The sequence below is a fragment of the Megalops cyprinoides genome, chromosome 7, assembly GCF_013368585.1.
Source record: "Megalops cyprinoides isolate fMegCyp1 chromosome 7, fMegCyp1.pri, whole genome shotgun sequence".
In the NCBI taxonomy this organism is placed as follows: Eukaryota; Metazoa; Chordata; class Actinopteri; order Elopiformes; family Megalopidae; genus Megalops; species Megalops cyprinoides.
The window spans coordinates 32,876,471-32,981,162 of NC_050589.1; the positions used below are offsets into that span (position 1 = coordinate 32,876,471).

A 104,692-nucleotide genomic window follows, 5' to 3' on the forward strand; every position below is an offset into this window, starting at 1 on the left:
TTCTCAGTTCTCTCCTATTCCAGCGGTGGGACACAGGGGTTTTAAATTGATCTTGTAACTGGAAGGTTACAGGTTTGATTCCAAGTGACTTGGTTTCCCCTTAAGCCAAGGTACTTACCCTGAATAATATGTAAGCTCTGTAAGTCACCCTGGACACATGCATCTACCGAGCAAGTAAATAATGATAATAATATTCCTAAGTGTGGGTATGACAACTTGATGAGTTTGCATTGATCAACAGAGACAGTTCAGTAAGGTCTGAAAAAAACAACAGACAAGGTGTTGCCTGTGGTCCCATACAGGGAAAAGTGAAAAAAGTGGACTTGGTTTCTCAGACCCTATGTCAGTTTCTCCCACTGATATGTTCTGGAATGTTTTTGTAGTGAACACAAATATGAAAGTTTACTTCCTCCTCTTCACGAATGGGCCTTTTAAACAAAATATGAGATTTCTAAGGAGGAGTTCCTTTCCATGAATTTAAAACATGTACCATAAATGAAATGACGTGGCTAATTGAAGTGCTTTGTGGTTGCTGTCTGTATTTAATTAGCGCAAAAGCCCCAGGATGCAAGTATGGTATGACTTTATGATGTGTCTTTTTCTTTTTTTTTTTTTTGGTTACTTTTACTTTGGCTGTTGTGGCTCTGCCTATGGCTGTCAGTTCTTCTGCTCGAGTCTGCCTGCTGAAATCCGTCCAGTCAAAACGCACTCCACAAAAACCGTAACGGATGCAAATTTGACTTCTCCAGCAGGCCTTGGAGAACAACTGCTGTCATCAGAGAAGCAACCTCCCCCTTTACAACAACAAGGCTCAAGCGGTCTGAATTATTTTTGAATTAAAATTTCATGCTTTGCTCTACAGATAGCGTGTGGGAAACAGAGTGAATTGATATACGAAAATATGAATGGTACAAAAATACTTCTGAATTATTAATTAAGGACAAGTTCTGTATGTTTCTGCTGTATCTCCCCGTTCCTACATTCCTTTGTCAATTCTAATGAAAAAAAAAATCAATCATACTTATTATGATAAACGATTGTGGTTGTGATTATGGTTATTATTAACTGCAGTATTTTTCAGAACTTGTTGCTGAGGGGACCATTTTATTAATCTCTTCATTTTTTTTTGCACAGCAGGTAGTCACGTCTGCACACTTGTAGAGTACTTATTCCTATGAAAGCAAGTTGTCATCAGCTTCAGCAGTGATACTGAAGCTTGATATTGATTCATAGCACCCTTTGTTTGCATTAGATTGTCTCATGTGAACAGCAGATGGCAGTAAATCAAAGACAACAGCCTTTCATAGTCCTAGAACTGCTTATACCAAGGTCCCTTGTAGAAATGAAGTATCCAGACCCTCTATTTATTAAGTGTGTGGTTTTAAAGAACATACATTCATCAGGACATTTTCAAAAACAGTGCTTGTCAACTTCTGATAACTTTAAATAAGACCGTAGTTTGAACACCAAGCTGAAAATTTTCCTCAGTATATAGTACACACATTATTGAGGACAGTTGACATTATGAAGACAGCAGTGTATCCTGGATAATACCAAGAGAATATGGCGCATATGATGTGCCCAAGGCCTCAGCTAAGATACCGCTGTTCTTTTTTCCATAAATGCCATAATACCTCATTGGCCCCTCTCCTCTTCAAACTTAAGTACATTGAAATTGTCTTTTTTTTGGTCTGTTTATTTTTTTTATTTTTGACTGGGAGTCTGTTGTTGGTTATTCTGGGTAGCGACCAAAAAAAAACTGTATTTGAGTGTAAACCCACTACGAAACATTGTCTGACCCTCCAGATTGCTATCAGTAATACTCCAAGAAGGAAGCAAAAATGTCTTAAAGTTTACTTTTAAAGAATGTATGAAGTGTACCCTTTCCATTCAAAGGTATTTTTTTTTTATTTGTGCTGATTTTCATGTCAGAGATAATGAACAATAAACTGATATCTAAGCAGGGAGATGGGAAGGGGACAGGTTCAAACACTACACTACTAGATGCTTGTCTAATCTCTAAACACCCCATGTGTAATATGAATTGTGTCGCTTTAAGGTTTGAAGGAAACATATAAATAACTTTATTGGTCGGAGTTACTGCCCTGAAAAGCAGGCTGGACTGGGGACACTGGGACAGAGAAGTTTTTTTTTTTTAAGACCTTTGTTCTTTTTGTTAATAGCACTGTAAATAATGATTTAATAAGGGTAAACCTGTAGCTTCTTAACCTCTTTGATAAGAGAAAGCGGAACATCCTACAGAAGGTAATAAACTATCCTTGAAAACAAACTGATTGGGAATGTGTGAATTTATACAGTATGTCTGTCTTTCTGCATGTATTGTATTTTTGTTCATGCATTCTTGTTCATCAGTACTCGGACAATGTTAAATTGCTAATCCTTTAAAGCACAAATTTTATTTTACCAAGCTGGTAGCCCTCAAAATGACTGATGATACCTTGCTTTTTGAGGACTTTTGTGTCCTAATCAAGTATTATGTTGTTATATGTATTCTATATGTAACCACATTTTCAGCGTGCTGGTACCATGATACTACAGTGATCACTTCAGAAATGTGGTTCCAACAGGTGGCTTGAGGGGCATTTTCTGAGGCGAGCACATACCCTCACCATAATGTATGACTGGATGAGAGTCTCTCTATGACTGCCTTAAAAGGTGCTGGTGTATGCTAGCTGAGCATGCTGGGAAAACAAAGTATGGCCACCTGTCACCCGGTTTGCATGTGGGCTGGGCCACCGCTGTCAATGTCATTTCTATTTTTTTCTGTTGGTGCCTATTTCTACAAGTCATAGACACAAGATATAGAGTAGCTTTGCACAGATCAAATCAGTGATGATCCAGAAAGAGCCAACATGTATTGCAGGAGCAGATGTGTACTTTTTAGGTTTTATATGATTTGTAAATTCTAGCTTCTGTAGGGTTCATAGATGCTAGACTGTAGCATCTGTAGCGTGTAACTGGGCGAATTACATTTATAATTAATATTTATTTGCTCAAATAACCTTACCAAGAGCTGAACGGAAACCTTTAAATGGACACCATTGAAGAGAATCATTTTCTCTGTACCGGTTAGCATAATTTAATTTAGGGTGTTATACTTTGAAATTTCAAACAGATTATCAAATACACGCAGTGAAATAAAATATTTTCCAGAAATACAAAAAAAATGTACAAGCAAAGCAATGCTCCCTTGACACTTGACTACAAAAAAAACATTGCTACGTGAAGTGCGCAGACGCTGCAGCTAGGTAAAAAAGGCGACAAAGCTTCCAGTACCTCGGATAGCGAATGAGCGCGGTGTGAACGGACAATACCAGCGCAAGCGCCTGAATAACATTTCAACACACACGTGATGTATTTCACAATAACTGTACTAATATAGATCAATTTCATTCGTAGGATCAATCAATCCCGGATGCGATGTTCCACCGTAAATCGTGTGCAGTCTTGAAATTTGATGCGTGTCGATGTGTCGCTCCATATGCTGCCGTCACTTTTTTGGATTTGCAAATACATTTCTATGGATGGAATAAATTATGCTTATGCTATGCAATTCGTTTTCTTCAGAACGTAAGATTTACCTCTGAAGATCGCCGGTTGGTGTTTTTTTCAAGTTGATGACCTGAAAAGATATCACATGTTTACGTAACAAATACAAGGGGACAATCGGATGATCAGGTAATTTATTATGATTATTACGACTTTCACTCAGGATTTGCATAACTCTGCTTTGTAATCGCAAAATATTATATTAATATTCTTTGGAAGATTTTTTTTAGATTCTGTAAATTGTAAATTCTGTAAAATCCATATTTTATTTCCATAACCTGTTTGCATTTCGGTTTAGTATGTAGTGTGTATGTATGCAAAAATGTAATGTAAAATGCTTAGTTTAAACTACAGTAATGCCCGTGGGCAAAATGCTAGCAGTCCACAGCATTATACCAATCTCACTCATTTGTATATGTGCTTTAGAGGGACTACTTCAAAAAGTGACACCAATCCAGAATCAACCTTTCATAACATTTATGTCGGTGTAGCATTGATCTGTGCGCTGTGTGCTAATGAGAAGAGTGCATGATGTCCTCGCCTGTATAGTGTTTCTCCGTATCTTCTTTCCCTAAGGGTCTACCTGGAAGAGTTTGTAAGTCTACTGCTTATCAGTGTGATTACCGGTAAATCATTCGAAACTTCGCTAAACGTCGCCGGTCATCTGCGGTGTTCGCCGTCCTTACCGATGGACACGCATTCATCACTGACCCGGGACTGACCCCCCATCGGTGAAGGCATGGGTTTCTCCATCAGCTCTCTCTCGCGGACGGAGATCCGTAGCGTGAAGCCGCCTGCTACTACACAGCCGACCCGTCGCTACCAGCCCGCGCCCAACTATAACTACAAGTGGACAGAGGTGCACTACGAGGCCAGCCGCGGAAACCTGGAAAAGCTACGCACGCTGCTGCGCACCGTGGGTAAGAGGAGCTCGAAGGATGCGGTTTGGCTCCATCCCCCCCCCCCCCCCCCTCCCCCCGGGCTCAGTTGTTGAGTAGTATGGCTCAGTAACTGATCATGAAACTAGGTGATGGAATCTTAATCACCAAGAACGAACTTCAATTAAATAATTTCTGCTTAATAATTCTGCTACTTCAGCTCTGTACCTTTATGAACGCTGGTTTCACTGAGAGTAGGTAATAGAATTTTAATGAAGAGAACACCAGGCTTAATTATCACATATTCAACATAACACTTACTGGTTGTCATGGCACTGAAGTGTTGCATGTCAATTCATATCAATAAGAAACAGCAGAGATTCCAACACTGATCCCTGGGGGATGCCACTTCCAACAACACCTTGCTCAGATGTGATCTCTCTTGAAGTGACTCTTGGAATTCTATGCTGAAACCCATTTTTGATCCACTTATTTAATTCCTAAGGTTTTCAGCGGGAAAGAACGGCAAGCTGACACGTTTTCTCGTAACCAAGTCACTGCTCTCTTTCCCACTGTCCAGACAAAGAGCAGATTGATAGGAAAGACTACTATGGGAAGACGCCTCTCTATTGGGCGGCTTACAAAGGTCAGAGGTCATCCATGGAGCTGCTGCTGAAGCATGGTGCTGATGTGAACGCACAGTGCAAACACGGGGGCACGCCGTTACACGCTGCGGTTGGGCTCTTCCCTGAGTGTGCACTGGTCCTCATACAGGTGAGACACTCACTCACTGACTCATTCACATAAACCATGCTCTCATTCAATCACTCACTTGTAAATGTTAAAAAAAAAAAATTCATTCACTTTTTCACCCATACAGGTGTGACATGCATTCTTTGCTCCCTACCTCATTGATTCCTCCGGACAATACACATTACTCCATTTCTAGATATTGTACAAACGGTCATTCGCAGATGTGAAATTCACTCATCCACTTGTAAAAGGAATACACAATTACTCATACTTGCTCATACTGCACAGACATTCATGAAACTGAGCCAGTCAATGACACAGGTAAAACGTGTGCTGTCTCTCCTACTCATAGAGGTGAAACACTCTGTCTCATCTGTGATGCTGCCAGCCCAGTCTCTCAGTAACGTGTGCTCTGTACCTCTCCCCTCAGCATGGGGCAGATGTGGATCTCCCAGACATCTGGGGGGTCACTCCCATGTACCTGGCAGCCTGCAGCGGACAGATCGAATGCATTCACCTCCTGGTTCAGGCAGGGGCCAAGATAAACTACAAGAACAAGGCAAGTACTGAGACACCGGGCCCCCAGTCCCTCACTTAACTCACCACAGACTCCTCAAGCCAGCCTCTGATTTTCTCATGGAGGAAACATGCTCCATTTTACATTGTTAGATGTTCATATTGCATAGCACACACTGTTTGGATAAAGTCTATTATTTCACATTTGAGTTGTGTAAATACATCTGTTATCATCATTAGTATTAACTGAACACATAATACTAACAATGCATGAAAGAGTCTGGGTGCAGGCTGTCCTTGGGGTTCAACCAGGATCCCTGTGAAGGCCTTAGTATTACATTTCCTGTCACGTTTTGGTCTAGCTACAGGTTAAACTATGGAGACTTTGACGGACTTTGGAGGGAATGTAAGCTGATGATATGTGATGCCAGTTTACGCTTTTTTGCTTGTTTTTTTTTGTGCGTGCAGAAGACAGGCGAGGCTCCGAAGCAACTGTCGTCCAGGCCGGCGTTGCTGGCATGGCTGGAGAGGCTGGTGCGGGAGCCACACTCCCTCAAGCACCAGTGCCGCCGCGTGGTCCGTCATGCCCTGGGCCCCGCCCGTATCCCCGCCCTGTGCACCCTCCACATCCCGCTCTCGCTCAGGGACTACCTGATGTTCCAGGATCTGCACATCCCAGACACAATGGGGCAGGTTGCAGGAGAGCACAGGACCGTGGACCAGAAGGAACTGACTGTTCCTTGAGCACAGGTGATGTGGGATGGATTTACTGGTGCGCCTCTCTCACTGGGACAACAGCCAACTTTAAACAAGAAGAAATGCTCTGGATGAACATTAATCTTTTGTATATCTTTGAGGACAAACTTCAGACAAAATAAGGTGGGATTGACAGGTGTATTTTCATTTCTGGAGAGACCAGGCATTGCATGGATATACTGTGGGTTTCTGATCAGGAATGTGATGCAGTTGACTGAAGATTTCACTGGGCTTGGAATTTGTATTTCTGAATGACTGGAGCTTTTGAGACACTCACCGTGGACGTACTGTGATGTTGAAAATGAAAGACAAGCATCCAGGAAAAAAAGTTTTTATAATTCCTGTCACATGTTCACACCTTTGTCCTCTTCAAACAGATCTTCCATTGCATTCATCTTTGAAATTCGCTAAACAACAGGCCACATGGTGTATGTGGCTTTGCTGAGGCATGTCAGAGGAGTGATTCTTATTCCTTATTTAGATATAGTAGCAGGGGTACTTCACAAAAGAGAGACTGCTATGCCTGCGATAACTGTCAATGTCTCCCTTGTCAGCTGCCTCTCCCTATGTGCAAGGGGTTACACAGGTTCCTTGTTTGTGTTTAAAATTGGCAACAGTGTCATGAGCGACTGAACACAGGCCTATGCCTCTGCATCTAATGAAGACCCGGGGGGAAGCTCTCCGTCCCTTGTTGCTGAGTGTTTGTCTTGCTGTTCGCATCATTGCAATTTCTTCTCACCGTTTAACCCCTGCCAGGTAACACACTCTTTCAGACCTTGTACAAACTGTTTTTGATTTACTAATATGAGAGAATAAAAATTTCTGCTTTTTCCATCTCGCTTATAATGGCTAATCCTGATACTGGTGGTTGCATCGATCATTGTTAACCACTAACTTCAAGAAATAGTACAACACCAATATTTCTGAACCCTAAGAGCGCCGTGTTAGGAGGTCGCACTGGGATCTGCTTACCAAGAATGAGTGAAATTCTGGCAGAAGCCAGAAGGGGGCGTGTGGTGCATCAGGGGATACTGTACGGCTTGGCTTCACAACAGCTGAGGCAAGTGCAGGGAGATAGACCTCTTTCCCCCAAGAGCCCTGATTGGCTGACGTCATGGCCCAGAATAGTTGCGACTGTTTACGGTCAGCAGAGGAAGCACCCAGGGCTGGGAGAGTCTCTTGACCCCACTCATAGTCTGGCAGAGAAACACAGGATTAATTTAAGGTTCATTTAAAAACTGATATGAAATTTAAAGTGGATTTAAAGTGAGTCCAGTCACCTCTGAAATGAGTTGGAATGGATATTAGATATGATCTTTGTAAAGGCAACAGAATTCCACTCCAGTGCATATTACATTGCTTATCCATCAAACACCTGTACTGTCTTGGTTGCATGGATGTTATAGATTGTTTGTTAGGGCTATACCTTTACCTATACCTATACCGTTAGCATACCTTTAGGTTGTGATACCTCCAACTGCTGTCCAAGTTTAAGTCTCTTTTAATCCACATTTTCACTTCTTACTCATCACTCTCTCTCATTTTACTCATTTATGCAGCTGAGAAAATACAGGATGAATATCTTGCATACCTCTACAACAGTGCCCCACCTGGGAATTTTAAACTGATATCAGTCAGTTATTAACACCATTCCTAAACAGCCACATCACGCAGCTGCCCCGAGTGCCCTCGTCCAGCATTTACTGGGTTACTCAGGTTTCTCATGCCCCCTGAAACGTAGGTGGCCAACACTGGCAGCGAGGTTTGCCAAGTTGAGAATAGTCCTCTATTTTGGACACACATCTACATTGTGGACCATAAATCACACTAAGGCTACTTTCCCCTCGGAGGATGGTGGGGGGAGACTAGAAAACACAAACATTGAAGCACTGAGGGAGAATGGACCTTTAGACACTGGCCTCTCTGCTGGTTTGGCTTCAAACGAAATCTGGAATCTGGCGATGGAATGTGTTTTAAGGGGCTCTGGCACCTCTGGAGCCTGTCTCCGGCTTGACCCGGCCTGTCGGTGGTGCTGATTGGCCAGCAATCTCCTTTAAAATGCTGCACCGGAGGGGTAAAACAATAAGTATGTCATTACTCCCCACTCTGGAAAAACTCCCAAAGGTTGAGTTGATGTCAACAAGCTCATTGCTCATTTTCAGAGTGCAGGCTGTCTCCATCCTGTCAGTAAGGCAGTGTTCACTAACAGCAAATCAGGCAGATGTCCACTGTCAGGGCATCACCTTATGTCCATGTTTACTTGTCTGTAGTATATACATAATCTCACTCCTTCATGGAGATGCATTGCTGCACAGCAAAACATTATTTCCAGAAAGAGATTTCTCCTCTTCTGAATGATTATTTCTTCAGGTTTTTCCTGACTCATGCCCATTTACAGTTCCACAAATAATTTAGTAATTACTTTATTTATCTGATTAACAGACATTATTATCCAGAACACCTTTTATATGATGCATGTTGTCCATTTATATATTGCATTACATTACATTCATTTAGCAGATGCTCTCATCCAGCACAAAAGAAAATAACTGTCTCCATTCAAGTTCAATGAGCAACAGTGGCAGACAAGGCTAACAAAACTCCCAGGCCAGGGAAAATCAGCATAATACACTAAAGCCCTTATACATGAGGACATTTTAGTTAATTATTAACTGCTCTGGTTAAAGGTAGTTAATACTCTTAGCCCCTCAGACTCATGATATAGTACTTACAAGTCCATAGTTTCTATTAAACTGTATCACACTGTTGCAGTTGTACTCTATTTTCTCCATAGTGTACACGTGCAGGTACAGACCACGTGAGCTGAACAGGGCGTGAGGCTGGCGACATTCCCCCTTAAGGTCATAAGCCACCGCAGACCCTTGAATGCTGTCATAAGGCGCATTCGATAAAGCCGCTATTTAGAGCTGTCTAACAACGTACCGCAAGCCCGGTCACTGTTGTCACTGCGTTACGGAGCAGGCTGTCAGGGAAGGGTGTTAACGGTAGCGTGGTAACAACAATATGCAGACCCGCGCGCTCACGGTGCGTGGGCGTGGGTATTTTTACCATTTCTCTCATTATAAACCTGCTGTGAAAATGCTTCCTAAAACCACAAACTCTTCACATAGGCGGCTTGTCTTTACATAAACAATGAAAAACTGAATTAACTAAAATCGTATGTAGCCTATCCTTTCACTTGAACGTACTGCAAAGTTTCACAAAATAAATGTAAACCGCGTTGAACACTCTGGATATTGAACACTGGATCTGGATATCTGTTATGATATCTGTTATAATAGGCCATATTACATCCCGCGCGAAGTGGAAAATATTCAGCCCTCACACGCGTGTCGTGTAAGTTTTCACAAGCCCTGATTAGCGGGCATAACGTTAAACGCTCCTGGAGAGCACCCAACCCAAGCCAGCTGTCTGTTCTCGCCAAAATATCTCTTCGCTGCAACGTATTATGCCTAACAGAAGGGGGGAGGCGTGGAAACAGGGGGATTTCCGTACAGCAAATGGGGGTACATCCTGAACACCTCTCAGGCACTCATGCAGGGGATTCAGACTGCAGGACATAGCCGTGCCCAGGTGTCCCCGAAACTGTAAGTACACGATCGCGTGGAAAACACGGAGTCTGCATCTTACTCCGTCACGGAAAGAGCGTGTTGAGAGTCACGCAACGTCCACTTCGTCCGGCATACGGTTCCGCGGCGTTTTATATAAAATAAATTTTAATTTAGACAGGGAAATATTTCTAAGCATTGGCTTCAGCTTGCTGATAAGAATGTGTCACTGGTTTTTATCTCTCTTTGCAGCCAAGGATTGCAATGGAGGTGAGCAATCTTATGCACGTTGGCACTTGCCAGTTAGGTTTAACCTGTTCAACGTAGAGACATGTGCCCAACCTATTGTGTTTGTTTCTGTGTTTCCCAAAAGGTGCTGCATCGACATATTTTACCTACTGTTGTTGTGGTTACAGAGTCTTTTCGACACTCCTTTTATAGGAAAACGTGCCTGGAATTGCGATTATTTTTATGTTGGTCAGTGACTGTATTTTAGGGGTGACCTTAGAAAGAGTATAGAGTTTCATCATCGCTGCCCCTAGTGTGTCTGGTCTCGGAGCTATGATCAGCCTCTTTCCTCTTACGCACAGAACTTATACCACCCCAATCACAAATGAAGGAAAATGCCATTTTTAATCTCATTGTAAAATAACATGACTTGATGTTTCAAAAGCCAAACTTTAATGAAATGAGGAAGTACACTGTGGCATTCTAATTCACTTTCATTTTAAAATGAACAAGCGTTTTTACCATTTTCATCTTCATCAGGGCATAGTTTTTGCTTACGGTATGTATGAACTGTGCATGTAATTTGTGAAACAGGTATCAATTAGCCTAGACAAACAATTTGACAATAAAGGAAAATATCCGAAATCGAAGTAATCTGAAAATATGTCATAAATAACATAATAATACAAACTGGGCAGATATCCACAGCACAAATTTACCTGAGGCACCCTGCAGACATAGGAAGAGTTGAACATTCTCGGCTACAGAGCTAAAGTAAGACATTGCGCGGCGTGATCGATTTTCGGGTCAGGGCCTTTTCGTGGCCACCCGCTGTGCTGTCTGTGTTCCGTGCGGATCTTCTGTGGGAATGGGGGAATGTCTAAAAGTAGTCCAGGATTGCTCCCGGCCATCCGACACTGCCTGGATACAGAGGTGTCGCTTCGCCAATTTGTATACAGTAAACGTGACGTTTGTCTGCAGAGGTGGGGTCGGTTGTCTTTATGAGCCTTGACAATATCGTAGCTTTTGTCTTTGTGTCATTGTGCGTGCGCCAGCTGTGGCGAGAACCCAGGAAGGCAAGGCGTCTCATGAGCTAGACGAAATCTAAGCTGCTGGACCTGGACATCGAGGAAATGCAGAATCAGGAGGACCCGAGAGACTACTGCTATGGTCGGTGTCATCTCCGGACTGCCCGTATGAACGCTGACACCTGCCAACCGCACCAGCACGCCATGGCTGTCTAATTTTTCTGTTGTATCTTATGTTCTCTGTTGATCTCATTCTTATTTCTCTCCAAACAATTATACGATTTTGTCTATTGATGGGTATTTGTTGTGTCTCAGCATGTTTCTAACATCACAAATAGAATTTTTGATATAATAATGAAGTTGTCTTCAAATGTAATATTTTGATTGATTGATGTACAGAGTAATGCTCTGAATTAGGATAGTAAGAAGTGTACTTGCATTACATATTCTTTCCCTAGATTAACTATAACAGGTGTGTATTCTTAAATTGTTAATGGTAAAGTGTATTCACAGCAGACCTTTAGTTAATGATTCTGCAGAACCGAAGGAAGTACTGGTTCTCTGCCATGAGGCAGGTATATTGAGAATTTCTTATAGAATCACTGTGTTTTATCAAATAATTGTGTGTATGACTTCAAAGAGGGTTTCTTTGACAACCCATGAAATTCTCATTTACATTTTTGTGTTATGGGAATGGTTTCAGCCCAGCTTCTAAAGGGTTTTACGTTCTTGGAGTAATGGTTCTTTTTACTGCTGTGTGTTACTGCAGGAGGATACCACCCTGTTCAGATAGGGGACACACTTAACAGACGATATCAGGTGCTGACAAAACTGGGCTGGGGCTACTACTCTACTGTCTGGCTCTGCCTGGACCTCAGGTACTACTAGTACTCAGGTACTACTAGTTCTACCAAACTATAGGGAAACACACCATTAATGGTGTCTGACAGGACCCATGAACTACTAGTTAATATGCTTTTTGGTGCTATTATTATTTCACTTTTACAAAAAGCATACTATTAAGACTGAGGCCATGTCACTCTTTTTTCATGATGTGGCAGTGATTTGCATTTTTGTTCTATTGTGTGTATTCATGTATGTGCTGTATGCATCATGTGTGTATACGTGTGGGCTTGTGGGTGTTTGTGGATGTATCCTATATGTGGTATATTGTATGAATGGCTATGTAATGTGTATGTGTGTATGTATGTACTGTATGTGTGCTGTGTGTGTATATATATGGTCGTGTAACTTCTGTGTGTGCGGATGTGTGTGTGCGCGTATGTGGTGCAGGCTTGGCCGGCGGGTGGCAGTGAAGGTGATAAAGAGTGGGCCAGGCTTTGCCCAGGCCGCACAGGATGAACTGACACTGCTGCGCTGTGTGAGTACCTGATCACATGTCCACCTCTCTCTCCACTTTCTGCGTCTTCTTCTCCCACTTTCCATCTTTATCTGTCTTCTTCTCTCTACCCATACCTGTCTCACTCTAATTTCTCTCTCTCTCTCCCTCTCTCTCTCTCTTTCCATCACACATTTGATAAATACCCCTCAGATCTTAGCCCCATCTCTCAGGACACCCTTCCCACTGATGACCTTCTTGCTGTAGAGCATGCCTGGCTTGTGTTGACAGTGCACATCATGTCCCCAGGTCTGCGGCCCCAACAGGAAGCACTCGTATAGCCAGTGTGTGGTCCAGTTGCTGGATGAGTTCAAACTGGCTGGGGTCAATGGGATTCGTATCCTTTTGTACATCAAGGTGACCCTGACAGCCCTATGGAGATGTGATGGTAAAAATGCTGTGTGCTTAGCTGCTCTAACTTTGTCTAGAGTCCTAACTGTTTTTTCCCAGCACCATTTGTTATCGCTGGGAAACTGTCTGGCAGAAGTAAGGAGATGTATGTGGTTGTGTTGATAGGCCTTGACCCCTGCTGTAAGACATGTGCCTGGTTATGGAACTGCTCGGTCCGGACCTGCACAGTTGGCAGGAGTGCTTTGGGAACCCGGGTCTACCGCTGCCCTGGGTCAAGCGTGTCATACAACAGGTAAGCAGATTCCACCCATCTCTAACAATGTGTGATGTTACTTTGTTGAAGTTCATACGATATGTTGAAGATATACAACACATATGTGTATCACTTTTATAAAACATTGTAAAACATTAGGTAACCACTTCTGTCGCCCACAGGTTCTTCAGGGCCTGGATTACCTACATAACCAGTGTAAAATCATACATACTGACATCAAGCCAGAAAATATACTGCTGTGCATGGAGAAGCAATCCCACAATCAGTCAGCAGAGGGTGTAGCATGCTTACAGCCCCTCAGGAAAGAGGAACAGGAAAAGAGCAGAGGAGGTAATTATGCATTTTTTTTATTAATGTGGGGATATTTAGTCCATAATTGCAACTGCAGGGTTTGAACTGCATTTGTACTCCGTGCACATGCAGTAATTTATCAGTGAAGTTGTCACACTGCTCGTCAGCAACACAGCTGATGCAGGGGATTTGGTCACAGAGACCGCCGGTAACTGACACCACAACATTCCTTACACGAAGGGGGAAGAGAGCTGATGAAAAAAAAAAAGTGCAGAGGAAAGATCTCAAGGGGCCTGGCCTACTGCCCTGCTTCAAACCCTGTATCCTGACTGAATGTGTGTTTCCACTAAGGCAACAGCCAGACTTCAGCTTAGCCCCACCAAGCATTTCAACCTGTGGCAACCATTTTTGGCAGCGTGATCCTCTCAATATCCCCAACCCCCACTCGGAGCAGTAGCCAGAGCAGGTAATGTGCGTTCACCTATGAACCTCAGTATGTTCCTGTCCTCCTCTCAATTTCAGAGGGGGGCCTTTGGATACCCAGCAGCACAGAGGGAATCACAGTGAAGATCGCAGACCTCGGCAGCTCCTGCTGGGTGGTGGGTGTTGATCCCTCTGATCATATACCTTCTCCTCCATATTCATTCATACACTTGAACAGCAACAGGAATAGGATAAACATTATTTTGGAATCACCTCTGTGTATATTTAAGCATCTTATTGCTACAAAGATGTGTTTCTGACATGGTCACAATACAATGGAGACTGATGACAAACCTCTTGGCATTTCTATTCCGCCGTGCCACATCACTCCTCCATGGGTGAACCATTCAGACTGTGTCCATATGTTAAAATAAGATGGAGTCTCTATTGTGTTTTAGTACAAGCACTTCAGCGATGAAATCCAGACCCGTCAGTACCGCTCACTGGAGGTTCTGCTGGGCTCAGAGTACGGCCCGCCAGCAGACATCTGGAGCGTGGCTTGCATGGTGAGCAGCATCTGTGAACACTGTCCTCCCCAACAGACATTGACACCACTCGTGGCTTTGTTTGATGAGGATGCTGTGCGTGTCCCAGTGTAAACCAAGAGGTGTTTAAGTGAATGATGAATTTCGCTGCCTATGTCACAGGCTTTTGAGCTGGTCACCGGCGAACCACTGTTTGAGCCCAAAGCTGGGAAGACTTTCTCCTTGGAGGAAGGTATGTTGAAGATGCCAGCAGCAAAAGCATAAAGGACATTTTTCCCTTTATTCCATCTTAATCTCTAATCTGTTTTTTTTTCAGACCACTTGGCTCATATTGTTGAACTTCTGGGAAAGATACCAAGCTCTGTGGTTCTGTCGGGCAAATATTCTGCTCAGTACTTTAATCATAGAGGTGAGGCATTACTTTTGGATTGTGCAATTTATCATTTTGTTTTGCGTGGGTTTGTATCACATGTGGAATATTATGTGTATGGTTGGATAAGGTTTCAAATACCAGAGCACTTCTGTAGTCCTCAGTTCACTCTTGTGTTACATCATGATCAATTGAGAACACACGCTGTTTAAAAGTGACTTTCATCTGAAAATATTAATTAATAAGGGTTACTCCCATTATCCTTCTCTCACCCCAACCACCCCAATCTTGTTATTAACTTTCCAGGGGATCTGAGGAGGATTGGGGTTCTGCGGCCGTGGGGCCTTTATGAGGTTCTTGTAGAGAAGTACCACTGTGGACTGAAAGAGGCAACTTTATTCTCTGACTTCCTGCTGCGCATGCTGGACTTCGTGCCAGAGAGGAGGGCGACTGCAGCCCAGTGTCTCAACCACCCCTGGATCAACTCCTGACAGCTGCTGCTGTCACAGTCCTCTTCACCTCTGATGTACCTTAACCTTTGATAAAACAAACTGATTGATATAAATAATTTCTAATCATTATACGTGGATGATCTGTATTTTCATGTGCCTTTTCGGTATGAATCTTAGTAGTACATTCTGTACGAAAGGTGCTATTTATTGCTATTTATTATTTATTGAGACTGCACTAGGTAAAATTTTAAAGACAGGTCGATGGTACAATGACAGATGTTGGACACCATGACATCACAGTCTAAAGATAACACAGTGCCAGACCAGTAAGGACTCATTTCCTCTGAAATTGCTGTTATGTTTGGATACCATGTTGTAAACACTAGCCTTTACATGCACCTGCCTAACATTATAAATGTCATGGATGAAAACAACTCAACTACATTGAGTGGGTGCAGACTTTATGATTTCATGGCAATGTATTATTTTATGACTGTCTGTGTCTGGACTGTGCCATACAATATTTACTTCCTCTACTTAACTCTTACTTCCTTCTGTAGCCTACACACTGAAGGTGCACCTAAATCATTTTTACAATTATCACTATGCAACAAAATATGATTTTCCCAAAGGTCCATGCCACCTGCCCCCAATATAAGTTTACATTCTTTTTCTGTTTGTGCAGTGGTTTACTGTATTATTATGGTTATAATTGTTATTGCCCTACATCTTGTCATGTAAAAAGTCAAATGAATTTTTATTCTCATACTTAAATAAACCAGAAATGCAAAACATGTGCATGCATAGTAGTCTCCATTTTGCATAATCATATTCTGGGTTGCTCAGATTAAATTGTGTCAGGCTAAAACAAAGGTGGTGAGTCTGTTGACAGAGACATATTAAGGGGTTCTTGACTATCTGCTTTCCGATGGAATGTGGTTATTACAAGCTGGTTAAGGACATGTTCATGTTTTGAAAACTGCTGGATGGGAAACACTGTATGTTAAATTTATAGCTTTCTTACCTTAAACTTTAAAACTGACACTGGAAATGGATACTGGACTGGGCATGGAGGGGGAGAGGGATGTAGGAAGAACGGAGTGAGTATGTTTTGAGGGAGGGAGTCGGTGTTGGTTGGAGGATGGTGTGCTTGTATGGCATGAGAAGAGTAGGTGTAGGAGACAGAGAGACAGAGGATGTGGGGAGTGAGTAGTTGATGTAGCAGGTAGGGGGTAGTGAATATAATGGGCGTGGTGAGACAGAGGGAGAGTGGGTGTGGGGGGGTGTAGAAGGTAACAGGACTGGTGTAGGACACAGGGAGTTGGTGTCAGAGGGAATAAGGCCCGAATTATGCTATTTCTCATCAGCTCAACCACAGCTGTGGCACAAATGAAATGACACAATTATGACCACAACAGCAGTTGCATAGGGGGTTGCGTTACCTGTTGTGCATCTGCTAGATTTTGTAACAAGATTAAGGTCGATTGCAAGATTGCTGCATGTGATGATTGATTGTTGATGGATCAACTGGTAGGATAAGAACAACGAATCAGAACTAACCATTGTGGTGGTTGGTACAGTACATACAGCAAGATACTGCCCTGCAAAAATTCAACAAGCCTGAAGGGTCTTTCCATGGGTGGTGGCGGAGGAGTGGAGGGTGGTGCCAAGATTACATCCACATTCATTTTCGCATACAAACTTGAAGCATAAATCAGCCTCGTGTGTATATGTGTGTGTGTGTGTGCGTGTGTGTGTGTGTGTATGCATAGTTTGTTGTCTTGGTGGTGGGGAGTAAGGCTTCATCTAGGGTTTTTGTCTGATGCCTTAGTGCTGTCCAACTATGTCTATGCACATGTGGTAAATGGCAGGTAAAAATGTGGAAACTCTACAGACACACACAGAAATAGAACAGACAGATCCAATGACTTACCACACATATATTAATGTCACCTGAAAGCTAGAGTATTGTGACATCATATTTGGCCTCACAATATCAAGCTAAAATTAGGAAAACTACACCAGACAAGTTTTTAATAAAGCCCAGTGGACACTAAAAGGCTTTCTGTGACACAATTGACTTGACATTGATTGGTTAAGAGGCTTTTTTTCTGACAGATTTCACTAGTCCCTTAGTAAGGAAGATTGAACTTCAGTCACCCCATTTACTTGCTTGATAGACAGATAGAGCCAGGTTTGGATAGTAAGGTTTTCAGACCCATTGTAAATTGCAAAATTAGTACTAATGTTTATTGATTTGGCAAATGTGCTCATCCAGAATGACATACAAGACACCATGGTAGATTAAAGACAGCAGCCAAAATGACAGTCCATTCAAATTAAGAACAGTCATCAAAGTTATAATACATAAAAATATGGATAAAAAGCTGAAATTGATCACAACTTACCACACAGCAGCACAACAAAAACTGGAAGCACTCTTTTGGAAATTGAAGGGCTCCAATATGTATAGCTTATATCGGTTGGCACGAGGTATTCCTATATATATCTTGGAACCTTTAAGTCAAATATTACACAAAGATAAATGTACACCTTTATAATAATAATGTTTGATATCATAACATCAGATTATGAAAAGAAAAGCTAAGACCCTGTCATAAATATTTCAGCATATGATATTCTATATTAGGCTCCTGTGTTCTTTCTGTCCTCCATCTTTCTGTATGGTAACAGACGTTCCAATGCTATCTACATTACCTCATCAGTCATCAAGGCTCTGTAATAATGGAGGCTGTTACAATGCGTCAGCAAATCAGAACTTTACAGCAACAACAGCAGACACAACTTTCAGCGCTCTCAGAGGCAATCAATGACTAATGGGCATAAGATTTTTATATAATGCTCTAGTATTGTTAAGTCAAACATGATTTTATATGTAAACAGTACAATGTGATTGGTGGGTTTGGCATATCGTGGGAATGAGTATAGGAGACGGGGTGGGGGTTGATGTGTATGGTAAGGTTGTGAGAGGGTGTATGTGGTTGGTGGGGGCTGGTGTAGCAGTGGTGGTAGGGGGCTGGTGTAGCAGGGGGGAGGGGGTGTAGGGAGCAGGGGAGAGTGCTTGTGGGGTGTGATGTAGGAGTCAGTGTGGGTGGGGGAGTGGGTGTAGGAAGAAGGGGGGAGGGTATAGGGGGTGAGGGTGGCTGAGTATAGTGGGCAGGGAGACTGTGTACAAGGCATGGAGAGAGTGGGTTTATGAGACAGAGAGACACTACATATTGGGGGATGAGAGGTTGAAGTTGGTGCAGCAAGTAGGGGGTAGTGGGTGTAAGGGGTGGGGGTGGCAGAGGGGGAGTGGGTGTAGGTTAAGGAGGACAGGAGGAGTATAAGTTGTGTGTGTTTGGGGGGGGGGGAGGGCAAGGGAGCAATTGGGTGCAAGGGGTTGGCAGAATGGGTATAGGAGAGTGAGTGAATGTAGGAGACAAGAAGTTTGTGTAGCTAAGTAGGGAATAAGTGTGTGTTTGTAGGTGTATATGTGTGTGTATGCATGTAGTTTGTTGTGTTGGTAATGGGAAGTGGAGCTTCATTTGGGATTTTTGTCTAATGTCTTAATGCTGTCATCTATCTATATTTCTATGTACCAATGGTAAATGGCAGGTAAAATATATGTAAACTATACATATACACACAGAAATAGAACAGACAGATCCTATGACTTACCACACGTATTGATGTCACCTGCAAGCTAGTGACATCATATTTTGTCTCATAATAGGAAGCTATAATTAGGAAAACTGCACCAGACACATTTCTAATAATGCCCAGTGGACACTGATTTGTTAAGACTTTCTGTGACACATTTCACCTCCTAAAGCTCTAGTTCACATAGTGATAAGCATATTGTCAAAGACAGATCGAAAGTTACTGGACTAAAGAATTTGTGAATGGCATAGTCTGTGCATAGGGCATATGCCATGTTTGGACAGCAAGTTTTATGGAATTCCCACTGATGTTTGTTTATTAATTTGGCAAATGCACTTATCCAAAATGGTGTACAAAACAGCATAGTACATTCAGTGGAACTTACCACATCACAGTACAACAAAAACCAGAAGGGTCCTTTTGGAAATTGAAAGGCTCTGATAACCTTTCAGACATATGTATACATGCAGTACAGATATATTTGATTTCAGAACATTAGATTATGAAAAGAAAAGACCATGTCACAGATATGAAATAGCATATGAAATTCTATATTAGGCTCCTGTGTTCTTTCTGTCCTCTATATTTCCTTACGGTAACAGATGTTCCAGTGCTGTCTACATTACCTCATTAGCCATCAAGGCTCTGTTATAATGGAGGCTGTTATAATGCGAACAGTCAGAAATTTACAACAACAACAGCAGACACAACTTTCAATGCAATCAATGACCAATGGGCATAGCATTTTTTATATAATGCTCTAGAACTGTTAAGTCAGAAATGATGTCACAATAACTTTCAGGGACATTTTTATACATGTAAATAGTAGAATATGATTGTTGAGTTTGGCATATTGTGAGAATGGGTATAGGAGGCAGGGTGGGGTTGGTGTGTATGGGTGAGGGTTGGAATGCATGGGTTGGGGGGGTATAGGAGGAAGGTTGTGAGAGGGTGTACGTGGTGGGTGTGGCTGGTGTAGCAGGTAGGGGGCAGTGGGTGTAATGGGGGGGGTCGTGTGGCTTTAAAGAGGAAACAGGTGTATGTGTTGTGTGGAGGGGGTAGGCAGGATGGGTATAGGAGGCAAGAGGGTGAGTGAATTTAGGAGACAAGGGGGAATAAGTGTGTGTTTATGTCTGTGTACGTGTGTGTGTGTATTAGTGCAGATTGTTGTGTTGGTGATGGAGAGTGGAGCTTCATTTAGGATTTCTGCCCAATGTCTTAATGCTGTCCAATGCTGTCCAGCTGTCCATGGCAAGTAAAATATGTGTAAACCATACATACACATACAGAAATAGAACAGGCAGATCCTATAACTTACCACACATATTAATGTCACCTGCAAGCTAGAGTATTGTGACATCATATTTGGTCTCACAATAGGAAGCTATAATTAGGGAAACTGCACCAGACAAGTTTCTAATAATGCCCAGTGGACATTGATTGGTTAAGAGGTTTTCTGTGATACATTCCACTAGTCCCTTTGCTCTAGTCCACATAATGATAAGTATATTGTGAAGGATAGACTGAACTTCAATCACCCCATTTGCTTGTTAAACACCACCTCTGGTTTGTCAGCAAAGAGAAAATATGTTGAAAATTCCTGGTTCAGCTTAGTTGCTTAGGAGTTTTGAAAGTTATCGGAAAAAAAGAAATTTGTAAATTGCACAGTCTGTGCATAGAACACAAGCCATGTTTGAACAGTATGGTTTACTGAATTACTACTGATGTTTCTTTATTAATTTGACAAATGCACTTATCCAGAATGGTGTACAAAGCAGCATAGTACATTAAGTATGTATCATAGTGGAATTAAGAATTCCAGGTACAGTGCAGCCAAAATGACAGTGCATGCTCAATGTGTACATGAGATTTTCAATATTGTTAGGCAATATATCAATATACCTTTAAGAACATTCATCAAAATAATAACTTACCACACAACACCACAATAAACAATAAAAGGGTGCTTTAGGAAATCAAAGGACTGGGATATCCTTTCAGAAATAGTCATGGAGGTAATGATTCAGTTATATACATATTTATATAGCTTTGTGATATAATATTTGATGTCACAACAATATGAAAAGAAGATAAGGCTGTGTCACAGATAGTCTGCCTTATGATATTCTGTATTAGCCTTCTGTGTTCCTTCTGTCCTCCGTTATCCTTATTTTGGAATTTCCGGTTGGTAACAGAAGTTCTAATGCTATCTATATTACTATATTAACCATCATGCCCCTCTTATAATGTGTGCTGTTATAACAAGTCAGCAGACACAACTTTAAATGTAAAGCACACACAGCCAGGGACAGGGGGATGAGTGTAGGAGGCAAGAAGGTGAACAAATGTAACAGACAAGGCGCCACGCGTATCAACGGTGCGAAACGCACTAAAATCGTGCTGAGCACTTTTCTACACATAAAACGGTATTTATGAAAAGATACAACATGGTTACCTCTGCGCATGGTCTCGAGGTGGCGTACGCATAGAATTTGTAATTTGCAGATTGGCGACACCAAGAGGAACTAACGGTGATGCAAGTAAACGGGTCTTGTGTCAATCATTGATGAACGTTATCGCGCCAGGTCCCGGCACCAGGATGAAGTGACTGAGGGGGCAGTTAAAAATGGCGAGGGGGCAAATCTTTTTATATAGTAAAACAGTACGTTATCACCCTGCTATTGCCTATTTCTGCATTTTTTTTTCATTCTGCGGATGGCAATATAGTGGCGTTTTGACTAAATGCGAACAATTCCCTACCTTACCTTTTCCACGTGTTTGTGCGTCATGGCCATAATATGAAATAGGAATATTTGGGGCAGATTGCCAGGTCACCACCTAAAATTGGTCTGGTGGTAGGTTTAATTAAATTCATTGATTTAACCATGCAATAGCCTCTGAAAGGCTAAATAACAACAACAACAAGACTACTGTTTCAAAATCAAATAATACATTTATTTCACAGCAGTGGTGAAGCCAGTATTAAAAGAGAGGCCAAAAAACGAATAAGCGCACACAGGACCAGTGTGTCCGCACCCGGCGCCACGAGGGGGCAATATTGTTAGGCAATCAATATACTTTTAAGAACATTCATCAAAATAATAACAAATACAAATGTGGATTAAAAGCTGAAACAGACTGCAATTTAACACCACAATGAAAAATATATGGGTGCTTTTGGAAATCAAAGGGCTTGGATATCCTGAATAACCTATTCAGGAATAGTCATGGCTGTAATGATTCAGCTATATGTACACAGATAAACCTTTTGTGATATAATATTTGATGTCACAACAGTATATTATGAAAAGAAAATCTAATTCTAGCGTATGATATTCTGTATTTGGCTCCTGTGTTCTTTCTGCCTTTCATACTTCCTTATTTTGGAGCTTCCAGTCGGTAACAGTAGTTGCAATGACAGAAACTATCAATGCCCAATGAGCACAACAGTTTCCATTGACTGGTCGGGAGGCCCCCAGTGAAACATTTAGGTAGTCTCAACAATGGTCTTGGTTCACCCATCAATAAGCGTGTCAAAGATAAGAGTGAACATCAATCTGATTTTGAAATGCTGAGAGTGTGTAGTGAGTGTAATGAGTGTAATGACTGAAGATCAAAATGGTAAACACTGTCTTCAGAAAACTTGTGACATCACAAATCGACGTCACAGCACCATTGTAAATGAATTTGAATGAATTATGAATTTCACTTTATCACCCAACGGAATTAGTTTTTATAATGGTCATTACGTGTCATAACGTCATGTCATTTTTCCACACAATTAAAACGCCCTCTATCATAAATACAACTGCCCCCACAAAGGAGAATCCCGTGGTAATAAAAAGAAAATTGCTAACATTTTGTCTCACACAATGCATACATAAAATATATTGTAAATTAACTGTCATTTCTGTCTGTCAACTGTATCATTCATCATTCACAGAATATAAAACTGGATGAAAAAAAGAAACAAAAATAAACAGTATTGTGAGTTACTTATCGCCCTGCCCAAATTCAGTAATTTTGTTGAGATCCAGAATTATGTAAACTGCAGTTTAAATGCGTATTTCAGGTTCGATTCTGAGGGAAACGGCTTGACTTCGTGGACCGACGCCTCACATACAGTTTCACATTAAATTCTGCTGGGAGCGGCAGTTGCATCCTAATTTAGAAACAGGTAAACGGGGGAGCTTGTGACCGCATTTCTACCCGGCAGGTATTTCCTGCTGGACCCAGTCGGGTGGATAGCTCTCGAAAATCGCGTTCCACGCGAGTGTATGGAATATCCTGCTGGCGAGGCAGTGATTAGCTCGTTAGCCAACTAGCTATCCATTTGCGAGTTAACGGAGAAGAAACAGTTAGACCAGAAGACAGTCTAACGTAGCTTGCTGTAATTTTAAGATAACAACGTTAGTACATTCAATCGGTCGATGTGTGGCTATAAAGCAATCAATGAAGATGCTATCTCGAATTGCTAGCTAATATAGTTAGCTAGCTAGCTGGCTGGATACCTAGAATTAGCTAGCTAGCTAGCCATCTTCATTGCTAAAAAAAAGAAAATTGCGACTCCTTCCTGCTAGCTGGTGGGCTATTTTGTAATATTAGCAAATCAGTTTGCTAGATATCGTAGCTGTCTTCCAGCTCCTCTACAAGCTGCAAGAAAACTGGACCATAGCTAGCTGCACAGTACAGGTTAGTCGCTAGCTTGCTACTACTGGGTACCTAGCACGCTCAAGGAGTGGCTGGCAATGTTTCTTAAGGAAGTTCCAAGGATTGCATGCCATTGACGTCATCCCATGCCATAGCTACCTAGCTAGACTAGTATTTTTTGAGGGGGCGATGTTTAGCTAAATAATCCGCGGTTGCTGACAAGAGGTAGCTAGTTAGATAGCTGTCTAGCCAGCTACTGCGCATCTCATCAGCGTGGAAAGTAATTGCTAGTCAGCTAATTACGCACTGCTATATATACATACACAGCTATAGCTAGCTAGCTAGCTGTAGTTTGTGCTTCAACCTTTCATCTTCATATTGGACGCTTATATGTGTTAAGATAGTTACTTTATCCTTAAAGAAGAAAGCGCATCCCCTTTAAAATTAGTCAGCCAGCTAACCGATCTGGCTGAAAAGTAGGTAGCTAGTAATCAGCTCACATCTAAAACCTGAATCGCACCATTTGTTGCAGCAAACAATGCTTAATGCACTACCGCCCCATCTAGCCAGTACAAGCACAACATGCGTTTTTTTTAGTTGGGCTGTAGAATTCGGCTTCGGAGATTAAACCACGTCGGTTTGACGCATGAACTGTATTACAATTTTTATACTAACATTTCTCCATCTGACGATTCCAAATGTCACATGAAGGGTTTGGGTGGGAAATGGGCCCCATTTTGGCTACCAGTGCAGTCAAATGTGTCTCAGTATAACTGGCATACCATCCCGAATCTGAAGTGAAACGCATTCACCCAGCAAGACGGGCTTTTTGTTTAATGAACCTACTTGATGCGTATTTTACCACCGATGGAAGTATAATTTCGAAAGACACTGGCATCCGCAGATTGTTTTAAAAGATGCGTAAGCAAGGGTAAACGCCCTGGAATTTGTATGTTTGTGTTTTGATTTAGAAAAGAGAATGGAGCCGTCACAGCAGGCCGCCCCTGACCCGGCCTCGCAGGAAGTGAATCCTGTCTACCTTCAGCAGCTGCGCGAGCTGGACATTCCCGAGGAGGCAGCCAAGCAGGTACCAGCTGCAGTTCCCTTCGTCATCACAGGGGGGCTACTTCACTCAACCGGTTTGACAAATCCAGTCTTTTTTTAAACTTTACCCAGTGGTTCGTTCCATCTCAAATTTTTTTCTTAGCTTTATTTAAAATGATTAAAAATACTCCCCCATTCATTCACATGAATGAGTATGAAATGCGTGCCATCTGATTATTTTTGAGACATGCCTGATTCAAATTCCACTCATTTTTTGCTATATTTCCAGTTCCTGATATTTCATGAAGTAATGTATATGTTAGCCTGAGCTGTTGGTTGCACTTAACATGAACCTGACTATTACAAAATGTCAGTCTACAAATCGGCCTACAATCAAACACTTTTGGTTAGAGCACATCTATATGTAGGCATTTTATGTACCTACATTTTAAATTTCACTATCACTTTCACATTGTAGTAAAATGTTTAAATACTTGTATTACTTAAAGTATGTAGTATTTATGTCATTGCCCATAGGAACTTCCCTTATGATGAACATTTTTCAATTATGCACTTTTGATGAACACTCCACGAGTGCATATTTTGTTGTAGCACGCTCTTTCTACACCAGGGGGTTTAGGATGTACTTTTTGGCAGACTGACTCCATAGGAAGGTTGATGGTGGTCAGCCGCCTTTCATGGACACAACAATTGATAAAAGAAGAAAACAACACCTCGCAACTCAACTAATTCCACTGACAAAACTGTATGACAAGGCACGAGTCTTAACTACCAGTCAATGCCAGTGAGCTTTAGTGTGCATTGCTAGTTGATCCCTTGTTTGCCAAATTGCTTTTCTTATTGGTCAACCTGCCAGGAACCTGAGGAGATCATCCATCCCCTGGTGTAGAGAGTGCGCCAACATCAAAAGCAGTCTCAAAGCCATAGTCATTTATTAGCAAATCTAGTGCCATTACCATGCACCTTACTCTGAATGATAGTTACTGGTCTTTAAAGGTCCATTGACATGTTGTAAGGTTAGGCAGAGCTTTGCTCACAACAACAGTTGCTTCACAGCTGTTCTCTTGCTTTGGCTCTGGCTGTATGTACCTGTCTTTATGGTCACCTCACCTAATGCTGCATTGATTATAATTTTATATATATTTAAATCTGACTCTTCCCAGGCTCTGTTACATACCAGGAATGTGTCTGCAGAGGAAGCTGCCATGTACTACTTCAACAAGCTGGAAAACGAGGTACTGTGACAGGCCTGCAAGACTTGTTAGCTGTCTGATTGATAACTTAAGTGGTTTGGTTTAGTTTATTTCCTAAGTCAACAGCAACTGCACTTATGGCTTTGAACATAAATGGTTTTTGTTTTCTAGATCTTCACTAAACACTCTAAACAGCCTTTCCAACTGAGTAAACATCCTATTTGTCAGTAAACGTAATAGCTAGTTAATGTTATTATATGAATTTGAATTTATTTTTTCCCCTCTTTTTTGGACAATTAATCAGTTTTATCTGTCATTACTGTCAATGTTATTGTTTTACTACATGAATTAGTGAATTGATTAGTTAGCAGACACCCACATTTAGGATGAATTGCACAGCTTATATATTATCCATTTTTACAGGCAGGGCTCAAGCAGAGTCTTAGCTCAGAGTCTTAACCTCATCACAACTATATTTTCCAGGAGGAAGGGGATGAGGACCTGATCTACAAGATGGTGTTTGTTGTGAATATGGATCTGTCCATGGGGGTGGGAAAGGTCAGTGGCTGCTCACTGTGCTTAAAGGTGAACTCAGCAGCGCCACTTACCTAGAGGAATGATCATTCATTGTATCTCTTTTAATGTTAGCAATGCCTCAGTGAGTGTGAGAATATGCAGAACACATACAGGACTACATGTATTTACAAATAGTGTACATTACATTATTATTTAGTTGCTTTGGAAGTTGCTTCGGACATAATGTTATCTACGGCAAATTATGTATCTTACATTTTGCATATTCTACAGCTTATATATCCTAATATACAGGTGAATATTTTCCTGTAGCAATTCGAGTTAAATGCCTTGCTCAAGGACATAACAGCCGTGTCCCTTTTGACATTCAGAACCACAATCTTCAAGTCCCGTTCCCTAATTGAAATTCTGCATTGCCACAAATTCGAGTTTAAATATTAATTGACAAACGGAACAAACATTTCTGAAGCCCTGTGGCATGCTAATTACTGATTTGATTGCAAGAAGGCTGCGTCTGCCCTGAGGATCTGTGCATTTCATGGACTGAACGCACCTGCGTGTGTGTTGGGTGTTTTTGTGCAGGTAGCTGCGCAGGTGGGGCACGCTGCGGTGGGGCTCTACCAGGCTCTGCAGGAGAAGAACAGCTGGAGAGAGATGGCGTGGAAGTGGGACCGCACTGGGTAAGCGCTGCTTGGGCACATTGGCAGCTCGGCTCATACGGCTTGTTGGGCCAGAATGGTCGACGAATTACAGCCACGTTTGAGTCACTTTTTCTGGTTACAGCTGCAGGCTTGGTTTCCATGATTCCAGCCTTCATCACTCTGCCTTATCCAGTTAGGAGAACCATCCTGGAGCATTAGAGGGTCAGGATGAGAGAGGCTTAATGAAACTCCAAAACTGTCCGAACCAGCTGCACAGATTGTGCCACGGAAAGGATGCGAATTTGTGACTTGGTAGCTCCACCTGTCATAGGGTTTGTGAAGTCTCTCCTACCTGTCGCTGGTCAGAGTTTCACTCTGGTGTATTTCCCACAGGGCGCAGAAAGTGGTGATGCAGGGTACAAACATGGCACACCTCCTGGAGCTCCAGGCCCTGGCAATGAGTCTCAGTCTCCCCACCTACCTGGTGCAGGATGCTGGACAGACCCAGGTGGGGCCCCTGATTCTCTCTCCTCTCTTGAGTTCTTGAGCAATGGGGTAATAGACAGTATGCCTAACTTAACTCAAGCTGCATACACAGTATTAATCATGCCCTTTTCCTTCTGATTATTTTAAATTCCAGTAATTTAAGTAATACTTTTAGCACATGCTTATTTAGTGTAATCCTAGCTGTTTTATACCTGTGCTATTGTTTTTTCTAAGTGATATGCATTTAACGCATCATGCCATACTAGTCTGTAAAGTCGTTCCGTGTAAGAAAAGGGGGGAAGACAAGTCATGTCTTACCATTACTACCGCAATAGTTACTGACAGTCGGAATATGAACACAGATGGAGATAAGGCCAGTATACAGTGTAGGTGTCATGTTAACATGTTGGTGTTGTGTCCCTGGGTAGGTGGAGCCGGGGTCACGCACTGTTCTGGCCCTCATTGGCGAGGAGGAGCTGGTCAGCAATGTGACCGGGAGCCTGAAGCTGCTCTGAGGGCCGCGAGGTGGCTTGCTGCACAGTGGACGGGGCGAACAGCAGAGGGCAGCATCGGCTTTCAGCGGGAGGGGTCTTGGAACGTTAGAGAGCTGTAAAGCTGAAATCTTAAAGTGATACTCACAGCCATTTTTTATTCTATTCCATTACCATGCCACGCTGAACAGAGGTGAGAGGAGAGCTACATAAGCCAAGAGGAAAAACCGGCTCGTAGGCTGAACAGAACTGGCTGTAATTAATCAATTTGAAAGACGCATGAACATAAGAAAATTGCAGAAGCAGGCATGACAGTGAGAACGGTAACCATGAATTGAAATTAGCTCGGTTATTAAATTAGATGAGAACCATAACATCTATATCCACATCCCCGATTAAATACAAAATGCCCTGTCAAATACAACTGCAGGATGGTAGGTATCAGTTTATGGGTCTTTTTGGTTATTTATGATCCCAAGTAGTGAAGGTTATTCAAAATGTACTTGTAACTATTGTATGAGTGTGAGTGATAAGCAGGACCATTAACTGTTACAGTATTAACAAGGAGGACTATCATTCCTTTTGTAGTTATGTGCCCATGCAGTAGATATTGATCTTACCTTAGGAAAACACTAGCAAACAGACTTATGACAGCATATATTCATGCATACAGGCTGTTTCAGGTTATGCATTTTCTCTGCTGTGCCATCTCCAGTGTCCCCATGCCTTCAGTATTTTTAGTTTGTTTTATTTTGGGAACAGGGGAAAAAAAACATGTGATTTACTTGTTCTTTTTTCCCTATAATTCCCAGTCTGTCAGGATGGGTCGAAGCATAATTACAGTCATTTTATTTGCTCGCTGAGCTTGCCCTAAAGCATTTCCGTTGCTGCTTTTTCCATCCTACTGTCCTGCCCCACCAGCCTCTCCCCCCCCATGATTCGTTGATAGAATGGGACAGGTGGATCCTCTCAGTTGTTATACATTACGGTCCACGGAGGAGGAAGGAAAGGGGTTTTCTCTCTGCTGCCAGCGGAGGGTGTGTTTCTTGTTGATTGATGGCACTCTTCACGATTGCAGGCTTTAGGTGTGCAACCGCATTGAGAGGACTGTGCATGATTCCACCAGGTATACTCATACACACACACACGCCTACATTCCCCCTTAGTTTCCCTTTATGGAGTGTAGAATGGATTGGAAACCCTTTTCCTGGAATATTTCATGTCCTTGCATGATGAAATTCAGGTTACCTTGAGCTCAAGGTCTCCTGCATTATTTTAACCGAATAATTGACTCTATAGGGTAATTAAGAACTTGGATGGCACAAAACCAGAAGCGTCTCGCACACCAGGACAAGGGATGCTTTTCGCTTAGGGTAGAGGGAGTTCATCCACTCCAGAGTGAAAGGACTGACTTATGCATCATCGTGTGCTTTATGCTAATGACAGACATAAGACAATGCATCGCTATTATGTAAAACGGCCAATTCATGCTGTAACGTGCATTCCTTACTTTTTTCATTGTTGTTGATAGTAACATTTGTGACAGTCATTTACGTTTGACAGTAATGTTGTTGTTCTATTATATAATGTGCCATTAAAACATGTGGAGCACTGATGAAAAAAAGACGAAAACTGCACCAAAAAAGTCTTACTTAAATTGTAAGTTATTGGAAGGAAAACAAATGTTTCCAGTGTATAGAAATGGCAATATGTTAAGTTAATATATTATGAAAAAAATAGTATTTAATGAAGGCTCAGTTGATAAATGTTCATTATTAAATGTTTGGCTTCGAGCTGTACTTATACCCTTGATGCTGCTATGTTGAGTTAAATGTGCTTGTCTTCACCTGCTAAATGCAATTTTAATATGTTTTAAACTGTGGGGACTATTAAAGTGATCCAAAAGACTCTGACCTTGTAATAGTGTCTGCTGACTCTTACAACCCATTGTATTCTATCAGAGTGCTCCGAAACAGCTCATACAGGAGCAACCCATAATTATAATTGTTGTTTTGTTTTCAGTCTTTATTGTTCTCTTGGCATGTACATTATAGAGTCTGAGTTGATTTACCTGGCTTGAATTCACTGAACTGAAAGAAGTGTATTAGCACAAGATTTTCTTGTGGAAAGCTAGATATTTGATGAAAATGGCTGCGTTCCAGAAAGTGGTAAAATGTGCTCGGGTAGAGGTAAGAAGGAGCTGCAGCATTTAGGATTGCATGACTCGAATGGGGGGGGCGGAGTGGCTTTTGACATTGACGTCCAGCTCATTGTTGTGTCTTGCACTCTTGTGCACAGAAGAAGCCCGCAGAGCCCAGATATAAAAGAGCAGGGCGCTACAGAGAAAAGCCCCCCTCCTCAGTCTGCTGCTGTTCTGCAGCTCGGGCTGCGAGGCCAAACCGCACGACACATTCAGCAGCTGTGCGCCATGGAGGGAGTCCAGGCAGCCGGGGAAACATCAGTACCCCATCTGTCATACGTCAGGTGTGGGTCACGCCATCTCAGACTGCCGCGTGAACGACTACTCGGCGAATAAACTGTCCTGCAGGAAGGGATGACTGGCGTAGGGGAGGAATTTTATTGGCAAAGATGCCAGCAGCCTGGATGCAGTTTCGCTCTGAATGTCAAACAACGAGGCTACATAAAGCACTCAAAGATGAACAATGCGGTCAGACAAAACCGAAGCAGTGGGAAGCATTGCACCACATTTTTTTTGGAATACAATGACTAGGCTTTATTTTCCACAATGAAGCAATACAGGTTTAAATGTTAGCAGTTGAGGGGGAGGAGTAGGCAACACAGATGACTTAAAGCCCTGCTCTAAGTATACAGAGGACACACTAGAATGCTTGGCTGAGCCGAAGGTATGCTTTGCATGATGGGACACAGCAGTTGCCCTTCCTTTGCAGCCTGGTTACAGTCTTTTGAGCAAGTGCGCTGCTGTCAGGTCACCCGACCCAGCTGTAGGCCCGGCACTCCAGCTTGGGGTTCTCCCGGTACACGACCCTGTATCCGCACTCCGTCGGGACCCGCTGGCACTTCCTGGGCCAGGAGGTGGGTTTCTTCGGCCTGGGGGGGGGGGGGGGGGAGCAGTAGAGGTCATAAACGGTTGAGGATGGTGGATGTGTTTGACTGGTGTGAATCTGAGTTATTATGCGTTCACAACTGAACCCTCCTGTTCCATTACATGTGTAAAGTAAGCTGTCATTTGAGCTGCTTTCTGACTGTGAGTGATGTCACCGGTGCTCTGAGCTCGCTTACGAGAAGCAGACGAAGCCGTTGTCATGGCAGAAGCATTTGTCGCACCCCCTGTAGAAGGTCTGGCCTGGCTTCAGCAGCCTGTCCTTCTGCACGCATGGACCTGACCAGAACAGAAGAAAACATACCTTTTAAAAAAGCCTACCTGCTGTTTGACTACGATGGGCAAGATAAGTTAGCCCAAAATATTAATGGTCATCTTATTTAGCCAATAGCAGCCAGTGTTGTACATGCAGAGATTTTATGCCTTTTTATTTTAACTGTTCATGATTACCACATATATGTTAGGCCTGAGAAATGCATGCTGTATACAAAGTTTCTGTCCAAAACCCAGAAACAACCTCAGCTCTTTGTAGTGTGTAGATATTCATGCCACAAATCCGTATGTAGCATGCCATGGAGGCATAACTGCCATCCCAATATACACCTCCCATTATAACAGTTTCAGCAACAGCCATGTTATACTTTATAGTTGGGCTGCCGTGTGATACACTGATGAAAGAATTAGTTTCTTAACCAGGTAGTTGCGAGATTCGATACCAGGAGGGTCGTAGCTGTCGTACCCTTGAACAAGATACTTTACCGGAATTGTTTCTGTAAATATAGTTAGCTGTATAATTTGGATAAAATCGTCTGCCAAATGAATAAATGTAAATGTATAATTAGATATTATGTAAAATGTAAACTATGCAAGTTGCCTTGGATTGGGGTGAGTGTGAGGCAAAGATGTTTGTTTATTTTTATTTGGCTGAAGGCCCTGTCCAGTGCTAGTGAATTACATTTGAGTTAGATGCATTGTGTCATGCAGATTACAATGGACTGAATAAGCACAGCAGCTGCATTCATTAAGAAGGCTACTGTGTAAAACCCAACAAAACTTAAAAAAAAGGTCAGATGATTCTCATCTATGGCATATTTTTACATAATCGCCTGCTGCAGACCGAGAGGGTTAAGTAAAACTGAGGGGACAGTATTGCACAAATCCAGCTTTGAAGCTGACGTAGTATTTATCCCCGCGGTGCTATGGCAAAGTTTTTTTTTTTTTTTAACCACAAAAAAGACATCTCGCACTCGGCCGGTGAGTCATGAGCGTGCCCTGTCTGCTGTCCTCAAGCTAAACCCAAAACACTCCCAAATTGTTTTTGTCACTCCGTAAACACAACGCGGAGAAACGAATCGGAGCTGCGGCGCCCTCAGCTTTAAAAACCGAGCAGGTTTAACGGCGCCCTCGTCCGCCGGTTCGCGCAGCTCCGGCTAGGCGGAAAAGTTGGAGCGGCTGCGGTGCCACTTTTGGTCCGGCCGGTTTCAAATATCTTCGGATTTGACATGCGAAGGGCTTGTTCCCTCTAGGATTTCCACATCGTGCGGTGAGATTAGCGGCCACTAGAGGGAGCTTCCACACTGACAGTAGGTGAGGACCTTTTAGGTGAGTCTTCCTACCTCACCTGAAGCCACAGCAGATACAGAGCTTCCATTATAGAGCATATTTGAACCTTTTCTGACTCGACCGTCACTGCTTATCGGGCCAGAGGCTTTATCTCATGGCTAAAATTCCATTGCATCAAATAATATAAATTGATCTTTAAAAAATATTTTAAGTGATAGTGAACAGGCCTCTGGCTAGAAATAACAAATTCAGAGACAGGCTGGAGAATTACCTCAAGATGCAAATGTGCATGTGTATAAACAGCCACAACTCTAAAACAGTTGGTGAAGTTATTTCAAATCCAACCCCAACCCCAACCCCAGTCATTTACTGGCCATTAAGCAAATGGATGTAGATATACTGTAAGATAAAAAAAACAGCACCAAGTTGTCAGATCAGGCAGAGTGATGAATCAGCATTATAGTAAAATCCTGGTGTGTGTGAGGTGACTTGGAGGAAGGGATCTTACCAGAGTGGCGGTAGATGGAGGCCTGGGAGACACCGCAGCTCCAGATGAGGTTCAGAGTCAGACATGCAGCCCACAAGCAAGCCATCACACGGGGGACCGACCCCCACCCCACGCTTGCCATGCTGCCTCGCCAAACTGCTCACTAAAATAACAGCCGCTGCTGATGTCGAAAGCAAAAATCTCCCAGTGTCAAAGTGAAACTTTACACCTGTTGTATTCTGGAAAATTAAATGTTAAAAAGGGAGCGAAAGCAGACAGGGAAAAAATGAAGGATGAGAGCAGTAGTGATAACAGTTTCAGCAGTAGCAGTCACTGCAAACAGGTCCAGAAGCAGGTGCTCACACCGACAACTGACAGTCCTGACGACAGAGCTGCTTTTATACCCTCCCTGACACCTGTGCTGAGAGAGAACATCGGGACATTAACACATTTCCCCTGCGTTCCTGTTATTTCCTGTCCTCTCCCCTTTTCCATGGCGGTCTGGGCTGCGCAGAGGCGCCGCCCTCCCTCCTGGACTCCCGCCGCTGGCTCGGGGTGCTGGGGGCGCCGGGGGTGCCGGGGGTGCTGGGGGCGTGGGGGCACCGAGCAGGCCCTCTAAATATTTTGATTCACTCCTGTGTTTTCTGTGCCACTGGCTGCGCGTGGGCAAAGCACTGCGTCCGGAGTGTTAGCGTTTGGCATGGCATGAGAGGACAGCCCCGGGGCTAGCCGCCGACGGCGGGCAGCCCGAGCACGCGCCAGCCTGGTATTTCTGCGTGGCGCACGCCGCGCCAGCGCTCAGGGGAGCTGGCGCCTGCTGCGGCCGTCACCGACACCCTCTGAACGACGGCGGGCTGCGTGCGTTTCTTTGGACCTTTGACAGGATTAAGTGTCATCTGTTTTCTGTGGCAGCGAACAAATTTGTTTCAGCGACAGTACAAACAGAGCGTCAGAGGCAATCGTATGTTTATATGAGCAGGTAATTATGTGAGGGAGGAGCGGGGTGGGCGAGGGCTACTGTGTACCAGCTGCTGTTGTCACAGATGAGGAGACTCCAGTGCTATGGAAGATGTGACTGGCAGCACTGAACATTGCCGTTTGCATATTCTCAGGCCTGTCTTTGTCGGTGCTGTCCGTGTCCGCCCTGGCACGGCCGTGAAGAAGTGCAGACACATGGAAGGGGGGCCACCCCGGCGTCAGTGTGACAATATTCAGGGTCCAGGCTAGCTGGGGAGGCCCACCCATTCAAACAGAACACAAACGGGTCTGACAAAAACCCGCAGCCATGTCGCTGGCAGAACCGGGCCGGCCCGCGAGCTCTGCCCGCCCTCGGAGCAGGGTCACGCGGGAGCCAGCTGTGTGCTGGGCTCACCCAGCATTTCAAAGCTACCGCTCTGACTCAGGCCTCTGAAATGTAAACGCTCACGCTCCATGTTCAACCAGAGGGAAGCGTGGGAGACCGGGAACCGTGGAGAACATTTTCAGGACCTTGCTGTCTTATCCGCTTTCAAGAAAAGAAAAAAAATACAAATGGTCCCACATCTGTTCACCTGTAAACGACAGCGCTTGAATATGGGGTGATTCCCACAAGACAAATGAATGCTGCAAATACTACAAGCCTGACTATCCTCTTGGCCTCCTATTGCAGATTTTCTCCACAAAATTTACTTTTATCACTTACCTTGCATTCAACTACTCAATAATGTGTTTTTCTGTGGCAGACAACAGGACATGTTTGTTGACCAATCAAATGAGAACAGAGGCACCAATTACTAGTTGCACTACAACATTGACAGTGATTAATGTGGAACAACTCTAATCTTTGTTCCACACAGACTGTTCCACTTCAGGAAGTGCCACTGATCTCTAATTCCTCAGCGGACAGTAGAGATAGTCCATTATTCCTTCTCTGTGTGCCTTCACCCATCTGAATTTTAATTATATGCTAAGCTGATCCTACATTACCAGGCTGGATTTTTTTTTTCCACATGCTACATTCTTCAGCACTGACTTAGGGAGTGTGTGTTTTGTGCATTGTTTCTGCTCTTAAATAAGAGGTGAGAGCTGGTGAGAGGACCACATGGCTGGACATGTTGGGCAAGAATGAAGGTGAGGTCATTGTTTTGGAAATCAGTCGTGATCCCACACTCTTGTTGCATACCAGGATATGTGTCATTGAAGGTCTGTTGACCATGCCTTCACATGGACTATAACCCAGGCTACCACCCACTGATAGACTAGTAGGGGCTTAAGGTGATGACCTGCAGCTCTGTTACTCTGTCATGATATTTGCTCTGTCATGATTTGGTCTTCTGCAATCTCAGGACCGGAGCCGGCTGCCAGCACATCTCTGTCTGTGTTTCTTTATCTTCCCACACATTTTTCTGTCTACCCTGCTACCTGCCTGTCTGTACATCTCAATGTCTGGTCAACTATCTCTCTCTGTCTGTCCATGTGCACCTCTGTATGTTCACTCATCCGTCTCTTTGTTGACCCAGTTTTTCATTTGCCCACATGTCTGTCTGTCTGCCTGTGCCTCCGCGTGTGTCTCTCTGTCTGTGCTGGGTTAAACGCAGCCAGAACCAGACAAACACCCATATCAGTAGCCAGGCGTCAGACTGGCTGAAAGACTGGCCATCTGTGTGTTTCTTCTCATCAGACTCTCCCAGAAGCGCAGAGAGCCATCCCAGAATCCCCAGCAAGTCGCTCCCTTCCTTTCTGTGCTGTGGTGATAACATTTTCGGGAGCTTAGGTCCCATGCTACGCAGGACTGGGTGGCAGAGGGGCCCGGGGGCCCGAAGGCGCCACTCTTATCCCCACAGTCTGGGCAGCGCGCAAAAAAGACAATAACATCGGACGCAGGGGTCAAACTGGCCCCCGGGGCCGTCTTTTTCAGGCTCTCTTTTTGTTGCTCGGAATAGAAGAGCGCTAACTGATTCAGTGGAGTGCGTAGAATCCTGTGTGGCGTGCCAGGAAGGGAGCAGCTCTCTGTTGCAGGAGGTTGGGGCGCGCATTAATGCGCTTTGTGCAAAGCCGGTCCTCTGCTCTTTCGCTCGTCATTGTCTCCCGTCTGCGTGAAGGGCGGGATGCTCCACATTCCACAGTCTCGAAAAACGGTGTCCTGCCTCCGGCGCCGTGCATCCTGCAGTATTAATGATGCCAGCGGTTTGACTCCGATTTGGCCCTCGCGGGGGGTTGCCGGGGGGGGGTGTCGAGTCTCAGATCAGCGGGAAGCCCGGGGGCATCCCGGGCTGGTGCTTTTGGAGCGTGACCCTGCCTGACCTCATCATCTGGAAAGGTCAGCTTCTTGCCGCTGTGCCCTATGTAAACTTAGGGTGGCAGTGTAGCATAGTGGTACAGAGCAGGACTCGTAACCAAAAGGTTGCTGGTTCAATTCCCTGCAGGGGCACTGCTGTTGTACCCTTGTGCAAGGTCCTTAACCCAGAATTGCCTCAGTAAATATCCAGCTGTATAAATGGATAACGTGTAAAAACTGTAACCTATGTAAGTCGCTCTAGATAAGAGCATCTGCTAAGTGCTGATATTGTAATGTAAACTGACGTATCTTCTGCAAAAGTGCAGAAGATCTCAGTTACTGGTGCTTTTCATCATGTCTAGCAGATGCTCTTTTCCAGAGCCACTTGCTTAACTTACAGCTTTTACATGTTCCCATTTTATGCAGCAGGGTATTTACTGAAGCAATCTGGGTTAAGTAACTTGCCCAGGGGTACAACAGCAGTGGCTCACCTGGGAATTGAACTGGCAACCTTTGGGTTATAAGCCCTGCTCCTGCTTTGATATGCATAATCCAATGCACTCAAAGTCTACATAGCAATAGCCCATGGTCATGCTGAGAGGCAGACTCCCACACGCACATAGGCGAAACCAGAGCAGAGGATGCCACATGCTTTTTTTGTCTCTTTTTTAAGTTTCCCATTAGATGGCGCTGTTGCTGACACTGACACTGCTGCTGAATATTAAATTCATTAATTTTCCTCTGGAGCATTACAGGCATTTTGATCGGTCACTAAACACCAAGGATGAAAAGAAAAAAACTCTTAATGGCAGGAAAGCATCGTTTGGGCCAGTTTTAGTGCCAGCGCTAAGCACTGAAGCCTCTGGCTATTTAGTGTCGATGAGAGGCCAACAGCAGAGCCACTGGTTAAACAGCTGGATGGCCTGTTTTATATGATGCTCTTACGCTCTGACAGCTCTCTGAGTCAAGCACTTGAGGTCATTGCGCACGGCTCACTAATCGTGATTCTGGCACGCTCGGAGGGCAAAGGGTCAAACTGTGCAGGAAGTTCACTGTTCACACACACACAGGACCGGTGCATGCACTTCTGCCACTCTAGGTGAAAAACAATTATGCCGCCCCTCTATTTGCAACGTACCATACCAGCAACAACACACAAAGGCCAATATGCCATACACATAAAGCAAGAAGTCTAGCGCAACGCTAGTGTGCTCAAAGTGTCAACAATATTTAAGTATGCACGACTCAATATGCGGGCATTTTGCGGATCCATATACAAATAATGCACCAAACAGGTCTGCATAATAACCTCAATAATGTGGTCCCAAATTCTTTACAGCAGAGTCATGACAGCACAGCTATTTTCCAACTAATCCAATTTCAGCTCCTCAAACTAAATAATTCCAGTGCAAATGTCTCCCATACACCACTTTCTCACGTGCGTAAAACACACACATGAAATGTGTGCACATTCCTCAGCAATTCATATATTTTTTGAATAGTTGGCCCCTGGTTGGCCCACATTTTGCAGCCCTTGCCAAAGTGCCGCCCTAGGCAATTGCCTAGTTCGCCTATATGGACACGCCGGCATTGCAAACACACACATACAAGTGTTACTGACACCTGTGATCAATTACAGGCTATGTGTGATTTAGGACCTACATGTTTCCTTTTCACATTAAAATTTAATCTCCCTTTATGGTATAACTATCTGTTCATTTTGATAATTTTCATGATGTCTTTATGTCAATTGTGACATAATCACTGGTGCTGATGACTGAATTTTCAGAATAAAATATAATGTCAAGTATGGTCTGTGGTGAGGGAACAAGGGCACATCATACGATCTAACGGCCATTTTATGTGAATTACCAACATACAAACTCATAGGCTTATACTGCCAGTGTATCAAATTTTAAACAAAGCATGTCCATTTTTTGTTTAGTCTGTTTAGTCATTTTTAGTTTGTTTGTTTAGTTAGTCTGAGATTGTGTATTACTCTCTCTGGAACACTTAAACTACTTTGTAAAAGGGAAACATCAGGGTTATTGCATTTGGGGAAAATAGTTGCTGTCTAAATTGTAAATGCTAACAGATCCTAGGCCTGAATGACACTGTCTTTTAGCAGTGTTGGTATCAGAGTAGTGGTTACAATTCTAACTCCTCTGGCAGTAAAATATAAAGCCAGTGGCCATGTAGACCAATGAGAACCACTTAGAAAATTGATCTCTTTGTTCTGAACCTGAAAAAAGGGTGATGTTTGACAGTTGTGGAGACATATTTCTGAAATAAAATAGCACCTGCCTTCTTTCAAGTCAAACTTGTTTTATTCAAACGTTCCAATGAATATTCATATCAGACATTTTATTTTGGTTTTGTGAGGTTGAACCACGTTCTCACAGTTGACCGGGGGGGTGGGGGTGGGGGTGGGGGTGGGGTTCAGAGGTCTGTCTGAGCTCCCCCAGTGTGAACTCCTTGCATTACATTGTGTATTTAATCAGAACTGCGGCGCCATACCCTTCTGCTTTATTTTTTTAATGCTACAATATTTTCCCATTCGGACAAACACCTCAGTCTGGAGTTCTTGTTTCACATTTTCTGAGATTTTTAGATTTAGAAAAAAGAACATTTATATAAGCAAATGTCAAGTAATATTTGCAGAATCCTGCGAGAAAGTTCTCTGTTGTTCACTTTTTTCCCTCTCATTCCAGTCACCTGCTCTGAGATTCTTGCCTTTGACCACCATGTGTGGTCACAAAAATACATGTCTTTCATCCATTTATTTGATCATTTTTTAGAAAAAAACAACAAAGGACGTAGGAGAAGCAAAAATGTCCATCATGTTCTGCTTCCCAGTGACTCGCAAGAACAGTTCCATTTCATAACACCAAGAGACATCACAGCATCTCCCCAAAGGAAATCTAACATTTAAGCAAAGCAAAACAAAACAAAACAAAAAATATATATATTCAACTCATATTATACATTGGCAGCAATACATAAATTAAAAAAGACTATTCCACAGTATTTGTATCTCATTTTGGCAATTTTTTTTAAACTGTTTTACAATTTTGGGGAAAATATTAGGGGCACAAAAAGCAATGATATGTGTAGATTATCTGAGAAGAAACATACGCACATACTCACATATGTGCATGAACATATGCACACAGACGTGCATGCATACATATACATACATACACGTTTGTGCGTGCACATAGACACACACACACACACACACACACACACATACACATACATAAATGTATGATTATGCCTTTTAATTTGTCTCTTAGATGGTGCTGTGATTCCTTCCCACAGTTCTTTTGGATAATGGATGTTTCCCATAAACACATTCAACTTAAAAAATGCAGTTTAATGACCTATTTACAATTGCAAAACATTTATTGGCATTATCAATAATACTTTTTTGGCACGTCTGATTGGCTTGTGTGTTTGAGTTGAACAGTGTGGCACTGGCATCAAAACGGGAAGTAAAGTATTTTTACAGTAAGGAACATAATTATAACACTCCTTCAATTGCACTGACTCTACATTCCTCCAAAACACCATTCCTATCTACATCACCGCATGTTCTCATCTCACTCTCACTTACTTTCTGATTGCCCCTGTTTTTGATTACTGGCTTCACTGATGCCTGTGTCCAGGACAGAGTACATAACTTATTGTGATCAGATTTCTACTGGGGCAATTCAGGTGAAGCACTGAGCTCGGTGGTACAATCACAGTGCCTCGTCTGGGATTCAAAGCTGCAGCCTTTCAATTACAAGCTCAGCCGCTTAGCCACTATCCCACCTTCCATACCACGGCATGGGCTTGCTTGTTCAGACCCCTTCCTGGTGGTGCTGTTACTCACCACAATCAGAGATGGTTACTCTTTACCTTCCCTGACACTGATCCCTCTGGATCCTGCTGTTTACTCTGAGACTCCATTTGCACAGCATCAATTTCCTCTCTCAGACAAGCAAGAGGGCTGACTGTAGATTAAACACTGGTGAACATTTCAAGGAAGGATGTGACACATGATATATGTACATGTTTCAATGAAGTCATTTCTATGCACACAGTGGAAATGTGGTTTATGTTCTGTACTTTTTTTTTTTGCACAGCTGCAAGATTTTATTGTCCTCTTTATATAAAACATCCCAAATATCTTGTATCCAAAAAATGTTTTTTTTTCTTCTTTTCATACAAACCATGATCTTGTTTGTGCCTTTTTTCAGCTCAAGAAACTGAAAATTGTACAAGGTAGATGCGGGATTCGGGTTTCTCTCATAGCGTATCAGATGGGAGATGTGACAAAGGATGCGACACTCTCAGACTGCTGCAGGATCACTCTTCCTTTTATGCCTTGGAAAGTTAAAGTTAAAGGAAAAAGCCACAACAGGAAGGTGTCAGAACAGTGGCATGATGATATGCCGATTTAGAATTCTGTTTTTCAAAAAAAAAAAAAAAAAATCAATGTCCTTCAGTGTGTCCTTCAGGTGATGATAAAGTCGACAGTGATGGCTGTCACAGAATTCTTTCCAATTTTTTTTCCTCCTCAATGGAGTAACTGTGGAGCTACTCGATGCTGTTCTGAACTCACAAGAGAATTGCTGAGTTTTGCTTCACAAGCTCTCACCAATAATAAAAATCGCCAGGAGTCCATGTCTTGCCACAAAGCAGTAAATCAACTTTTTTTATATACGTCGCATCTAGGGTGGAGCCCTGGCTGATCCTTTTTCGGCACGGGCAATCCAAATATCCAGGTCTTCGTCTACATTTTAATTATCCTTCAACCCCAACGACTTCTTGCCCTTTTGTTACACTCCAAGTAGAGACTCTCCCTACAGCCTTGGTCTGTGCGTGAAGACAGAGGGTTTTAAGGGTGAGGGAATTAAGCACCATACAAAGAAGTAAGCCAATTACCTCTCAGAATCCTCTGCAGTTTGAGACAGGCAGGGTGGTTGCATAAAACAGTAATTCAACTCCCCCCCCCCCACACCCTGCCCCATCTTAGACCTGCAACATTACAGGTAATTTACAGTCTCAGTAAAGACAAGTCCCAAGGCACATTGTGCCATTGGGATCAGTGTTGGAACAGGACTCTAAATGGTAAAGTAGCTCAGAACTGCAGCGATGTATCACTGCCTGTGAACAAGGGCAAAGATGATAGCTCAGTTTATCAAAGTTAATATGATCAAAATTTTTTCTTGCTGTGAGTTACTTGTGATATCACTAATGCCAGAAACTCAAAATACCAGGCATATGGCCACCCAATCAGATGAGGAAAAAAGAATGTTATATGTGACCACTATTACATATTCCAGTAAATTACAATATATCAATATCACTGATTCAAAAACCCTTTTTTATTTTATTATTGCATTGAACTTTCTAACTATAGTAATGTGTTAAATATTATGAAATGTTCTTGAACTCCTCTTATGCGCAGAATATATTCAGTTGAGCCACTGAACCCTCAAAAGGGTTTAAATTAAAATAATGATTTAAGATCTCTTGCATGGTGTATTGAAACCCATTTAATTCTATGCTTTATTGGGATTAAAATTTTAACTGAAAGCTCTTCAAAGACATTTACTTAAGTTCCTGTAACCATAAATAAAGGCTAGTACTTGGAGATTTCTGTTTTAAATCAAAGTCTATTTGAATTAAGGTTACTGTAAACATTGTGTAAGCATTTTGTCAAATGGGATACCACCCTACACCTTCACATGGTTTAACATTTTCAAAACCTAAGATGTTGTTTAGGTTATACCTGAAATAACCCTTCATTTCCTTATGTCTCTGTGTTACACAACTAATAATTGACATTTAAGGGCCCCTTTAAGTAGCAGGGCATTTCATTGGTTGAGGACCTTGCTCAATGGTAGGTCAGTTTCCCTGCTAAAGCAACTGTATTTTCACATGTTTCAGCTTCCTCACTTCACTCACTACTGCCCCTTGTGGAGGTCCGGGGTGGTAACGTTTGACAAAACTAGTTAATGGCTTTTTTTGATCGAGATACAGGAAACTTGTGTTACTTTTGAATACTTTTCCTTTCCATCAGATCTGTTTACTTATTTCATCTCCCTGCGCAGTCCCTCGACCTGCCAGCGAGATGGGGGGAGTGCCATGTTTGATTTCTCCCAGAGAGAGAAGGCCCTCTTTAGCACACCAGGTAATTAACGGGGCCGCCCGCCGGGCTGATGGATGGAACAAAGACGCCTTTCTGAACGCCGACTCGTTTTTTGAAAGCCAAAAAAAAGAAGAAGAAGAAAAAAAAAACGCACCGCTGAAAACACATTTGACAATTACTTGGTGGGACTCTGCACTCAAATTCCTCTGAGACTCCCTACAAGCACATAGCATAACAACAGGAACAGGCCATTCAATGCATTGTGGCTTGTACTCTGCCTACAATGTAAAGTAAATATATCTATCTGTAGGTCCAGTTTGGTCTTGAAAGGATCCAAGAGCCTCTGATTCCACTGCAAGTCCTGGTAATCTACTCCTTGCTTTAATAACTCAGATAGCTGAGTGGCCTTTCACACTAGTTCAGAAAAGCATCAGCGAAAGAGTAAAAAATTTAAGTGTAATCTGTGCTAGTAAAGTGGGAGGTTGTTGCTATCCACTCCCTTTTACCTGTAATATCATGCTCTGGTAAGCAGGCCCAAAAATGCTCTTCAGGTGTAAGGGTGTATGAATCATTTTTCACTCTTGCTTTTTTGTATACAGTACGGCTTCCTGAGAGATTGCTCTGAACTACAAATATATATTTACATCAACCCAATGCTAGAGCCATATTTATTGAGGTGCAGGAAGAGGCTCAGTCATCTACAAGATGCTATTATAGCACAGAATAAGGAAACTGGATTCTTGTGACATTCTTGATCTAAACAGTTCATCTAAAATTTGAAAATATATCATCACAGAATCCAGATACCTATCATTTCTGGCACTGGAAATAGAGTTGCTTTTTCCAGGAACATTTGAATTGCATCTGTTTATAAAAAGCAAGTTTTCAATCCTTGTGTTCTCAATGCTGTTGCTAACCTTGTTGAAACACTACTAATCTCTACACTAATAGAAAACTGACAGTTCTCAAAGATTTTGTTGGCTTTTTCCCCTGTTTTTTTTTTTTTTTTTTTTTGGTTATCAACTTAATCTTAATGGGCCTTTAATGGATCTTACAGGAAAACCAATTGCAGGAGTCCAGGTCTCTCTGCCTCTTCCACTGTTCAGGAATAAGAGAGAGAAGGTGGACAACCTTGTCTGCAAGACAACACTACAAAGTCAGACTAAAGCTAAACAAATGTAACACTTGAAAACATGAGGACCTCTAACACAATGTGCTTCCAAAACAAAAAGCCCCCCCCCCTCCCCCGGCAGAAGCACTTGGTAATTTTCCGAATGTGGATAGAGGTGCGAGCGGGAATGGGGGCGAGGCCGCAGAGCAGATCGAGACAGCACAGCGTGTGACCGTCGCTGTGACGGTGCTGTATGTGGGAAAACGGAAACTATCGCGGGAAATGGACCACCGCCGCTCTCGTGTCTCGGGCGAGGGGCCGTCCAAGGAAGGCGCAGCATACAGGGCTTTCCCTCTCAGCGCAGCGGAAAATGCCGCCCGAATCCGCGAGCCACTCAAACCAGGAGAAAGATCACCGTCATCTGAAGGCCTTCTGCTGTCATCCAAGCTTTTTTTTTCTTTCAATTTGGAAAATAACCACATAAACAGAATAAACTGAGGTTGAAATAACAATTAAGTGAACTGAGAGCAGTCAAGAGGGTGTCAGGGAGCACTTCAGATGGACAATGGCAATACTAAGTCAGGGTTGGAGGTTGGTGGTTTGGCTAAATCGGAGTCTTCTCAAACGTGACGTCCTCAGAAGTCCTCAGACTTTCAACTGGAGGAGGATTACGTGGTAAAAATGGTCATGGTAATTAGGTTTTGTCCAGAAATAAATTGCTGGTTCCTAAAACATTTGAAAATACAAACTTGGAAAACCTGGTTTCAGGTCATGACAGCTGGAGTTTTGTTGCCAAAGGATAGATTCGGGGTAGTATGTTGGGCAGCAGAAAATGCTTATAGTTCTTACCCTGTTTCTTCAGAAAAGTACCATTTACAACATTTTTATAACTTTTTTCCTCTGGAGTCTTGGAGAGCAGACTAAATGTTCAGGTCAGTCAGGTCTTCTTCAAAGGACAGTCAGCTAAACTGTATTGTATACTGTAGAAAATCCTTTAGTTGCTGTTGTTTGCTTTGTTCTGAAGTAGCACCAAAGCTACTGTGATAATACTTTTGTGTGCCAAAAAGTTATTTTTCATAAAATCTGAATTTAAGGATTTAATCTACATTGTAAATAAAATAAATGAGCAAATATTATGGAATACTGCAGCAGAAAAGCATAATCATTATTATGAATATTGGTAATAACAGAAATAATATTTTTGTATCAAGTTATTTTCCCAGAGGTGTGCTGACTTTTGCGATGCTGCTGTGTTTTATTTATAGATTTCTCCTCATGTTGATGTGTTTTTGTAGAATATTTTTTTAAAATATATATATATATATATATGTATATATATGTTCCATTCTGGGTCTATGTTACAAACGGCTGAATGCATGGCCTCCAAGCTGAAGCCTGGTTTTTGACCTGAGGAGCGGGTGGGGGGAGAGGGAAGGGGAAGGGGCGGGAGTAAGAACAAGGAGGGGCTGGAACAAGAGGTCTGCTCAGGGATATCGGTGGACTCCAAACTTCGGGTCTCTGCTGTCCCGGACTTCAATCTGAAAAAGCAAACAGTAGAATGAGGGGACTGAGTAGCTAGAATGGCTACTACAGTGCCAACACAGGTCACATGGTTTCCACACTTTTACTTACCTGATAGAAAAAATAAAAAATTGGTAGACAAGTGGTGCCACTTACTCTAAGAATGTGTGGAGGCTCAGCTGGCTTAGCTGAAATACTGACGTAGCCCCAGTGTCCCCACACATGTAGTTGACACTAGTACACTCCAGGGATGTAGCAAAGTATGTTAGGTAGCAGTATGGCCAGCACACTGACATTTTTCCCTAGAAATGACATTTGGTTGTGAGGCCAACTGACTTGACAAACTGTCCAAATGTCATGACATTGAGTCTGCTTTGATGCCAAGCATGTCTGTGTAGATTTCCCTCCCATTGCTATGTCCACAACATGTCCCTGCTAGACTCAGCTTTGTTTTATGATCCGTTCCTTTGCTGCCAGTAATTGCACTTATCTATTGCTTTACATGTTATTTCTCTTTGCATGTTCTAGGTATATCTGAAGGAGACATGACCATGTCATTCTCTGGGTACAGTGTAGGCACTTTCTGCCCTAAAGTAACTGATCCTGGATCAGAATCCAAATTTGACACTGAATGGTAGGGATTAGGATTTGGGCAGTTTGATCATAGATCTGTTGTTAAGGGCAGAAAGTAGCTGGACCTGTGGGTACAGCTATATCAATTCTGTTTGCCAGAACTTTGATAACTCTACCCACAATTCAAGACCTAAACAGCTCTATTCAGTGTCTGTTAAGTATTTCACAGAAGACAAAAGGAGGGGCAAGCATCTAGAACTGAACTGAAAGCCAATAAAAAGAAAAAAAAAAAACTTGCTGTCATTTTTTTTTTTTTTTTTTTTTATGAACCCAAGGGTCACGGCCTCTATGGATTTTGGCAGGAAGAGAGTCCAGTAATTAAACTAGTTTATGACCTGGGCTAGTTGTGGGGCACATTCTATCTGGCTGCAGAGGGGGTTTCCGGTGATTGAGTGCGCAGAGAGATGCCGTTTCTGCAGCGTTACATAAGAGGGACAGAACTGGAGCAGCTGTCAGCAGAAAAAGGCTTATTTTAAGGTCGCGTAACCAGGTTATATATTGCGGGCAGCGAATGTAAAAATAGAATAAAGTAGCAGAATGTCACAGATAACAGTGATAAATTATTACCCTACAAAAGATAGTGGCAAGTATCAAATGCGAGGGAAGATATAAATAATCATTTGTGGTATTGTGCGAGATGTGAAGTTATGCCACAGTCATTATGGTTAATTATTCATTCTCTGCAGGCCTTGCTGTGTACATGTTTAATTAATGAATCCTGTAAGCTTTGCAGATGCATTGAAGCATTGGGAAAAGAAATGTTATGGATTTTTTGGATAGAAACAAGGGAAACCTCTACCTCAAACCACAAAATAGCTTTTGTTAGATTAATAGCTGCTTACTTTCTGTTTGTGGGGTGCCTGGTCTTATAGATTCATACACCCAAGTACACAATAACAAACTAGCCCACTTAGAAAATCAAGTGATATGATTAATTACTGCCTCCGCTCACCTTCACAAACAACCGCTGTGAAGCAGGAATAAGAGAATGGACAAAGGGAGAGAAAAGCTACTGTTGCGTGCTCTCCCATCATGAAGCAGGCAAGTGAGACCCATCTGTGTCTGAGATCAAACTGATACGGTTTGTTAATCAACCTTGTCTCCCTGAGGGACAGATAAAGCCAGAGGGCGGCATTAACACACCGTGGGACATTTGACCCCTCTGCTCAAATAAGCATGAGACAGTGGCAGTAGCAGCAGTACCAAGCTTGTGCGGTTGACCCTGTGCTAACCGAGCACCGAAAGGGGCAGCCGTTGCCGTAGCTGTTGACAAGATGCAGCAACAGGGATCCAATTTCGCAGTTACACTTCATTAAGGGCAATTAATTATAACTGATAATAATGCTATGGCAACAAGGAGAGGGAGGACAGGGGGAAACCAGCAACTGACACTGTACGGATGTCACTGGTCACAAATGAAACTGGACAGTTGCGAAAACAACAAGGTCAATCAGCCAAATTCCAGAGGGATCAAGACAGTGTTTTTAATAAACCCAGACAACAAGACAACATACCAAAATTATGATCAGATTGTAATTATAGATTAAAAGCACTATATTACAAAGAACTTTCTGTTTGATTAAGAGGTGGGATCAAGTGCTTAAAAAGAGGAGAGTCTTCATCCTCTTTTTACATGGTATCTACAGTGATCAAAAGTGAATGGGTTTGGCTGTTCTGCCCCGGCAGCTTAGACCAGAAATGCACTTATCCATGGACATTCTTGAGCTTGACATTAGCTTCATCATCGAAAATCAGCTTAGTCGTATGGAAATAGTTTGAGAAAATGGCATATTATTGCAGCTGAATGCAAGATTTGCAATGCCAAACTGGCGAAGCAGTTTGATGTGACACCACTCACGCTCAAAGCCTATAGACAACAGAGAAACACACAGGAAAGCATAACCTGAGTCAGAGTGCTCCTGCTAGGGGGAGAGCAGCTCATTTTCATGCAGGGTTGAAGAGATTATCTTCATTAGCTACCCAAAAATGTGCTTTTCATGCTATTAATGTAATTCAGCTGTACCAACTGTAGCTTCATCAGTTCCTGTTAAAAATGGATTTTGGCAATGAGTTAGTTTTCAGTTCTTCCAGATTAGGTACTGATGAGCCTGTCATAACCATGCTTTTGTCCACAATAGGTGCTTGCCATACCTGTGTTTGTGATACTGTTAAAAACTGTTAAAAATATTATGAACGTGTTCAATAAACACGAGGATCTGAATGCACAAATCTAATTTGAAATATGACCAAACATGTTTGGTGCACCTGATGGCCAGAGCTCTTGCGCATGTGCAATGTCCACCCTATTAAAAATTATGCGAAACACATTGACATTGCACATTTGCGTATCATCTCTGGAAGGGATGTGGCAATGTGTGGAGAGTTACAAATGAGCAGTGGTGTGGAGCAGGGAGCTGGAGGCGGAGGAGGGGGCAGTCACTTTGGACAGTGATGTGACTTCGTGGTGGTGGAGGGGGGAGTATTTGATCCATAAAGGTGTTTTTATAGAATCAGTGGGGGCTGCTTCAGGGGTGGCTGGGGGATGCAATTAAAAAGCTGATGAACTAACAGGTGTCGTGGAATTGCAGCCCGAGGGGACTCCTGGCTGCTTGGGACCTTCAAATGGATGAACGTTCTTACAGAAGGCTTCACTATATTCAGTGCTCCTTGAGAAACTCCTTGCTAACATTGCAGCATAATGTAAAACAGCACAAAATAATGATCTATCCACTGTCCAGATGAGTGAATAAATGAAACAAAGTACCTTGAATAAATGCTGATGTCTAGCCCAAGACAGGCTCAAAACAGAAACAAATGCTAATAACCAATACTCGCAGATATTTCACCTGAGTCGTACCTACAGAAAAAGACCTCAGCATAATAAATGTTAAATGAGACAGACAGGATATTAGCCATTGTTATATTTACTTTTTTCTTCAACCTTTTCTCCAAAAGTCTGCGGTCTCTATTTAGCGCTGAGTGCAATTCATTTCCTGCCTTAAGTATCAGTTATGATTTGAAACGTTACTCTTTTAGGTCTGTCACAACAGGATGAGCTCATGCTTGTAGCCATCTAGCTGAATTCACTCTGCAGTAGTAATAGTGGAAAAAGCTGAAAGGAGAGCATGATATAGTAACTACAAAGGTGGGTGAGCCTTGGACTCTGATAGCATGGAGCTGTCTCGTTGTTTGGGCATCATCTTACCGATCTCCACAAAGTCTTTACAAGCTAGGCGATGTTGCTAGTAAGATGCTTCCCACATTCTTTGAGCTGTGGTTCCAACTATGGTTGACTAGCTATCTAGCCAGCTTGAAAACATTAGGTAGGTAGTGGTGGAGACTAACTGCGCCATGTAGCTACCTTGTACACAGGCAAAAAGTAGAGAACAGTAGTGATGTAAACTGTTTGTGACTGATTACTGATAGTAAAGTGCTAGTCTGTACTTCATGGTATCATGCACTTGACGCAGGGAGGGATTTTGTGAGTGATTTTGAATGTATCATCCCAGCTGCAGAAGCAGGGTTAATTTCACTGTTTGAAATGTTCAACACCAGCCTGACCCTACAAGGCAGTGGCTGGCAGAGGACATAGTTCAGACTACAAATTCCGTACCTCTGTTTGCATATCCCTGAATTTTACAATGACTGTAGCTCATCCTGATGACTCATCCCAGGAGAAAGCCAATTAAATGCTAAACAGTTTTAAAATAAATATGGGTGTCAAAAAAGAGAGAAAAAAACAACGCTTGGTGACTATGAAAATTGCCCACTGGGGATTCCCATGTTATTAATGTGTTTATGTGTTGCAGCCTACCTTTTGCTTGTGCAGGTGTCAAATTTGGCAAGGAGGGACTGTGGCACAGCCAGATAGAGTCCTGTGCATTTCTGAGCAAAACACACAGCGAAACGACGAGACGCCATCTGGCGTACTCCCCTCCAAGCATCCTGTTCATACCGGGACTCTTGCCCGGCACTAGCTTTTTCTCTATGGGCGATGTGGAGTTTCTCCTTCTTGAGAACAAATTGCTACATGAACCCGCATTTTTCCTCACAATGGTTTGCAGTCGTTCTGCGGGCTGCGCATTGGGGTTCATGTGTGTCAAGATTCCTTCATGCACATTCCAAACCTGAGAGAGAGAGCTAAGGATATAATGGGACGGAATGCTGTGTCTGAGAACCTGCTGGCATAACAACACCAACTGCAAACACTTTTGCGGGCTGTGCCTCTATAGCGTGGCTTTGTTTCAGCGATCGATCACTTCTGCGCCAGACACTTCTTGTCCACTCACTCGTAGCAAGCGGCCTGGCCCAGATGGATCACAGGAAGACAAATAGTGTAATCTGTAATTCCAGAAAGAATGGTTCAACAGATCTGAAATTCCCCACTGGACCGCAACTGACGGCTTATCCACTGATATGGCCGTTATTCTTCTTTTCAAAGGTGTTCAGGAGCTGCCATAAATTCATATGCCCAGGTAAAATACATGGCTGGGTGAGTTCTCATTTATTTGAACACTACGGCTGAATTTCTCCAATAAATACTTACTCTACTAACTCTAAATACTCTCCAATATTTTTTTTTTCATTTTTAACATTAGTTCTACATGGAAACAATAAATGTGAACCTTTTATTTGTTTAATTTAACTAATTAGTTTTGTTAGATTTTTTAAGAGATTTTTTGAGAATTATTATTTTGATGTCTGTCTTATTTTGATTTTAACTGTCCTCTGAGGGAAAATTTTGTTTTTCCATTCCTTTTCCCGTTTTATTCACAATATTGTTTATTTGATAATTTCCACTACATCGGTCTCCCTCGGTTTCCCAGTTGTTATTGTTTCCCTCTATATTGAATAAATGCCTCAGGTTTAGTTTTGGCCCAAATTCATTAATTTCACAGAAGTGTGTTAATATCTACACATTACAGATGTTGTCACTGTACATTCTAAATGCATGTATTCCACTTTGAATGTGCAATTATACAAGAAATTACACTACCAGAGCAGTTTTTCATCATCTCCCCTTTCTATCTGTATTAAATTATCTTGCTTAGTCTCTTTCACAAATGTCTATGTAGATTTAACATTTTAAAAAGTTCATAGAATAATTGTACACAGAACAGTGCAATGTTTTGTCAATGTAGTTGCATGGTGCAAAAGAACACGCTCTCTGCTATGGAAAGCTAACACATTCTGGCATTCTTTTGTGCAAGGTGTCCACGAGGTCTCATAAGGATCTACATCTTTAAAAATTTGAAAATCATTTGTGTTCAATCACCATCTACTGTAGATGCAATTGGCGACCCAATGTCCCTGCTGCTCATACAAACACCACATTAGATTCTTCTCAAGCTTGTGCATTTTTGCATAAAACATAACCACAACATATGAATACAGCAAGGACATCAATGTAGATTTTTACTTTACTTTCATTCCAATATATTACTTTTATTAATTTGATTTTGAATAAATGTGTCTTTCCATAAAAACAGACTTATGGGATAGACTGCATGGAATATACAAATGGTTGCATTTCTGAACAGTGAGAATCTCCAAGGGCTTACATTAGTTATTTTGCAAGCAGTCGATATTAATAAACCACCACATAACACTTCAGAATTTGCACTGCTTACCGGCTAGACCTGATTTTACTTTATTAAAAACAACTCACTTTGCTTAAGGATAGGAATACACATTTGTTCTTCGTCCTGTGCATAAAAAGCACATCGCCTAATGAGGCATGTTCCTTGTTTTTACATTTCCACTTTATAAACAGAAAGCTACACTCTTTTGGGGACATATCACACCTGGAATGTGTTTAATACCACATATTGCAACCCCTTGTTTTCCAATACTTCAGCTATATTGGATATCCAGCCCATTGAATTAGTGCTAAAATGGAATAGCATAAGACTAATTATTTTAGCGCATGAACAGTTCCTTTAAGAGCAACATGCCTAATTCATACTAATGAGCACACAGAATCCAATGATGAATCATAAGTGTACCGTGACCATATGACAGTGTGCTCCTATGTTGCTAAATCAAGATCCATAAAAGTAACATTACTTTGCATCAAGTCAGTGTATTCATAATGGGTAAAAACATGAAAAATTATATGATAAAAAAGTACATTTGATTACACTTTGTGCTTGGAGTGAAGAGATGCTAGATGCTAGGTGTAGGAAATATCCAAGGCAGGGTTTCCGTTATCCAGTAATTACCGGGTTTTGCCTGGTAAAATTTATTAAAAAAGAAAACAATAAAAACTTGCCGGTCAAAATGTCCGGTAATGATGCTCATACAAAACGTAGCTATAACGAAGGCTATCCCTAAACAGGACATTTGTGTTTTGACAGCGAAACATACTTATTTATGAGTTCAGGGAGCTGTACACCAACTGGACTACTCTGGCTAAAATTGCTTGTGTTCTGCCCGTGTCAAGCGTGCCAGCAGAGAGGGGCTTCTCTCTGCAGAATCAAATTAAGACAGCGCTGCGAAGTCGTCTGGAGGAGGAGAGAGTGACACAGTGTATGTGCATTGCAAGCTGCAAAGACACATTGGACATGTTTGATTTCAAGTCAGCAGCAGAGGACTTTGCCGCAATGAAAAAAAAAGAAGAAAATAAAATGTTACCTGGTTGTCTATAGGCTACATTTGATGCCATGTAGGTCTAGCCTTTTTTTAAACAGGCTACAGATGTTACAGTTGTTTCGTAATAGCCTACATTTTAGCAGCTAATGTCGAGGTTTTGCTCAATCATTACTGTTCATTTTGCTTAATTACTTTTCATTAAATAGTCAAACTGATTTGAGGTCCTTGTCATTCTTTCGTTAACCTAGGTGTACATTATATTTGTGTTTGTAACATAAACTGTTATTGAAACGTCACCGGTAAGTTTCAAATTTGTCCAGTAAAGTAAATTCTTTCTGGACACCGGACCGGCAAGAAAAAATCCTAGCGGAAACCCTGATTCTAGCGGAAACCTGAAGGGGACACTGCTTCCAGGGTCCATGACACTGCATCAGCTGATGCAATCATACACAGACTGCACAGAAACTGACACACTAAATCCACCTAGACAACAACGGCAGGACGGTGTCAGGATGCACCCACAACACTATTAGCACAACGGCCACAGACCACAAAGTACAAAGCCACAACAGCATCAAACTTACCCTGGACACAGCAAAATCTGCAAAGACAGAATAGAAGCTTTGTTTTAGTTTTTGATCGCGAGCTTCAGTTAGCCCAAAGTAGCACATCTGACGCTGGGGGCCCTAACCTGTGCCCCATTAAGGGCTGATTGCACCTTCTTATAATGCATACCCTAGTCCTTTCTTTGTTAATGGAACTGGAGAATGTTTGGACTAGTGCTATGCTACTCTTTTGAGTATGTCAATAACTTTCAAGATCTGTATGCATAGCCTTCTGAAAAGCAGTGCTGGGGTACCATGTACCCCAAAGGGCATGATGATGAGCAACTGGCAGAACTCCCCATTTTAACACCTGCATCTATTTATCATATCCATCATTCTTCTGAAGATCGTTGCTGTTTCGTGTAAACCGAAGGGTGTGCTAGTGTTATGCTGTCCTAACAAAGAGTGTCACGACAATGTGGCACACGTCCATAATTCACCAGCTCTTCAAGCTTGCATATCCTGAAGCCTGTTCCAAACTGGCAACACTTTGTTGAGACTTGACTCTTTCATAAAATGCATGATTGAAATAGCTGCACCATATTTTGCGTACAGAATTAGCTCCTCGTGTCCACACCAATTATACAAACTCTGTTAGCAGCGCAAGTTCAATGCCTTGTTATTTTGAATGTTCTTCTTAAATCATTTGAAATATCATAGCTGTTGTCAATGAAAGTCTTGTCATACAAATAGCAGACATTAATAGTCAGTACATGTTTATTGTATTCCATTTTTTTAAGGAATACATTTATGTTATGTTATATGTTTAGAGTGTTGAACATAATTTAACTAAAAATGTCACAGCGTTATTTTGTATAAGAAATGGTTTATTTTATCATTTATATTATATGATTACTAAAATAGATATTGTTTGATGATTTCCCGCTTAAATGTTCATTCTGTTATGTTTGAATTATCCAGCCTTAAATAATCTTTGCCCTGTTGATTTGTGTGATTTTATTCAAGATGTATTGTTTTTATTTATACAATTATGCTAATGTTGTTAAACTTTGGTTTCAGTCATGCTTTTTTAGTTGGGGTGGGGGATGTACCGTATATACACTTTTGTCTTACAAGTGTATATACGGTACATCCCCCACCCCAACTAAAATTTCCTATTAATACCTGTTACAACAAAGTAAGTACAGTCTTCTTAAAGGTCGAACTATTTACATTTCAGCCAACATTTTAGTGGCACTGGCTGCCAATGGTCCACCCCATAGAAAATGTCAATTGCTTTTAAAATGGCATTCCACCAGCACCATTGAGGGCAGGAAATGTTTCCACGTTCTCTCTCTCGCACAGAACTACATTCATGAGGATGCTGGCCGCAGTTAAACGAACAGGTAGAATCTTTTTGTCTGTATATACATTCCAGATTGGATAAATACAGATTCTGAATGCTCTGAACCACATTCCATTTGTGGCAGTTCGTGTATGTTTGCAGGTAAAATAAAAAAGTAAGGTAAAACAGAAACGAAGTGTCATACAATATTAGTGTTGTGCTTTTAAATAAACACAAACCTAAGTTCAGCAAAGAGATGAAGCAACACCATCTCAGACAAGGCAGAGCTGTCACTGTGGGAACACAATACTGTCACCAGATTCTGCAAAGAGTTAAATCAGCAGAAAGAGAGAAAGCAGGACTTGAATCCAGAGAAATACCTTTGTTGCATTTGCTAAGGCATTGGAGTCTATGCTTCCATTATGGGGGCATAATGCAATTTTAGGTGCAAATTTAGGCTATAGTATAACCAGAGCACTGCGTGGTGCTCACTGTGATCGATTCAATGCAGGTCACCTCAGTCTCTCTCGCTCAGGTTGTGATATAGTTGTATGTGAGATTCATGCTAACTAAGGCAAAAAAAGAAAAAATGCTGAGTGCATTGGAATATTAAATGTGGTAGAAATCGCAGTGCCACGACTGTAGGATAGGAGACACAGAAGGCAAAGCTAACACTTATGATGGGCAACTGGCTCATCCTTCACCACATCTTCAAAGGCTCTTAACTTTCATTTGCACACCTGCCATCCGAGTCTCAGGACCACACACACCACTCAGTAACCTGAGGATATGAGGTCGTCAGACAGCAGGCTTTTATGAAACAGAGCTGAAGTACGCTTACATGGTGTTTTCACTATTGCCACAATGAAATTAAAAATGTTATGACTGAACTTCAAGTGCAATAGGGTAAAAAGAGATAATATGGTGTGGTAATTAAAAAAGAACTCAAATCATGTGGCCCACAGTACAACGTTGCATAGAAGCTGATAGAATGTTGTACTTGTAATGTTGCCACGGCACATTATTGCAAGCCTGTGTTTGCATTAACCCCCTAAAAGAATTCTCATGCTTTTGTTTATTCATTCCTGTTTGCATTGCATGGCCACAACGCTACCATGAGAGAGTGTCCCTGTGTCGTGTGAAGGGCTCTAAATAATATTGTCACAGCACAAATTCTGGGCCACCAGAAAATCACAGACATACCTCAGAGTTTTTAACAGAGGTTGCACCATGGAAGAGAATAACTTTACTGACTACAAGAGGAGGTTATCTTTGGCTTCACCAAAACAAGTACAACATTCAGACAATACTTAGAACATTGATCAAAATCATCAGATCTCATTGTGATCAATTGGAATTAGAGCTACGGTATATACTCATGTCTGAAACACAGCATGAGTACAAAGTAAAAATAAAAAAAAAATACAGTTCTCTATGCCTGTTGGTTTAACAACATAAGCCACTGATCCATAAAGGAAGACACCTCGATCCTACTGCCTCTTACCTTTGTTATCGGCCTTGACCTCATCCAGCAGGAAGTCGTTCTGCCGGTTGCCGAGCACGAAGGCCAGGAAGGAGAGGATGAGGGCGTCCAGGATGCCGATGATGGCCAGGATGTAGGCCCAGCGTACAGAGCAGTTGCCCAGGGTGTACTTCCCCGTCTCCTCGCCGCACATGTCCCGCACCACCTCCGCGTCCCAGCCGTCCGGGAAGATCATGCAGCCCAGGACCAGGCACACAGCTGCCAGAGAGTAGGGGGAGGAGGAGTAGAGGGTGGGGGGGGGGGGGGGGGGGGGGGGGGAAGGGGTGGGGGCAGCGGATTGGGTTAGGGAGTGGGAGTTAGGGACACGGGTTAATGATACGGGTCGGGTTGTGAGAGGGAGGACAAGAAAAAGGGAAAATCATTAGTAAAACACAGGAGAATTGAACCATCACAGATATCAACACATGTCTTCCTGTAGTGTCCATTTGGATGGGAGTTTAACATTAACCATACCCTAGCCTCTGTTTTAATCCAGAAATTAACCAGCCTTCAGATGGCATGTCTCACGAAGGCCTGTATTGCAATGCACAGGCCTCCAACAATATGACACAAATCAGAAACCTCTACTTAACACTGAGACATGTAGGGATGAATCTGTACCTTATGGCATTGGCAGATGGATTTTTATGTGACATTGTACCTCAGCACATTTTTAAAGTGAAGAATTCATATCTCTCTGGCTCTTCCTCCCTCTCCTTCACAGAAAGAAGCTTAGTTGTCAGGTTCTTTTCCAGCTCTAGCCTGAAGGCTTTGCCCTGTTGAATTCCCATTGTTATTGAAACCACAATGGCTTCGCCCTCAGTACCATTTCAATAAAGGGCAGTCCCTCCTGTGGGTAAAATATCAAACCAAGCAAATGGAGTGCATGTCAGATGCAATCTTAGTAAGACGCACAAAAAGAGAGTTTCCTAAATTAATAAATCAAACTTCAGTTTAGCAACCAAGAAATGATGTAGTCAGCCAAATTACCTAAAAGAGCTAAAACCCACCCTACACATAGTGCTGTCACGATACAGAAGTGATTCTTCCATTCAGGCCACGACAGACGCAGCAGCCAGTCATCCAGGATAAATCCCATTCTGTTCAGTTAGTATTTTGTGGCTCATTGGACATCCACTAACAAGTCAATACACCGATTTGTTTGAAACCCATTTTTAGCTTGATCAGACCCTCTCTGGATATAAAATGTTGCCACAGGATCACAGCTCATATGCTTAATTACTGAATATAGGATAATAAGGTATAGCTTGTGAGAAAGGAGGAAATTAATTTTTCCTAAGTGTAAATCCAAAGTTGTCACAGTTGCATCAAGACAGACATTTTAAAACTGGACAGTAAGGTTGTTGTGTTCCTCCCGTGAAAATGGGCAGTTAGGTAGGCACTCTCACAGGTGCTCTAGTCTAGACAAGTATTACTTTTTATCCCAAGCTTGATGCTTCTCATCTCTCTCAAGGATGCAGACCGGGGCTTTGAGGATGCTGTTGTTGATTAAAAGGTGGTAATATAGGAGAGAGAGAGAAGAAAACTTGCAGAATAGGAAGATAGATAGGAGGTAGGAGAAATGCTGAGTTACATGGAGATCACTCTCAAATGATTTACCTTCTCCTCTATGCCACACATTATAGCTGCTGTAAACAACTTAGGAAACAGACCGTTTATAGGGTTTCCTTAATTTAGTTCAGTACTTGCAATGCACATGCAATGCATGTGTAAACACTGGCCTCTCAATGTTGGTTGTAGTCTTTGCTCTACCTGCAAAGGCGACCAATTGTTACTATTGGAACTGAGGTGGTAAGGCAGGCATCCTTAAAGCACTTGAGGTGCTTTTGCCTCCAGTAGGAGGGCAGGGGCAATTTTTTTCCCTTCCTCCATAAAGAAGTGGAATGGCTTTGTCATAGGAAATACACCCCTATTTCCTGCTGACAACATGGTCATTCCTGAGGCTCACAAAAAGCCCTTTTGCTGAGTCAACTCAAGACCTCCTGCTGAGCTCATGCTAATTAGCCACCAGGGCTGGGCTGAATGGTACATTGATATTGCTGTGTGGATGAAAATGTCCAGTGGGTTTGCAAACACTGATACATTTACACTTTACAGTCTTGATAGAACCTGCCTGAACATGCTTGACAGAGAATGCACCTGTGCATACGAAAGTAAACAGGTGGATATGAATCGTTTAACTGTTGTACAGTCTGCATCATGACGTGGTGCCATCAGAAACAACCAAGACACTAAACCTGCAGTTCTTACGTAAATTAGATTTTTGCAGCTTTTTAGAAAACTGTCTTTGTAGCCATTTTCTACATAGTGATTTTGAGTTTGAGGACAAATATATTATGACTGGCAAAAATGTCAGAGGGTAATGCAGACTTGTGGAATGATGCTATGAGTGAACAGCAACAGCAAAAGAGAATCTGAATATCTTTTTCGCCTTTTTCCCCTCTTTGCAACCCTGTTTGGAATCACCAGTTGTACATTTGGCTTGTATCAACATGACAATCCCGAAACAAATGCAACCCTCCAATATGCTTGCATACAGCCTGCAGGTATTTTACAGCCTCACTCTGGGCACTGACTGGAGGATAGGCATTACTCCACTGATGTTGTCCGAGCAACTCTTGGGAACCTGAGGAATTGCAGGTTGCCTAAAAGCAGTGACACAATAAAGGCCTGTTCAACCTACCCACCCCATACCCAGCTATTGGCCGTGGTGCTCAGCCTCTACTCAAGATGAACGCCCTGCTGACCGAGCTACTTTTGAACTGCAACCTTTTAAAGTGAACACAATTCATTGATGTGCACTGCATTCAAATCATCTCATCTGTGCCAGCCATAGAGCAAATGGAGAGGCAGAGATTTATTGTTATGGCAAATGAATGTTTAAAGAATGACTTATGTGGCAAGCTAGCGAAAATATAAATACTGTATATCTATGAAGCTATGTGTGTTAAATAACACATGTAAGACCTGCATAAATACCAAATCAGTCATTCAATATGGTGATGAAGGAAACTTCATCTAATGCTAAGGCTAATGCTCAAGAATCTCAAATTTCAGATGTGTTATGATTGATTATACATGATAAGATTTATGACTTGTGAATGCAGTTCCATGCTTCATGTAATATAAAACCCCTCAAATTCTTATCTTCTACTGGAGCTCTGCTCTGAGTTATGTTCAGAGCTGTGGCAGGTCTGTGAATACCATCAAAGTGCATTGCCCCTGCACGTGTTACTTGTTGGGTGCACAGACTCATTATGTCATTGCATAAACTGGGTCTCCATTTGGCATCCTAGCTAACACATCCCCCATCTCCCATTCTAGTGCAGTGCATAGCGCCTGATTAAACGTTGCTATTGCCAACATGTTTGAATAACAGTCATCGCCTACCCCGGGGCTGTATGCAGCTCGCTCTGTCAAGAGCTGACGCATTGGTCCCTTCTGTGGGACACATTCCTGGGAAAGGCATGGGAGTCTTTCATCTGCTCTCTCTATCTATGTAACTCTGTCCATAACACAATAGTGGCTAATTCTGTCCTCCATCTTATGCTGGTGTGGACAAAGCATGGGGCAGGACCAAGACAGCTGAAATCCTAAAGGATTTTGCCACTAGGTGCCGCATTTGAGAGTAAGCAACAAACTGTGTGTGTGTGTGTGGCCGGAGGGGGGGGTGATGATGTCATAATGACTTATCTGCATCCAGGGGCTGTCAGTGAATAAGGGGCTCATTAGACAGACAAGTGCACTTTGTTACCAATTTACCAATTTGTGTCTTGTTCATATGATGAAACAGCATGCTGTTCACACCAGTGCTTTTCCCTTTGTGGTTGACTGGGCCGGCAGCACATCGCACGGGCTCAAAAGAACACGAGCAGCGCAGAGGGTGTCAAAGCTTCAGCTAATGCTTTTTCCTCACCCAAGATATATCGCCCCTCCGCAAATCGTTTCCGTGTGTGGAACGAGAGCTTCCTCTCGTTAGAGCCGTGTAGGTTTCCCCAAGTTAATTGAGGGTTGCAAGGCAGTTCATTGTGTAGAGACTGCGGGACTCCCCTCAGCCTACAGCTTGAGCCCCCGCCAACCCCCCCACCTCATTTTCTGTACTGCGCCTGCTCAGGCGCTTTAGGCCGAGGGTTGAAGATCAATGCTCCAAAAATATCTCATTCTGAAAAGCGCGGCGCTTTGAAGTTGTTTTTTTTTTTCCTCTCTTTTCCTCCTCTCCCCTCATCAGATATTTCTGAACTTGCGCTGGGAACTTCAAAGGCGGTGGCGCGCCGACGGAGCCGCGGAGCCGCAGAACCCGCTCGCCGACGCTGGCCCACTTACGGCGCCCACTCCCTGCCTGCCTCTCCGGCTCTCCCTCTCGCTCCCGCTTTCAAACGCGACATCTGAAAGGTAGCATCGCCGGTGGCTGCCCTGGTGTGAAAAAAAAACATCCAAAAACAATAAAAATGACAGCACCTTGTGATAGTTGTAATCCGCACAATCTCACCAGTCCTTTACCGTTTCAGCTTTTAACTCTTTCATTTCAATGTTTTCTTGTTTGTTTTTTTTTTTTTGGACAGGGCATTTCTCTGACCTGGTCTTTTATTTAAAGGCTTTTCAATTTCATCAGTTGAGACGAATCAGTTGAGTCTAATGCCACGTCTTCTAGATCTCCATTTGGAAACTGCAAAGAAAAAGTAACAATCAAAAGCAAAAAAATGTTTAACTAAAAGAGAAGGAACTGACAATGAACAGTCAACCTGCAAAAACTATATAAAAATCTTGTTCAAGATCCCATATCCTTCAACTGGTACTAAAATGCTGCTGACTCATCAAGTTAAAAGTTGGATCACATGACCATCTCCAGGTCTCTTATCATAGTTCTCTTTCTTTTCTTACTCTTGGCTCAAGGGGGCTTTCCTTCAAATGAAAACCCTTTATTAGTCATTTGGTGATGCTTAAACAGAGATAAAACAACACAAAGGGGTTCTGCTAATATATCTGTAATGGAATCTACCAAATCATTATACAAGCCTTTGACTCCCTCATAAATACTGATATTATGTAAGTCTTATTATCCTTTGGGTTTTCACTTGCTGAGGTATACCCAGTTGGGTACACTTAGCCTATTTGATATAATCTCAACAACTGTTGTGATGAAACAGTTAAAAACCATACTCTTCCCTCAGTAAAATCTGTAAAATATGAAAAGTTTGCTGGGCAACGGGAAGAGTACAGTTCTTGGCTTGGCGAACATTATTCTCTGACAGGAAGGAGTGCCTTTGACATTTGGAGGTGTCTAGTGGGCATGGTTAATAAGGTCCCTATTTCACACATTGATTCCCGGTGCAGCTGGGACTGTGTAACGGTAGAGCCAAGCTTCAGTAAAATGTCCATTCACAACATCTGTCTCCGCACCTATTCTGTCTCACAGGGATCCTCTTTGATTGGTCCATTTGCCAAGACACGTTCCCTTTTACAAATCTGTATCGTTTTCTTCTGGACTGTGTAACAAACCAAAAGAATTCCCACTGTGCTCAGACCCACGCCTACGCTCTTACAACCACTAGATACTGAAATCATCTCAGCCGTTCAAGTCCCTGAAAGTCAGATGAAGAAGCAACTAAATGATCTTTGTCCATGGCACTTTATTATAAAGATGAAGTCAGTGCACATAAACCATTAGCATATGGCCCAGCACATTCAGACACAGACATTCAGCTACTGAGTGGTTCGGTCAGTAAAGGAACTCTCTAGAAGCACAAACTGAGCTCTGTACGTTGCACTGTTGAGATTGGGCTATATCATTATCTGATTGTGACCCACAGCAGTGAGTCATAACTTGTTTCGTTCTGCTAGTCTGGGACACACCACTCATTAGCACCATCTAGCAACTTATCATGTGCCTGTAAGTTTCTACGTCATTGTAAGTAAGAGATGCACTAGTCCTGCAATTAATAGTTTCCACTTGGTGTTAGTCCATTGGTTGTTTTGCTGAGGCAATTGTGGGTTAAGTAGCTTGCCCAAGGGTACAACAGCAGTGCCCAGTACAGAGTCAAACAAGCAACCTTTAGTTACAAGCCCTGCTCACCACTATGCTATACTGCCGCCCCACCTTTCCATGTCAGAATCCTAGTGATCAGAAATCGAGGTCTCATAAATGCAGAAATGGATGGGACTACTTTATGTTATTTATGACTCCCTGATTTAAACCCATCGTAATGTTTTGGAGTGGACTGCTTCTGACTGAGTAAAACAAGTCAGTGATTGTAGCTCAGATTATGGGGTGAATGCAGTCTCACTCTCCCATCACCACAGGACCCCATCATAAGCAACTTGGTGGCTTTGTGTGGTACTTGATGATTTTACACCCCATTTGAGTTGTGCTTTAAAAGAGTGACCTTCAGCTCCACCTCCTTTGGTCATTTCAGTTTAGGGCTACCCCATTCATTTCCCCCCACTCAATATGCCCCCAACACCTTAAAGTATAAGGGTCTACCTCACCAAGCAGATATCACTTTGTCTCAATTGATTGATTGGGAAGAGAGGCACACAAACATATTATGGATTTTTAGAACCCATATCTTTGAGTTGTTCAAATGTGGTGTCTCTTTTACTGTGCAAGGGGAAATGGCTTTTGCCCTGGTGTTAAAAAAATAGCATCATCAAAACTAACCCCAGTGTGTGTTCATTTTTCATTGGCATAGTATCCCTCTGGAGTCCCGAACTGATCTTATCAATGATTCAGGGACCTCAGAGTCCAGACTCACCCTGAAGCACTAATTAAACAGATATCTGCATTTATGAACACATGTAGGGTAACGCACAGAGTTAAAAGGGACCAAGCACTAGGAAATCAAAGATACCATCCTCTCCCAAGTCATATAAATACCCACACAGTAACACAGTAACTAAAGTATTCCATAAACCATCCTAGGGGCTTTGGCATCAATTTTAATATTGGTAACTCTAAAAAAGCACAGAGAGTCTTCCAGCCCAGTGCAATTTTCTTGTGCACTTACTGCAAGACCAACTTGTCATCTTTCACTCATTTTAACTACTACTGTTCTTCTGAAGGACAAAAAGCTGCATGTGCCAATTATAAGCACTAAAACATAATCCTGATTTACACACATACATATTCTGTATCTTTTTTATCATCCATGGTTCGGTTAAAATTTGGCTGTTATTTATATGTTAATCAATAAAAATATGTTGTGCTACTGGTAGAGTAACAGTTGCATTTGTTGGATTATTTCCATTTCAAAGTTGGCACCACACGCTCCATTATTAAGTATAATGAATGAATGACTACAGGGACTGTAATGGAGAACAGGGGAACAGCAGCAGGGTCTTCATCTCTACATTTCCACTTTGCTGGTCCACTCCTCCCTTTGACCCAGTTTAGTTTTATATAGAAATATACATTCTGGTATTTTGTGTGTGTGTGTGTGTGTGTCTGTGTGTTGTTTGGATCAGATGCCTCTGCAGCGCACGATTCACTTTGAACTACTCTGGAAAACCGCTGGAGAGATGGAGGAAGGAGGGTTACCGTAGCAACGGAGGAGAGTGAAGCTAGGACTGGTCCTGGGGGTCTTTTATTAGAATTAGTACCTTATGAGAAAGAAAAAGAGTTCTACTACAGGGAGACAAACCCTGAGTACTGCCCGGGAACAGATGTACTGGCACATGCAAAGCGCATGCAAGCATGCAGACACACAGGTGTACGTACACACACACACACACACACACATGCGCGTGCGCCTACACACACATTTGCACACTCACACACATATACACATACACGCACGCACACAAATACACACATACGCACAAACACATACTGAACAGAAGGACAAGATGGAGTAAAGAGAGAGGTGTGTGTGTGTGTGGGGGGGGGGGGGGGGGGGGGGGTGGAGTGGCTAAGAAGGAGATGGAATGATTGTGGAAAAGGGGGAAAGTCACACAAGATTGCCTGTTTGCCCTTCAGTGCAAATGACCTCAGGAAAATCCTAATTAAGCCAGGGGAGATCCGGTGCTGGTACATGGAGAGTCTTTTTTCCACTTCTGTGTTCCCCATGCTCCCCTTAGCGTCAGTCTTTCTGGGCCCTGCTCATCCATTCAAGCACTAAAGTCCTGAAGCCTGTCCTGGGTACCTCCCCAGTGCACCGAGCCTCTCAGCTCTCCTCTCCTGCATTCCCTTCTCATTTCCCTGTAAGGAATTTCCCATGGTCTCCACCATATGCACCAAGGCCACATCTCATCTGGATGTCCCATTTTAATACTCTACCAAGGTCACTGGGTTTTCTCCTCAAGATTTACCCTTTGCTGGGACTAAGGAAAAAATGTCCACTTTTTGTCTTCATGTATGTTTTTTTCCCCATACAAAGTAAATTTGTTTATATTGATTGATTCTATTGATTATATCTCACGTCTAATTTGTGTTTCATATTGAATGCAATATGTTACACGCTCTGTCAAATAATATTTAATCGACTGATACACCACAGAATATCTCCTCTGCTTTAAAATAAACACGATTTAAAACGACTGGAGAGTTTATACAGTCCTGCCGTAGACTGAATCCTTCAGTATACACATTGCCTGAACCACGGCATGGTTTTATTCTCAGTTGTCCCTGAGTACACTTTTTTTTTCAGGGATTTAGACAAAGTTTCAAGTGACAGCAAACAGTTTTCAACCAGCGCAACACAAAAGGTCTGCTTGCTCTGGGAGAACATCCAGCAGCTTTATGGTGCTGATCAGCTGCTGAGGGCACTGACTCATCTGCTCACTGACCACAGCTGTGGAGGACAGCCAGCATGTGCTGTGTTTGCAGTGCGTGTGTGTGTATGTGTGTGTGTGTGTGTGTGTGTGTGTGTGTGTGTGTGTGTGCGTGTGTGTGTGCGCTGTTCCAGTTCCACAACAAAAGGTTGGTAGTGCCCAGTGACATTGTTCTGAACTCCCCTTACCTCCAGCTGTGCACACTGAGACAGGAAGTACAAACACACACACACACACATATAGGGGAACACACACACACACTCACTCGCAGCCATGCGCACACCGCACAGAATTTATTTGGACTCGCAAGGCAAATGCTCAAAGTGTTTACTGAGCGCATGCAGGCTGACGGAAGACGCGTAAACGCGTGGCCGCGCGCACGCATGAGCGCACGGTGAAGCCGTGAGCCACGGGCCCGTCGTTTACACAAGCACACGTCGGAGCTGCTTTTCCTGTAGCGAGGTGGGGGGGGGGGTCAGAGGTAGAGGCACGCGGCTAGCGTGCGCATCAGAGAAGCTGGGGGAAAACGGGGGAGGGAGAGATCGCGAGCGCAAACAACATCCGAAAAAAGAAGCTGCTCACTGCCACGCGCGCACACACACACACACACAAAAACGGGGGTAACCATAGCAACCAGCAGGGCGCAGGAGGCGGCGACGGCCATGTCGGCTCCCTACGAGTGTGGTGCTCTCTCTCCGTCCTGCTGCATCTGGGGCTACGAGAGCAGCAGAGGGGAGGGGGCAGGGCCAAATGCATGTGCCAGGGCTGCGCAAATAAGGCCTTCCTGCAGCCCTCACCTGCCTCTCCTATGCTTTGTTCACTTTGGAGGTACAGTCAGACCCCTGGCTTTCATCTCCAGTTCTAGCTAGTTGCTAAAGAGGCTGATCTGCGGAGGCCCAGCACCCCTGTAGGAAGCGAGCAATGAATCCCTGTCTTCTGTCCAATTCCCCTCTCAGTCTTCATTGCAGGTTGGCAGGATTACAGGACATAGGCTATACATTACCCAGCAATAAGTGGAGTACCTGTAAGAGCAAAATATACTCTCTACACACTAGAGTCACTTGAAACAGGATCAAAATGAGTGCCATGGAGCCGTCTGGAAATGGTCGTAAAAAATGGTTTTGCAAGCATTCAAACCTGCTTTTAAAGCCCAGCAAGAAGGTGAACTGTCTGTCAACTCCAGAGACATATGCCACATGTTTTAATATACGTGGACCACAAAGCTCGGTACATCTATGCTGTTGTTGAAGCTATAAGTGTTACATTAAATTACATTACATTGTCATTTAGCAGACGCTCTTACCCAGAGCCACTTCCAAATAAGTGCATCACAATGCTGAGAGTAGTTATCGAGAAGTACTGCAAGAGGTCAGTAAGATACTGAGTTAAGTGCTAAACTAGTGTAGAGTGCTTTTTATAGAAAACAGGGATAGATAGGACAGTTAGAGAGGAAGGTAGACTAGAGATAATGCCTGAAAAGATGAGTTTTCAAGTGTTATCACTTGCTTATGAACATTTTGAAGGGGTGTGGTCTAAAACAGAAAATCTGTAGTCAACATACAAACACAGGCCACACTGGAACCTCCCAGACAGAGGACGGAGAGAATGCAGGAGCTGACTATCTGGTCATAATAGAATGTGATTATGCTCTCGCATGACATGTAACCTCTGAACCCTGAGTGGAAGAAGTGTAGATCAAAACAAAATAAACCAAAAAAGACATTACTGCTTGTTAGCTAATAGCCTAAAATAAAAACAAATGACACCACCAGAATTTCAGCTGATGACATTAACTGTCAGCTATAGTTATTTCTACAGAGAATAAAGCCAAAAAATTCTTCATCTGCTGTCTCAGCCTCACTACAAAAACTATTGTTTTTCGCCTCCATAACAAAACATGTTCAAACCAACAAACTTCCGACAGCTAACTGTTTACAATCAATTTAGCAACTGAGCATGTCAACGTGTCACTATACTTTTCATAAAAACTGTCTCAAACCCACCTGAATCCTATTTCATGTGACTGGTGGCATTGGTTTTAACCCTTTTAAGATTTACACCGATAAAACTGAAGTTTTGTAACTGAGGCTATAATCTAGAGATTTTCTGTTTCAAAGCAGTCCCAACCCTTGAACACCCCGTTGTGGGGGCTGCACATTCCTTACAAACAGCTCCGAACTGGAAATGAGTGCGAAATGCAAAGCACTGTAATCTGATTCCAAACTGAGACGACGGCAAGCAGGAGCGCAGCGGCTCTGGTGTGACGCGGAATGTGTCCGACGGCAAATTCTAATCAGCAAAAATGCTGCGCTTCAAACCCATGTTCTCATCGCGCTGCGATTCGTTGAAGAGAGTGCCGCTAAATGCTCACTCCAGCAGCAGCTCAAATCCTCACAACAGACATATTTTCCTCCGACGCCCAACTGGAGTGCTGTCTCTTTGGGGAATCGGACTGTGCCTGGAGGGATCGCTCTCCGTCAGCCTTCATAAGACGGAGTCTTCTGAGGACAGGCATTGCATCAGACAACGCGCAGCCCTTTCGTGCACACAGTTAATAAGTCATAATGCAGATTGCTCCTCCAATCTGTGCACAACACACAGTGCTATACATGCTGTGCTTGACATCTGCTGTTTAAGGGTATTTGAAGCAGGGTTTTTTTTCCCACGGAAACTGAGAGGGCAATCCACTTCATTACATTGTAATTGCTGCACTCAGCCGGCCGCCGCTCTCAACTCGCACGGCATGCTGGCTCCCGCCGCCGCCCGTGGCGACAGCCGAGTCCTCGGCCCGCCGCCGCCCTGACGGACAAACTGCCACACTCCGCGACACGTCTGGTCAAATCGCCGTCACCGAGCGGTTGACCTGTCAGGGAGCAGATTGACCAACAGAGACACAACTGTTCATGTCCCGAACCCACGACAGACCACTGTATATGCACACGCAATGTCGCAGAATCGCACATCAAAAATAGCTGTAACTGCATAACTGTGATGTGATGAAACATTATGCCAAAGTAGCTCATATACATTTTAGTGGCTCACATAAATTTTAGATAATAAGCCCCAATACCACGATAGACATGTCTGTGTTACACGCTGTGACATCATGCACAGCTGTGGTATATCTAATTGGGTCTTGGGGTGAAATAGTCACAGCAAAGCTGCTGTATTATAGAAATACATGGCATAGACAGAGCATACTGGAGGCCAATGTGCTGGGACAGTTTCAACCTGCAACACGGAACAAAACAAAATCCACTTTGGGCCAGGGGGGGCTACAATTGGACCAGCAGGGGGTACAATTTTTTACAGATTACTGTTTGACACGAAACCAGAGCTTTGCATACCATAGTTACATGAACAACCATACAAAGGCATGGCATCTGTGAACCAGTGCATGACACCATGTGACTTGAACGATGATGTAATTAGATGGATAGTTCTCACTTCCTACCATAATTAGATATCACATTGCTTTAAATAATTTCCCCAGCCATACCATCTCATCAGATGGTCTGGATCACGCCAAACACCCCACAGGGTAATATCCAGCTACTAAAGCTGTTGGCGTCAGCAAGTGATCCAGGAGGCAGAGGGTTGCATGAGGATGGAGAGAAATATATAGCCCCATCAGCACAGCCTATCAGGCTGTGGTTTCTCTGATGCAGCCTGGAACCTGAACACTTGCACACTCAACATTGATATCAATGGCTTGTTATATGCATATCATGCATGTCACATATCTTACATAGCTGAGGTCCAGGACCACACTCATATTTATGGAAATAATCATACTCAGTAGCTCAAAGCTCCAGTTTGCAAACTCCTTATCTTTCAAAGTGTTCATGCTTTTTTTCCATAAGGAGACAGAAGAATGTACTGGTAAGTGACAAATTAGTGTCAGGGTGGAGGCAGATTCCCTCCTTTTGCTCACTTCAACAGTTACCAGGGGGACAATGCAGAGTCGGGTCAAAAAAATTCATTATTCAGCAAGCGGGTTATTTTTAGAAGGGCTCCAGTGACTTTGGAATTATTTATTGACCATGATAATTAAAACATGTGCATTTCTCAAGGATGAATGGGCTGAAATCTCGGGACAGGAAAGATGCGGGGCTCCGCTGGGATTCACTCCCCTCTCGGTGGCTATTTTCTCTCTCCCACTGCAACAGCACTTATTGCAGGGCTGCTGAACAAACACACACACACACATACACACGCATACACACATACACACACATGCACACAATCATTATAGTAATAAGAACAGACTCAACTCTGAACAAACACAGGGAGGATGGAGGGTGTCACACACTACACAATATATGCTTCTATTAATATACTAATATTAATATAATTAATGTGCTGATAAATATATGTACATTAATTACATATTATTATGTATGTATGCACACTACACTGAGTACAAAATATACCTGCAGAACTTAGAACCATTTTCATTTCTCATTGCAGACCTGGCCAGAGCCAGAACACCTAAGCAACAAGTCCAAGAACACCTAATGACTGGGATCCTGGACCCTTAGATCATCTCTCACCATATCTCAATACCATTTACTGTGGATGTTTTCATCCCCTTAGGTGTGTTTAAGAGCTGTACTCTGGCTCTAAATGTCAGGGCTTCTTTTTACCAATGCATTGGATGTGTATGTCATCCAAAAGAAATAGCAGGGTGCTTTTGACAAGGTGAGAAGGTGTGAGCAAAAATACTCATAAAGCAATGCTTTTGCCACTGCTGTGGCTGGCAGAAGCCGGGCGAGCTCTGCATAGAATCCAGCCTCTTCCCAGGGGGCAGCGAAAAAATGAAATAATAATAACCAGCGCCTGGCGTTACGTAACTCCCCGTTTCCGCACCGGCGATGCTGACGCACATCAAAGACGGTGGGGGGAAATAAATTAGCGAAGGCAAAGAAAGGAGCCGGCCCTGCGCAATTTAAGGAGATTTCCCTGCCAGAGACACGCAGCTTGGTCACCGGTGAGCCCAATCTCATCAGATACCGCTCGGTCCTGTTGCATCCCTCTTGAGGGATTGTGTTGCACTGTGCTCCGTTCAAAATTTCAGGAGGAGGGGGGTCAGTCCTGAACATTCAGTGCAGAGACAGAGGGAAACAAATGTAGTGTAAGCTAACAATTGAGCAAATGAATGCACAGCACGATCACAGTGTAATGAAAACCATTTCAGTGTCTTCTAGTGGAGTTTCATCATAATGTTCTGTACAAATACAAATCATACCAGTTTTTTGTTTTTTTGTGTGGTTGTTGAGATTTAACAATGGCGATAGAGCAGTGCCCCTGAGCTTAATGAGTTAACATATTTGACTGGCAATAAATAAAATGAGCTTTTACTATTTAAGATATTTCTGATGAAAAAAAAGAGCTGTCTGATTAGGCATATGTGGGATTGGCTCTATCCTGAGATGTCTTCCTAAATACAGAAAGCATATGCATGCAGGTGAAGATCAGTGCTCTCATTGCTGCTTTTAATTAGGCATTTGACGGTTACAGTATAATCTGATTGGATGAAGCCTTTCTTCTCATTCCTTGGTGGCAGAGGAGTGTATTGCTGTCAGAGGACTGTGATTCCCTTAGCTCTTGTGTGGAAATGAAGACAGAATTAAAAATCAATGGTAGGCTATAAAGACTTATTGCTAGCAGGGGCCAGGTGATGACAGTTCACTCTATGAGGATGATAGGTCTTGGCAGATAGTGCTGATAAGGGCTGGTCCAGGACCGTCATGATCATTACTGTCATTATGGCTCGCAATAAGATTTGTTGTGGGGAAGCTGATCTTGGACCAGCTGTTATAGGCACCTTCTCGAAGCACAGAATCCTGGTGTGTTCCAAAATGCTGGACATGTGATTAAACCAAACGGACCCCACCTTGTTGCCTCCTTTCCATTTTTCTTCAAAGCAGATGTCAGGTTCTGCTGGAAAATTCTGGAAATTCTCTGTCTCTGGCTTTGCTAAAGCTAGAAGTGCTATGATTTGCTGTCACGTTATGGAGACTCCTGAATGGGCGCAGACAATGCAGAATACCTATAGCTAGCAAACCAGTACAGGCAGCACTCGCACCTCCAACTGGGTCCTCTCAGACAAGGAAGTGCAGAGAATGGAAGGAACACAGAGCTGTCTCCTGTTCCACAATCTCTAATGAAGCCATTATAACCTGACAGGAAAGAATTAAAGGTATTGAGCACAAAGCATGAAGAATAAGAATATGGTTTCTCCTCTTTCTAAGTGTGACAGATCACTTCCTTGTCTTTGGATGTTTGTGTAACCAGACTTGAAGGCATCTTCATGCTGACAGCCCTTTGGGTAGAGACAGAAAAAAAGCATAAATGGAGACAGAGCAGCGCGACTTGTGGCAAGAGTTACCTTTTTCACTGGCAAGCATATTCCAGACATTAAAACAAAAAGTGAGCTAGTTGAGAAGCTTCAGTATTTCAAGGGTGAATAAGAACTGTCTTATTTCATTAAGATGCAGCTTTTTGCCATGACTAAAAAAGCGCTCGATACATGAAACCCGAAGCAGAACAGACACAGGTTTGACATTTACCAGCATTAATGGCATGAAAACCTTTTCGACCAGGTATCATAATCCCCAATCACCAATGAGAACACATCTTTCTGTCAGAAACAATAAACATCATTCCCACATACACAGAAATCTTGTACCGTTTCCACTGCTTTCTGCATTGGAAGAGCATCTTATCTTGTGGCCATATTGTATGAATGCATGGCAGGTTTAGCTGATTGATCCAATAAAGGTGACACTGCATAATGATTTAGGTCTATACTCCAGGCTGGGAGAGAACTGATACATCCCTGCATTAAAAACATGAATCACCCCCCTCTGGTAAATGGAGAGGAGCGGCTATGAGGGAACGCTGAAGTTCCTTTCCACAGTTCACATGTGGCAGCATTTTGGCTGACCTTTGAGGAAGAGGTTTACCCTGCAGTTCAGGACATTTTTGGATCAGCAAAGTGCACGCAACATATTTTGTCCAAAAGGAAGGCGCATGGAACGAGAGTGCTCCCTACCAAGAAGGAAGCAGTTCAGTGAAGAGGCCTTGAGAGGGACACACACATTTAATAACCTTTACAATGTATTTCTCCATTTACAGCTGTGGTCATAGTCAATCTGAGGACAATTCTTAAGTGTTTTTTAAAGCATAATTAAACAGTAAAATTCCAACCTCATGATCATTTTTTAAAATCTTAGGTCATTTGAAACTACAGTATGTCCTGCTATCAAGAAGACAGCCGTTGGGTGATGGTCTCTCATCATGTAAATGAACCATTACTGACACCTGTCCACAATGATTTAAGCGTTCTCATTGTGCCATTCTGTCGTTCCTTGTTCTGTTAAATCCCTCCTCTGACTGGCTACAGCGCTGCAAACAGCCGTAAAGCATGTGAAAATTAGCTCTCACAAGCAGTCTGTGGGATCAATACTGGGGGCTCGGCCAACCGTTCAGTTAAATGGAGGCGAATAAGAATGAACAGTGGTTACAGTAACGTCCTCCCGCAACAATTCCGAGACCCTGACGAGCGCCTCCCTCAAACCCATCCAGCACGGAGGTCAGAGCAGCTCAGGTCTGAGAAAGGGAGTGGGTATTCTCGACCTCTGACCCGTCCTGTCACTTTTTTTTTTTTCTTCGTTCCTTCTCCGTTTCACTCACCTGGCTAGGGTATGTGGACCCTTGTTAACATGCAGCAGGCAGTACGTCTGGAATTGCTATTCTAGTGGGGTGGGGTGGGAGGTGTAGCAGGGATAAGCTCCGGGAATCTCGTTTGCATCAAAATGAGCCATACGTCAGGGTGTCCACCCAGCTGCTCCAGGAACGGCGGCGGCAGCCTTGGGGTGACACACCAATGGGCAGATGGAGTCTGATGGGCTGGGTAGGAGGGAGGGGTCTGCCATGGGCCGGAATCCATTACTTCAGATCAGAATTTATGGAAGGAAACACACAGCATTTGCACTGTCGGGGAACGAGGTGACTCCGATGGGGAGGGACGGCTCGGGGTGACAAACTGCTGTCTGTGGAACCACGGTCCTCTGGAAGGGCCATGGTCACACATATTGATGGATCAATTATGCATAAATGGGGCGCAGTGATGTGGAACAAGCTATGTTTGCGTTTAGGGTCCACACGGCATGTTTGTTTCAGTATACTGTGGTTTAATGCATGCAAATCAACTGAGCAAGTCAACGTGGTGATTTAGCGGTTGTGATCGGAATGTAATTGACCGGTGGATCTCTGGTGGAGCATTAGCGCTGAATTATCTGATGGGAGAAACGGGCATGTTATGTTTTGCAATTTACCAAATGATTGTGTGCTGATTATAGCGGCTTATCCATTTCGTCAATTATGTGGGCGGAGCACGCGTGTCACTTGATTTAAGGCCTGGCGGCAGCCCTCCTTCGCGTGGCACTGAGATCTCTCAGGCAGCCTTTAGTCTTTCCCCGCTTTCATCCTCTGTTCTCCTGCCCGTCTTTCCGAATAAAAGGTTTCCCCCCTCTCCACTCCCTCCATCTTCCGTGATTGCGAGGCATCTTTGAAATAATCCCAGCGAGCGTTCACCGGCTCTGCGCTGCTTGAAATTCTGCTCCGGGAGATGTGTGTCGGATGGCAGCTTAGAGATTCTGTCAGATCGACTCACTGAGAGGGGGGGGGGGGAGAGAGAAAGAGACGGAGAGAGGGAGGGAGAGAGAGAGAGAGAGGGTCAGCAAGAGAAAAAGAGAGACAGGAAAGAGAGACAGGGAGGGAGGGGCGGAGGGAGGAGAGAGGGAGCAAGAGAAAAAGAGAAAGAGAGGGAGGGGGACCAAGAAAAAAGAGAGACAGAGGAGAGAGAGAGAGAGAGAGAGAGAGAGAGAGAGAGTGAGAGGGAAAGAGAACAGGGGAGAGAAGTACCATGGCCCTGTGTTTCAGTTTTACTTTGTTGTTGATGTGGATAAGTCACAGGCAGTTGGGGGGTGCTTATTGGTGTGTTTATTCCAAAAAAACTTGAGATGCAGCATCTCATTTTAGGTGAACGGATTAAATGACAAAGATTTCAGGTCGCGGAATTCACCGACAGCATTTCCGTGGTTCATCAATGCATCACAGCTGTTCTGTTGGTTTGGCCAAAAGGGGTCTGACTAGCAAATCAATAAGATACAAAACCACTTGGGGCAGCAGTGAGGTGTAGTGGTTGAGCATCTTTTACCCTGAAGGTGGCTGGGTTGATTACCACTGGTTTTCGTTTCCCACTGCTGTTGTTCCCATCAGTGATGTACTTAACTCAGATTCCTTAGACAGAGTTATCTGCCTGACATAAAAAATAAAAAGATATGACCATTACTTCTACTAGCAATCGCTGTAATAATTGTATTACTCTGTGTCACCCGATATAAATTCAGTGAAATGGAATTCCTGTATTGTTGGTCACATGACCTGGTATGGCTTTATCATAAGTGTCGCAAAATGTTACTGTTCTGGAACAGTCTGTGCAGTGCTTGTCAGAGAGCTGGTGATTGGCCACATGCACCCTGCCCTGTTAGCTCCTCCCAGCCTATACAGCTATTCATCCACTAAGCGTTCCCGTTTGCTGCTATGTTTTATTGTGGCCGCTTTCGGTGAGCATTCTTTGGGCCCGGGGTGAGAAATAGCTGTCCATTAAGATACCGGATGGCCCGTGTCCGCGAGGGAGGGCCTGGGAGCTGGGCTGCACTGGCGGAGCATCTGTCCGTCCTGCCTCCCTGACCGCGGGCGCGCGCCTGGGCCTGCTGTGGCCTGGCACACGACGCCGGCGCGGGGCGCGGGAGCTGATTAAACTATCATCTCCTCTTGGGTTGAGAGCATTAGGCCCACGTCCAATCCCATTAGGGTTCTGCTGTGCCGTAGCAGTGCTGGGTGAGAGAGTCTGCATATACACATACTTATACACACACACACGCACACATACATACACACATACATATGCACACATACACCACACACGTACACACGCACATATTCACACATAGTCAGGCACACGCATACACACAAACACATACACACAAATACATACACATGTACACAAACATACACACATACACAAAAATACATACTCATTGACACACACAGGCACACACACACAGACACACACAGACACACACACGCACACACGGGAAATACACACACATATGCATGCACAAGTGTGCACACATACGCAATTACTCTCTCTCACACACACACACACACATTCCCTTCCTGAGGCTCAGTGCTAAAAGGAAGTGGACCGCAAACATGTCTCTTATCACGAGGATGACAATATCGCTCCCTTGTTTTCACCCGATCGGCAGCTGATAAGACTGAGATAAGAATCAGACATTTTCCGACTGAAAGCTTCTCGGCAGGCCTCATCAGCTGCTTGGTGCTTCCCAACATTGCCACGTGCTGTAAGTTTTGCCTGTGGAGGTGTTAGTGGTACAGAGCCAAGCAATGAGAGGAGGAGGGGGAGGGTGCGTGCGGGGGGGGGGGGGGGGGGGGGGGCGGTGGTGTAGAGAATAATTGGCGGGGGTATAACCTCGGGGGACTGGATTATGAGGCGGGCGCGAGAATGCTGCCGCGGCGATGAAAACCGCACCGCCTGATTGGAGATTAGCAGCGCTCCGGGGAAACGCAGGCCGACGGACAGCTCGTCTTTTCATTCCATTCAACTTTCGCTCCTTCCACCGCAGAGGGAGAAAACCTGCCAAGTCGTCCCCTCTTCCACTTCCTCTCTTTCCCCCTCTCCTTTTTCGTCACTTAGCTGCCTGCCGCTTTCATTCATCTGTGCTGGCTTTTCTACGGCTTCTGCAGCTGGCAACATCTTTAAAAGTGGAAACTGAGGGAACAAGGGATGATTGGGTTTTGCGTTGACATCAAATACCACGTTTGAATAATTTCTGAATAACTAATAGTATAAATCTGCTGTGTAACTCCTCCACACCCCATTGGCCTCCTATACTCACCTGTGCCTCTCTGTGCCACCACCCCACGGCCCCTCACCAAGGTTCTTTTATTTTTAATGAGATTAGCCATTTACCTTCCTGTCACCCATCTACCATTTCTCCAGTGCAGCAGTTTTATGCTTGTTAAGGCTAGCCACATGTGACACTAGCATACTAATGCCCGACCACTGAAATGAGCACAAGCGGTTTCGTGGACACAGAAAGCTGTGTAAAACTTGCACATCACGCGTCCATGAGTCTGAGCCTCAGGAGGCTGCGTGCGCTCAGGGATGTGGGTCAGCTGTCTGTGGGAGAGTGCAGGTGAAGGGAACTGGAAACAGACTGTTTGAAGTCCCAGGGTGCAACAGTGCAGTCCCTGGGATTTCAGACAGTCTGCTTCCAGTTGCCTTGTCCTGCAGTCCCCCTCCCCAGTACTTTTCTTGACTGTTTGACTCAGGCGGCTGTCACTGTACTGCACTGTCACTGCAGAGAGCTTATCTGGCAGCACTATGTTGCAGTATATCTATAACCAGGGGGCCTTTGCTGTCTTGGTTGTAAAAATGACAGTTGCTGATTAAAATGATAAATGCTTCTGGACTGGACAAGATGATTTCAGTATAAATATACTGGGAAAAAATTGGCAACATTATAAAAATAAATCAGCTGGTGACCCATTAGCACTTCTTTTCTACACCTTTGTATAGGTGTCTGCTGACTGCAAGAGTGTGTGTACTGCCCACCCACTCGCACTGTACACATATAGCACTGATCAAGTGAGAATCTGTGTCAGAGAAATAAGCTCCTGTAGACAGAGATTTGAGTGGGAGGAAGCGAGATAAGTAATGGAAATGATGAAAAAGAGGATCAGTTTCTTTCTTTCATATCCTCCAGTCCTCACATCATTGTACCTTTGGCGTATTGAGAAGAAAAAAGGCATCTTTTTTTTTCAACGGCAGTGGAACATCAGTTCTGCTCTGAAATGGGAGATAGGACCGCCAGAGAGCAAACTGAACCGCTCCGTGCAGAGAAAGAGAGAGGGGAACAGAGAGAGAGAGGGAGCAGGAGAAAGAGAGATTGACACAAAAGAGAGGGAAGATTCAGAAGGAGTAAGAATGAGACTCGACAGCTGAGCTTTTGCCCGCGCCCTTTGCATCATGGGAAATGAGGGCTGAGTCTGTTATGTGCTCACATGTTTAAGACACGGCCCACGTTCCTGACAGACTGCTTGCCTGCAAAGAGGGGAGAAGATGATAGAGATGACGACATCAGAGAGGCAATACAGACAGACTTGCATAACCAGGGAAGAAAGGGCCCCTGACTTCACCAACTCTTGAGTTCTCTCAACTCACAACTCCTCTGAATATTGGAATTAAAAATGTTTGAGCATATCTTTTTTTCATTAACTCTTTATATCACTGATCCATTAATGAACTGCTCATAAAAGGTTGTGTAGTGTTTATTACTAACATTTATTGTTTTGTAGTTCCTGTCCTGAAGGAGTCCTTATTCACCCCTTATAAATGAATAAATATCACTGGACATTAGTTAACACTATGAAGCATCAGTCAACTTGCTTTGCAGTACCTGCAATAGAAAAATCGTATCTAAGGAGTGAGCAATGTTTGCTTTACATTTTTACATTTTACATTAAACCTATGTTAACTAATTGTTAATTAACTGAATCTTAACATGTACTACTCCCATTTCTTCTGCTGGTTTCTTGAAGCGATTTTCACATGTGCTGGTTTGCGTTGTTTGCTCCAGCTCAGCATAAACTGGGTTATTGCATTTCAGCTCAAGGAGAACCTGTCTCCCTCCCACGCATGCACACCGGCGCAGAGGTGGCAACAATGCCGGCATTGATGGAAACACGGTCGAATCGTGACTCTCGCTGCTGCCAGGAATGCAGCTTCAACTACGATTTATGTTTCAAAAAAAAAGAAGACCAAACTGAAAAAAAAAAATCATTTGCTTGAACTAGATTAGACAATGATTGTACGGAGTAGCTGGTTGACCAATCGGTAAACTAGAAAAAAAAAGCCTGGGAGTTGCAGGCTCACGGAGGTGACAGCTCAGCATACAGACCTGTCTCGGTTTAGCATCTGATTCACTTTGGGTTTGAAGAGCTCCCATATCCACTACAGGGTGAGTCAGAAAGAACAACAAATGAAAAGGTGAGACTAGAATATGAAAGGTTCCCATGGTGCCCGTGCATCTTACCTCATTTAATTGAATGCAGCCAACATTTTTAAACGTATTTCTTGCAAACAATCTTCTGTGCATCCGTGAAATTGCCACTCGATGCACCTCCAGACCAGAGCTGAGGAGGGAGCCCTACCAGGCTTTAATTTATTGGGATTCATACTACCCATCCAGCACATAAACTTGGAAATATGGAAATAAAATGGAAAATAAAAATGTAGCAACAGAACACAAATGTCCATTGGAATTATCCAATGTTTTTATTATTATAATTATTTCTATTGCAGGTATTAGAGTTGCATTACTAATATTACTGGATTGTTTGTTGTAGCTGTTTTTAAACCTTTTCTTTTAGATGTTCATAATATTGTTTGCGTTTTATTTGCTTGGTTTTAACATAAGACTACTGATGAAAATGACCCTCTGGCTGAATTGGGTCAAACGCATGTTTTGTGTGTAAATGAATGAATATTTAGCAGCACATGTCCCTTGCAAATAAACGAATGAAATGGAGTCTGCCAGAGATAAGTCACGAGGTACAGTATGAGGGCAGAGGGGAAATAAATCTTGACCCACAATAAATGTTTTCCTGCAGATATGGCAACCCGGTAACTCTTCTCAAATGCAGCCGAGGACTCAAACCCTGTCCATATTCAGCGCTGTTGCACTCAGCACTGTAATATATACTCCAGCGCCTCGTAAAAAATCTGGATTTGACCTTTAAATTGAAATACTGAGTGGTCACCCTTTTACTTATTATAGGTCAAGTGCAGAAACTGCGCCGTAAAACACAGAGATGTCACCCGGCCGCCGGAGGGGGATTTTCTATCTTCCGGGCCCCAGGACTGGCGCTCCTGTCAGGGAGCCCGACGTATCGTCAGCTCCCGCTTACAGTACGGTTAAATGGGTTTGATTCACGGAGCCGCAAGCCTCAGCCATGAAGGAGAGCCCCCTTTGTGCAGGCTCAGTCAGGCAGACATTACTGCATATGCTTCTTATCCCCTTCCCTTTTCCTGGATCCACGGTTTGAACTGCCCAGTGCTCCTGAGCTGCTCATATTCTTCCATGTCTCTAAAGGCCTTTACCAGATCCCTGCAAAGTGCTCCTGGTTAAAAAAGACCCAGCTTTCACTATCCTGGCTATGTATGATTATCATGGTCTCTCAGAGCCGGCTTAATGCAATACATTCACAATTAAAAAATGAATGTCTGACATGTATGACATGTATTAACATGAGGAGATTCTCTTGTCTCACTTTTTTATAGCTTAGCAGTTGATGTTATGCTAAAGCTAAAATTTGACAATTAAAAAGGTATAAAAAGATGATGGCACTTGGTTTCTTTTTCCACTCAGTGTTTAAACTGATACAGTTGGCAACATCAGAGCATGGCATATCACATTACTCTTGAGTCCTGAAACAAGTGCATAGTTTTCACATCCCTACTTTATCTTGATAAATGTGATGGAGCATTAAAAAATGGCCACTCTCCTTATGGATGGTTGGTGGTTAATATGTCTCCTAACATATGTATGTTGAATGTCTGCCTTTTCTGTGTTTCCTGTTAAAAGAACTGGGATGTGACACTGAGGCAAACTATCAAATGTATAGGTTGCATCTATGCCTGAACCAGTTAATGATCTCTGTTTCCTGTGGAAATGACCATGCTTTGAGTGAGAGTGGTGAACGGAGACACACAGCCCCGCGGCCCTGGAAATGCGGCGAGGACCGCGCCGTGTCACCGGTGTCTGCCACTCAGCCATGACCTTTTCGGCGGTGAAGGAGGAGGAAAACTCAATAAGCTACGCGGGCGCTAATGAAAAGGTCACAGCGCCCGCAGAGACGGCAGTGCCCTCGCCCCTGCAACATGCCCTACGGAGAGAGTAACCCAAATAGCACCCAGGTACAAGGAAAACATTTACCAAACACTCCACTGTGCTACTCCTGTGGAAGTTCAAATGAGTGTGGGTACCATGGCTGGCGCTGGAGTCTATGCAGCGAGGAGGTCTCAGTCTAGTTGACCAATACACCACTGTTCAGCACTGAAAGCACAAGTCCCCTTCCTATAAAAGAGAGAGCACCACTGCCCTCAGGGCAGATGCCAGCTTGCACTTCTCCCACACTCATGCCTTCATCTGCCTCTGTCTGCTCTAATCTGAATCCTCAGAGACCCCATTAAGCACCTCCCTCACCACAGACCCAAACAGACTGAAGGACAAGAGCCACCCTCTCTTTAATGTCCATGACCATCATCTTCCAGTGTCACTAATGTTGTTTTTTTGCTGGCAGAGCACCCTACAAAGTTCCAGAAGATCTCTAAAACTCATGCAGACGACATCAAGGTGGCCACTAAATCAGTTTTCATTAAAAGTCTTAAAAATCCATGCGTTTTCATGACTCTTTTGAAATGCATTTAACAATTTTAAAATTAATCAGCTATGTCTGTTTATAATCTGCTTTAGGTACAAAATGGTCAAGAAGCTTACAGCCATTAAAGATATTTTATTGAATTTTCAAAATCATCAAAACAGGCTCTTTTGGAGGATCAGAGACCAAATATTGTGCCTCCATCTAATAGCAGGCGGTGAACGCTGATGTTAGTGTATTCTCTGAACTCACAGCCATTCTTGGGACTCAGCACATTGCCATGATTCAACCACCTCTCCCATAAGCACTTTCAGTCAGTTCCATCTGCAGCGGCAGGATTTCCCCAGTCTGAGCCACAGCTAACGCTGCAGTATCAGTGCTGCAGTATCATCTGATTTCTCGCACGCCCATCTCAGTATAGCCCTGTCTCAATGCATGGATCCCCTCTGAGCCACGTTTCCCTGCTCCGGATAAATGGACAGATATGGGATCAGGAGAGATGAGATAAGTGACTTGTCACTTTAGATTCCACAACCTGTGCATGTGCGCCCAGTTCAGGCAGCCATGTACAGCACGCATCTGGTGACAGCTCTGGACTTCCCTGAGGCACGCAGGATGCTTGGATGGTCACTGACTGAAGGGAGGGGCTGTTGTTTGTTCCCCACCTTTACCTTGTAATGGCAAATTTCTACAGCATATTGATTGAGTTGACCGTTCTGATTGGTCAGCAACTGAGCATAAATTATCTCTGTTGAGAGCACAGGGGTCAGCAGGCATGTGGACAGGCCTGACACTTTGCATGTAAGCCAGGCTATGGGAACTGGTGGAAGAACACCGTTACTCAATATGATCACTGATCGATCCCATTATCAGCTTCCTTATGGAAAGGCAGGGAGGAAAGCCAATCACCCAAGAACCTGGACACCCAGCACCTCTTTAACATGGTGATTATTAATCCCTGAGATTAATGCTCACTTGTTGTGTCATCAGATTCCTGCTAATGAAATTCTTGTGCACTGATGTCATTGTGCACTGATGTGCACTGATGCCCTTTACCCAAAAAATGCCTAACAGATGTAGCCCAAAGTACACATGAAAGGCTTATACCCTTGCTGTTCAGGTATGTTACGTATTACACTTACTGTATTATCTCTGTGATTAGCACCATTATATATAACGGTAATCACATTTTAAGTGAGGAGAGGGAAGAGGGTGCTTTAAAATATTTTACTCAACCTTTTTTGTAAAACAAATGTGCCCAAATTGTAGTGTGTCTTCAAGTAATACAACAGCGGTGTCTCATGGGTCTTGGTGATAATGTGATGGCAAAAAAAATAGAATACAAAATCATTTTCAACATGACAACCCAAGCCATTAAAGACAGCTCTCACCTGAATTAACAGGCAGCAGCTAACGTGCGTTTAGGCCCAATTAATTTGCACCTTGTCTAATTAGGGGCTTGTTTTCGATCATTAGGCATCCGTGAGGAGCTCCTGTGTAACAGAGCAGATGCCAAGTGGATCCTGCACAGGTATACAGTGTTAGACAGTCTGTTCCACACTGCTGACGTGGGCCAGAGGCAGGACATTTTCACAGAGGACTGACCAGCCAGACTATGAGCCTCCCAACCTTTCACCCTTCCGGGGAAACTACCAAGACACTCCACTAAATGTGTTGTACGACAGAGAACATTGCAATAAGTTGCTTTATGCTGTTCCACTTGTAAGTAATGTACTAAATACATAAATCCATCCATAAATCAATCAGCTGCAGAATACTTTTTGTATTTTAAAACTGAAGTAGTCACCAACCAGATGCAGTTCAACATACCACATAGTACAGCAAGAGTTTTCTACCTTTTCATTTGACAAAGGTGCGGGTGAATATAATTTCAGAACACACACAATATCATTGGCTTTCCTGGGTAATTCCACCAGTCAATTTCAGCAAACGGTGCAATGGAAAAGCCTCAGAATCTAATGAGCAGGAAACATTGCAGCAGTGGGCAGCAGTGCGGTGCAGTGGTAAAGAGTTGTAGCTGTAACCTGAAGGGGTAGGGGTAAAGAGTTATAATCCAAAGGTTGCAGTTCGAATCCCTACTGGGGAACTTCTGTTGTGCCCTGAGGTATGGTACTTAACTCAGAATTGCCTCGGTTATATAGTTGGGTAACATGTAAGAATTGTAACCTATGTAAGTTTCTCTGGATAAGTACGTCTGCTAAGCAAGTAAATGTAATATTAATGAAACGTAAAACCGGTCTATGAAAGGGCGATAATTTCGAAGTGGTGGTTTTTAATGCTGAAGAATTTCTCTGTTACCATACTTAAATCAAAATAAGGAAAGCATCAGTGGTAATTACACACAAACAGGAATATAGGAATTCATTTCACCTGACGCGTTGGAAACATTTTCATAGTGCCACCCGCTGTGAAAATGTGTCGAGAGATTTGATTTACTTCGAGTAAAATTTCATTGTGGCCTCGTGTCAAACAATATCGAGTAACAAGGTATTGTTCCTGAGCAGAGCTGCACGTTTTATGCATACAAATGTGTACGTGTAGTGCTTGCTGAATGGGACATTTCCGACGCGCTGCAGAATGTTGCTTTGATCCCGCGTTGCAGATTTCATCTGCTCCCAGTTGAATACACTGTGCATTTTTGGAGAATATTTTGGGCAACCGCGCAAATGCTAAATTGAAAAACGTCTCCAAGGCATTATTTTGGCAAGACGACATAAATATGAGATGAAGGGCTTGGGGGGCTTAAGTTGACGGTATCAGGCCAGGTCAAACCAGGCCACATTTTAAGGTACATCAAGTCTTGTACGGTAAATATGTAGAGCTATTTTCAAGCAAACATTAAATTCAATAGTTTCGCTAAAATGCTCTTTTACGTGGGAATCACTGAATGTCGTGCTTAAAATGCAATGCCCATGTTACAGTAACAAAATGTCATATGCTAAGTCTCTAATCCATTTAAATGAGCACACTGTTACCATCGCTGTCACTGAAAGCACTACATGTATCTCAAAAAAATTCGCATCCAAAATGTTTCAGTTGGGAGTGGAGTCCAAGGGACAATGTCTTACAGCTTGACTTTATTTGGAGTTTAATGTCCGCAACCCTGGTTGGGGGTAGACTCAAGTATGTATCTCTCAGTACTTTTACGGTAGTCTACAAATGAAGTAATCATATCCAATCAAATAAATACCAGTATTTTTTTTTTTTTTTTGCATTTTAAATGAGGTTAGTAGTTATGGAGAAACGAATAGTGATATTTAAAGGCAGGAATTTGAGGATAGATCCATGGGCGCCATACTATGCAGATTGGTGCATATTGTTATTAACAGGGGCGTTTTAGAGGAAACGTTCAAGTTAAATACTTCGACCAGGTTTTTTATAGAGAGGGAAGGCAATTGCAAAGGCAATGTAGACTACAACAATCCGCAATGTGTGATCGAGTTGTGTCTTCTCCATACGGCTGTTTCTCACTACATGAGAAATGCAGTGAGCCCGGAGCCCACAATGATAATCACTCTCGTTGCAGGGAACCCCAGTGGAATCATTGTGGCCGTGATTTATGTCTCGCACACCCTGTTTCACGCAGAGTGACGAGAAGGGTAACTTGCAGAATACACTCTACCATTGGTTTCAAAACATTATGCTGTCAAAAATAATGCGATGCAACTGAACAAAACAGGCGCACCATCACCCACATCACACAAGAACCGGTGTTCATACAAGCAAGAAAAACGACATACCACTCGATAGGCATTCCTGCCAAATTGTAGGGAAACTGAACAGAATGTTAGGAATTGCAAAATGTTCAAGCACAGCGTCTATTTGATCATTCGATTCTTAACCCTAGTTTTCAAATGTATATGGACAGAGAGAACGCGAAGAACACTGCGAATAAATAAGATAGGTTCCCGTGTTTGGTAGTTTTGATCATCGAAAAAAAACAGCATATGCAAGCAAATGTTCCCGCTTGAGTTGACATACCACAGAGCAGCTGCATCCAGGCGCACGTCTTGTAGACTGTGGCGGTGTTGCAGAAGAAGAACAGGATGAAACAGGCGATGCAGCCCAGGATCAGAACCATGGAGAGCAGCACGAAGAAGGAGGCCGCTTTGAAGGCGCTGGAAGGGATGGAGCTGAAGTCGGCAAAGGTGCCCTGGCAGGTGAGCTCCCTGTTGGGGGAACCATTCCCCACACAGTAATGGAACAAGCCGAAGTAGCCGGCCTGAGGCGTGTTCATACTGTCCCCGATCCAGTAGGGCTGAATGAAGACCACCACGTTTATGATGGCAAAGCATATGGTGAATATAGCCCAGAGGACGCCAATGGCGCGTGAGTTCCGCATGTAGTTGTCATGGTAAATCTTGGAGGCTTCTTGCGAGGGCAACATTTTTCCCCCAGTTTTCCCGCTGGTTGCTTTCCTTTCGTCTTTTGCACCCCTTCCCGAAAGTCACTGAATACCCGCCTGTATTATAGTAACAGCGATTCCAAAGCGAGAGAGATGTTAACAAGCAAATTGTCCTCCTATTGTGTGAAATTCTTCTTGTTTTAACTATTTCTCTTCCTCATTGTTCTGACCCAATAATTACTGACGCCAGATTCACCCCTAACCACCTAGCTACACATGTTTAGACCAACCAATCAATCAACAAACAAATAATTAAATAAAACACTGTCAAGTGATTCAGTGCCGTTGAGGGGAAAACTGCAATTTCCTTTCTCCTTCTTGCAGTGGAAAAGGAATAAACCGTAGGCAATGTAACAACCAATGTACAAGAAAAAGCCTTTTCACAGAAAAACGGTCAGAGCGCGTGTGTCTTCCTGCTCCGAGCACCTGTATGTGATGGATTTGTTTTGCCTCCCATCAGAGCGAACGCTGGAAAGGATGGATACACCGTGTAGTCGGGTACCGGTGATGAATCTTCCGCTTGAAAATCGGGATCTAAAACCATAGTACGGACGTCTGTCGGAGACGTACGGGCAAGATGGCCTGTATATTAAAGTATCATATATTAATGTTGGAAACGATCTCTCTCCGGTGAATTAAAAGACGGTCCTCGATCTCGTGTTGCTGGCCCTTGCTGCCGCGACTCCATGATTCCTTCTGATTATTTTGCGCTCTCTCTCTCTCTCTCTCTCTATTCTCTCTCTCTCTCTCTCTCTCTCTCTCTCACACACACACACACACACACATTCTATGACTCCCCCTCGCTTCTGAGCGTTCACAGGGAATGCTGAGGACTATTGATGACGACGCGTTTCCGTAGGGCATAATATGCTAACATATCGTAATGTGCCGCCGTCCACCTTTAAAACAGCCCCACACAAACAATTATTTTAGTAGTGAATACCCCCTTCAAGAAAATGACCCCCCCCCGCGCCACACACACACTCACTCACACACACGTAAAATAATTATAATAATTGGCCCACATAGAAAACTAGGAAAACTGGAAAATTGCATGGTTAAATTAATTTGTCCCTTCAGTTGATTGTATGTCTTCCCCAGCGTAGCCTATACAACTGAATTTCAGCGGAACCCTTAAAACAAGTTACTGCATTGAAAAACCACTTTATTGACCATGACAGCCATGGCAGACGGATCTAAATATTCAAGCTTTCAGCGCACTACAAGGGGGTATATCACGACCGATCCTGTAGGCTGCAACTGGGGCGGTAGGCTATCCTGTCTCTTCTCTCGGTAATAAATACAACCCATTGGCGTCGCTAGATTTGATTGATTATAAATGTTTATAGCTGGAAGAAAGGCTGCACCTGACACCCAAGTTTCCTTTCCTATATTTATTGTAGTGTGACGACCCAGGACTATATTCAATTCAACCGCTCTGGATCTATGCTCAATAGGCGCCTCATCTCCAGCCTGTTAACAGTTCATGTGTTTGTGTTGTGTTGTCTTGTGGTACTGAGGTGTTCGAGCATCACATCTGCCCAGGTTGATGAAGTTGACTGTTTTTACTCGTGTCACGTTTTTTCCAGCATGCGTAGAGATTCAAAGGGCTCTTTTGTAGTTTACCCCGAGGCTACAATCAAATTCATTTTTAAGATAATTTGCATTTCAATTCACGAAAACGTAAAAGATAAAAAAGGAGGAGGGAATAAAGGCGCAATGCAAAACCATAGATAAAAGGAAACGCTTCACGCAATGTTTTTAGATTTACCATGTGCTTAGTAAAACGCCGCTTTAGCTCAGTTAATAAACCTTTAAACCAGGGCGATGGAAGTAATTGAAATGGTGCGAAGGTGCAATGTGTTATGGAAAAGCGCCCCAAAGATCCTCTGTCTTGTGGTCTTCATGATGTGCTGGTCTCATTCAAGTGCATTTTTCATGTTTCGACACAATACAGTTTTGCATGTCTGTGACGGTGCCGTCAGGTGTAACTCGTTTGCTAATGGTTGGCCTCCTCTGCAATCATTTTCTTCGCAGAGTATTGGCCAGTGTTAAGCGAAACAGTTTCTAAGATGGTAGGTGGAAACAGATGACCTTGAAATGACATATTTACACAAACGTTCATTCATTATCATTCACCCAGCTTGAAAGAAATATCTTATATAGTCAACAGAGGTACAGTTTCAGGAGCAGGTGAAGGGGCGTTCTTTACAATGCCAGCCATGAACCATGCTGCAAGCATTACAACCAATAATACCGAAGGAAAGTTGTACAAATGACGGAAATTTTTACTACTGCCGAGCTGTCTTGGAGAGATTTGTGATTGCCGTTGGAACCTGGAATGCTGACCAAGGAGCATTTACGTACTCTGTGACTGGTTTAAAAAAGGAAGCAGCCGCTGTCAATTACCAGGCCTGACAGAATGACCAATGAATAAACTCGTATCGCTAAACCAAAACTCTGTGCTGGAATCAACGAGATTCAACCAAACGACCTCATTCAGAAGAGCCACTGGTAAGGGAAGGTCATATTTTATCTTATTTCATGAGGTCAGTCTGGAACTGTCTCTATTAAAAGATGAAGAGATTACCAGTTATAGGATAGAGTTAGAAATCAACTAAAAAAAGCACTTCAGGGTATTTCTAAATTGGAAAAAACAACATTCCAACATATTAAATATTATTTTTATATTTAATTGTTGCTTCTCTTAAGAGTCATGAGCCACTTGTATCTAGAGTAAATGGGATTTCAAATCAAAATCAAAACAGAACCAGAAAAGAATAAGCTTTAGTGACATTATTGCAGTGACATTCTATTTTTTTAAACATGATGAAAGCTTCAGCTTCAGTAATCACATTGCATTACATGTCAAAGACCATTCATTGCCTCAAAACAGAGATCCAAAGCAAAAGGATGAATGGCAGGCTGAAGATGTTCTCTGTATGTGAAAAAAAAAAACAAAAAAAAACAAAGGAAGAGAGTGAACAAGCTTCAGTGAAAATTTGTGTGATGCCAGAATGAAAGTGCCATAGAAAATGGTAAAGGGAAAAATGAAGCATTTTAATATCAGAACAACATGGACTGTGGATAGTTGCTTTGATATATTGAAATTAATCTGTTTCTAAGAAACAGGACATATCTTTAAGTGAACCATGTCCATTGTCTTTTTTTTAGCAAATGTGTTGCAGTTGCTCATAGTAGAGTGCTTGGTTTGATTTAAACACCACCACAGTCTGATCATCAAATGGGTGTTGCGTGTATTTTTCATCTGGAACATATTTTAAAAGTTTAAGGTCACGGACAGATAACACCTGCCTGGTAGTGCCAAGCTCCTACATGTTTTTTTAAAGCAATCTTGCAATTGGCAGGTGAATACGACCACCCAGAATAACAAGTGATTTAATTTCGGATGCAATTCAATCTTGTAAATTTGACCTGGGGTGGAATGAAAACCAGAAAACCCTGGAACCCTTGAGAGGCATGCTTCTCCCGGGAGGATTGCTTATTTAGAGAAATGGCATCTCTGGCACAGAACCCATTTTTTTTTCCACTGCTCTGACAGCGTGGCCATGTGGACAGGCAATTCCCTTTAAGAGAAGCGGGTAAAAGGGTGGGTGCTGGGAAATGTTAGATCAAATAGCTTTTCAGGAACAATATCTCAAAATCGAACACAAGAATACAGAATGAAATCATGCTATGCCTTTGCTGATGCTCTTGGTGCCAGTTAAGAGCAAAGAGAGGAAGTGTTAAAAGCAAGCATATTTGAGTGTGTTTTACAATGGACTATCTTTCAATCAACTAAATGTCAGAATTGACTGTTAGTTGACTAAAGGTTCCTATTTACTGTTTACTAATCAACTTGCTATTCAGTACAATACAGGAGATTTGTCCTGTAATTAATTAACAGATGCAGATGGTTATACAAATGCTCACCAGGCGTTACATTACATTACATTCATTTAGCAGATGCTGTTATCCAGAGTGACTTCCAGCACAAAAGAATAGGAGTTGATCCATTCAAGCTGAATGAGCAACAGTGCCAGACCGGGCTAACAACACTCCCAGACCAGTGAGTGTGAGCATAATGCCATTCAAGCCCTACCACAAGTTAACTTGTGCAACCTCACTAGACAAGGGAAGCCAAGTATACTGCTATACATAACAGTCACTAAATCCAAAACACATTGTGATACTACACATAAAATAAACAGCAAGTAATACAAATAGCAGGTGTTGGGGTGGGGATTAAGGTGGAACTGAGATGCAGTCTGAAGAGGTGGGTCTTCAGTCTGTGTCGAAAGATGGCCTGTGATTCTGCCATCCTGACCCCCGTGGGGAGCTCTTTCCACCACTGAGGGACCAGTACACACAGGGATCATGTCTAAGAGGAGCCACCCCAATGGGATGGAACAGTCAGTTTCCTTATGTTTGCAGGGCATAGGGATCTTGGTGGAACATATGGTTTGAAGACTGACTGTAGGTATGAGGGGGCTGTCACATTCACTGTCCTGCTAAGACTAAGGTTGTGAACTTGATGTGAGTGATAACAGGAAGCCGATGAAGTGAGGTGAGGAGGGGAGTAACTTGACTACATTTAGAGAGGCTGTAGACAGGTTGTAGTCGTGCAGATGCATTCTGGATTAATTCCATTACTGTCATCTATTGGTGTGATGAGCATGTAACCCAGGTTAAACGTTGTTAAAAGTTGCAAGATACAAAGATGACATGATCTCATGTGCATAGCAGGGGAACCATTTGAAATATTTTACAAAAATCTGAATTTTACCATTTACTAATTCAAAAAATCTGTCACTAATTAGCTCCTCATGCACCCAAATATTTTGGAGATGGACCCAAAAATATATTCTCGCACAGAGGTTTCCTGTTAATTTTCAGTGGAAAATAGTAAATAGTAAAATATCAAGCAAATAGTAAATATCAAGCTGTATAAATTGATAACATGGAAATACTGTGAGTGATGTAAGCCACTCTGGATAATAGCATCAGCTAAGCATGTATAATGCAATGTAATAGTAAACAGTAACAGTAAATGGTAGACAGTGAATAATTTAGAATGGTAATAAGGTGTAAGCCTATTCACTTCAGTACTGTAAAGCTATTTATGAATCTGGCTGTCATGATAAAATGGGTGTGAGATTGAACAAGGCAGCCAGCTATTGCTAGCTATTGCCTCATGGTTCATCAGAAAGCATGGGTATGGTACTACATACTTTTACCTTCAAACTTTGAGAGCTTGCCAACTTCATTACCTTAGGTGACTGCTATATGTTTTAAAAATAATAATTTACACTGTAGCCCATTCTGCTTATTGGACATTTCTGCCTCCGGAGTCATATTTTATTTATCATTTTACTGTGAAGATCAAAGAGATGGGAGGCCATAATGATCCCGAAAAGCTTTATCAGGCTGGGCGTTGTCTGGATTTTCCAAGTCACTTTTTTTGACACAGAGGTTTCTTATGAACTTAAGACTTGGGTGTACTGCTGCCACCTACAGCGCTGATAGATAATTTAAAACGTTAAGATCATGGCTAATTCTTGCTATCAGGCTCGTGTTATATGCAGATTATACAGTCATCTACACAATTGCTCCTTCTGTGACTAAAGTCATTGAAGAGCTCCAGACTGCATTTCTTTCACTACTGACCTAGGTACATGGTCTCAGGCTAGTCCTGAATGCACACAAAACAAAATTCATGACTTTCACCGGAGCTTGTTCTCAGGCAGAGTCTTTTAGCATTGTTACTTTGCAGGGTACGTCCATTGAAAAGGTGCCAGTTTAAAAATACCTGGGTATATGGTTAGATGAGAAACTGTCCTACAAAACCCATATTGACAATCTTGTGAAGAAACTTAAAGTTAAACTCGATTTTTATTATCGTAATAAGACTTGTTTTACATTTGAGGCTTGGAAGAACCTTGTTCAATCCACATTTCTTCCTATAATTGATTATGGAGACATAATATATATGCATGCAGCCTCCTCTGTGCTGCATAGGCTGGATTCAGTCTACCATGCACCCCTGTGCTTTATTATAAATGCCAAGTCACTCACCCATCATTGCATCTTATACGAATTAGTGGGCTGGGCATTGCTGTCCCTACGCAGACAGCTACATTGGTATATTTTCATATACAAAGGCCTGTTGGGTAAACTACCCCTTTACCTCTGTAGTCTTCTGTCTTTCACCACTAATAGTTATTTAACAAGGCCTGCTAGGTGGTTACTACTTCCAGTCCCCAGGGCTGTTACAGAATTAGGCAAGACTGCTTTTTCTTATTGTGCACCAGAGGCGTGGAATAGTCTACAAAGTATACTACATTTAGACGTATTAGTGCCCCTCGATGAGTTTAAATATTTGCTTCACATTGCTGTGCAGGAAGAGTGTAAATGTTTCCTATAGTCTGGACCGGTTAATTGACGTTATGTTGCTGTCTATTTTTATGCTGTGATGTCTTACTTGTAATGTAATGTCATGTAACTGTTTTAATGTTCCCTGCTGTCCTCTTGGCCAGGTCACCCTTGCAAAAGAGACTTTATATCTCAACAGGTTTTTATCCTGGTTAAATAAAGGTTAAGTAAAATAAATAAATAAAATAAAAGTGTCCTGAAGGTACTCAAGCAGAACTTTATACACTGCTGAATGATGCTCTGTGAGATGCAAAGTCTGTCCTGATCAAGGAAGCTGTTGTACCAATATAAGTAGGATGAGATATAATCTCTCCCTGTCTGTTGATTGTGCTATGTGAAGCATTAATGTGCTGACTGCAGAAGTCAACATTCTAGGCATTATTACGCTGTGTGTATTCCTGTGAACCTAAAACATTTCTCATGAATACTTTCCAAGAGAGTTAGTGAACAGATAAGTATTGAGACCACGTGTTTCTGGTTGTTTTGCAGTACACAATAAAAAGTTCAATCACTGCTAGTCACTTCCAGGCAGAACATGTTTAGGCCTTCCTCTCTATTTATGTATACTGTATATATTGGCTGCCAAGGCCACCTGTTTGTGCCTTTTGAGGGATTCCATTCAGAGCTGACCTATCCATAAATAGCTTGTGATTAAAAACAGATACACGTAGGATGCCGAATCTGCTACTTTCCCAACAATGGAGGCATGCACAGATGTTTCCGCTCACCAGCCTTCAGATATTAACTTGGCATTTAATATCTGAAGGAAGAGACGTCAGCTAAGTAGCCACTGCAGATTTCAAATCAAGATTGCATCTGTAAATTAAGTAACCAAGGTATTCTCAAAATGTGATACTTTTGAGAGCACTTTAAGAGCAAATGGGTACTGTGTGCTTATGGGAGAGAATATCTGCTGAAGAAAGGCTTTTATTCAAAACCAGCTTTGAATTTGTCAAGCGCGAGGTTTGTTCCCACCAGCGCATTGTTTCCAAGGTTACGCGTGTCCTGTGGCTGCCCTCTAAACAGACTCCAAAGTTGGAAAACAGAGCTTAAATTATTCATGGACGTACCAGCGTTGCTTGCAGTGATATAGATGAAATAACGTTACACCACTTTGCCAGCTTTGTGTTTTGACAAACGAGTCAAACGGATTTCGTCATTTCAATCCCAGGTGGTCTCAGGTTTAAACGTATACATGAATTTTGTTGTTCATGGACTTGAAAGAAGGAGGTAGCTCCAGTGAAATACTCCTGGATAACTTGGTGAAGCGCCTCCCCCAAAACATCACACCCACCCCACCACCACACACAAATACACACACATACACATAAAATCTAAGTTGGGAATTGGTAACTGTTACTGGGCTAGTAAAATGCTTACTATTAAATTTGAGCAACACAAATATGTAGGTTTGATCAACCAAATTACAGTATGCATGGTTGTCAATGTCTCTCAGTATTGCACTTAAATCCAAGGAGTGTGTACATTTGGGCCTTAATCTAGTTGCTCAACGCAACAGCGTTAATTGTACGGTGGTACAAAATACTGAAATACTACAGCTGAGTGTACTGTGCTCTTTTAGTTAGGGCAAAAAGCCTTATCATACCTTCTCTTATAAAATACCTGATTTTTGTGTTTCAGTTATTGTTGCCGAACTAGCCTACACTGTGCTCACACATTTTGTTTTTACCTGATTATGAAAAAAGGAGCTTGGTTGTTAATATTCCTCCTGAAGTATTTAGCATACTGTGGTTAGAAACCTGAGGCACACACTTTGACGGGGTGCTCTCCCCTTGCTTTTCAAGGCTGCATGCGCATTACGCCCGCACGGTTTAACAAACAAACGAGGCAATGGACAGAGCACCCCCCCGACCCAACCTCACCCCCCCACACCATGCCTCACTGAACCTGCACAGAAGTCCCTGCTGCCTGATTCAATCTGGCGACAGGAATGCTCTGCAGCTTGATTTGTGGCATCCAGACACAGGATGTTAGATAAGCATCTTTCGTGTGCCACTAACATCCCCCTGCCCCCTTTTTTTTGGCAAGAAGGCACGCCGGACCTTGTTAGAATCCCAGCCTTGTGAGATTCTGGCTCACTGGGAAGGATTCATTCATAAAGGAGGTGTCCTCAGCATGTAAGTTTCTATGCGTTTGCTTTTCACTGTCTCCCATATCGCTGACTCAGATCCTGCAGCATCATGCCCTGATTCACTTAGCCCATCAAGACTGTTTTATGAAATGCAGCCTTTGCAATTAAACAATAATAACAACAGCAATAAAATCACAGAAACCCCACCAAAAAGGCTGCTGGGATTGTTGACCAGAGGTAAAACCCAGGGAACATGCTTAGTTGGATGTACCCAATTTATTTCAATCTGCCTTGTAAGGCTACCACTTGTGCTAATTACAAGATAAAACCCAGGGGAAGTGATTGGATGGAAAAAAATCAGTCAAAATCTGTAAGGTGACCTCTTTTGTGGTAAATGACTTGGTTATGGGGTTGGCTATGTGTGTGTATGCATGAATGTGTACGTGTATATACGTATGTGCATGGGTCTATGTGTGTTTGCATGTGTATGTCTGGTGCCACGCATGTGAATGAGTGTGTGTGTGTGCTTGCGAGCGTGATTGTGTGCTGCTACATTGAAATAAACACAGGTGTCTGGAGGTCACACACTCTTAGTTGGCAACACAAACCAAAAACCCTATAGTACTGTTTTAATGATGCCTAACTAAAAAGTGAATGATAGTGATTAACTGTAACCAAACAAGGGACTTACATAACATAGTGCAGCAATTTCGTCCTCATTATGAGACTTGTGGTCTCATTATCTGTGCTTTATGTGCAAGTTTGTCGCGCTCTGTTAAGTATCATACACTCTTGTCACAGCGGAGTCAGTTTGAGCTCCAGCAAGGTGGAAATATTGCATGCCCCAGTCTAAAAATGTTGTCAGTTGTTGTTAATTGGCTGTTTCATTATTACAGGTACTGTGAGTCTCTGTCATGCTGTCCTGCTTCCTTTAAAAGCACCTCGAGCACAGACTGAATGGGAAGTTGGGAAAGGGCCCCACTGCTTATGCAAGTCTGTTTTTATTCATTTGAAACTCCTTACTTAGACAGCATACTTTGCCTGGCCAGCTCCGGTTTCTTACCTCCACTACCTGTTGGAAGTTCTGCAATCACCCCTTTGTCAGTCGATCTTAGAACAGGATAAATAAACTAAAGGGGAGATATGGATGGAACGTGGTTAAATTCTCAGCTTTAGTGTGAGGAAGGAATGATTACATTGGAAGACTGCCATGCTGCCACTCCTGCAAAAGGTGACCAAAATTATGGGCACCGTTTCTCGCCACTGTAGTAACATTGCAGAGCACCACTGTCTTACAGTGACACCTACTGCCTTGGAATGAAATTGCAGATGCTGGAACTTACTGACTGGTGTAACGGCACTCTGCAGTAAGTTCTTTGAAATTGCTTATTTGCTGGTCGTTGTAACAGATATCTCACATGTTCTAGTTTGGGTCCAGCTGAGATCCTCTGACCATCACTTGTTTTTGTGCTTTCTCCCCATTTTTCACTCTTAACTAGGAATCGACCTCCCTGCACCATCCTTTGCACTTGAGCAGGAGAACCTGGGTATATTGAGTGCAGTCCTACAATGCACTTGCATGCCTATATTGACTTTTTTCACACTACAAGTCCTGCAGTGCTCCAAGAGAGTGAACACCAAATGGAAGGTAGGTGCATTCCCTTATTATTGTCTGAGAGACTCATAGGTGCCTAGCGAGAGATATGGTCCTGAACAGTAGTGTGATGACAGAACAACACATATTCTACTATCACCTTCCATTAAAAATCTGTGAGCGAAATCAGGGCCGTTGAAACCTTCTGAATTAAACAACACTGACAGTACTTTCACCACCACAGACTCCAGATCCTTGTGGTTAAATGAAAGCTCTGACTTGAACACAAGTCTTAACTGCAGGACTCAGCCTGCACCTGGGATAAGCTCCTTAGCTGAACTGAACCAGTTCTGATTCTTGCTTTTCACTGATTCCTCTCTGGATAGAAATTCCCCCTGTTTTACTTCAGTTTATGACTCTACTGAGATCAACATTGTGTGTCTAGCCCAACATTTTTATTTGTTTGTCATAGCTCAGGCCTTGTTTAATAAATGGAGAACTGAAAGGGAAGAATCCACAAGGGAAAAGGTCAAATGGAGTGACAGTAGGATTCTAATTTTAATTACCATATGCACATTCCTATATTTAACTTCTCAAACACACAACTCACTGGCAGGTAGTCATAGCAATTACTTCTCTTGAATCCAGACCAGCTCCTGGGACTATAGCCAGAGTACTAGGATTCTGTCTTTATGAATTTTATCACGGGCCTTCACCAGCAAACAAAAGCCACAATGATTAAACTTCAAACAGTGTGTGAGACATATGAAATAAATGTCACTCTAGACTTGCCCTTCAAAGTTTACTTCCCGATTAAACCATTGCATAAAGGCCTGTTTAACTGTCACTGAACTGGAAGAGACGGAGCCGGCAAATCCACTGTTTCAGTCTTAGTTCCGCCATTATTTTGTCTCTTCAGGGATAAAAGACATACATGCTACACCTGTTTGGTATGTTTCTACACAGCAGTATTCACTGCCTCTCCTCATCACCACATCTGGCTGTGGAAGCTGGAATATCACCTTGTTTTTAGAACCAGCCAGGACCAGCAATCACTTTGCTAAGCTTCAGCAGTGAGGTCAGGTAAATGCATCGTGGCTAAGTAGTTTTATTTCTTCGTTCTTGGCGTTTGTCCGTAATTCCCTGTAGATCGAGCGGTGTTAATACAGGACTGAGGACACACTTTGCTTTGATAGATAACGCGTCTTTAATTAAATATTGATTGTGTGTGTTCTTTGCTCCACAGCTGGGAGTTTAAATGAAATGTTCTGTTTGGCTGTGTTTATTTCAGGCTTTTGTTCTGCTTTGGATGCACACCACCCTGAAAAGTCTTTGCAGAAGGGGAAAGAGAGGAGCGCCAACGCTGCGCATGCTGTCTGCGTCTCACGTTTTAGGGTTCTGTCAGACAACTCTTTTGTTATTTCTCTCAGCCGCCTCTCCTGGGAAAAACACACCATGGATTCAGATGGAATAAAACATTATGTAGACGCTTTGATCGTGCTGATTATAGTGGGGGCTGATGGACTTTAATTAGGTACACAGATGGAATTTTGCTTTTGATTTTTTTTGGCAGCAGTCCTCAGTGGAAGCATAGGTTTGAAAGTCTAGCGACCTGTGAGGCCCGGATTTCTTACCACACCTCTGATGAAGACTCCTGATCTTCCATAACCTGTTTTAACTCAGCTCTGGTATCAGCATGGATGCTATTGTGTTTTCCAAAACCAGGGGGCAATATTTCACAACAATTCTTTTTTTCCTGATTTTTTTAAAATTCTTTTTTAAAAAAAAATGTGTTTTCCTCTTCTCTCATTATTGCAGATTCATTTCTTGGGCTTCAGTTTTTTTTTTTTTTTTTTGAAGCGTACAGTGTCAGAGAAGTTGGGAGCAGCGAGGAGCTGAAGGTGAGTGGGTGAGAGCAGCTGAGAGCGGAAGGCCATCCCTGTGCTTCGGTTGTTTGCTGAAGCAAAACACACCGGGCTCAAAAGTCTCCCAGCATCTCCTGAATGTTTAATATGGCTTATTTTTAGCCAGAAGCTATGCACATTGGTATTCAAATTAATTACACCGAGGGCAAGGTTTCATGCCCATCGGTCGGTTATGGTACAAAAAGGTATTCCATGTTCTTTTAATAATGTCCTCTTTGAATGTATTGAGTATGTCTTGTTCTTTGCTATGTTCCTACATCGAAGAAAGATGAGTCCGTAGTTCTGAGACCAAATTTAAAGTGCAAGATGTCTGCAAGTTAAGTTAGTTCATCCTTCTTCTTGTTCAAGGGTGACTTAAGCACCAATAATGTACTTTCGGGCCTTAAAAAATGAACCAATGAATGCTGAAAGGATATTTGTTTATTGTACCGTGAGTCCCGACCAAGAGGTAAGCCCATTGCTGTCTCCAAAAATCTGAAATATGCAGCACAAAATGATGGCGTGAGATGTTTATTGCTTGTCCTCCAAAGCATCTGCTGGCAAAAGCCCAGATACTGCAGCCTGGGCTACTTTTTCATCTCTTTTATACCCTATCATTCAATTTTACACTTTACGGGCTGCAGGTTTGCGGGAAGCCAGCCGTAGTAGGTCTCGCTTTGCCCCGTATTTGTGTTTTTTTCTCAGCAGTCAGTGTTTGAGCATTGTTGACAGCCCAGAGTTTGAAGTGCCTGCGGCTGGCACATAATCAGACACGTCGCGCCCCCCCCCCCCCCCCCCCCGCACTCCCCCTCAACAGGATGGCTGCATAATTGAGCAGCTCACACACCCCCGCCCCCCACCCACCACCTCGCCCCCACCCCCACCCCCAGCCCCCCACCCCCCAAAAGCAGCACAATGGCTGCTCAAGGACATCCCCTCAGATGCACACACATGCCCCTCTGTATAACGGGAATGGTGCGCACACTCACACAGGCTTCATCAGCAATCATGAAATATATACATTTCTGCTTCACCATCTGTTTCTGTTTTGTTGCATAATGTGTCTTTTTTTCCTCCAGAGAAATCAAGATCACTTCATGATTTTAAAATCCTCACAAATACCCCTCCCGTAAATATGTTCACCGCACAAATGACTATACCGTAGGTACAGACTGGGAGCATGTACTGTAGATTCAAAATTGAGGCTGGTGTGGGTGGTGCTGGTTTTACAGCATCTAATCCCCTCCTCTCTGCTGGGTAAGTCATTTTGAATCTCGGCTGTATTCAATTGACATTCACATCTCTCCCTCGGAAACAAATTGGGCCAGTTGCCGTGACCTTATCAGGGGTATAAACCTTGACTTTATACCACAAAAGCTAGATTAGAACTTGAATGGCTGTTCCCGATCAGGGACTGCTGCTCCAGCTCTAATAGTGTTCAGCCATCTAAACTTGAGGTCTGAATCCCTACCGAGATCATTACAACTGGCCCTTCAGCTCCAGCTTGGTGTCCACTAACTCAAAGCCAAAAGAGAGTCGCACGATTGTGAAGTTGCATGCACCACTGAACACATGTGGAGAAGCTGGCTGTCAATCTGCATATTAAAAAGGTTTAAAAATGCTTCTAGGCAACCAGTGTGCAAAAAATGTGTTTATTAATACATTTAAGGAGGACTGCAAGCTGAAAACACATTTCAGAGAAACAGATTCAGAGAAAACTGATTCAGAGAATCAAAGCAGGTTCAGAAATAGATTTCCAGCGATAAGGATACTAAACAGTAAGAGGTAGACAAATATAGGTAAAATGAACTTCCCACTGCCTCCAGTTAATCCAAGAATGCCCTTCATTCCTACACTCAAGCTTTATTGTATTTAAGTCTTGTTGGTTGACATTACCAACAAGTGTGACAGTTTCTCATTTTTACAATTGAAATATGTAATCTCTTCACACAAGACGCCCATGGGAAATTAATCAATCTTGTTTGAATCTTGTTACTTGTGGTGCGATTAGTGTATTGTGAGGTCTTGAAGGATCAATAATGACATCTTGTAAGGTAGAATGTAGCAAACTCAATCACATTTGAAGCTGCTAATGCAATTGCAAATACACTTATTCCCTTTGCTGCTTGACTAAGATATTTCAGCTACACATTAATTCTAGTAACAGATAGCAGTGAAATCCATTTCTTCTGTGAAGATAAGGCCTGTATCTTTGCCACACTGAATGGGATTTCTTTGTCTTTGTAGAACACCTGAAAGACAAACTGCTTGTTCAAGGCTGTAAGTTCAAAGCAGGCACTACGCATTCCCACTGATCATTATGTCATTTTGATAGACTGATGGTTGGTGCCAATGATTATACTGACGCGTCCACATAATATAGAGATTAACAGATCGGCAAGGTGCCTCTTATGAACTGGTGCTCGTGAACAAGCAGTAAATAATCACTGAGGAGGGCAGCACGAGACATTTGGCTTTCGAAGCTTGTGGGCAGTGTGACCGCTGGGCAGGGACAATGAGTGATGTCAGAGACTGCAAGTTGGACGGATGAGCTGGGAAGCACTGCTTTTCAATGTCACGGCGCCTCCGAAGTCAGCCGAGATTCCCCCACATGCCCCGACAGACCTCTTCGTCTCAGCGCTGTGAGTGAGAGCAAGTTAATGACTGTCTGAGGCAGGCCTCTCCAGGCAAGATAAGATGCTCAGTTTATTCTTAGCTTGGTAGCTGCATCTCATCATTTATCGTTTCTGTGGGGCTCTGATCAGTCTCTGCAACCTGTGCACTCGGCTCTGGTGCTGTCAGCGCTGTAACCTGTGTGCTGTGGCTCTCTCCCTCAACCCTCAGTGCCAAAAAGCTTCATGAAATCGGCGAGCTTTCCCTTTGACCTGGGGAGGGCATTGTGGGTAATCATTTATAGCCTCTTGTGATTGTGTTCTCTCAGGGGCGCGGAACTCATCTGTGCTATTCCAAGCAACACAAGCTCTTTGTGCATTGAATATATACAGAGTTCACCCATTTGCGTTTCAAGGTCAGGGGGCTTCAGCATCAGAGAGCTGTCAGCAGAGCCCCCCCAGGCCATTGGCTGTACTTTTAAGGGGACCGGCTGACTCAAGATCATCCAATGGAAAGACCAGGGAGGAAATCACTGAATCCCCAAGTAAAAAAGACCCAGGAGTATTTCCCTGCCATAAACTGCCACAGAAAACCCACATGAAGGGAGAATCCATCCTGTTATCGTATTGTGACCTTTGTATGGATGCATGAAGAAGGTAGCAGGATGCTGGGTCTGCTTGCCATGTGTTTCATCCCTGAGGTCTGTTGTTTGTCTGTGGGCTTAAGTGTCTGCAGAGGTAATGACAGTGGAAGCTGCAGAGCCCTGGACTGTCAACTCTTCAGGCTTTCTGTCTGTTTTGATGGGAGCTGCACAGAAGAGCCAAGTGTGTGTGTTTCTGTGTGTGTGTGTGTGTGTGTTGCGCATCTCTGCATCCCTTAATAGATCTTGGAAGCAGGACATACAATATGTGTCATGTGTTTGCAGCACTACAGCTGAAGGGAGAGATCCATGTGGATAGATACAAGGGAGTCAAGGGGTGACAAAACCTGTAATGACAAATGTTTGTCACTGTGTCAGTTTGGCTCCTACCACACGTCAGCGGAGTGCTCCAAGAGATTCTGATTTGGGTCTACCAGGAAAACACACATTGGGGAAGTCCAGTGCATCGTGGTGAATAATGAGCTTACCCTCTGCTGGAACCCCCAGCAGGACTGGATGACATTCTGATGTGTTGCGCTGCTGGTAAAGCAGGGTCCCCCTTTGCAATGGAAACCAGGGCACGGGGGCCTTTGTATTCAGTTTTAGCAGTGTTCCCAGCAGTCCCTGTGTTCTCCTCCAGGCACTGCGACTGTGACGGGAAAGCTAAAGAGAAATTCACTCCGTGGGCAATTAAATCTCCAGGGAGATAGTGGCAGCAGGACAGAAGTGGAGTTTATCATCCTGTCACCCTCGAGATATAGAAGAGCAAAAGAGGGGCGGAAAAAGGAGAGAGGAAAAAACAGAGGCAGTGCACTTCCCACCTCCCTGTCCCCGGTCCCCCCCCACCCCCCACCCGATCCCTGCTCTCTTCCGGCCTGAGGAATTTCAATTTCTGCTTGATCAGGCTGCCAAATTGAGCGTGTCTCGAGAACAGTGCACGGAGCCGGCGTGCGCAAATAACATCTATCCATCTTCATTCGGTGGAACCGGTGAGAGCGGCTGGGAGAAAACCTACGGCACCCAGTCAATCAGAGCTAGTATTGTACTGGACTGGGGATGGGGTTCATGCCCGTCATTATGCCTCAGGCAGTCACCTTTTGGGAAAAACTGTTCAGCTCATTCCCGTTGTTCTGTATTGTGTAATTTTGTTTCCCAGCACGCCTGCCACTAATTCTAAATCATCTGCACCGTGAAGATTGTGGCGTTTGGTTCGCGCACGTGTCACCTCCCCCCGTTAATTAATTACCAGGGGTGCAAAGCGTACCGTGACTTTGTTTAAAATCTTCCCCTAGTTTAAAATCATTATCCTCATTCCAACACATTTCTCCCTAATTACGACAGCTTTTCCTGCGGGGCTCGTTACGGTCGCTCCGTGCATTGTGCGTGCGCCGGTCCTCATCAGCGCTCGCGAACTCCGGCCCCGTCGGCACCCCCGCGAGCCGCGCTGCAATCAGAGCCGAGCGCGCGGAATTATTCATGCGCCTGGCGTCTCCGCGCGGCCGTCGCTCCTTACGGTACCGTTTCCCCTGTTTAAAATACATCATCGCGCAAAAAACCACGGATTGCGAATTTCAGCGTTCGTTTTTTTACTTGCACAAAAAAGCAAAAGGAAACAGTTCCCCTTGGATGGTTTAACGTCTCTTAAGCACACCTCCCAGGAACGAAATAATTGCACCTTGGTTTCAGAGCTGTTGATGGGAGAGGCTTTGCAATGGGCGGAGCTAAAGTGTGCTGTCAATTGGTGACTGTGATAAACTAATAATCCTACTGAGGCTTTGCTTTTTATAGCAAGACGCTGTAATCAATTAAAAATCAATTAAAAAGTCCTTCACCCCTTTTGGGGTTCAGGAAGCCCCACTTCTTTCATCAGTTGCTGGATCCCAGTCCTTGAAGTTTCTTGTGTTGGGGCTTTATGTAGACTTTGAATGAGAGGCCTCTCAGCGGCTAAATAAATTGAATAATAGATTTTACTGAGCTCCACAACAGTGATTAAACCCCTGCAGCAAGTGTCTTGGAACAATGTGTTCAGCACTTCACAGCATTTATTAAAAGAGGTTTACAGAAGGAGAGAGAACAAGAGAGAACAAGAAACTTAAACCCTTTTATCTATGATTGTCACACCAGTTACAGCCTGATTTGACAACACAAATAAGGGAGGTGCATGGAAAAGCCGAGAAGGCATGAGCAAATTGAGAGAGTACTCATCAAACTGAATGGGAGCCACTTTGGGCCAGTGTAAATGTTCACTGGAAAGACAGAAACATTTAAATATTGGGACACCTGTAACAACAAGCCGCTGCAGGTGGTATCAAATGAACGCAGTGGGTGGCGAGCACCATACACTCCCCTTCCATAAACCTTGTTGTAATGAAAGTCAATGTATTCTGTTGAGTGAATCTACAAAGGAACGTAATGATTAGGATATGAAAACTATCCATCAGCAGGCCCACATCAAAGACCAAAACACCAAAAAAGCATCAATAAACTACTCTGATATCAACTCGAAGTGGACTATTAACATACCTTAGAATTAAGTGCTAACCTCTGTACAATATTTGTTGCCTAATAATGAACTGAGCAACCATCTACAGTAATGATCTGTGGGTACCTGTCAATCACACTCTCCTGTTTGTATGACAATGTACTATTTCTTCTCTTTTCACTTTTTAAAATTAAATTTCCTTTGAGCAAAATATGACTCCTGTCACTGTACACTTTTCCTTCAAAGTTTTAGTTGTCCAATTTCCCTCTCTTTCTCTTTCTCTCCATATAGATGTATGAAACATTTAACAGATTAAACAGTCACCAAATCACCAAACATTTACGTATGTCACAGTTTGAAATGTTCACTAAATGTTTGAAACATTTACCAAATTATGAATGCTGATAAATAATGAATAGTAATAAATAATTCACATGCATAGGTTTGCCTTAGGTTGTTTTGATCTGTTTTCTTTTATTATTACTATTATTATTATTTGCAGTAATATGCTGACTCCAGCTGCCCAGAAAGTGACAGACTGAGGTCACCGGAAGTTCAGAAAAAGTGAACAGTATATGAATTTCTAAAAGTTTTACTTTCATTCTGATATGAAGCCAAATGGTTGAAAAGCCTCAGTTTTCCACAGCGCTGTTTGTTGTACCTTCTGCCTGACCTGAAAAAGGATTAATCAGTGTTGGCTCTGGCCCGCTTGCTCGATCAATTGCTGTTTTTTCTTACTCATTGTCTGAAAGTTTTTATTAGACACAATTGTCTTAAAAAGTATTCAGTGTTGTGTTTGAGTATTGGTGGAATGCAATTGTAGAGAGCCCATTGCATCACAGAGGGCAAATAAGACAGATATGCTTTTTGTTCATTTCCGGTTGATGCTCTCATTCTTGGTGGTTGGTGACCACCTTGAAGTCCCTCTTTGGAGAAGGGGAGGGGCTTTTTTGTGTGACGAAAAATTAGGTGTCTGACCTCAGCTGGAGTGTTGGGAGTCTGAGGGACCTTCAGGACCCTGGACAGCCTACAGCCGTACACACAGCTGAGGCTGATTGGTAATCCACCACGCTGTTGCTCGTTGCCTTCATCAGGCCTTTTGTAAAGGCCCGATCTGCGGGCCTTTGGGGGTTGAGATGTTCCTGGATACAGCTGTTATGTGGCCAGGCTTCCCATCAGGAATTCAGTGAGAAGCCTCCTCTCCCAGCCCTTGTGGCAGGACTACCTTATCGAGTAAGCTCAGTGTTCTTCATGTTCTTTTGTGAATTTCATTTTAAGTATTACTTTGTGTTTCCTTCTTTGGGTAAAAGGAAATTAAATGGCCACGGTCCAATTTATAGCCCTTGTCTCTTAACCAATCAGCACCCAGTATACTGGCCGCATGGCATTGTCCCAAATTCCTGATGAAATCAGACAAAACTAATGCAAAGGGTGGCGAAGGGGGATTACAAGGAATATCTAAATTAGGGTTATGCTTGATAATATACAAAACACATGACACACATTTAAATGCATAGGGTTGCAGTGTGGTTTGCTTGTTGTTTTTTAGTTATGCCTATTACTCAGATGCTGTAAATTCGATTCCTTTATGAGTCACTCCTATTGAATGCCTGAACAAGGTACTTATCCTGAGTTGCTTCAGTTAGTAGTTAGCATCATAAATGTATAATATGTTAAAAAAAATTAGGACATGTAACTCACCTTGGATAAGGGTGTCTGTTAAATAAACAGGGGACGCTAATCAGTGCCTATTAGCATTCAAAAATTTGCTTAGTCATTTGTTTGATGAAACATACACCATAATAAGAATTCATTGATCCACTAGTGTCACGACAGAAAGTCTGAATGCACTGACTGGCGATATGACTGTTACCGATAAACGATACCCCGTTTACTCCTCAGAGGTGAAAACGGAGATTATTGGTGGGGTTCCCCAGATGACGAATGCCCCTGATCTCTTCAGACATGCAGCGCATTTGATTGACTGACACTGTAGTTTCGGTTTTGTGGAGAATCACGCACGTATCCCTTTCCCTTATGCAAATCATTTAAATGCATATCTCTCTGCTTCTCTCATTGCTATCCTCCAGATTGATGGCAATATTGATTGCGAGCTCATTTACAGAGGTTTATTAATAATGGCTTGTCTTTCACAAATAGGGTGACAAGATTCGTTCTTGATGAGTATTTGTAGAATGTTTTCCTAAATTCAATTAGCAGAACAAAGCACACATACATAACAGCTGGAGTGGTAATGA

At 43.0% G+C, this 104,692-nt stretch overlaps 5 protein-coding genes across 6 annotated transcripts in view; 4 read left to right on the forward strand and 1 right to left on the reverse strand.

The window, feature by feature from the left end:
• Positions 1-304, forward strand: part of plxnb1a (plexin b1a) — a 78,059-nt gene extending 77,755 nt beyond the window's left edge. The window contains exon 39 of the mRNA XM_036532564.1: positions 1-304. This exon is cut by the window's left edge and continues 779 nt beyond it. The gene's annotated coding sequence lies outside the window, so the exon portion shown is untranslated.
• A 3,020-nt stretch (positions 305-3,324) lies between these two features.
• On the forward strand, positions 3,325-6,511 carry LOC118781399 (ankyrin repeat, PH and SEC7 domain containing protein secG-like). Its single transcript, XM_036534420.1, has 5 exons — positions 3,325-3,699; positions 4,147-4,490; positions 5,029-5,222; positions 5,632-5,760; positions 6,186-6,511. Exons 2-5 carry the CDS (start codon positions 4,310-4,312, stop codon positions 6,459-6,461), a joined length of 780 nt encoding a protein of 259 aa, XP_036390313.1. The 5' UTR covers positions 3,325-3,699; positions 4,147-4,309; the 3' UTR covers positions 6,462-6,511.
• Positions 6,512-10,306: 3,795 nt separating this feature from the next.
• si:ch211-220i18.4 (SRSF protein kinase 3) lies at positions 10,307-15,442 on the forward strand. Its single transcript, XM_036533553.1, has 12 exons — positions 10,307-10,312; positions 11,368-11,440; positions 12,068-12,176; positions 12,592-12,679; positions 12,947-13,034; positions 13,234-13,340; positions 13,484-13,587; positions 14,161-14,212; positions 14,495-14,602; positions 14,744-14,813; positions 14,898-14,990; positions 15,258-15,442. The coding sequence occupies exons 1-12, from the start codon at positions 10,307-10,309 to the stop codon at positions 15,440-15,442; spliced, it is 1,083 nt and encodes a 360-aa protein (XP_036389446.1).
• A 7,723-nt stretch (positions 15,443-23,165) lies between these two features.
• Positions 23,166-29,715, forward strand: LOC118780762 (probable peptidyl-tRNA hydrolase 2). 2 transcript variants are annotated; one of them, XM_036533439.1, is made up of 7 exons: positions 23,166-23,243; positions 24,688-24,803; positions 25,945-26,016; positions 26,458-26,532; positions 27,091-27,188; positions 27,543-27,657; positions 28,064-29,715. In XM_036533439.1, the coding sequence occupies exons 2-7, from the start codon at positions 24,696-24,698 to the stop codon at positions 28,148-28,150; spliced, it is 555 nt and encodes a 184-aa protein (XP_036389332.1). In that variant the 5' UTR covers positions 23,166-23,243; positions 24,688-24,695; the 3' UTR covers positions 28,151-29,715. The 2 variants fall into 2 exon arrangements, with proteins under 2 accessions (XP_036389332.1, XP_036389331.1); XM_036533438.1 differs by lacking the exon at positions 23,166-23,243 and adding an exon at positions 23,325-23,758.
• Positions 29,716-43,641: 13,926 nt separating this feature from the next.
• Positions 43,642-85,381, reverse strand: LOC118780108 (LHFPL tetraspan subfamily member 4 protein-like). The gene is made up of 3 exons (XM_036532421.1): positions 84,254-85,381; positions 55,907-56,143; positions 43,642-45,305 (listed from the first exon to the last, which is right to left on the reverse strand). The coding sequence occupies exons 1-3, from the start codon at positions 84,657-84,659 to the stop codon at positions 45,301-45,303; spliced, it is 648 nt and encodes a 215-aa protein (XP_036388314.1). The 5' UTR covers positions 84,660-85,381; the 3' UTR covers positions 43,642-45,300.
• Positions 85,382-104,692: the final 19,311 nt, after the last annotated feature.

Bases quoted from the DNA above. Each gene is read 5' to 3' on its own strand.
- LOC118781399 (XM_036534420.1), top strand. From the start codon at position 4,310: ATGGGTTTCTCCATCAGCTCTCTCTCGCGGACGGAGATCCGTAGCGTG. The intron at 4,491-5,028 runs GTAAGAGGAGCT...CCCACTGTCCAG, and splicing joins CACGCTGCTGCGCACCGTGG to ACAAAGAGCAGATTGATAGG. The intron at 5,761-6,185 runs GCAAGTACTGAG...TTGTGCGTGCAG, and splicing joins AGATAAACTACAAGAACAAG to AAGACAGGCGAGGCTCCGAA.
- LOC118780762 (XM_036533439.1), top strand. From the start codon at position 24,696: ATGGAGCCGTCACAGCAGGCCGCCCCTGACCCGGCCTCGCAGGAAGTG. The intron at 26,017-26,457 runs GTACTGTGACAG...TATATTTTCCAG, and splicing joins TCAACAAGCTGGAAAACGAG to GAGGAAGGGGATGAGGACCT. The intron at 26,533-27,090 runs GTCAGTGGCTGC...GTTTTTGTGCAG, and splicing joins TGTCCATGGGGGTGGGAAAG to GTAGCTGCGCAGGTGGGGCA.
- LOC118780108 (XM_036532421.1), bottom strand. From the start codon at position 84,659: ATGTTGCCCTCGCAAGAAGCCTCCAAGATTTACCATGACAACTACATG. The intron at 56,144-84,253 runs GTATGTCAACTC...ACTCTCTGGCAG, and splicing joins CTGGATGCAGCTGCTCTGTG to CTGTGTGCCTGGTCCTGGGC.
- si:ch211-220i18.4 (XM_036533553.1), top strand. The intron at 12,177-12,591 runs GTACTACTAGTA...TATGTGGTGCAG, and splicing joins TGGCTCTGCCTGGACCTCAG to GCTTGGCCGGCGGGTGGCAG. The intron at 13,588-14,160 runs GTCAGCAGAGGG...GATACCCAGCAG, and splicing joins GAGAAGCAATCCCACAATCA to CACAGAGGGAATCACAGTGA.